Source organism: Diadema antillarum, unplaced genomic scaffold, assembly GCF_040938485.1.
Source record: "Diadema antillarum isolate AM-2024a unplaced genomic scaffold, OU_Dant_1.0 seq00000821_RagTag, whole genome shotgun sequence".
Classification (NCBI taxonomy): Eukaryota; Metazoa; Echinodermata; class Echinoidea; order Diadematoida; family Diadematidae; genus Diadema; species Diadema antillarum.
The window spans coordinates 3,082,478-3,204,373 of NW_027271698.1; the positions used below are offsets into that span (position 1 = coordinate 3,082,478).

General features: G+C 38.7%; 3 protein-coding genes across 3 annotated transcripts in view; 2 read left to right on the forward strand and 1 right to left on the reverse strand.

Moving 5' to 3' along the window:
* LOC139739941 (uncharacterized) overlaps window positions 1–1,009 on the forward strand; it is a 1,572-nt gene extending 563 nt beyond the window's left edge. Inside the window, exon 1 of the mRNA XM_071650540.1 lies at window positions 1–1,009. This exon is cut by the window's left edge and continues 563 nt beyond it. Within this exon, the coding sequence (XP_071506641.1) occupies window positions 1–991 (991 nt within the window). The 3' untranslated portion in view covers window positions 992–1,009.
* A 29,730-nt stretch (window positions 1,010–30,739) lies between these two features.
* LOC139739888 (cilia- and flagella-associated protein 43-like) lies at window positions 30,740–74,985 on the reverse strand. Its single transcript, XM_071650489.1, has 35 exons — window positions 74,847–74,985; window positions 72,880–73,133; window positions 72,421–72,517; window positions 71,187–71,354; window positions 70,093–70,282; window positions 69,100–69,283; window positions 68,407–68,642; window positions 67,222–67,338; window positions 66,589–66,669; window positions 63,608–63,860; window positions 63,127–63,276; window positions 62,679–62,860; window positions 62,079–62,359; window positions 60,756–60,939; window positions 60,036–60,137; window positions 59,286–59,363; window positions 58,242–58,367; window positions 57,849–57,953; window positions 56,904–57,020; window positions 54,114–54,155; window positions 52,615–52,788; window positions 51,730–51,936; window positions 50,954–51,124; window positions 49,743–49,871; window positions 48,946–49,065; window positions 47,589–47,696; window positions 46,095–46,270; window positions 45,321–45,552; window positions 44,128–44,240; window positions 43,319–43,478; window positions 42,307–42,380; window positions 41,526–41,616; window positions 34,014–34,094; window positions 32,567–32,720; window positions 30,740–30,912 (listed from the first exon to the last, which is right to left on the reverse strand). Exons 1-35 carry the CDS (start codon window positions 74,873–74,875, stop codon window positions 30,740–30,742), a joined length of 5,139 nt encoding a protein of 1,712 aa, XP_071506590.1. The 5' UTR covers window positions 74,876–74,985.
* A 2,876-nt stretch (window positions 74,986–77,861) lies between these two features.
* On the forward strand, window positions 77,862–120,165 carry LOC139739889 (cytosolic purine 5'-nucleotidase-like). Its single transcript, XM_071650490.1, has 16 exons — window positions 77,862–77,936; window positions 88,031–88,198; window positions 95,999–96,180; window positions 102,033–102,109; window positions 105,471–105,551; window positions 106,585–106,735; window positions 107,693–107,847; window positions 108,695–108,774; window positions 109,991–110,051; window positions 111,244–111,285; window positions 112,383–112,490; window positions 114,616–114,853; window positions 115,682–115,733; window positions 117,179–117,297; window positions 118,400–118,518; window positions 119,493–120,165. The coding sequence occupies exons 2-16, from the start codon at window positions 88,152–88,154 to the stop codon at window positions 119,697–119,699; spliced, it is 1,719 nt and encodes a 572-aa protein (XP_071506591.1). The 5' UTR covers window positions 77,862–77,936; window positions 88,031–88,151; the 3' UTR covers window positions 119,700–120,165.
* Window positions 120,166–121,896: the final 1,731 nt, after the last annotated feature.

Here is a 121,896-nt window from a genome sequence, read left to right on the forward strand (position 1 = left end):
TGTCTTGATGCTGGAGTACCGCAACCGCGGGATGGCGTTTGGGTGGCCTTCGAAGAATGACCAGGGTAAGATCAGCGAGAAGATGAGACTTCCTTGGGGGCCCCAGGAACTGATCCGGAGGTACCACGGGTATGTCTTCGCCTGGGGAGCTATCTTCACCTTCTGGCATCATCCAATGGAAAACACCATTGGACACGTCTTGGGTTTCACGCACACCTGGATGTTTCTGCTGCAGGGAAGTCTCATGTACACCCAGTTCCATCTGAATCGCTACTGGCGCCTTCTCCTCGAGGCATGGGTAATCATTCACGGTACGGTGGTTGCGTGGCAAACTGGCGGTCCAGCTCTCAACAGGTCGACGCTCTACCCAATGTTCATGTTTGGCTTCCTCTGGCTCTTCACCATGACCCAGCTCTTCGGACTCCCACTTTGGACCAAAGTTCCAAAGTGGACTCGCGCTTTTCCCTTCGTCGCCTACCTCGCCGCGGGGATCTATTGCTACGGATGGGTGTTTGCCGATCGACAAGGGCGCTATTGGATCCGTCTCAACGAAATGGTACGAATTCCCGCCATTGAGTACTTCTGCGTCTTGTTCGCCTGGTTGGTGATGTGGTTCTTCCTTTGGATCGAAAAGAAGATCAAAGGTGACCGTGCGGACGAATCGTTCCGTCCGCCGAGTCCAGTCAAGGAAGCGTTGTACATCTGTGGCGTCGTCTTTACCTATGCCATCCTCATGGTCGTCTCCGTTCTCGTTCAGCTGCTCGACTGGAAAGCCGGTATCATCACCCTGATGATGTTTTTCATGCTTTTCTTCGCCGTTGGAGTTGCCGTTTCTTGCATGCTGCTCAAACAAATCCTGAGACCAGTTTCGGTTGTCGAGAAGGAACCCCTGGAAGACAAGATTCACTTGTCAATGAAAGTCGCACCAGAGGCTGATAATAAAGCGTATTGTCCCGACAATGCAACAGAAGCTCAGGTAGCTACATCTTAAAGGACGAACACAATGTATCCTCGGACCATTATACTTAACTCTTTTACGCACCTTTCTATTACAATGATAGTCTGTTTGCCATATACCATGAAATGTAAATGAAGGATATAGAAGAATAGCTTGGCGTTATGCCAGCAGTATATATTCCATGTTCATGCATATGTATAGTGTGTATTACATAGATTTAGGAGGCTCCAGACCCATCATTCTCAGTAGCATGAATACTGCATGAAAGTTTTCTCCCAGTCAAAATTCGGCAATACGTGTAGATAGAATTAAAGAATCATGCGATTACATGTATTTTCAGTATCGTGTACTGTTTGCCGCTTTCAGTAGCCATGCAATTCTTATAGAATTGCTGCCTGTATGAATTGTGACAGGTTCGAGATACAATGCTGCGTGTGTAATGAGTGAATTCGTTTTTATATCAAACAGTGCGATACAGGAAAGTGTGCTTCTAATCAAGACTAAACGGCGATATCAGCTTTATACACGAACATCGCTTTCTAAAAACATGTTTGTCACGATCTTAATTTTAGAGACTAATACCGATTAAATCTGTATTTATCATTTTTTACGTATGTATGTATGTATATGAATGTATGCATATCCAGGGTATACATGCATGTATGATTACATGTATTTGATATTTGTACTCTCTTAGTGGGGTATAATTGTCTTTACCGAAAGGAAGCATAACTTGATCTGGATGTAAATTGGAGAAGTTGAGCGAGAGGGTAAAAAGATGTTGAAATGAGAGAAAAGTAGACATTGAATACAGAATGATAGACAGGAAGTAAAAGGATGTAGTATGTAGTAAGACAGAACTAGAATATAGAATACAGAACGAAGTATGCAGAAAGAAAAGGAGAGAGAGAGAGAGTGACGCGTGAGAATAGATACGAGAGAGAACAAATTGTATTTACCGAACTCGAGCAAATATCAATTTGAAGTATTCATCCCCACTGTCATTAGTATCCTTCGTATATGTGCTGGTTATTGAAAACGATTTACAGCTTTGAAAATAAAAGAGATGCAACGTCATTTTCTTACGCTCTTGTTTATTTTATGTTTTAATTTCGTTCCTTGTTATGTGACATATTTGCTGCCGTCATGTAGCCAGAATTTTTCTCATGTCTTTGAGTCCTTGATCGGCAAGATATAGACATGACAAATCATATTCTGAACAATGATTATTGTAAATGTACGTCTGCCAAATTAATGATACAATGCTGGTAATTGCAGGTGACTGACATTTCAAAACATACCAGGACATATTTTACAATTACGACAGGATTTCGTATGATTTGTCTTCAATTTGCAAGATTTCAAGAAAAAAATATAATTGAAATCCAACAACATAATTATGTGAAGATTCGTCTTTGGATATACGTGCCGTAGAATTAACAAGTATACTCATATTTACGAATGATGACATCCCCTTCAGTGATGCTAACACTAAAACTTCTTGGTCTTTCAGAGGATCCATTCCGTGATCCTTACGTACTTTTGTCATTGTGTCATTTATACATCGCCATTAGAATGGAATCGTAGGTATAAAAATAAATTGTCCAATAATGAAACCACGCAGGCAGAACGTACAAACATGGTGCTAAGCCTTTCGTGCATGCAGTGATCAAGAACCACAAGCAAAAAAAAAAAATGGGAAAAAATCAGACTCGCAAGCCTGAAGCGTTCAGTTCCCACATCTTAGCATTTACAAGAATTCCTGCAGTACAAAGTGCAATTGTAATTGAAGAATTCGTAAGCATGTACCAGTGCCGTTTATATACGGCACCAAGGGCGTACCGAGGGGGGGTGTTTTGGGTGTTCAAACACCCCCCTTTGCCAAAAGGGGGGTGTTTAAGGTGTTCAAACACCCCCCTTGGGCAAAAGGGAGGTGTTTGAGCTATTCAACACCCCTCTTCAGCAATGCTTAGATGTTGACAAATGAAACAAAAGCTGTCTTTACCGCTTTTATTTCCGTTTTTAATACCGCCTTTCCTTTCTTTTGCGTTCATTCTCTCTCTCTCTTTCTCTTCCTTGAATGTTTGTGTGGATGATGATACATTATGGAGTTACATAATATCATACGCACTAAAGAACTCGTGTACAGTACGTGTTCATACTACGTTACTGCACCGCGCGCGAAGTTGACGCGCAAACAGTAGACATGCCCGATCCCTGCTTTGCTTTCTGACCGAATCGCGAAGATACATTGCGCATAATGTTCACCGTTTACCGGTATTATACCGTACGCGGTACCGTAAATTGTGTATGATGTGTGTACAATGCATGCTGCGCTGCAGCCTATTATAGGCACATTGCATGCTAAGTCAGTAGTATCACTACCAACAGTGGCGTATCTGGGGGGGGGGGGGGCAAGGGGGCACGTGAAAAAAAAGAGAAAAAAGAAGAAGAAGAAGAAGAAAAAAAAAAAACCTCGCCCGGACGGGGGAAGGAGAATGGGGGGGGGGGGGGGCAGAAAACCAAATCAAACAAGATAAAAACAAAACATGAATTCCATGAATTCCATGTTTTGTAACGCTGAAATAGAAAAATTTTCGGCTCGCTCGCTGCGCCCGCTCGCCAAAATTTATCAAAAAAAAAAAAAATAAGAAGAACAAAACGTAATGATGACGTGGAAATATAACAATTTCGGCTCACTCACTCGTAGAAAGTTAGAGTATTTTTCCAAGTCCTTAGTTTGTTGGCATAAATCGTTATCTATGAAGCCGTCACTATATCTTGATTAGAATTGTAAGATTTAATAACCAAAAAGTGACAAGAATTCCATGTTTTGTAAGGTGAAATACAAAAATTGTCGGCTCGCTCGCCAAAATTTATCAAAATTTATCAGATTTTATATCACCCTCAAAAAAAACCCTTTTAAGTGCTCGAAAAAGCATATCAAGTGGACTTTTTTAAAGTCCCTACCGGGATGGGATTGGGGTTGAACACTGTTGGTATAAATCGTTATCTATAAGACCGTCACTATATCTTGATTAGAATTGTCATTCGAAGATTTAATAACCAAAAATGACAAGAATTCCATGTTTTGTAAGCTGAAATACAAAAATTTTCGACTCGCTCGCTGCACTCGCTCGCCAAAATTCTTCAATATCTATTACATTTAAAACACCCTCAAAAGACACCTTCTATAAGTGCTTGAAAAAGCACATCATGTGGACTTTTTAAGTCCCTACCGGGATGGGGTTGGACATTGTTGGTACAAATCGTTATCTATAAGGCCGTCACTATGATTAGAATTGTAATTCGAAGATTTAATAACCAAAAATAACAAGAATTCCATGTTATGTATAAAGCTGAAATATAAAAATTTTCGGCTCGCTTGCTGCGCTCACTCGCCAAAATATATCAAAATTTAGGGTTGCCTATTACATTTAAATCACCCTCAAAAGACCCCTCTTAAGTGCTTCAAAAAGCATATCATGAGGACTTTTTTTAAGTCCCTACCGGGATGGGGTTGGGGTTGAACACTTTTTCAGAAATTAGGGGCGCAATTTTCGCGCTTGCCACGGGCGCCGTTTTCCCTAGATACGCCACTGACTACCAAGTACAGTCAGTATAGTAGCCTACTGGAAGCAGCAAGCTCTGGAAGCTCTGGGAGTAGCAAGTTACTTGCTACTCAATGTAATTAGTAATAGGTCATGGACTTGGTAATCTTTAGTAATAGTAGATATGAATTTTTTCAATGACTGATAGTTAAAACTGAAAGATAAACTGAGTGTGAGTCTACAAATTGTGGTTGGATGACTTTATTGCGCCTAAAATTCATTAGATATCTAGGTCTAGGAACAGTGGCGTAACTACGGGGGCATGGGGGGGGCACGTGCCCCCCCCCCCCCCATCCGCTCGTTAAAAAAAAGAAAAAAAAAGAAAAAAGAAAGAAAAAAAAGGAAATGGTAATTCAAGGGTTAGTAAACTGCTTTTGAAATCGACATGAAAGGATGATCAAGAAAAAAAGATATTTTTCTAAGATTTCTTTTAACCATATAATTAAAGAGGTATAACATTGTTTAAAAAGCCCGGAGACGACGAAAGATTGTGATTCAGCGTGATTCCTGGTTGGCATTTTGAATACAAGCAGGATGTGCGCAGCGTACTCAGAATATCGGAATGGCAAAAAGCTTGATCATTGATTTTGCAGTGTTGCTTTACATACTAGTCTATATTAAAATGCCTTGCATTGCCAATAATAAGACTTGACCCTGGCTATTTCCTAACTTTTCCATCTGTATGAAACACACACACTCACAAACACAAACAAATTAGGGGATGCTCTATATAAAGTGCAGATTTTGGACATCCTTCTCCCGCTTGGTCACTTCGACGCCCCGTCGCTGGTCATACCTCCCCCAATCATAAACATAAACCGACACCCTTGACTACCAGTGGCGGATCCAGGGGGCGCACCGGGCGCCCCCTCCCTCCAATGCGAAAAAATATACATGTAGCTACAAACGACAGTTTTTGGACGGTAAATGTCAAAATTTCAAGCTCACTCGCTTCGCTCGCTCGCATTTAACCGTTATATGCCATTCTCCTGATGTTACTGCCAGTAATTGCCAGCAGTTGCGCCCGGTGCGCCCCCCCCCCCCCCGAATTTCTAAAGCGAAAAAAATATAGCTTCAAACGGCAGTTTGGGGACTGTAAAATGTCAAAATTTTCAAGCTCGCTCGCTTCGCTCGCTCGCATTCAATCGTTATGCACTTCTCCTGATGTTGCTGTCAGTAATTGCCAGCAGTTGCGCCCGGTGCGCCCCCTCCCCATAATTTCTAAAGCGAAAAAATATAGCTACAAACGGCAGTTTGAGGACTGTAAAATGTCAAAAATTTCAAGCTCGCTCGCTTCGCTCGCTCGCATTTAATCGTTATGCAATTATCCTGATGTTGCTGTCAGTAAATGCCAGCAGTTGCGCCCGGTGCGCCCCCTCCCCTTAATTTCTAAAGCGAAAAAATATAGCTACAAACGACAGTTTTTGGACGGTAAAATGTCAAAATTTTCAAGCTCGCTCGCTCGCATTTAACCGTTATATGCCATTCTCCTGATGTTACTGCCAGTAATTGCCAGCAGTTGCGCCCGGTGCGCCCCCCCCCCCCGAATTTCTAAAGCGAAAAAAATATAGCTTCAAACGGCAGTTTGGGGACTGTAAAATGTCAAAATTTTCAAGCTCGCTCGCTTCGCTCGCTCGCATTCAATCGTTATGCACTTCTCCTGATGTTGCTGTCAGTAATTGCCGGCAGTTGCGCCCGGTGCGCCCCCTCCCCATAATTTCTAAAGCGAAAAAATATAGCTACAAACGGCAGTTTGGTGACTGTAAAATGTCAAAATTTTCAAGCTCGCTCGCTTCGCTCGCTCGCATTTAATCGTTATGCAATTATCCTGATGTTGCTGTCAGTAAATGCCAGCAGTTGCGCCCGGTGCGCCCCCTCCCCTTCATTTCTAAAGCGAAAAAATATAGCTACAAACGGCAGTTTGGGGACTGTAAAATGTCAAAATTTTCAAGCTCGTTCGCTTCGCTCGCTCGCATTTTATCGTTATGCACTTCTCCTGATGTTGCTGTCAGTAATTGCCAGCAGTTGCGCCCGGTGCGCCCCCTCCCTTTAATTTCTAAGGCGAAAAAAATATAGCTACAAACGGCAGTTTGGTGACTGTAAAATGTCAAAATTTTCAAGCTCGCTCGCTTCGCTCGCTCGCATTTAATCGTTATGCCATTCTCCTGATGTTGCTGTCAGTAATTACCAGCAGTTGCGCCCGGTGCGCCCCCTCCCCTTAATTTCTAAAGCGAAAAAATATAGCTGCCAACGGCATTTTGGGGACTTAAAATGTCAAAATTTTCAAGCTCGCTCGCTTCGCTCGCTCGCATTTAATCGTTATGCCATTCTCCTGATGTTACTGCCAGCAACTGCCAGCAGTTGCACCCGGTGCAACCCCCTTAATTTCCAAAGCAAATATATATATATATATATATATATATATACATATATTATTATATAGCTACAAACGGCAGTTTAGGGACTGTAAAATGTCAAAATTTTCAAGCTCGCTCGCTCCACTCGCTCGCATTTAATTGTACAGTTATGCAATTCTGATGTTGCTTTCATGAGGTGCGCCCCCCCCCCCCCCCCCCCCAATGTCTTGACCCACGGTACGCCACTGAACACCCCCCTCTAAAAAATCCTGGGTACGCCTATGTACGGCACTGGCATGTACCAGTTAAGTAGGCCCCCTACGTTGAGTAATTTTAGTGAGCCTAGTCTTTCATGAATGCCGTTTTCATTTTTTTTTTCTGTTGTGTTCCTTGTGAGAATAATGTCGTTCTCAATAGAGAGCATAAAGCATTTTTGCAAGTACATTATTGGTTTAGCACATCATTCGCTTACACGGGGTCATGTCCCATGCCACACACTCACACATTATATATATATACATCATGTATAAACCCACTCGTTCACACTCGCCACGCCTCAACAAGTATATTATCATCATGATCAACGCACCCGATTGACGCATCTACTCTGTATACGCTGTTATTTTCGCGTACAGATATTTACGCGAATGAGGAGGTCACGGACATTTTCGCGAGATGCTTTTTTTTTCACGAATTGCACAGAGGCCTTCATAAGGGTGGGATTTCACGGAGCACGCGAACGATTTGCGAAGGACGCGAATGGCAAACTCCAGCATTCGTATCTTAGTCTGCAAAAGATCGCCATAAGAACGTGAGGGTTCGGAAGCGTCGTCAATTGTTCGCGAATGTCGTTTTTACTTCGGCGAGAATTTCAAAAAAGTTTAATTTTTTTTGCGAACCTTTTCCGCACACTTGTCTTGGTCGTGATTTGCTCGTGAATTGTTCTCGAAAGTGTCTTTAAAGCCTCGTCATTTGCGCAAGACCTTCGCCAGACACGCGCAATGTTCGCAAAATGTTCGTGAAACCCCAAACAGACTCCGAAACTTTGGAGAATGTCTCGCGTATATATGTTACGCGAAATCTGCGAAGTTTTTCCGATCATTTTACGACGTAATCGCAACCTGTTCGCGTACCTTTTGAGACATTCTCGCGAACGTTTAGCGCACGTTTGGGGGATGTAGGACCTATACGTGTTCGACAAATAATGATCGTAGCATACATCTAAACATCAAATGATTATTAACAACTATAGTAACAAAAGAAATTAAAGACTAGCAAAGAGAAAGAAATGTTTGATATACAAAAAAAATCGCAGAATACACTTAAAATTAATCTAAAGTATGTAAAAATTCATTTGAACTGTAGAGATTATGTGTTGAGGAACTGCAAAAAAAAAAAAGAAAATCAAATGCTTTACTAGTGGAGATAGGTCCTAGGAAGCACACACAAAAAAAATGTAGGCAAGCACACCATAGAGAAATGAGAGAAAAAGAAAGGAGAAATAGAGGAAAGGAAAAAAAATTCAGCTCAAGACAGTTTCCACCTCTCCTTGGGTACATTTTCTCCCATGATTATTGAAAATTTTTCGTTGTTCGCATTTCCGTCGCGTGTTTTTCGTGTACGTAACATGCTGTACTTTAGCAATGATACACACGACATTCGCACATGGAAACTTCGCACAAATTGCGCAAGAATAGTTTTCGGCTTCATTGTCGGAACACATTCGGAGAAAAACTTTTCCGGATGTTGGATTTTGTCATTCGCGTCCTTCGCAAATCGTTCGCGTGCTCCGTGAAATCCCACCCTAAGCGCACTACATGTACTACAGTACCTTAGAGTATAGGTGACATTTTCGCGTGTTGTTAAATTCGCGATCCAACTGTGATTCGCGAAATTCGCGAAAATTAAACCCGCGCGAAAATAACAGCTTATACAGCAGTATCCTTTTGACACTCCCTGCAGTGTGGCAATGTTTTATGCAGTGACATTCCTGCGGACTGGAGGAGATGCATTATTCCCTTTGTAATCGTTGTTAGGTCATGATGGAAAAGTCATAAAGGAAATTGCACACACCAACTCGTTCACAACCGTCTGTACGCCTCAACACGCACCGACTAATGAATTTCTCTTATATCCTTTAATACCAATACTCCGAGCCGTGCGACAATGTCGACGTTTAAATTACATTATGTTATATTATATTATATTATATTATATTATATTATATTATATTATATTATATTACAATGCTTTATATACATATATATATATATACATATAATCAATATATATATATATATATATATATATATATACATATATATATATATATATATATACATATATATATATATATATATATATATATATATATGTGTGTGTGTGTGTGTGTGTGTGTGTGTGTGTGTGTGTGTAATAGGCTTAAAACTTAAATTCAGACATTGTGGAAAAGCCATGAAATATCGCATGCCGTGCAATTAACAGTGAAAGAGCCTTGTACGAGTCCATTGTGACAAGGAGTTGATCTGGGAATACCCGTCTCTAGTGCCACCATAATGCATGCAGACAACGCAATGCATGTCGCTATTCTCTGGGGAGGAAGTTGCCATGACTACCTAACACAACGACGAGCAGCATATCGTGCATGGTTCAGTATGACATGACTACTATTATTTTGATATCATTCCTTACAGAGAACAAAAGAGCGAGGCTCTGGCTGGCTGTCCAATTTCATTGAATGACACACCTTGTTCGCAATGGCTGCCATGGAAGATCCTCTGAGAATGATACGAAAAGAACTAAATTTAGAATGCGGGATTTGCAAAGATCTGTACAAGAAGGCCAAGTTTATGAAATGCAAGCACTACTTCTGTGAACGATGCATTTGGAAAAGACGGTTTAGGAGTGATTATGACGAACCTGAATACACATTTGCATGTCCGGTGTGTAATGTTGTTACGGAAAGTCGACCCGACACACTAGAAGGGCATATGCTTATTAACGATATGGCTGATAAAATGCGAGAAATTGAAGGTGAGCGGAAGGGAATGATATCATGCCAAGGAGCAGACTGCAACCAAAACTCGCCACAGAAGGCTACCTTTCACTGCGAATCTTGCAAGGTTGCAATCTGCGCAACTTGTGGGATGAGAAATCATCGAGATCCCCAGAAACACGAAGTGTTTCCATTGATGAAATAAACTTGTAATGAAGAGAAGAGCTGTTTTGCATGAACTCCTTGACAGGGGCAAGACTGCTGTGACACGTCTTCAGACAGACAAGGCAGCGCAAAAGCAAATTAACACTCGACCAATATTTCGATGACGTGGAGAGTAAGATTAGCACGGCCTTCACCAGGACCAGGAAAGAAATGGAGCAAGAGGAAATGGTGATGAAGATAAAATTGAAGGATATCAAAAATGATTTGAATTTGCTCTGGAAGCTGAATCTAAAATGAATACGGAAGCAATGTTCGATTGATGAATTGAATAGAATGGCCCAAACTTGCCTTGTAGCCGTGAACTAAAGCTATTAGTATAGAACAGTTCCAAACCATAAGCAATTATTTGCGCAACAAGGAAACATTGTCTAACGTGCCCAACAACACTGACTCATGTATTACCAAACTCGAGAGCAATGTCATTTTTGAAAGCATTCCACTAACTGTCCGTGTGGGGATGATGAATTATGTAACAAAGTGGCCCGTGCAACATTTTCCACCCGAAGGGAACAGGGAAACGGTAAAACCATCCGGTCTTGTCACACTGACGGATTAGAAAATTGTCGTCGGCTTTCACAATAAGCCACTTGGAGAAGTCTACGAGACAAGTGGAAAATTCAGTTACACTGTCGGACACGAACCAATCAAAGACATGGCTCTTTTGCCCAGAGATACCATCATTGTTCTCACCAACCAAGGACATGCAGCACCTCTGTCAAGTCGAAGCAAATATAAGCGTAGCAAGAGGATACTAAATCGGCACGATGCCAATACTGATACATCAAATTCAGTGGCGATAGATCACAATGGAAACATATACACTGCTATACCGCAGCCACTTCGATACACTATCGAGAAATGGGTCTCCTCTTGGCACCATATCCATTGACCTGAAGCCCCAGCCATCTCAACTTCGGGTTGGACAATCACCAGGCGGACAAACGACCGTGGTCCTGCTGAGAGACGGAGAGACTCTGCGACTGCTTCATCTGGATCTCTCTGAGAAAAAAGATCGTTAAAGATCGACATTTGCCATGTCGCCAATCTGATACTCGACGATTCGGTACCCTTGACCGGGGAGGACACTGTTTCATCGCCGACCTTCACAGTATAAAGGTTCCGTCACAGTCAAGAAGTACGAGGCCAATTTCTTCTCGTTCAGTAAAGAGATTGCTACTGATCTGGAGATGGAAATCGGTGAAGACGAATCAATCATTCTATCTGCTCCAGATCCAACCTGCCTCATCTTGTGCACACCTCGAGAGATTTATGTCTTCTCTGAGAAAGATGACGATGAGTCTTCTTCCTCTTAAACATCTCATTTATACAGGTACAGCACACCAGCATGCAAGTTATACATTTGTACTTCGTTTTACATCAGGTCCCAACGAGAACGGTACAACATTTTTTTTTAATTACTTTCTCATACCTATATAGCTCCTTGTTCAACAGCCTTTCTTTTACTTCTGGTCGTTCTAGATCCTTCTGTCTTCCCTGCAAACAAACGTTTCTAATTGCTGTCTCAAAGCCGAATCGATTGATTTTGCAATATTGAATTGAATTGAATAACTGAAACTGCACAGGTCTTGCACTCGAGACACAGTGAACAGTTCCAGCACGTTTATTTTCATATTTCACTTGACATCAAAATACATCCAAAAAAAAAAAGAAAAAAAAAAGAATACAAACCAAGCAAGATACAAAATGTGTTATAAGTCGGGTAAGTGTGTCAGCATACATAATGTACATAAGACAATTCTCTATAACTTGTGAAATATGATGGAACCGCAAAAGCAAAGCTTGTAAACGCAGGTTCCATGAAAAAATACCGGTGTAAATTTGGTATGCAATCAATGGAGATAGGACACAAAGTAATAATGACGAAACGACATGAAAGCAGAAATGTCAATGTACAAAGGGAAAAAGAAATAACAGAAAAGAAAAAGAAAAAGAAATAACAGAAAAGAAAAAGAAAAAGTGAAAAAAAATATATGTGAAAAAAAATTATGTTATAGTATATTATAAAAAAAGTTTTTATATCAGATTACTCTGTTAATGATATTGCATCAAATAGTTTGTCATTCCTTAATACATTCTATAGTCCCTCAGAAAGAAATGCACTCAAACTTTTAATTGATTTACTTTTATATGTCCCTTGATACTGTATTCATCTTTTAATGTCATATGAAAAGACAATCTGTTAGTATTCTTGTCGCAGCGTCATCTACTGATTGACTCTCTTCCTCCATATCATGTGAATCCATGTAAAGATTGTTGCAGATCATTCTGTTTTTATTCACTCGCTCCATATATTTACAAAGTTACGATATGGAATCATACGATGAAAAAAAATGCATGTATAGCGGTAAAGAATAGTATTGAAAAAAATAGGTGAATAAATCGTGATAAGAGCCTAATGTGCTAATAAATACAATTCAGATAATATACAAATAATACACAGGTGAGAGTGCATCTCCACTAACGTCACGAACTCAAACCTGTGTATTATTTGATTTATAAAATGGGTCGAAAACTAACAGCATTTTTCATGTACCTTTGTAGGTCAATACCAGTCAGCTACATGTAGCACTCGCTCAAAAGTCAAGATGTTCGAAGATGTTCGTCCCAAACATTTATGCACGTCGCACTCGGAAATCCCGCACATAAGTACTGTACGTATAAAGAGTATACGTACGCCACATGACAGTTATGCACAAGAAAGGCCGGCTGGCAGCCCGAACTAGAAGTTGTTTACAGGATTGGCAGCGCATATATAGTAGGGCGCGACGCACTTGTAACAACTGATTGAGTGTGCACTGCTAGTGTAAACATTGTGACGTCAGTGACTTTACGCTTTTTTGCACGGCCGTGCATGTTATTGAGAAAATCATGAACGCACACGTGACTAATTTCAGCGCTTCCAATTGGCTACATTCTTGAACCCATTTTATATTATACAAATGATGCACAGGATAGAGTGCGTTAGTGGAGATGTAGCGCACTCGAGGGTATTAACAACTGTGAAACATGCACGAGGCGAAGCCGAGTGCATGTTGCACTACATTGTATTATACAAATAAACCGATTGCTTCTGAGTTCTTTGGTCCATTCCGTTAAACGTGCGCCTAACTTTCCAATTGTTGTAAGTTTCAGTAATTGCAGTTACAATTGCATCAGTCATGAAACAACCAATCAGCTTTGAGCATTAAAGTGTGTTGCTATGATGACAACTGTCGCAGTCGAGACTTTGCATTTTTTTTTGTGTGTGTATAATCTAAAGAAAAAACCTGTATATTCAGACGTATAGTCGTGATCGTACTGTAATCGTAATGTAGTCGTCTGTCTCAGCCAAGAATTTGCATCTATTCAGATGTAGTCATAGTCGTAACGTAGTCGTAATGTATTCGTACTCTAGTCGTGTGTCCATTCCAGAAATTTGCATTGTATTTGGTGTTTTCTTTAAGATTGTCTATCCAGAGGTAGTCGTAATGGTATATAAGAATATAACGTAGTCGTCTAACACGGTCAAGAATTTACATTTATATTCTGTATATGTATTTTTTTTCCTGTTGAGAGGTAGTCGTGGTCGTACTGTAATCGTAATGCAATCGCCTGTCACAGCCAAGAATTTGCATCTATTCAGATGTAGTCATAGTCGTAACATAGTCGAAATGGATTCGTCCTGTAGTCGTGTGTCACATCTACGAATTTGCGCTGTATTTTATATTTCCTTTTAAGGTTGTCTATCCAGAGGTAGTTATAGTGGTATGTTAATGTAACTTCGTCTAACACGGCCAAAAATTTAAACACATTATATTCGGTATATTTTTAAAACATATTGAGAGGTGGTTGTAATCATATGCAGTGGTAATGTATGGTCCTCTGTGACAGCTAACAGTTTATTTCAGTCTTGGTGTTCTTTTTAAAAACATTTGTCTTTCTTTAAGACTGTGTAGGCCTATATATACAGACGTAATCATAGTCGTAAACTAGTAGTAATGTAGTTGTTTACGACAGTCAGGAATTTGCATTGTATTTTGTATAATCATTTAGATTGTATTGTATTCAGATGTAGTCGAATAGTCGTAATGGAGTAGTCATGCAGTCCTCTGTCACAGCCAATACATCATATTTTGTTTAATTTTGGCATACTTCAGAAAACATGTATACAGACGTAGTCAGAGTCCAAATGTATCATGCCAAAATAGAAAGGAAATCGGCAGAGAATAAACGTATTAAAGGAATAACTCTCTTAGAAAAAAAAGCGATGACTACTAACATACTTTCGCAATACGCACGTTAGCGTCAAACCGTTTGTTGGTATTTTCGTTTTCTCGTCTGTGTTAAAACATAGAGGTGGGAATTCCCCTCGGTTAACATAGTCCGAAAACACTCCCTAGATTGTCACACTGAATCAGGCACGTATGTTCAGAACCAAACAAACTTACAATGAATCCAACGCAGTGATCCATAATCCATCTGTTTGTACACTGTATTTTCATTTTCTTGTCCCATTATGGTAGTTGGAATTCCCCATCTCCATCCAGCAGTCTTATAGTGCCAAGTCACATTTTGAGCTTAACCTTGTTTTAATGTCTGCCCAATATTTTGTGGTGGGTTTACCTTATTTAGAAGGCGCTTAATCTTAATCTGGATTTTGAAACTCATCCTTGAGGGTTTTCAGATATTCAAGTTGGTCACGTCAAAATCTTGATTTTGTATTACATTAAAAAGATTGTGGGAATTTGAAAAAAATAATAATTTTACTCTTTTTAGAGTGCCATATCCGAATTTGAATGACGGAACTCTTACATCCTCTAGGATTTTGAGACATTCAAGATGAGACATTCAATTTCCATATAACTCTTTTGAAAAGGTGACCCGTTTCAAAATGATTTTTACCCTATTTCGAAGGAACTGATTCTGAATCTTGATGATTCAACTATTGCCCCCCCCCCCCCCCAAGTTCTGAGATATCCCAAATGGCGACCAAAAATTGAAATTAAAATAATAAGTATTTCCTTGCTTATGAAAACATGCTTAATCCTATTTCGATTGCGAGGATGCTGAATCCAATTCTGGATGGTGGAAAATACTGCCCAAAGGATTTTGAGAAAGCCAATAATAAGGCCTCTAAAAGCTGAAATTCTAATTTAACTATTTCTTGTGACTTAAAAGAATTTGAATATACTGTATATAGATAATTGTTTTACCCTATTTTGAGGGTGCTGAATTTGAATCTCTTTGAATCAACTCTTTATCCCCGAGGGTTGTCCCTTAGATCATGTCTAAAATAATGTTTGTATCCTTATGACTAATGTTTGTATACATCCGGGATCTTCATTTGAATGCTTAGTTGATTAATAGCGAGCTTTCGATTTGCGACGCGAACGCTAAGACAACGCAGCCTCTCGGGTTATTGGCCAATGGAAACAGCTGTCACGCGCATGTGCATAACACAGTTTTTTTGCCTAGTTATGGCATGATAGCGTCGTTTCACTGTTCGCGTGGCAGATGTAAAGCTCGCTAGTGAAACAAGAAACACGTGACGACAGATCTTGACATCAAAACTTTGTTTGTTAGTGCAGATGCCGAATGTCGAATGACGTTAAAAAATTGACAGTGTAGTGTACTAAGACAATAATACCTCTTATCACTTGTAATCTATTACACGTAAAGGGTCTTAATTAGTTTGCAAAAGTAAAGCTTTAGTGTGTGCTTTCTTTCCTTCTACATTTTGTCCAAAAAAAATTATGTCATGGCTGATCAATTAAGGACCACCGGCTTCCATGCACGTATTATAGATTTGAGTCCCAGCCGGCAGTGCTGTCCTCTGGCACTATACTCTCTATCCTTGTTGCCACGTTTTTGTGAGGAGACTTATCAATTCACCAGTCTTATAGGAGAGTCAATCCCCTTCACTTCTCATAGAGAACAGAGTGATATCTGGGTAAAGTGATCAAACACACACACACACACACACACACACACACACACACACACACAACTGTTGATACCTGAATCTTCATCATTTAAGGAGGCAGATTATCCTAACGAAGGAGAAAACCCAAACAAATAGAATACCCATGTACACACACATACGGAAGCATATACCTTTTCTATATAAACGAGTTGTGCTGCAATTTTCCCATTTTTTTTCTTCAAATTTCTGCTATATATAGTAAACACAGGCACAGACTGAGACATTCCATTCATTAGGTACATGCTTTTCTATAAATACTCAAATTATAACTCATAAATTGTAAAATGGCCCCACGTAGAGTGTACATCAAGATATATACACACACAAACAGACCGACACACACACATGCTATTTATGTTGACAATCATTCATTCTAACATTTTGTGTGCACTGTTACAAAGGAAACGAAGTGATCTATTGTACAAAACACGAGAACTCGAAAATGTGCTGAGAACGTGGACATATGATGGGAGAATCTTTGCCCTGACAAAAGACAACAAAAAGGTGAAAGTGACGAGAGCAGCTAATCTCGATCGAATTTAAGTCATGATCGCTTGTTTTCATTATTATAAAGACTTGTTAACAATATGAGGATAAAATATCCATGCATAGTTTGTAATAAAAGTGTTAAAAATGATCAAAATGCTATGTTATGTATCATTTGTGAAAAATGGTGCCACTTAAAATGTTCTAATGAATGTATGGATCTGTTTTCTAGTGACAATAATTGGATTTGTCAGAAATGTATTTTCCATGAGCTCCCTTTTGCCGATGAGGATGATATGATTGAGAAAAATCTCACTGCCACGTCGCTTCTATCAGCTGATGTCTGCATTCCTACAAATGCATTACCATCTATTCAATTTAAAAATATGGAATCATGTAAGGGCATGAAAATTGCACACTTGAATTGTTTGTCACTGTTAAAAAATATTGATGAAATAAGAGAAGTAATATATCAGTGTAAAATTGACATAATGACTCTTAGTGAGACCCATTTGTGTGAAAGTATCAGTGATGCTGAAATATGTATTGATGGATATACCCTACTACGACGTGATCGTAACAGAAGCGGTGGTGGGGTTGCAGTCTTTTTGAATAACAACATTAGATATGTTCAACGAGATGATCTATGCATAAATGACAAACTGGATATGATAATCACAGAAATTCACAATGAAAAACAAAAGTCATTTATTGTCATAACGTGGTATAGACCACCGAATTCAAATGTTCAAACTTTTAATGAATTTGATCAAGTTTTGCAAAAGATTGACGATTTGGGCTTACCATATTTTATTTTAGGGGACATGAATTGTGATGTCACAATGAATGCATGGCACACAAATAAGCTCTTAGATATCATGAAGTCACACAATTGTCAGCAGATTATTGATAGGCCAACACGAGTAACTAATGTAACTTCCACAACAGTTGATCTTATATTTTGTAGTACTAGAGATAAAATAATCAAAAGTGGTGTTGTTGAATTGTCCATCAGTGACCACTACATGATATATTGCATTCTTGGTAGGCAACAATCTAGTTTTGCTGGTCATAAGTATAAAACTGGAAGAAATATGAGGCATTTTCATGCAGATGCATTCAAAAGAGATGTGGATCAATTAAATTTTGGGCCATTACTTCTGTTAAATGATCCTGAAGTTGTTTGTTCAATTTTTCTCACCATGTTAATGGATGTAATCAATAAACATGCACCACTTCGTAAAACTCGTATTAAACAAAAAGAGTCACCTTGGATGACTCCTACTATTCTACACCTTATGCGTGATAGAGATCGCCTTAAGGCTAAAGCCAAGAAAACTAAGAATGATGATGATTGGGAAAAATATAAGATTGCACGTAATAATGTAACTGCAACTATTCGACAAGCTAAACGTGAATTTATCTCTATGAAGATAGGGTCTGCAATGGAAAATCCTAAAAAAGTATGGAATGCCTTGCATTCATTAACCCCTGGAAAGAAAACTGGCAAGCAAGCAACTTCTATTACAGTGAACGGTAATATTGTACACGGCCAGGCATTGTCTAATACTTTCAATGATTATTTCATATCCATTGGTAAAGATTTACATGATGATAATGTACAACTTGTAGATGATACAGATCAGTGTGAAGAGTCATTTTTGTCTTATCTTGATCTACCCTCCTTTGTGTTTCAGGATGTCATATCCTCTGACGTTGAAATGATATTGAAAAATTATATGAAAGTAAGGCAACAGGTCCAGATAATCTACCAGCCAAGTTGTTAAAAGTTGTATCTATTATCATTGCACCTGTTGTCACTCACATTATTAATCTGTCACTACATACAGGCATTGTACCCAGTCAGTGGAAATGTGCTAGGGTAACACCTGTACATAAAGGGGGTAGTAAATCATTGTTGGAAAATTATAGAACTCTGTAATCCCGATCTTGGCCAAAGTTATGGAAAGTGTTGTGTACAATCAACTGTTCAGTTATCTCAGTAAGTATGATGCGTTATCTGACTGTCAGTCAGGTTTCAGACCTATGTATTCTACACAAACTGCCTTATTAAATGTGACAGATAAATGGCTTTGTGACAAAGACAAAGGCAATTTTACTGGGCTGGTAATGATTGATTTGCGTAAAGCTTTTGATATGGTTAATCATAGTATATTGCTCAAGAAACTAAAACTGTATGGGTTTGATAATTCTACTCTGAACTGGTTTAAGAGCTACTTTGATGGAAGAACTCAGTTCACGTCCATTAATGCTTATGCATCCCATAGTAGTAGAGTAACATGCGGTGTACCACAAGGGTCCTTGCTGGGACCGTTATTGTTCTCCTTGTTCGTCAATGATATGCCAAATAGACTGCGATGCAATGTATCGCTATATGCAGATGATTCGTGCCTGTTTACGTCTTCAGAGAACATACCTGAAATTGTTACTAAACTTGATCACGATTTAAACAGTTTATCACTGTGGTTAAAGAAAAATAAATTGTTAGTGAATGTGAAGAAATGTGAACTGATGTTCATAGAAACACAACAACGTTTGAAATATGTTCAAAATGATCTGGCTAACTGTCATATTTATATTGATGGTAATGAAATTAAACAAGTTAAATCTTGCAAATATCTTGGTGTGGTCATTGATCACAATTTAACATGGAACAAACATATTGATCTTGTAATGAATAAAGTTGTGAAGAATATGTACCTGCTTCGAAGACTACGTCCATATATTGATAAAGATGTTGCTTTGACATTCTTTAAATCTTTAATTCAATGTCATTTTGATTACTGTAGTTCTGTATGGAGCAACGCTAGCAAATCGCTTTTGAGAAAATTGCAAGTTCTTCAAAATCGATCTTTACGAATTGTTATGAATGTTGATTATAGATATCCTTCAAATTCATTGTACACTGTACTGAAACTCGACCGTCTTGATTTACGGTGGTGGAAACAGTTAGCATGTACTATGTTCAGAGCTGTGTTTAATTTTTATCCGCCATATCTATGTGAGTTATTTTGTTACCGTGAGTTAGTGTATCGTACTAGGTCAGGTGAAAAGAAACTACAACTTTTTCGACCAAAACTAATTATGGGAAAAGATCCCTATGGTACAGAGGAGCTAAATTATGGAATGATTTGAATTATCAGGATATAAATTCTATCCTATCCTTCAAACGATTCATCCTGACATATAATAACAATATATTTTGAAGTGGCAGTGATTAATTATTTTGGGGTTTGGGGGTTTGGGTTTTGGGTTTGGGCTTTGGGTTTTGGGGTTCTGAACTGATCTGGATTAAGGGTCATGGGGTAAAAGGTCATGGAACTCATTACATATAAAAACAGAAAAAATGTGTAGCGATGGAGGCATCCTTTCTTTTGTGTTTTTTTTTTAATGATGTAATGCATATCATATTGTAATGTATTGTGTGTATTTCTAAGTATATTGCATATATTGTACAAATATTTTTTCTATCTCTTTCTTATTCCTTTTACGTGTGTTTCAATGTTTGTACATTTTAATGATTGTATGTGTTTTTTTTTGCGTGTTTTTTTTTTTGTAATACTGTATATGGTCGGACCCCTGTGAAAAACAGCTCTTAGCTGACCAGGGCTATCCGTCCCATGAGTGGAGAACAAATAAATAAAATAAATAAATAAAATAAAAAGAAATGGACATTGCTTCACTGAATGCTATACGAAAATGATCCATCTATTCCAAGAATAAAGGTAAGCAAAACTGAGCCCATCTCAGCCATCACTAAGTCTTCAACACTGTATAGATCGTTAATATTAGTGACAAAAATTGAAGCATTAATCAAGAAATGTTCCTAAGAGGATATAGGAAAACATTAGCCAATAGATCGTTCTCCACCAAAGAATATATATATATATATATATATATATACAAGATGATGAACACAATAATGCTGCGTGCATTTGAATCTCTTTTTGAATAAGATTGTACACGATACAGGAAAGTGTAAGTTTAATCAAGACTGAATTGCGATATCTTAATATCAAAACACGAACATGTTTTGATATATTATTAAGATACACATGTCCGGTACGATTTTGTCTAGAGACTAGTATATGCCGACTAAGTCCGAATATTTTTATGTATGTATGTGGATAATATGTGGTGTATGATTGAATGCATTCCATATTTACTTTGTACTCTGTATTCTCTTAATTAGGTAACTGTTTTAATTTACACGAAGAGTAACACTCTACCCGTTCCATACGGGAACTTGGTGGCCTGTGTATTAAGTCTATATGGGGATTTCAGAATTTAGTATGGAACGGGTTAAGCAGAATGCAAATTAGAGAGATAGAGCGAGAGAGATAATTGAGGATGCTGAAATGAGAGAAAACTAAAAGTATTTTGGAATACAGAATGAGAGATATAGGAGGAAAGAGGATGTAGTATAGGTTTTCCCGCTCAATTTCATCAGATTTGCATTTGATTTAATGATGCGAGCATTCATTTTCGAGCGAATTTGAATGATCACCGAGATCAGCATTCAAAAAGCTAAGACTAAGTAATTTATTCAATTTAATTTCATCAGCATTCGAATTCTTGATTTTGTCACAAAAATGTGTAAACAGCGCGTTCAAATAAAAAATACACGTGAAACGCATTCAAATTCGCACCAGCACAGCTATAGTGATGAACATTAAGGAATTCAAATTCACGAATAGGCAATCATTTACAGCATCTGGGCAGTGTTTTTCGTTGCTGCTCATGTACTTTGCATTTCTCCATCAGTTTGAATAATGTTATAACCACTCTCAGACGTACATGCCACGGTGCCTGGAGCGTCAACAGATCGACGGCTGAAGAGACCGAGAGATTGAATTAAAAATTATGAATAATTATGTGAAAGAAAGAATATCCCAATGCAATGTATCTCACACACATTTCAAACCTCAAACGTGACTGAAAACAAAATTTGTAATACGACTATAATCACACTTGACATATCGATGTTCTCATGTGATCTCTCATTATGTTAGCAACGTTGGAGTTTAACCATTCTGTAGAATAATGTGATATCCATTTTGATGGGGAAATGAAGTGAAAGTAACCGAATTAAACAAAATGAAAAAGAGATGTTGAAATTGAAATGATAACACTGAACGCTGGTGAATTTGCCATTCATCAACTTACAATATTCGTAGGAATTGCATAGAATTACAGGACTTGATTATGGTAATTGAATCTAAACGTTCAAAGGTCGAAGTTGTGTGCCTATAAATGAAATTGAAATTGGTATTTGGTGCGAATTTGAACGTCTATCCAACTGGCGCGAAATTGAATGCCAATGTTCAGACGTTGAATTGAATGAATTTATCTCTAAATTGAATGAAATAAAATCTAAAGGAATGACAGGAAATGAAATTGAATACTCAAAGAATTAAAATGAACCTTGAGAGTAGAGCAGTGACAGAAATCCCTTGAATTTGAACGCCTTGTCATTAATTTGAATGCAAATCTTTTGAAATTGGGCGGGAAAACCTATAATAAGAGAGAACTACGAGAATATAATAATGAATATTATGGACTGACGAATTAGAATGGAGAGAGAGAGAAAAAAAGTCGTGAGCAGATACGAGAGAAAGCAAGTCGCACCTTACCGATCTCGAGCAAGTGTGAATTTGAAATGATATATAAATCATCCTCACTGTTAGTAATATCTTTCCTATTTATTGGATATTGAATATGATTTAACGTTTTGAAAAATAAAAAGATAGAAATACAAATTCTCACTCTCTTGTACATTTTCTGTTTTAGTTTCTTTTCCTTGCTTGCGCATTATGTTGCTGACGTCTTGTCGCCATAATTTGTAACCCACTGCCAGTCATTAAACCCTTGACGGGTAATATTGACATGGTAAGTCATACTGTATAATCAATAATACAAGATTGTAACGTTGGCTATTGCTATTTTGTATGCCTCAACAATTTTGAAACGACAACATTTTGTAATTGCATGTGTATCAGTAAGAATAATAATGTAGGACACGTCAAACTGCCCACACAGTTAACACCATTGCGTACATTTCAAATGCGGTTCAATGACATTAAATTAGCTGCTTGATGAAGGGACCAAAGTGGACCAATGTGCAAGCGATCAATCTTGCTCATTGTGATCGATCGTTTCCTGATCGTGTGCTACAACGCGTTAAGTTGCAAATTTATCGTGCTTCCATGTTCATGACTCATGTCCGTTAATGTAATCCAGTCGTGCTGAAATGCATTGTTGTGCAATGCGATCTTCGCAGCAGTAGGTGTTAATAGTACCTTCAAACCTTGCCTGAATAGTGACTAAAACTTTTCTAAGGGCTTGAACGATACAGCAGAGAACCGAGAGTGTAGTCTGCATTCTTTAGATACATTGTATATAATATTTCGTGATTGTATATGATATTTCGTGAAAGTCATTGCCGTGCGATTTGCAATGACGAAGTATTGAGTACAGTGCGCGGATGGACTTGTTAGATGGGGAATCCCCAATTCTGCTGCATGCAAAATGACACAGGGAGCGATGTGCTGTCTATAACTTTCGTTAGCATTGTGGTCTACCTGTAAGGCACAATTTGTCGCATTTCTGCTTCGGTTTCTTGCACCGTTGTTTCGCTGACATCCCTCCAGAAGAAAAAACTCTCCGTGTTCATTGAAGTCGCACAATAAGCTGCTCGCAATGGCTGCTGTGGATGATCCTCTGACAGTGTTACGCGAAGAACTAGAATGTGCCATTTGCAAAGATCTTTTAAAGAACGCTAAATTTTTATCATGTAAGCATTGCTTCTGTTTTGAATGCATACGTAAATTACCAAGAAATCCGTCGTTATTCTCACAGGGCAGATATTTAACTTGTCCGATTTGTAGGGGGGTTGCAACCTTGCCTGAAGACGGTTCCTCCGACGAACTACAAAGTAATAAATTGGCTAACGATATGGTGACTAAAATTAAAAAAATCGAAGCAGAGAGGAAGAAGATGATCTCATGCCAAGGAGGAGACTGCAACCAAGACTCGCCATCCTGCACCAAAAACCAGTCGCAGAGGGCTACTTCTTACTGCGAATCTTGTAAGGTTGCAATCTGCGGCAATTGTGGGATGCGGAATCATCGAGATCTCCAAAAACACTGTGTGCTTCCGATTAAAGAGGCTGTAACGAAGAGGAAGACTATTTTGCAGGATTACCTTGATTGGGGCAAGAGCACTATGACACGTCTTCAGGCAGAAAAAGAAGAGCAAGAACGAACACTCGACAAATGCTTCGATAACGTGGAGAATGATATCGGCACGGCCTTCGCCAGGGTCAGGAGAGAGTTGGGAAAAAGAGAAATGGAGATGAAGACAAAATTGCATGACATCAAAGATGAATTTAAATCCACGTTGGAAAGTGAAACTAGAATGAATACGGAATCAATGTGTTTGATTGATAAACTGAATGAAATAGCTCAAAATTGCCTTGATCACAACAGTGACCATAAGCTATTATATCATTATCAGACCATGTGCAAAAATTATTTGGGCTACAAGGAAAGACTGTCAAACACGCCCGGTAAAACTGAGTCATGTATCACCAATCTCAAGAGCAAAGTAGTGTATGAAAGCACCCAAGAAACTGATGTCCAGGTGGGGAAGATAAAATATGTCAGAGAGTGGCCCTTGCAAAAGTTTCCACTGAAAGGGAATGGGGGAACGGCCAAACCATCCAGTGTAGTCACCCTGGGGGAGGATAAGAAAATTGCCGTCGCCTTCCAAAATAAGCCAAATGGGGAAGTCTACGAGAGGAGCGGAAAATTCAGTCACACGCTTGGACACGAACCAATCAAAGACATGGCCCTTCTGACGAACGATACCATCATTGTTCTGAACAACAGGGGAGATTTTGCAGCTCAGCAGTTGCAGTTCAACCAAAGCAAATGTACCAAGAGAGTACTGAAAACACACGATGCAAATACTGATACACCAAATTCAGTGGGGATTGATCACAATGGAAACATATTGCTATTGTACCGCAGCCATCTTGATTCTCTGTCAAAGGATGGGGGTCCTCTTGGCACCATGTCCCTTGACCTCAAGTGCCAGCCATCTCAACTTCGAGTTGGACAATCGCCAGACGGACGAACGACCGTGGTCCTGCTGAGAGACGGAGAGACTCTACGGCTGCTTCATCTGGATCTCTCGGAGAAAAAGATCGTCGAGGAACAACACCTGCCATGTCACCAACCTGACACTCGGCGATTTGGTACCCTTGATCGTGAAGGACACTGTTTCATCGCTGATCTTCGCAATAAAGGTTCCATCACAATCAAGAAGTATTGGACAGATTCCTTCTTGTACTGTGAAGAGATTGCTACTGATCTGGAGATGAAAGTCGGTGAAGAGGAATCAATCATTCTGTCTGCTCCAGATCCAACCTGCCTCATCTTGTGTACACCTCGAGAGATTTATGTCTTCTCTGAGATTAAAGATGGTGATGAGTCTTCTTCCCCTTAACAACTCTGCTACAGTCACACCTGGAGTTGCTTGTCCTACACCAAGACAGAACAAGCACGGCAGTAGATTCTTACATTCATGTCCTTTTTCATGTCATGATAGTATTTCTAGGTGTCTTTTTTTTCAACAAGCGCTCCTTCACTTTTTTTTTTCTATCTACCCTCCACACAAATATTCCTGTTTGCTGAACACTGTTAACACATAGACCTACATGTACCGTACTTGTTTTTCAGTGCGATCTTCCAAAACTGGTTTGATCTGTAATATGATATGCGTAGTACATGTAGTATATGAAACCCTATTTTGTTTGATACATGTATATGGGTCTACACTGTTGGTTGTTGTATCAAGTACATAGTGTGCCTACTTTCTTGAGTAGAAGTGCATGTACAGCTTTAGACTTAATGTACACATACAATGTATGTATATGTCCCTTGATAACGTTGCATTGTATTGTATCGTACTGTATTTCCCTCTTTGTACAAAGATATATCATACAAATGAATACTAAGTACTGTAAAGACACAGGGATGACTCCTTGGTGCTGGTACAACAGTAGGTACAATTTGTACCCTACGGTTTCACAGATTGGGTCCCTTACGCTGTAGATGTGATATACAATGTATGTAAAGCACCAGTCCTATGAAGGGTCCTACAGTTAGATGAGGAAAAATCTGTAGTACATTCAGATACATTTCAGATGAGAATTGAATACAATTATGAAATACATGTACAAAGAAAGTTAATGGGCATTAACATACAATGTATCACGGTACAGTATAAACAACAGGAAAATGAATACTAGATGTATAGTACACATGTAACCTGAACAATTGGGGCCTACCGATAAATGAAATTGCTTTTTTAAATGCCATATGAAATAAGACAACCTGTGAGAAAAACAGTGTTCTAGAGTTGACTGTCGATATTTCTTTTTTCCTTGTTACTTTTTGGTCAATCTTGAGATTGTTGGAGAACCAGTGTTTGTTTGGGTTTTTAAACTCTATCATTCCAGGTATTGACAGAGTTACTGTATTGAATTACGAAATGAAGAAAAGTAGAACGTATTATGATAATGTTAGTAATTACCACTGTAGAGGTGAATAAAATCATGGCGCCCACTACTTAAAACAAATGAGATATTCATCTGAAGCAGCTTTAACAAAGCACTGGTAGTTGCCTTACTTCAGACCTGACATTAGCTGGCATTTTCGCACCAACTTTAACTGCTTGTCAAAACCTGGCATGTTCTACATGCTCTATTGAATCTGATTTCCTTTCCTCAATTTTTCACTAATAAATTCTGTTTAAAACTTTACATACCAGGAGCATGACATTCCACTGATGGGTGCCTACAACATAGGGATCAATATGATTTTTCATTCACTGCTGAGTTGTTGGACTATTCAAATGTTCATAAACATCATAATGTAGAATGACCAACTTGTTAATCAAGTGGATTGTCTCTAAAGATCACCAGATTCTAGTAGCATACTGGTAATTACCTCATTGTACTAATGTTTTTTCCATATTGGCGACTATGGGATACATACAATTTGAGTTTAGTTACTAGTAGCATTATGGATCAGAATTAAAATTGACTAGGTCTGATTTGTAATTTTTTGTATTCATTGTACAAGGTGTACAATGTACATGTGTTTCTGAGTTTTGGGGTCCAATTCATTGATAGGGTGCCTAGTTTTCCATACTGTAAGTTTCAGTAATTGCAGTTACCATGGCATCAGCTTTGAAACAGCCAATCAGCAGCTGTGACAGCCAATTAAAATTTGGCATTTTTTAGTATATTCTTTGAGACTGTATATTCTGAAGTAGTTGTAGTTGTTATTATATTTTGCCATATAACATGTAGAAAGGAAATCCGCAGAAGTATAGAGTATTACAAGTCACTGAAAGTGAAGGGACTCCTTGATTGACTGTGTGTTGACCTGAGATTTTGTCATTTGGTCGATATCAGTTGACTGGAAAATGTTGCTACAAATTTTAGATCAGTTTGATATAGACAATAATTTTGAAAACATTGGGTTTGTGCCATTTTGCATGTCACACTGTTCATGTGACAAAGACAAAAACAAAACAAAACAAAATAAAACCCATGACTGACACTATTTTCCATAGATTTCATGTCATGGGTTATGTATGAGTGTGTTATTGTAAGGCGCTAGTGTATTTTTGTCTGACACATTGATCAGACTGTGTATCTTTTTGTCATTCATTTTTGTATCATAAGACGTCGTTCCCATTTCATATCATGCACGTTCCCTTGTACTTTGCATATTATACACCATTATTTAGCAGTTTGTTTGTACATGTTGTTTCTACATGTAATTTTTTTTTCGTCTCTATTAGAACATTGAGGTGGGAATTCCCCACAATCCATAGTCCTAAAAAATTCCCCCGAGGTTCTTCCACCAACGATACAGGCATGCTAAGCGTGTCCACAGGCAACACATTCCTCCAACGCAGTTTTGTCCAGCCGTTTGTTTGTATTTTCACCTTTTTGTTAATCTCGGTCTGACGTGCAAATTCCCCATTGCACCTCCATCCATTGTCCTACAACACTCCCTAAATTCTACCAACTACAGGCAACATGCACCTGTCAGCAGGCACATGCATACAAGCAAATATGCAAGCCATCACTAAAGAGGCATGTGCCATGGGCTTTTTTGTTGGTTTGTTAAATCTAGATGAATTATAACCATCCCACCTTCTTTTCTATGCAATCATGGCAATTATGAAATACTGTACGTGTTTTACAAAGTTGTACATGTATATGCTTTTACGATCATATGTATTTTATGTTGTCCACTTATCATTTATGTATCAGAATTTGCCATATTTTACACGTACATGTATTATCATTGTTATCAGTTTTTTACAGAGTTATCATCTGTAGTTTTGTAATCATTTTGATTTTATGTAGCATCATTTCCTTGTCATTTATGTACTGGTACATGTATCAGAGCTTGCCATGTTTTACATGTACAGTGTATTATCATTGTTATCAGTTTTTTACAAAGTTATCATCTGTAGTTTTGTAATCATTTTGATTTTATGTAGCACCATTGCCTTATCATTTATGTATCAGAGCTTGTCATGTTTTACATGTATTATCATTGTTATCAGTTTTTTTTTTACAAAGTTATCATCTGTAGTCTTGTAATCATTTTGATTTTATGTAGCATCATTGCCTTATCATTTATGTATCAGAGCTTGTTAATGTTTTAGTATGATCATTATCTTGAACCAACTCATAAATCAAATCATATCACATAAACAACAAAGCAGGCCCCAAAAAACCCCACCAATTTCCTGTGACAAGCTCCCCTACTATTAAGCTGGGCATTCAGTCAGAGGTAAAAAAGCAACATTTTTGTCTATTATATACAATGTTCATAAGTTCTTGAGATGTTGTTTCAAAGTTCAAGTGCTCATGACTAAAAATATTTACATCAGGAATCATTCAAGTGCATAATTGATTAGCATGGTGTAGAAAGCTCAAAGAAACAAGAAATGTGTAAACATTTCGACAGAAGTTGACTTTGACGTTGAATTTTTGTCACCATTTTAGATGAAGTAGATGAACGTAGAATGCTTGTTACACGATTGTACACTGTATATGATTTGTCTGTGTAGTATGCAAAGATGTAGAAAAGTGAAGTCCTCACATACCTTGTATTCTACTTAATTTTGAACATGAAAAAGTTTGCAAATGTATAGCATCTGTGTCTGCTTTCTTTCCTTCGTTTTCAACAAACACACACACACACACACACACACACACACACACATGTACCTTGTCTATGAACAACCTGTGTTCTTTCAATCTTTTCTATAAATGTCTTGTGAAGACAGACACAAATTGAGACATTTTTATCAATTACAAACATGCCTCTTACAAATAGGTACTCCATTCTAACTCCTTGGAAATTACTCTCAATAGAGTGCATCAAGATACATGTACACTTTGTACACACACACAAACAACCAACATAAACACACTCACATGCTATTTATGTTGACAATCATTCATTCAAACATCTTGTGTGCACTTTTGAAAGAAAATGGGCACTGCTACTCTTCATGGATGGATGCTATGGAAAGCGATCCATTTATTCCAAGAATGAAGGTAATCATAAACAAAACGGAACCCATCTTATTCTTAGATATCACTTCATATAAAATAAAACACTGTACAGCTATTCATAATAGATTTGTTAAATATCTTAGTCACACATGAAACATTCATAAATGTTCATACAAGCATATAGGAAAACATTAGCCAATAGGTCTTTCTCCACCACAGAATAATATATACAGGTATACACATAATGATACAGTATGAACATAGCAAGAAATCACTACTGGGACGGACGGATCATCGGCAAATCGGGTTGAATGTGCAAAGTCATCAAGGTGTCTTTTGAATGATGCATGGAATGATGAAAAATTTTTACACTACAGTGTTCCCCTAACGAGTATTTCCATCACAAATTAATTCTGTACCTAAATATGTATTGGTAGTGTTGGCAGATTGTCACTGGTACATGTACAACGTGTAGTTGAATCAGCAAAGAATTCATGCAAGACTTGTGTCATGGTGGGTGTGTCAATCCCTTGACGCCATGAAAGGTTTAAAAAATTTGCAAGGACCAGAGCAAGCAGTTATCTATCAAAGACTTGAGTGATGGAATAAAATTGTTACAAACTTCTGTCGTGGAATGGAAACGATGGCAAAGCAGCAGGTAAAGATATACATCATATGGGTCTCTTGCCATTTTCTTCATATCCTGCGAGTGAGTGGTTCTGCACAAACCCAAGTATCACCGCAATTTCACAAAAAAAAATTGACAACAATATTGGACCTTTTATCAAAGTGTCTCTTCTTGCCGTAGTTCTTGTGGTGTAAACCAAACAAAATTGTGTTTCACAGTCAATCAATTGAGCATACATTGTACATTATTTGCATCATGGCTAATATCATTAGTGATATCACTACATGACATTAATACTGTTTCCTATCATACATATTCTGGAAGGTACTGCACTAAATATGCAAAATATTCCTTATGTACCATGGCCCTATTTTATGAAGAGCTAAAATTGATTATGAAATTGGTTTCTACCATAAGTCTATGGCAGCCTGTGTATTAATTAAGGAAATGTAATTTTTTCTTTCACACAAGGTGATTTCCCCCAGATTAAAGTGTTCAGTGACAGGCATTAAAAATCAATTTTATCTCTTGATAAAATGGGGCCATTATGTCATATTGCATATCAGATGTGTTGGAAAACTAAAAGGTGTGACTTATGACTTTCTTCAAGACTTCATATATTTGTTTCTTCATCTCAGTATGGGATCATCTGTGTTAGAAATAAAATAGAAGTTTTGAATGCAGTCCATGTTCTGATGGATATACTCAGAAGTCTTACATAACTTTAGGCTTTGTCTGACACAAGACTATCGCAGAGACTTTCAGCAAATCGGAAAATTTGGATGAGGAGTGAACCAAATGAATAGAAAGAAGAGATACAAGAGCTAATTGGTAAGCACTTCTCTTCTTCTGCTTCTTCTGTCTACCGTTCCACCTGCACCAGGGCAGGGAAGGTCCGCATGCGGAGCCGCTCCACCTCAGCCCGAAGCACGGCTACTTCTTGGGCCTGAGCCTTGGCCAGGTCAACCAGCTTGCGTCGCTGTACGATGTCCTGCATGCGTTTCTCGGAACCGCTGCTGCTGGCTTTGGCTGCCGCTGGAGGGAGTAAAACAGCGAGAAGAAAAAAGAAATACAATAAGTGTGACAAAAGACAGACACTACAGTCTATGTTGCCTGTCACTAAACACTTTAATCTAATCACCTTGTATGAAATAACAAGTTTCTGAGGCTGAAGTAATGCCGTCCATAACATCATTAACTGGCAAAGCTGTGAATACCATTTTATATTCAACATGCCGTAAAACGAGGAATGTGGTCATGCATTCTAATTTCGCGAATTTGGCGAGAGCTAAACTTCACAAAATTATGTACATGAAGTTCATGTCTACACTGTATGCACTGATTGCCACAGGCACTTTGCAAAATTTGATGCCCTAAAGATGGCCACTGCTCCAATTCACGTAAAAATTCCACACCGTGAAGATATGTTTTACAGTACATGTATTTTGCAGCAGTTCTGATTTTGAAGTGAGCTGTGCTCCATTTGGGATCAAAGCTTTCTTTTTCTTTTCCTTTTTTTTTAAAGAAAGAAGCCATCATATTGCACATTCCTTTTATGAAATGTTCCCCATGTGATGCAAAGAGTATATTGCACAATTGCACTGATGTCATTTCCAAAATCAACCAAATACTTTTCTGTCACTTTATATCACTGAACATGGGCTGTGAGCAACCTCCTTAGGCATGATAGTAGAGTCATCTTGTAAATTCAAGAATTTGGCCGCTTAACCCCAAGGAACATACATTTGGGGCTACAGCAATTAAAGTGAAAACATAGTTCTGGTAAGGGTTTGAGAACCTGTCATGCACCATTTCATATTTGCTTGCAATATATCAAAAGAGTCTACTCAGAAGCTTACCTGACTGACGCGATTTACCGGGATGATGAGTTGTTTTGTAGTATTGTATTTTTTTTTAATGAATCATTTCTTTATTCAAGAAAATGTTTATACATAACCAGGTCAATTATCTCTTTAGATAATTGCAGGTACACATTGAACATACAACACATATAACATCCATGAGATTAATGCGCCAGTATCAATAATAATATTTAACACTCACAATCATTATAGCATTTATATCAATCCTTTAAAATATATATATATATATATATATATATATATATATGTCGGACGTTTATGGAAACTTCATAACATCAGGCATAAAAATTTAGAAGTCGGTAAACCAACTTTTATTCCAGAAAGAGCCGGGCTAACTCAGTTAGACAATTTACACACAGCAAAGAGATTGACATGCATTTACAAGCAGCAATTTTATACATAGGCGCATATTCATTTTGTATGCATGCCATAGAGGTTCCTTGATGCGCATGTTGTATCAACTTGGCCAATAACTGCGACCAGCCAGAATGCGAAGCGCTCCCATAGTACAACACTGTACAATTCGGAGGGACAACTCGGCCCCCACCATCAAAGCGAGGCCGAGATGTCCCCGAGTCCGAGTTAGCCTGACCCCATTCTGAGATTGCGGCTCTGGCAAACGTTTTTGGTTAATATTTTGCATTTTCATCATTACCCAATGAATATCTTGTTATTACAGTGTTATTCTACACATTTCTTAGGCATATGTGTACATTTTGGAGCGAAATTTGACAATTCTGCAGGCATACCAGAACTATGTTTTACCTTTAATCCCACCATCACAGCGTACTTGTCACACTTCTTACCATTGACGTTGTTGATGTGCTTCCTCTCTGACACCATGACGGTCATCTCCTCCAGCTCGTGGTCAAGGGTTGCGTTGTCCAGCTGCTTCTGACGAATGGTGTGTTTCAGCTTGGTCAAGCTCTGCTGACGTTCCTCCACCGTCTTCTCGTGATGCTAGGGAGAGAGGCAAAACAAACTCAATATTTTACACACTGAAAACTGGATGCAGTACTGGTACTACAGATCTTACTCAAAGAAGACTCAGATACAGAGACACAGGCATATCACTTGAATGACACAAAACCCAGTAAGCCTATTTGTATCATGCTATCCGCTCAGTGATTGAATATGAATTAACTAAATTCATGTAAGCTTGCCATACTCCTTGAGAATTATCTTTACACTCAATTTCTATGAGAGATACCTAGAGAAATACAAAAGCAATACCAATGCATGATGTTAATACCCAGAGAATCAGGGCCTTGTTGCATTAAAAAATGCAATCAAACATCAATCGGAAAATCATAAATAAGGCGGTTATCAGCCAATCAGAACTGAGTATTCAGAGCTCGATTTATGTTTGATTTTCTGACTTGTGTTTGATCTCAACTTTTATGCAACAGGACCCAGAGATATGAGAGAAGGAAGAGAGAGAGAGAGAGAGAGAGAGGGGGGGGGGGAGGGAGAAATAATATCCAGGAATGATGATGACAATGACAATGACAATGAATTTTATTCTTGAACGACCCCGCCAGGTATGGAATACTACAAAAAAAAGATGAAACAAGAGAAAACCAGAGGAAAGTGACAAACTGACAGATATCAGAACAAACAAAGCAAATTGGACAAAAAGATACAAAAGAGAATAATGATTTTAAAAAAAAGAATTGCATGATACAAGACAGAGATGAGAGACTAGCAGTGAAGAAAACAGACATGGATGATAATGATATACAGATACAGATTGATGGAGGAAAAATATGGAAGTACTGATATATCCAAAATGGGGGGGGGGGGTGAGGCATAAGACAAAGCATGAAAAGAGAATAAAAGCATGGAAGTACAGTGTATGAGAAAGGGAGGAAGATCGCATTTATTCAAAGCCATGTAAAGGTCAAAGGAGCAATTCTCTTGCAGGCAATTTGTGTCCATGAAACACATTCTGAGCTATGACACAACCTCCACTGCCCATAACATATTTCCTTTGCCATCTATACACACAATGATAGGTCAAAGGTCGGAGGAAATGTGTATGATACAAACTGTTTTCCAACCAGCACAGTTCCATTTCACATATTGAGTCCAGTATGTTTACTTGGTAATTCGATCTGTTTCTACAACCTGGGGAAGAGCAATGTTAATCCTTTCGGTGCCAGGGACTTTGGACAGTGTGTACAATGCTTTGGGGTTTTCTGTAACAAACGGCACTCAAAGAACACTAAGGATTAAAGAGGGTTGTACACTCACTGCTCGTTGGTTTTCCAGTGTGTGTTCTAGAGTCTGGATCTGTTGCTGCTTCTTGCCTTCCTGGTCTTCATTGTGGAGGAACTAGAAGAAGTAAAATAACCAAAGAGACTTGAATTAGCATGGCTGACTGGGTCTTCTTTGAACTCAAGGTTACATGAGACTATGGGCTCAAGGAATGTAATGATGTATTCAAATCAACAAACAATACACTCAAGCAATCCTTTACCCACTGTCTGTTCATCTATTATTCTCCGCTGAACATGGCTTTCTATTCTGACTGAGAATGTCATTTATTATAATGTTGGGCAAGCCATTAAATTGGCTGCTTGTCAAGATGTCACATCCATTCACTGTTGCTTAAAGGGATCATATAGCTTTGGTCAAGACCTGATTTCACACTTCTAACATTTTCGGTTAGATGACAAGAAACTTTTAAAGAAATATTAAAGAAACGTGTAATTCCCAGAGGAATTCACCATTTATTTGATGAAAATTGGTTTTGAAAAGGCCGAGATATCCAAAACAGAGTTATCCTAATAAAAGGTAGGATCCACCTTTCATTAGGATCGCCTTGTTTTACTCTGTTTTTAGATGTCTCAGCCATTCCACAACCAATTTTCTTGAAATAAACTTTCAATTCCTCTCAGAATGGTATGCTCTATGCTATTTCATAAGTATTTTCTTGGTATAATCTCCACCAATACTATATCATTCCTTTAAGTCCACATTCGATATGAAGACACAATTATAAGAAACTTTGTGTGGATAGTAACACAGCAGTGTGTGTGGTGCATAGCTCTGCTGTGATTGTTCTCATGAAAGAGTGATTGCAAAGGGCGCATCAGGAATAAAACAATAAAAATTCACAACATTCTTGCAACACAAAAATGCATTTGATGTTTCAATACTTAACAATTACACACTTGAACACAAAAAAACTATAACAGGTGTGCCTGACACAATCAAAGTATGCAGTCATCAGCAAACAAAGCATTTGCAAAATACAACAGGCCTTTGCTTTGCTTTATCTCCTACAACCTCTCACACTACTGCTTCATTCAAATTCTCCAAGTATACTTAGAGGTACATTATTTATTGGTATATTTAGTGGACTATCAACTGAATATCAGCCCTTGAATTACATAATCCAGTATTAAAGCTTATCTGTATCACACTGACTGTTCACTGACTGAATATGAATAAACACTAAAGTTATTTATGCTTTCCACAAACTAAGAGAATTATTTTCATATTCATTTTCTATGGCAACAACACAAAAAACATACAGCACTTCTCAAAAAGCAGGTCATAATTCATTCTTTTCTGTCAACAAAAAAAAGTACTTGTTGAAACAACAACAAAGAACTCCTCACTTGTGATCACTTGCAGAGGTCACATGTCAACACTTTTTTTTTTTCACACCACTCTTACTTACACCTTTCTTATTGGAAGTCACATGCTGCTTAAAACAAAGAACGCATTTTGGAGAGGGAAAAAAATAAACAAAAATCTGAAAAACAATGGTATAACAATGGAAAAACAACCGGTATGTAATCCAAGCCTCTAGTTTGGGAGCATCCTTTCCTGGAACATGTTACAAAATTAAAAAGAGAAGAAGATGACACAAACTCACACACAGATGCCACAGTTGACTGTACACCTGAGTTAAAAACCTTGTTCAACCATACATTTGACTTAAAAGAGAGAAGTGTGGAGAAAAAAATTAAAAGACACCCAACACCACAAGGAGAAAAAACAGACAGGCTGACATGTACTGATAATATTTAGGACCACACAGCACTACTACTTGTGAAATACATTTCATAGATATACCAAATTGTCAATTTCTTGACTGGAATTTACATTTCACCCTACTCTGTCTATTGCACTATTCCATTACAGACTTTTTCCGTTGTAAGTAATTATGCTTATTAAGCAATTCTTCAAAGTCGATTTTAGGCCCGATTTCCCCTTTAAAAAAAGAAATGTAAGCAATATGCTGTACCAGGAAGCTTGATCAAAAGCGATCATCAAGAGAAAAGGGATAGGATTTGATACAAATCAAAACATTGTCGATCACCAACAATTCCCAATTGGTTGAAGTCAAGCATGTAAATGCTTTCACATACATGTGAACTCAACATATTCTCTTAATTGAGAAAAAAAAAATAATTACATTTCTTTTTTAATGAGCTTTGTTTCAAAAAGAATCACGTATATATTACAAATAGACACACACATTCACATGATGCGTTTACAATAAATATGTTCCTTACAGGAACCTGGTATACCAGGTTCACAAAATGTAGACAATAGTGTCTGCACTTTGGGCTGAAATTCATGTTTATTTGTGTTATGCAGACCAGACAAATAACTTTGATAGAAAGATTACATTTTCTTCTATCAATATTTGTTCTTTTTCTGTGTCAAAACTGTGTATTTTTTGTCTGATTTACATTTTTCAACACAGTAGTGTGCTTGATTTGCCATAAAACTCATAAGAAGATGTACATAGAAATCAAGGCTGAGGTCACCAGATTTTGACTTTCTCTAACCCAAGTTGGGTGTCCTTATAGTGTATTACAAAAGAGTTTGCAAACCCATCAGCACATGCTCTAAGCATAATCTCACATCCAATCGATATTTCCCATTGTTCGATAGTACAATTGTACATGCAGTTGACAGTGAAAAGGAGATACACGTACTGCTTGACTGCTTTCGCACAGGCGGATTGCCAACCTGTCCATTCTTTTTCGAAGGACAAAAAGAATCTTGTTTGGGAGCCTTGGAGCTTCTTGGAGAAATGCAGACCAGGTAAAAGGTGCATGGTCCCGGTGTTTTAGTCAAATGCGTACGCGGGCGCAAATTTCCTATAGAGACCTACGCTATCGACTCCTCTTAGCGCTTACGCTTTGGCCCACTTTCCCGAGTCCGAAGAAGTCCGATCCACTGTAGTCAGTGGTCCGATCACAGTTCGGCTCATGATTCGGCTGAGGGGGATGACAGCTTTAGCAAACTTCTTTTGTGATGTCATAATAACAAGCACATATGCACGCACCCTGGCATTACTACAGACTGCGCGATGCGCAGAGAAGACAACGAAGGCAACGTTACTTAGCAACACCTACGCACTTTACTCTTGATGACAGCTCAACTTCAGTAATCTTGGTATCACTGCTAACGGTGATCGGCAGTATCATCAACAGCGCCCTCTACACTACCGGGACTATGTCCCTTTAACACTATCAGCATGCTTCCCTTATATAACCACAGCATCATGAACACAGTAACACTCTTGGTTGTCGGCAGGAAAGCTGTTAAGAAGTACATATATGCAAACAAAATGTGACAATAAAAAGCACACTTACACACACACACACACACATACATCCAAGCCCACCAGGAAAGGTACATTGTCACCGTGATAACCACAGTGTCTGTACAAGGTAACACACTTCCAATTAAAACACACTTAGTCGTTGACTGGGAGCTGCCTTCTATGTACAAATCAACTCCCTGTAATAACGAAAGGAATTATACACACAATAAAATCATACTGAATAACCCAACCAAGGTACATTTCACTGCAATAACCACAGTGTCTGTACAAGGTAACACACTTCCAAAAACACACTTAGTCGTTGACTGGGAGCTGCATTCCATGTACAAATCAACTCACTGTAATAACGAAACCAATTATACACACATAATGATCCATGAGTGCCAACTAAGGTACATTGTCACTGTGATAACCACAGTGTCTGTACAAGGTAACACACTTCCAAAAACACACACAGCTGGAGACTGGAAACTGCTTTCCACATACAAATCAACTCACTGTAATAATTATACACACATTATAAATGACCCAACCAAGGTACATTTCACTGTGAAAACCACAGTATTATGTACACATTATGCACTCTAGTAGCTGTTTAGAGGAATTTGCCGAAACCTGAGAAGTACAACAACAAACTACAAACAGCCTCCTGACAAGGACATGAAAAGACATGAAGAATCACTCCCAACCACTTCATAATAATGCACATCAATAATATTCATTTATCACTGCATAAGTTTAAACAAGTAAACCAATAAATAAATAAATATGTGAATGAATACACCTATTGATAAATTTCAAGGAAAGAAAAATTGAACAAACTGCTTAATCAAATAATTCATTGACTGATTGAGACATGTCATGTATATATGCAAACCTTTCGGTATGAAAAACAACCAAAAAATTTTGTAGCAGTATCTCCTGCATGCCTTAGCCTACTGTGCATTATCAGGAGTTGTAAATATCCACACAGATGTAATGTACATTTTGTTCTCCTGTTTTTTGGCTTCAAAATAATCTAACACATAATATACGTCATGAAAAATAATTAGATTACACATCTGTCCAAACGGTTCAATGTTCAAAAAGAAATTAGCATTGCATAAGCATATCATTGTTTTACAATATGGACTATCACCTCAGACAAAAACTGAATTGTTTTGATCATTACATTATCAACGTATAAACTAGAATTCCTGAAAATCTTACACGTAGGATTTCACACAGATTTCTGTTTTTATCTCGGACAGCTCCAGAAGATATGAACTCTGAGAAGCTGTTGCTATGGTTACATGATGACATCACAGTTACAGCTTAATTCAGGCCCTAATAATTAGTTCCCCATGACATTTATTTCGTATGTAAAAAAACTAGAAATGTCGCTATGGCGACTGATGCCTCCGCCATAATGCATGATTCTCCCAATAGGCGTATAGTACAATGTCTTCACAATGTGTGATCCATGACAGTTTCACATAACTGGCAAAATATTGAAATGACAGGTTTGTCAGAAATGTCTTGAACTGGGTTTGCTTTAATTTTCTAAGAGTGCAGGTACACATATTTGGGGAATTGAGCATTTTTACTTGAATTCTGACAGACCTTTTTATAAGTTTATGCATTGAGTAATTTCCAAGGTATGAAGAAAGAGTGTAATGACGGTACAAAATGGATTTTTTTTTTTTTTTTTGGGGGGGGGGCATTGAAACCTGGCCTTTGACCCTTAACCTTTGACCTTTGACCTTCTGGCTGGAAATTTCCAAGAGAATCTCCATTAGGTAATGCATGTAATAAGTTTTGAAACTAATAATGCAAGCATTGCATATACTAGTATATGAGGGAAATAGTAAAATTTTGAGGAGTTGACCTTGACCTTTGACCCCTGACTATTGACCCATGACCCCTAAATTCCCTAGATAATCCCTGCCAGTCAGTACATGCGTAAGTACCAAGTTCCACGAAGATACATTGAACCATTTGCGAGAAAAGTGATATTGCAACATTTTCACCTAACCTTTGACCTTTTGACCTTTGACCTTATGACATGAAACTCTCTCTGGAGAATCTTTACACAGTAGTACATGTCCACACCAAGTTTCAAGAAAATACCTCCGGGCATTGCATAGATATGGGGGAAATTGCAACATTTGTAGCATTTGACCTTGACCTTTTGACCTTTGACCTCTTGCCAATGTCACTAAAATCATATCAACTAATTGTCCCATCATACATCATCCTTGGACCAAGTTTGGTGAAAGCTGCTTCATCCAGTTTTGAGTTATCACGTAAACAGATAAATTTTAGGATTTGACCTTGATCTTTGACCTTTGACCTCTGTCCGATTTCACTGAAAAACTAATCAAGTAATTGTCCCATCATACATCATCCTCCAACAAAGTTTGGTGAAATTTACTCCATCCAGTCTTGAGTTATCGCATAAACGGATACAATTTCATGATTTGACCTTGACCTTTGACCTTTGACCTTTAGCCGATTTCACCCAAAATCTAATCAAATTATTGCCCCATCATACTTCATACTTGGACCAAGTTTGGTAAAATTCCAGTAAATATTACTCAAGTTATCGCGTAAACGAAAGCGGACGGACGGACGGACGTACGGACGGACGGACGTACGTACGGACGGACGGACAACCCGAAAACATAATGCCTCCGGCACCACTTCGTGGCGGAGGCATAAAAAGACTTCTTCGTCATCTGGAAATGGTAAATCTGTGATCAATTTGTGCTTGTTCCATGTTGTGTTGTTGGGTGTCTGTGAATGATTGATTTATATTCAAACGATAATAGCATCCCAAGAATATTTACACACCGGTAAGTCATATATGCCTTAAACATTGCGGAAATAGCATGATTTTCCTTAAGTATGAAAGGAAGAAATAATTCTACCTGGCTGAAAGTTGAGAATGCTCTACCAATACACTTCATAAACACACCAGAGAAGAGTCCAGCAAAGGAGTGGTATATCACAGTATCCCGTAACCACCCCATCAAACATAACTCACCCCTTGGAGGGAGCTCTCTGGAGACCTGCAGTAACCCCTGACCACCCCACCACATATAACTCATTCCTTGAAGCTCTGGAGACCTTCAATATCCCCTAACCACCCCACCACTCATAACTCACCCCTTGGAGCTCTCTGGAGACCTTGAGTATCCCCTAACCACCCCATAACACATAACTCATCCCTTGGAGCTCTCTGGAGACCTTGAGTATCCCCTAACCACCCCATAACACATAACTCATCCCTTGGAGCTCTCTGGAGACCTTCAGTATCCCCTAACCACCCCACCACACATAGCTAACCCCTTGGAGCTCTCTGGAGACCTTCAGTATCCCCTAACCACCCCACCACACATAACTCACCCCTTGGAGCTGCTCTGGAGACCTTCAATATCCCCTAACCACCCCACCACGCATAACTCACCCCTTCGAGCTCTCTTGAGACCTTCAGTATCCCCTAACCACCCCACCATACATAACTCACCCCTTGGAGCTCTCTGGAGACCTTCAGTATCCCCTAACCACCCCACCACACACAACTCATCCCTTGGAGCTCTCTGGATACCTTCAGTATCCCCTAATTAATCACCCCACCACACATAACTCACCCCTTGGAGCTCTCTGGAGACCTTCAGTATCCCCTAACCACCTCACCACATATAACTCACCCCTTCAAGCTCTCTGGAGACCTTCAATGTCCCCTAATTATCCCACCACATATAACTCACCCCTTGGAGCTCTCTAGAGACCTTCAATATTCCATAACCACCCCACCACACATAACTCATCCCTTGGAGCTCTCTTGAGATCTTCAATATTCCCTAACCACCCCACCACACATAGCTCATCCCTTGGAGCTCTCTGGAGACCTTCAATATCCCTTAAATACCCCACCATATATAACTCACTCCTTGAAGCTCTCTAGAGACCTTCAGTATCACTTAACCACCCCACCACTCATAACTCACCCCTTGGAGCTCTCTGGAGACCTTCAGTATAACTTAACCACCCCACCACTCATAACTCACCCCTTGGAGCTCTCTGGAGACCTTCAATATCCCTTAAATACCCCACCATATATAACTCACTCCTTGAAGCTCTCTGGAGACCTTCAATATCCCCTACCCACCCCACCACATATAACTCACTCCTTGAAGCTCTCTGGAGACCTTGAGTATCTGGATGGTCTTCGCCTTGTCCAGGAGATCCTCAATCTGCATGATCATCTTCTTATGCTCCCTGGAGAGAAAAGGAGGAAAAAAGGTTTCACTTATCACACACACATACACACAAAGACACATTGCTAATGCCCAAACACATAGAATCAAGGATCACAAATCCCATTGTTACACAGATATTGCCTTTTTAGAGGTGCAATATGAAACAATATGAAAACGATACAAGAGAAAGAGAGAAGAGGCAATTATGAATCATCATCTTCTTCATATGGCACAGTGTGCCTGGTCAATACTGTTTGATGACTATTGCTAGTCAGCTGGGGTGAACCACGAGGGGTTAGCATCATTTACCCTTTTTCTGGTGTGGGTATGTGGAATGGACCACCTCACTGGGTTAGGACCCAGTCTGCTCGTTACAGGACCCTGCTCTTTAAGTAAAGTGGGATCTTTTATGTGTGTGAATTGTGACTGTCCTACACATGGTTCCTCCCAGTAATGTCCTATCCAAGGGACAGAGTGGTTTGCCTCTTGCTGGAAGGGCAGCACAATCTTACACAACATTGATCAGCTAGACTAATTCAGAATCAAACCCTTGCAATCTGATTGCATGGCAGATCCAAAACTGACTATGGGCCTTTGGGATAGTGCCAGGGTGTATGTAGTAGTCTTGGTGCAGAATCCTCTACGACTAACAAGGGTTTGTGCCTGCAAACTAAAACTTGACTGGGACATATACTTTAAGAGCACTCACCATTCTAAGACGTGGATGCCTTTTCGGAAGTCCTTGCTTTCTTTCATTGCTGTAATTTTCAGTTCACCAAGTTGCTATGATTAAAAGATAAACAAACAAAAACATTTGCATTTGATATCTAGAGAACAACTAGTAAAAGCAGACTATTGTGACCTTATGATGCAAGTAATCTGTATTGAAATACTAACAAAAGCAGAAACATTCAGAAAATCGAAATTCATGAAATTCTTCCATCAAGATGTTTTCATTGCAACTGATTGACAAATTGCCCTACATCGACGTAAATACATCGATGTAGGGCAATTTGTCAATCAGTTGCAATGATGAAAACATCTCGACGGAAGAATTTCATGAATTTGAATGATAAAGTACTACCCACTGCATGCTATAAGGATTAGAACCAACACTTGCTGTTTGGCGAAAGCTCGGTGGTCTAGTGGAGATGACGCCTGTGCGGTGATCAGGAGGTCGTGGATTCGAATCCTTCTCGAGTATGTACGCCCATGATTTTTTTTATCATGGCTACTACTAAAACACTGATCAATTCAGTGCCTATTTATGTCGATGTAGGGCAATTTGTCAATCAGTTGCAAATTCAGAAAATCACATTGCATGAAAACATGAGTAATTATAGAATGCTGAAATAGGGCAAGACATGGGTTCACACTCAGCTTTGATATATAAAAGTACTGTAACAGTGGAGATTTTCTTGGTGTTGATATCTTCATGTATCTTGCGCAATCAGAAACTAGCACAAAAACAAAAACATGCAAATATTTTTGCTTGCCATATGTTCCAGTAGTTGGCTTGATTTTGTGGAATTAAAAACACACGAAACTCATCTTATCCGGGCAAGCGCGAAAAATTAGTCCCAAGAAAATTTCTACTTTTACAGTATCACAGTAAAATTTGAGTTGTTTGCAGTTAGGATTTGTCTACACCAATGGCTCAATGATGTAGCAAGCATTGCTGTCTTCTAACTGTCAGACCAGTGTGTGTCTGTGGCACTCACCCTTATGCTAGCATTGAGATCCTCCACCACGCTGCGATGCAGGAGCACGCTGTCTCCATACTCTGGGATGAAGGAGCCACAGTCTATCTCCACCTGACCCTGCTTCAGCACCAGCTGCACCTCAAGGTTACAGGTGAACCTCAGCCGCTCCTCTCGCAATCTGTTGTGACAACAAATCACTCAGTTTAGGGGCAGACAAGACTCGAGGTGTTGCATTATACAAATAATGCACATTACCAATTATTCACCCAATAGTAACTTTGGAACAGTTGGAAACACACAGGGTGAAACCAAGTGTGTTTTGCAATGTTCAAAAGTTATGGAGGTTGGACACTCTTAATAATAACGCCCATCCAGGTAATGTGCATTATTTGTTTTATAAAATTGTGACATGGTTTAAGCTTCGCAGAAGCCATCTTCACAAGACTTCAGGCTAACACAAGCTCCTAGCTATTTGAATGGCACACATCAATTTTAATTGCAATGCGTTTGTCATACACGCGCAATGCAGCAGAGCGCAGCCAAGTGATTGTCAGTACCAGTCAGTAGTATAATCATTTGCTTCGTATCTAATGAAATTTGGACTAATCGTCAAAACACACTCAAAGATGTCTACACCTGAGATGAAAGTGTCAAGAGACATTTACTTTCTGTTTCACAAGAAGAGAAATTGAAATTAAGACACAACCATGATCAGGATGTGGTATCCATAATTTGGGATATGCCCGAACATCACGAAAATAGAAATATTCATTGCAAAAGTGAATGGAAGGCTCTGTGTCTTATTTTGCCTAGTCTGTACTAAGTACCTGTTGAGTGCATCAATTAGGTCTTCAATGTCACTCTTTAGTCTCTCATCCTCCTCCTGTCGACGCTGTAAGAAGCCATTCATGTCAGCTAGAGTCAGTGCGTGGGCCTTGACCTAGAGTGGACATAGAGGGAGGTATTACTTGGTCAGTTCTGACTGCAAATCTTGTTAAATGTGAACTATTCTATATACACAAAGTGAATGATTCGATCGTACCTCAAAAAATGAACTTCAACTACAGCAACAACAAAATAAAAAGTTGAACAAAACAGGGTAATGAGTGTGTTCATGTTCTGGGGACACAATGCCATATGCCCAACACCCACCTTATGGTGAAAATGGAAGTATACAGAAATCACTGGTGCCAGAAATAGTTAATCTGGAAGTGATCGTGTTTCTTTATGGTACTCAAAGAATAACAAATCATTCTATCCATCTTTGATAGCTTGACCATGAATTGTGCATGATAATGAGAAAGAAAAGAAAAATAAATATCAGTGTTATCAAATCACCTCTACTTGAAAAATAACACACCTTACTAAAAACAGCTCAGCAGAATTTAGGATTTCATGGAGTAATCTTCCTTCTTGCGGATTCTTATCACTATATACACACGTATACACACTGCGTTAAGTTCATATGCATTTATACCCTTGCATTTTCTAAAGTGGTGACATTGGAGAACAGAGAATGATCTCCATCAATACAAAAAGGAAATTGAAATCCACATAAAATGCATTTACTGTAGTTGTCTAGAAGAAGATTTTCTATGAGCAAGAATATGCTGATTTTTTTCCTCTGCTGTTCACAGCTTAACAAAACACTGAAAGCCTCTCCAAGGGGCTGTTTCACTAGGCCCTAAAATCAATCCTAAGTTCAAGTCAACTGATTTTCGGGACACTTTTGGGAGTCTATTAGTCCTCAGCAGTTAGGTACTGTTTAGCTTAGCCATTTGGGAACAATAGCATGTGCCTATCTTGCTGCATTCTAGAATACATTATGAATGTCTGTGTCTCCTTTCCAACTAGAACTGATCTGAATTAGTCCCAACTTTGGGTTCATTTGGCTTGATATAGTTCCCATGTTAGTGAAACAAGGTCCTGCAGGAGTAATATTGGGTATCATTCAGTGCTTGGTGTGCGTATATACTCTGCAGCACTGACATAAAATGAGGAAAACTACACAGGCACGTACCTCCTGCTCACTGATGACCTTGGCCTTGCGGAGGTCGCACATGTGTGCCCAGACGTGGGGCTCGATGCCTTCCGGCATGTGGGACTCGTCATTCAGTTCGTCCAGGGCTCTCACCATGGCTGTAATTGTGCTGGGCTGACGGGCCGATAGAGGGCGCTCTCCGTACGGGTTGCCAGCTACCTGGACTGGCGTTTCACCCCCGGCTGAGCCCTTGCGTGGATGCTTCTGCCCTCTGGGAGAACATTTGTAAAGGGAGATGTAATCAAGTTGCTGTCAAAAAAAAATTACTGCATATGACATATGGCTTGTAACGGCTTGTGTAAAATCTGGTGTCAATCACTCACTAGAAATATTTGCTGTTTTCCCTTAAAAAATGGGAACATGTTTGAATGATTAGTCACTACATAATGTTTTACCACAATCTTTTGCAACCATTCTCAAAAGGGATCACAAGCACTGTGATACAATACATACATAATTTGTCACTACAGTGGAACCTCCTCATAAAAAGGTTAAATATGAAAAAAAAAAAAAAACCTCTTATAACAAGGTGACTTTGTAGGTCCCAACTCTTGGTATTTTTTACTGTACCCTGACAGAGTAGCACACCCGATGAAACAAGGTACTTGTCATTGCTTTAAGGTCATTATATTAAATGAGTATTCCCTGTACTAGTTTGTGCACAAGATATACTCCATCACACCAAACAGGCTAGATCACATGACGGACCATGTGACAAAGAACATGACAGATCACATGTGAGTGTGAACTGACCTCGGTCTGCGGCGGTACAGCTTGAATAGCTGGTCAACCAGCACCGGGTGGACATCTGGGAACTCCTTGCGGAAGTTCTTCTCCATGACCTTATCCTCAGCCACCCGGATGTCGTAGGTGTCTCGATACTGATCCACCATTTTCTTGGCCTGTGCCATGCTGGTTACACTCTTTGCCTAGGAAGAAAAAAAAATCCATTGAAATATGTTTGTTTCAATTTACTTGTAATCAGAGTTATATCCACTAGAAAGTATTCAGCTGGTCTCAGTTTTTGTCTTGGAATGAAGAAGAAATATTCTATACTCCTAAAAACATTGCTACTTACACTCTTTGTTCTCTCAGCTAGGGAGTACATATCAATTTATGAAAAACAAAGACTGTAAATGCATCTCAATTCCTAACCCTGCAGAGGTGGTTTTCTACAAGGGAAAATAATCAACAGTTGCTTTTTCTTCTCTTTTGTTTTTGTTCAGATGTTTTTTTTGACAAAGTGATGTACACTCATATATGGCACTGATCAATCTAGCTATGACGGTACACATGATTTTCTGTCACTGTCTCCCTCCACCTTTCGTATTGAATTCATTTCTAGGACAATTTCAAGCATTGAATTTAGGGTTTCTGGGACGAACACTGAACTAGGGCTTTCTATAGCTCAGTCGGTAGAGCACCGGGCTAGCATCCGGAGGTCTCGGGTGCGAATCCCGATGGAATCCCATTTTCTCTGCTCAATTTTCCACTAATAATTAATTCAATTCTGTCATTATCTGTATTCATCCATTTGTCCTTGATATGACTCCCTTTGTTGGTCTATCCCGAGTATAATTTTCCTTCTCTCTGTCTCTCTCTCCTCTGACATGAATATAATTATATAATGATATACCAGCTAGGGCTGCACACTAACCCATTTTTTCTACTGGTCCAACCTGTCTGTCAGACCAGTATGTTGTCTTTGGTGCCCAGTATTTCCATGTTTAACTGGTCCATTCCTGAAAAGTTATTGGTCTGACAGTGATTCTTACTGGTCAGGGACCACTGGACTAGTGCCAGTGTGTAGGGTTGAATATACAGATAGATGGACAGATATATTGAGAGTTTGATACACAGAGTCTTTGTTTTACTTTGAGTGCCTTCTTGCCATTCAGTCTTTCTCTTTCTCCTTATATATGTGTATATAAAGATATATACATGTAGATATATGGACAGACACATAATTAGCCAATGAATAGATGGATAAATAGATAGATAAATAGATAGATAGACAGACAGACAGATAGATAGACAAATAGATAGATAGATAGATAGATAGATAGACAGATACATGAATTGATAAGACAAATAAATATACACATAGATAGATATACAGATAGATGAATGAGTTGATAAATATATATATAGATAGATAGATAGATAGATAGATAGATAGATAGATAGATAGATAGATAGATAGATAGATAGATAGATAAATAGATATGATGTGAGTCCGTGTCTTACTTTGAGTGCCTTCTTGACATTGAGTAGTCTGGTGAGCTCCTCCTCCCTGGCATCCAACTCGTCTTCAATCATGAGGACACGGCTCAGTCGCTGGATCTTCAGCTCCTCCTACAAGGTGTGTCCCAGACAGGGCAGGGCAGGGCAGGGGAGAACAGTGGTGGTAAGACATCTCATTGCCTAACCCTGTAGCAGTGGATTTCTTTATTTGCCAGAAACTGCAACTATTTCAATCAGCATCATGTTATCACTCTTCACTCTCTCTCTCTCCAGGCACCATATCCAGAGGTTTCATGACATTTGCTCCTGCGACAATTGCTCCCATGAAATTTCTGCAAGCAAAGCCAAACGTAAAACCTACTCACAAACATAACCCTAACCCTAATCTTAATCCTCACATCAAAATAAATCTAAAACCCTCTCACAATCCTAATCCTAACCCTAAGTCCACGGAGAAAAAAAATCAGAGCAATTGTTGTAGGAGTGTGTCAATGTTTTCTTCATTTGCACGAATATTGTAATGATCACAATCAGCATCAACACTTACTCTATGATCTGTAATCATCACACACACGCACACACACACTCTCTCCCTCTAGGTGCTGTATCCAGAGATGTATGCAATCATGGTGTGCCATAAATCTGTTTGTAGCCTTTCAATCAGCTTTACATCTTGATGTCCTACACCTCTGTCTGCTACCCATGCATTTAGACTGGTCATCCAAGACATGTTTTCTTCCCCTGTCCCTCTTTCCCTCTCTATCTAGCTGTTCTTTAATAGGATCACCTTTCACTGACAACTGACAATAAGCTGGTTCTGAGTGACATTTCGCATGTGAGAAAAGAAAAAAAGGAGGCTACAAAATAGTACCAGCTGTTCTTTTCCACCAGCACCTTTCACTGTAAAACAATTACAATGAGCCAGGTTTGAGGGTGCAAAAATAAAAGGAAGACTTATGTCAACCAAAGCAATATATCTAGCAACTATCAAATTATTTCTGTTGTTTGAGAGCCATGAATTTCTCATCTACTGTAACCTGTGTGTTCAAATTCCTCATTCATTCAGTGTCTAGATAGTGAGAGTGAAAAGCCTACAACTAGTACTATGGCTCTCGTGGTGACACGGCATTTGCTCCTACGACGACTGCTCTGGTCTTATTTTCTCCAAGGACTTAGGGTTTGGGATACGAATGTTAATGGGGTTTTAGGTTTAGTTTGGTATGGAGATTTGGATTAGAGTTAGGGCTATGTTTGGGAGTAGAATATATGTTTGGCTTAGCATGCAGATATTTCATGGCAGCAATCATCGCAGGAGCAAAATGTCATGGAACCGACTCTAGTAGAGAGAAGCTGAACATACCTGGAAAAGAGCAATCTCTGTCTTGACCTTCTTAGCAAAGAGAGCCATGAGTTTCTCGTCAAAGTTTGATGTGGTGTCTGCAATGATGGTCTGGAGCTTCTTTAGCTCTGCCTCCAAGGTCTGGTGGGATAAAAAAGAAACAACACATTTGCTAATTAGACAAGTCCTCCCTACAATCTCATACTCTCAAGAGCAAAGCATGAAGATTTTTGTCTTGTGTGTGCTCCCTCAGATTGAAGCAACTTTAACTTCATAAAGAGTTTACCAGTAATCCTTAACTTGTGCTTTTTCTTGTTCTCCTTTAGGTAGTCTTCTGTCCTTCAATGCTGATGATTATTACAGGCAATGATGACATGTTTACTTCATGTGCTTGATAGCAAAACAAAACTTGTTTTAGTTGGGCTCCTTACTTTCGTAAGTGCTTTATAAGTCCACTTTCAGAGTTTGTTGATAAATTAAAGAAACTAAGCAACAGTTCAAGCACAGTTCATGCCATGTTTTCCAGGACGCTCTACATTTTTGATGTAGCATGGTTATCTTTATGTTATGGTTGTTTGTTTTTTTCTCTCTTCAATGTGAATTTCACTCTATGTATGCAATGCCAAATATACTATGGCCCCAACAATTACACTTTGTTCACAGATTGATCTGTGAAATAACTAGAAAGTGTTATACTTATTTGGCTACATGAACGAATTAGTAAAGTGTCTTGAATAATCTTCATATACAGACCAGGGTTTCAAGAAGGGAAAACAGCTAAAAAGAAGAATATCAAAAGGACCCTGAATCTGACTGACCTTCTTGTACTTCTCTCTCTCCTCGTTAAGTTCCTTGACCTTTCTCTCGTACTCTGCAGCCTGCTTCTTCTCCTCATCACTCCATTCATCCATTCCCTTCACTGCCATGAAGATGGGTACGGGGATGTCCTGTAAAGACAAGATATCAAGGGTTATACAAACTCAACAATCCAAGAGATTTTGCTAATGATTGATCTGTATCAGGGCAACTACCTCTAGAGGGCAATTACCCCCTGGCTGTTTTGACTATGCAACCTTATTCTCTGTTACCAAAGAAAGTGAAATGTTTATGTTCTTTTCGAAAAATGAAATAAAGCATGAATTGAATTGAATTGAATTGAATACTGGTTAGTGATAAGGTCGAAGGTTAGAGTAAAGATTAGGGTTAGGGTTAGGTTTAGGATTAAAGTTTGGGTAAGGGTTAGGATTAGGTTCAGGATTAGGATTAGGGTTAGGATTATGGGAAGGGTCTGGGGTAATTGCCAAGGAGGTAATTGCCCTAGACCCGTTTAATCATATCATCTTACTTTGATGAAATATGAAAGGCGTATAAGTCATACATGGCAACCAAAGGTTAACTTGCACATGCGTTACACACATCATGAAATGACATAATTTTAAAACAAAAAATGTCTGGAGTTCATGACTGCACTTAAGAAATTGAAAGATTATAGTATGGACTGCAAGAAATGTAAGGTATGATAACCACCATCACAGAAACTGCATTTATTTTGTGTTTACTGTCAACTGTAGGTTTATATCATTATATAAAATACATATCTATTCTTCTTTTTTTTTTCTTTAGTGTGGGACATTGTTAACTCTTCCAACCTCAACCTGCAAAGTCTCATCTTGCTTAAAAGCAGTTTGCCATTCTTTTCAATATGCATGCATAGAATGATGCCAAGAGATGTATACTGGTTGGCAGCTCTGGAATAACGTCATACCTTCCCAACATCAATTACTGTTTACGCCATATATTTCACGAGTCTAAATTTTCGCGAATAGGGACTTCCCAACAATTTCGTGAGTGGTTAAATTCGTGATCGTGGAGTCCTGTACTGAATGGAGAAATGTGTCAGCATACGTCACATTCATATCAGGATCAGAGTCAATATTTTTGTATGTTTTTAATGTCACGAATAGCAGCTGACTCGTGAAATTCACGAAAATAAAAACCTCGCGAAATATTCGGCATATACAGTACTCACCTTCTTCAGTTCATCCTCCTTCTTGATCTCCAGGACACCACCCATCATCATGTCTAGTGCCCTCTCCCTGGCATTGTCTCCCTTGGCCAGCCGCTTACGCTCCTCTTCCAGCTGGGCTTCCTCCTCCATCTTGGCCTTCTGCTCGGCGCTGACAAACTTTTCCACCGTCACCTTGGTCGAGATAGGTTGAAAGCAAAAGGCTAAAGATAATGATAATGAAACAGACTGCAGGATACATGACATCAAGCAACAGTATCTTGCACTTAAATCGAGGCCATCTAGCACTATTCCTGACAAGCCTCTGCTTTTTAAAAATTTTGTACCACTTTGTATATTTGCACTTGAGAGTTCAAGCCAAATATGGCCTGAGTAAGGACTTCATCAGCAAGTAAGACTTGAAAAATCAAACAAACCAAAATCCTTGAGTTATATCCTGCTTTATTACTGATTTGAGCAGTGTTTGCTTCTTAGGCCTGTTAACTGTACAGTATGTTCTCAACAAAACATTTACAGATGAACCTAAATGTTTACCTATGAGGATTGCCAGAGACAATTTTTGCAACAAAATATTGGATACTGGTAAAGGAATTATACTTGAAGGAGCTGATAGGTGGAGAAGCTTTTAGCATTGCATATAGTATCTAGGACAAGTACACTCATAAACCCAAAACAAACAAGTAATTCAATTTGTCCTGTTTTGATTTGTTCTGTTTTGTAAGTTTTGATTGCGTAATTCCATCCAAGGTGAGTGAAGCATGAAAGATGAAAGGACTCACCTCAGAATCCTCAACGGTCAGCAGTTTCTCAGGCCTCTCATCAGCGTCCATCACTGGCTGCCAAATCTCCTCCGAGCTGGACAGGTCCTCCAGGATCTTGGTGATACGGATGTTCTTCTCCTCAATGCGGGCTATTTCCTGCTCCCGCTGCTTGAAGACCTCGTCGAAACTCTTGTTGAAGGCCTGCTTGATGCGGTAAATACAGTCCTGCAAAGAGTTCCGGGGGAAAAAACGAAAAAATGTCAGAAACATTTTATACGACATGCACCACCCAGTTCCCTTGTCACAGAACATGGAAAAAAAAGTTAGGGCTGCATGGATAGTTCTTGCTGAAGCTTCATTTTAGCTTTACACCAAAGTCACTTTTGACTTAAAACCATTTTTCATTGGTACTTCTGGAGAAAAAAAAGTAGCCATTAAGTGAAAATCTTATGAGGGGTAAGAGGTTTGGGTAGGTCTCACCTGGGTCCATTACAGCTTAAGAGTATCAATTCTACTATTGCACATACCTTGAAAGTTTGAACCGATGGTGGTAATGTTAATCACACAGTAAACTTTCACTCAGTTAAGTACAGTTAACTTCTAGTCCTTCCTTCCCTACCCCTTCCTCCAGCACATCGATGAAATGAGGAAAATCAAAGCAACAGTAGCAAATTTATCAATCCAGAGACAGATCTAACACCTCAAACTACTACAATGCCAGTCACAAGCCTTCAATGGATGAACTTGGATAGCCAGCCTCGTAAGGACAACTATATTCAGTATGCCAAAGACTGATAGAGATGGAGGTGATGATAGCAACACTTAAAAAGAACGAAATCAAGGTTTCACTTCATAGAAAGGTCTGCAATTTATATGAAGTGGATCTTAAAATTGTGGCCTCACCTGAAGCAGCACGATCTGGTTGTGTTTCTGCTGACGCGTGTGCAGTTCAAACTGACTGTAGAAGAGTTCATTGGCCCCACCGTACTGGGCACCGAGTGACCCGATGGTGACACACTGGTCCCCTGCTCCATCCCCTTCCTCCGACTCCTCATCGCCTTCTTCATTCTCACCAGCCTGTCACAAATTGAAGGGGAAAAATAAGTGAATCAGACAGTACAAGTTTGCATTCAGAGATACTGTAAGAGTTATTATTTTTGTTGGGTTTAATTTTCATGAATTTTTGAATCACTACTGGACAGCAAACTTTAAAACATACAAAAATATTGCCATGTAAAGCGGCATGCCTTTGTGTTAAATCCCCCAAACCACATTTCGCGAAAATGTCTGTGACCTCCTCATTCACGAAAATATGTGTACATGTAAAAAGCAGCTTTTTCAGTAGTACTGAGGATTGAAAAATTGCAATTTACCTTACCAGTAATATCTATAGGCTATATTCCTCTTCTCACTGTCAGTATTGAATCATATGTTGTGCACGTGTATATGCTGACATTTTTATGGCGGTTATATTTTTGCAAATTTTGCTAATAAGCTCTGGACCATGAAAATAACAAAGTGTGAAAAAATTGCCAAAAACGAAAACAAATATCTGCTCCACATGCATTATCCCAGGCCAGTGCAGCCAGTGATGCACTATCAAGTGACTACTAGTAATACAGCCCTAATGCAACAGACATGTAAATTCATAGTGGTCCCTGGCAGTCTAAATACTAGCAGTACCAGTATATCAATATACAAAACAAAATGGCTTGTTTGAGAAGTCACACTTTTTACTGAACTACTTTTTTTTTTTCAATTTCTAATCATAATGAGAAGAATAACTAGTGTGACACCAACAACTTGCATAAATGTCTGATCGATTACCTTTTGCAAAAGTGACAATAAAAGAGCATACAGCTGCTGTGTTCTTTGAATCAGTAAAACAAAATTCCAAAGAATCTCATGCCAACAGCTACAGCTTCCATACACATGTATTTTTAGAACTTGATATAAATCTCCTACAACCACTCTTCACACATGATACAAATATGGCATCGTGTCCACAGATAAAAGTTTCACTGAAAATACGGTCATATGACTTGGAAAGTCTTAGAGTAAATTTTCCATGATCTGCTATGAAAGTGAACTAAATTGCATCTACACATACTGTAAGCAAAATCTGTGAGTGGCTACTAGCTTCAGATCAAATTTGATGTGTGCTGTCAATTTCCTAACATGACGGAAAAAATAAGTGACACTCTTGTCTATTTTGATAATCTGACGTTTCTCTTGTCTGGTAACACAGCAATGAATATTGGCACAGGAAAAAAAGAAAAAAATGCTATGAACAGGAAAATCTATCAGGAATAACTTAAAGAAAGAAAAAAAGAGAGGTTTGATCGCATGAGAAAGTCGTCTTTGACTTGAGATGAGAAAAATTACGTTAAAGATGACCTTACCCCGCCCTGAGCATTCTGCAGTTCCACAATCTCTTTCCTGGCCTGTGGGAGAAAAGTCAAAAGTTTGATCAATGGGAATTTTGATACACTACATATCACTGCAAATAACAGAATGTGCCAAACAATACATGTTTGATGATATGTAGTGGCAGGATAAAATGGCATGATCATATTTAAGTGTATGTCAAAAAGTGTTTGCTAACATCAGACTCATCCCTCCTTAAATCTTCCACACATCACACACTTCCTGTGACATTCAAATGCACTATAGCTTTCCACATATGTGATACCTGTGAAAGCAAGATATTATGCAGAGGGGTGAAGGCTAAGGTGTGAGTTTCTTCAATTTGTCTCCCTCTTCATGTCACACCTAGTTGCATAAATTTTGATATTCAAAATGAAGGCTTGAAGGACTGAACTAAGTATATGTGACAGTTGAATCATGAAATGAAACTCACCATCTTTCACTGTCTTGAGGCATTGTGTTTTTTATTGCAACCGACAAATTACCCTTCATGGACGTAAATACACAAAGATTATTCAGTGTTTTGAGCAATAGCCATGATGAAAAAATCATGGGCATACATACTCGGATGGAATAGGTATATGCCCATGACATTCTTTTTCATCATGCCTTTCACTTAAAACACTGAAAAATTGGTATTTACGTCCATGAAGGGCCATTTATCAATCAGCAGCAATAAAAACAACTCGACACATGAATCAGCAATTTGAATAAATAGCATTTCAGGTTCGTTCCTGTTTGTGTTGTTTCTCTTTGTTTCAGTTTTAATTATTGCTGTTTATTAAATAGTCCACTTGATTACAAATGATTGGGAAAACCCACACTCCTCCCAAATCCCTACCCCAAAGTTTCTACCACAACCGTGTTTCATAAACATTATTAGGATAGCAACTCTTGCTGGAATAGCAACTTCCCAACGGCAATAGCCGATCAGGAAGCTGGATTTTTGTCATTACCACACCTCGAAACATTGGTTGCTGTCTATGTATAACAACTGCGTGGAGAGGTGCTATATACCAAAGATTTGGCGACGTGCCCGTGTCATCGCCCTTCTGAAGCCTGGGAAAGATGCCGCTGCAGCAAAGAGCTACAGGCCGATATCACTTCTTTGCCATACATACAAGCTATTTGAGCGCCTCATCTTGACCCGCCTCGTAGATGTAGTAGAACCATCTCTCATCAAGGAGCAGGCAGGGTTTAGACCTGGAAAGTCGTGTGTGGGACAACTCCTGAATCTTACCCAACACATCGAGGATGGCTTCCAAAAAGGCATCATTACAGGAGCTGTATTTGTTGATCTGTCAGCAGCTTACGACACTGTAAACCACCGTCGACTCCTACATAAAGTACTTGCCATGACTCGGAACTCACACCTAACCAGAATGGTGGAGTGTTTGATCCAAAACCGACGCTTTCATGTTGAGCTGTCAGGAAAGAGAAGTCCCTGGCGTAAGCAGAAGAATGGGCTACCTCAAGGGAGTGTCTTGGCACCCATCTTGTTCAACATCTATGTGAATGACCAGCCTATTCACCACAACACCAGGAGCTTTATCTACGCAGACGATTTGTGCATCACCACCCAGACTGTGGACTTTCCTGAAACGGAAACTACTTTGACTGAGGCACTTGACAACCTGTCCTCCTATTACAACGCAAATCACCTGAGAGCAAATCCATCTAAGACACAGGTGTGCGCCTTCCATCTGAAGAACATGCACTCAAACCGGAAACTAAAGATCTCATGGAATGGTACAGTCCTAGAACACTGTGACAACCCAGTGTATCTTGGCGTCACCCTTGATCGTTCCCTAACCTTCAAATCGCATGTCATGAAGTTGAAAGGGAAGGTGAGCGCCAGGAATACCCTACTTCGCAAGCTGAGCACATCATTGTGGGGAGCAAATCCAACAACCATCAGGTCAACAGCTTTGGCTCTCTGCTTCTCTGCTGCTGAGTATGCTTGCGCAGTGTGGGAGCGTTCAGCTCATGCGAAGAAGATCGACCCAGTGCTGAACACAAGCTGTCGCTGTATCACTGGCTGCATGAAGCCTACCAAGACTGACGACATCTACATTCTCTCCGGAATCGCCCCCCCCTGATGTAAGAAGGGCGGTTGCAAGCAAAAAGGAACGCCTCAGGCAGATGGAAGACGAAAGACATCCCCTTTTTGGCCATGCTGTGATACCACAACGCTTGAAATCACGCAGAAGCTTCCTGGCCACTGTCTCCCCCTTAGAAAGCAACGTATCAACAGAACGTATGAAACTGTGGGATGACAGATTAAGGGAATCTGGATACGACAATCACATGCAAATCAATCCAACCGAGTCACTCCCTGCAGGTTCCAAACAGTCATGGATCACCTGGCGTAGCTTGAACAGATTAAGATCGTGCATGGGGAAGTGCAAGGCAAACATGCTGAAGTGGGGGTACACTGATAGCTCTGCAGAGTGTGAGTGTGGGCAGGGCAGCCAGACTATGCCTCATCTTCTGAGCTGCAATGCAATGTTACAACCTTGTACCGAGAGGGACCTGGCAGTGGCGAATGACGTGGCTCTTGCATGCGCTAGACATTGGGAAATGGTTGTGTGATGCCACGAGATGATGATTACCACAACAGCTGCCATTCCAGCAAGAGTTGCTATCATAACAATATATATATATATATATATATATATATATATATATATATATATTTTTTTTTTTTTTTTTTTTTTTTTTTTTTTTAATTGAATGGGGCTCTGATCAGCGAGCCATGAACTCACAGCCATCTCCGCCACCTCGATGCGCCGGACGTTGGTGACAAACCCCAGCTCCTCCATCTCTTCCTTGCTCCTCTCCCTCATTGGATAGTTGCTGACCTCAAGGTTCAGGTGGAAGGCCTGGGGGAAATAAGGAACAATTATGAGGCACAGACTTTTAATGGTTGAAGACAATGGGGCTTGCTTTTCTTGATGGGTTATGGTATAATACATCAATCTTCCCAGCAACATTTATGGATGAAGAATCTACCCTAAAATATAAATAAAATCTTGAAGCAAAAGAAATTTGACCTGAACTTGAACTTCTGGTGATTTGCAAGGTAAGGTGAAAAGGACATTACAAAAAATTTCAAAAACAAACAACAAACAAACAAACAAACAAACAAACAAACAAAACAGCCCTAACCTTGCTCAAAATTGTTGCAGTGACAAAGATTGACAAACAAATGCAGTGTCAAATACCAAATATCATATATCACACAGAGCTCTGCGATTGCATGTATTTGGTGGCATTTTATTCCTGTGCTTTACAGAACGATCGAAGGGCATTAATCCCATCCCTTCACAATCTGTGCTTATATATCCATGAATAAAATAAAAATATTCACGCACCCGTACCTTATGGTGCAAACTTTTGTCTTCAGTCATTCACACACTGATACACTTTTGCATCCTAAAACATATGAAGAGTTTTATTGCAAAATGAGCTAAGCACCATCTTTAAACATTTCAAAGTAAGTCCATCATCAGATGGAGCAAAATTAAACATCTCCTGTAATACCTCACTTGTTATAAAATCCTTTATTTTTTTTGTTTTTTGTTTTTTTTGCAACAAAACTCTTGATATGTACAAACAAGGTGTATGTAAAGATGAATGTGTGCTCATCCCCTATGGATGAAGCAAACACTCTTCCTCCTTGGCTAGTAGGGAAATGAGGTCTTGCTTACCTTGATGCTACGTCCCTTGTTGATCATAGAGTCCCAGCATTCATTCTTGATGATCTCCCTCATGTACATTTTAGCCAGGTCTTCCATTTCCATCTCTTCGCGGATCTACACAGGGACATTAAAGAAATTTAGAAAATCAGTTCATTTGGTGGTGATACTGTATGCACTTTGCTTTATACAGCTCTGCGTATGATAACGATAGTGCTAATTCTAATGATGGTACAAATTAATGACAGCATATGATGATATTGATGATAATGACGATAGTAATAAGAATAACACAACAAAAACAACAATATGAAAAAAATCTTTAAAAATATTCTAAAATAACAAAAGTTTCGTCCAAGTGTCTGTGTTGAATTGACACATGTAGTCCCACACATATTGACATACCTGTTGTACTTCAGCCTCTCCCTCAGCCTGTAGTCGCTGCTGTTCCTCTGTGTCAAGGTTGAATTCATGATGTCCGAGCTTTTCAATGTCTGGTAGGGTTTCATTCAGTTTCATCATGTCTTGGATCTGAGGAACAAGAGCAGTAAGACTTGCCCGATTGCAGATTACTTCAGTTGCTTCAATTCTACAATTTTTCTCTGAGCATTAATTAGAATGAGTGCAAGTAATACATCATTTACTAGCTGCTCATTGGTAAAGTTGCCTTTAATGAATATGAACAACACTAAAAGGCCCGAATTCATGAAGGTGGTACAAATGAAACCATGGTCTAAACCATGGACAAAAACCATGGAGCGCCAAGTGTCGCATGGAATATTTCGTTACGAAATGGGTCATTTCGTCGACAAAATGACTGTTTCGTTAACGAAATTATCATTTCATTTAGTTGTTTTTGTTTATTTAGTTACAAAATGTTGTCATTTCGTTACAAAATAATCATTTCATCAACGAAATGACTGATTTTGAAACAAAATATTCCATGCGACACTTGGCGCTCCATGGTTTTTGTCCATGGTTTAAACCATGGTTTCATTTGTACCACCTTTGTGAATTCGGGCCAATGTGTTCAATATATTGGGTTTCTAGCTATTTATTGACTATCACTATCTGCTTGTGTGTTACAGAATATCAACAGCATTGAAGGTAGTTTTAAAACTGCTTTTGGAAAAATTGTTAATACTGACCTGATACTGATACCTAGAACTTGGCACAGAGCATGTCTAAGCAAAGGAAAAGCTGAAATATGGGTATACCTAATTTTACAAACTCTATGCTTTGTCAGAATAAAATGTAACTTATCATAGTCACTGAATGAAGCCATTGGTATCCAAATGACTAAAAGAAGAGAAGTTAGAGGGAAAGAAATCTGCTTTGGTCACAATGTGATTACTACAGTTTCTTTCTTCTGAACAGGGCCATCATAGTGTCATGATGAGAAACTACATGTACATCATAGTCATAGAATTTTGGTAGCAGTGAACTCACCGTCCTTCTCAGATCACGAATCTCTCCCCTAAGCTCCATCTTGACATCGGCGTACTGTTTGTCTTCCTCGTGCAAGGCCTGAGAGTAGACACAGTATCACGGATAATGATCACTGTAGCATGGTGTACTCTAAGACAGGTTCAAGACTGTACAGTCATGAATGGCGAATGCATGATCATGTCTCATGACCGTGCATTTAGTTCATCCAACATGCACTCAGTGTAAACGCTGCACAGCATACAATATGTTGTAGACATAATGATTCACAAAGAGTATCTTTTCCATAGTAGTAAAACTTTGCTTCATTTGAACATCACAGAAGAGAATGGTAGATTTATATGCTTGTTATGTGATTAGAATATTGAATACATTTCTGAGGAAAGTTTTTCAATTACATTAATCTTTTTAAAAGCAAATTGTGCTCACAGATAAAAACAGAATACTGTAACACCAGAAATTTTCTCATGCATAAGATTTTTGCAAATTTTGTGAGCCAAGATTCGCAAAATTAAAATGCACACAAAAGTTCTTGTCTACACTATATCAATTGAATGACAGTGGCAATTTGCAAAAACTTCATGCCTCAGAAAAGACCATCGGTCCAATTTGTTTCTTGCTGCAAATATTTCTGGTTCTGCAGTAACCAGAAGATTGATGACAGTAACCAGAAGGGCGATGACTACAGAAGAACTGGCTGATTTCTCATCATAGCGTGATGATGGTGACGGATATCTACTACGGCTTTCTCACCTCTAATTCCTTGACATCCATCCAGGCAGGGTCACCGGTAAGGGTGGGTGTCGGGGTCACATAGATCTGATCACTTTCTATAGCTTTCTCAACAGTCAGTGCCTGAAAATATAAGGCAGTCATACTTCAGAGTAACTTCGAAGGAAAGGAAACAAGATTTGATACCAAATGTCATCATTCCAAACTGGTTTCTTGAAAAAGAAATCAATTTATCATTAACTCTGAGGCATCCATCATAAACCAGTAAAAGAGAATTTCCCATCTCTTTTTCATTAATATAATAAAGAGACTTTGCAAAGATGTACAAACTCTGAAATCATTGACAAAAAAAAAATGTTACCTAGTGTAGACCCTGATTGATAGTTTTATTCACACAAACAAAAGCAAAAAATTGAGATGAAAAGATCTTTACTATTTAAAGCTATCACATATTATCTTTACATATGCAAGAATGATTAAGACAGTATGGGGAATTGTACTTTGCACAATTTGTACTTTCATCACAGATGATCTGATTCTGGACTGCCATCATCTACTTAGATTTGGCGGTCTCGGCATCAAATTAACCCGTTGGGGACGGTTTGATTTTGCTTCAATACGCATTTTCCATAGACACCTGCCCAAGTATACTCGGGACTCGTCCTCAACAGGTTAAGGTCAGATGAACAAAACAAAAACATCCAAACACAATCAGACTAAAAATATATCCAAAGAACGTACCTCATTTGAAGTAGAGAGGAGTTCATGAGAGGCGGAACGGGAGCCACCGAGGGAGTGAGGGCTCCACTCCTTCATGGCAGAGAGCACCTCGTCCTCTCGTTTCCTGATGGCCTGCAGCATGGACTTGTGTGAGCGGGCAGCCTCGATGGATGAATTGGCCTTGGTCTTTCCCATCGAATTGAAACTATAAGGGAAGATAAAAGATAACATGGTGGTGAGCAACTATTTCCTTAATTGTCAGCAAAGATTGATATCTGTTCAATATCTATTTCGAAGAATACAAAAATAAGCTAAGTCGGGTCATTTACTGTGCTTGCCAAATGCTTCACAAAAATATTTTCTACGACTCACAATCAATCGACTGGTGGAGAATTTTCTCCAATGTTCTCGTGAAACTTTAGACATAATCAAAGAAGAGAACATTGGCAAGAATTCATACAGACAGTCCTTTAGTATCTAATTAATGGATTATGCAAAGTTCATCTGGGTAGATGTGCATGAAAAATTGCGTCCACCAACAGACATCCAATAAAGAGTGTGTGCTGACATGCACACATAAAAGTATGCCTATTTCATGTTTAGTTTAGTCCAGGGAGTAAAGTTAAACAATGGATTTGACTTAAACTGACTTTGGGTCATCTAGTTTAGTATAACGGAGGAGTACAAGATAGTGAAGGAAACTCATCACTTTGGAAATATTGTAATGTGTGAGAAGAAGAAAAACTAAACTCATTTACTTTTTAGTTCTCATGCTTGTTGTTGTCTATCAAAGTATGATAATTTCTATCCAAATACAAAGACAGATGAAGAGGATAAGTTTTAGTATATAAAGTCATGTATGGAAAGCGTTAGCTGGACAGAATTTCGAAAGGGAGCAGGAATAATCTTCAGATGGTACAGCAGGGGTCAGAGTGTGGGGACAGAAGTGAAATGGTCTATAGATTGAGTAAAGCTGTGATGATTGTGAAGAAGGTATCAAAGAGAAGATGGGGGAAGACCATCAATATAAATTACTGGATATAGCAAAAGCGTCCTCATCATGAAACCAGCAACAGTGTCTAAAAGTTCTCCGAAAACAACAACAAACAAACAAAGTGCCCATTCACTCATACAACGTACGTTATATTCAGCTTGCATATGTGGATGTGTCATTTGTGGGCTATGAAAATTATAGGTATGCTCATTTCCGCACACATACAGTATATCCACATGAACAAATAAAGGGATTACTTTCAACTTCGTCTGGTGGTTTCAAAACCATGTATGCAGCTAGTTAGGTAAAGCATGCTTTATCCAGTGCGTATATCAATGGGGAGGACTCACTTCCAGGTGTAGCAGGCGACAGTGCCATCCTGTGCCCCGACTGTGAGGACCTGGGTGCCATCCTGAGTCAGACACACCCTGTGGACACCCCCCGTCTGGAAGCTGTGGCAGTGCATGGTTAGGGGCTGCTCCAGGTCGTCCGTGCTGCGGATGGTCATCATGCCGTCCGGGGTGCCAGTCACCAGCCAGCGCCGGTGGTAGGACAGGAGAAGGGTACCCCCAGCAAGCTCGCCGAGTGGTATGTCCTCTTCACAGTGCAGCTGACAGGCTTGCTGATTGTTCTTGAGTAGATACAGAAAACAGAGATAAGCGACTGGTGAGAAAGAAGACATATTTAGTAGTCCTCTGGAGGGAGCTTCCGGGAATGACTGTTAAAAAAAAAAAAATGTGGCTCATCACGATAGAAATCATCTTTGTTGCTTTATCGTGCAGCTTCGACCAGAAAGAGCAGGATTTGGCTATTGTATTGTTATTCCTACTCGTCAGACTAGTCAGATATTGCCGACAGTGAATACTGACACTCTTGAGCATGTTATCTTGTGAAACACCTGTCAGCAAAGATGCAGGGGTGATATTTGACACCCATTCGGCTCCACTTACCTGCTTTGGAGGTTCTTTGGGCAGTGTCATCTTCTGGAGGTGCTTGTTGATAGCTAGAGTGTAGACATCACCATCCAAGCCCACGGCAGCACACAGGGCTTCCGTGGGCAGGGTCAGAACCATCTTACGGACAATGTCCTCTTTGAGGTCACACTTAGGACTGGCCAGTACGTTGGACAGATCTACGGGCGACACCAAAGACAGATAACACATTCAGCAAGTTTAGAATATTAGCTCAGGCTTGTTTTGTGCATTTCCTACCATAATGCACATGGAGCTTGGATGGTTCATGACTTTATTGATCTGACTTTAAATTCTTAAACAAAGGATCAAGTTTTGAAATCACTGATTAGATATCAACCCGGACACTTCTGCATATGAACTTGATTCTAAACCCTGATTCCATCACTTCCAATTTCAGTTGGTGGGAGCCAGGCTAATTCCTCACCTTCAGCCAAATTCCCAGGAACATCGAAGGCTACCAGCTTATCTGCACCAGGACTCTCTGAAGGGTCAGTGTTGACCGTCACCACCACTCGGGCTGGACCATGCTTGCCCTCCACATTGCAGGAGATGCTCAGAACAGGACCAGACACAGCTGGAAACAAACAGATATAGAGCACAACACAATTAGTGCTACCTTCATATGTTGATTACTAACATCTAAAGAGTAATCAATATATCATATTGAAGACAAGGTTTGATGTGTGGTCTTGAAATACTCTATTGACATGAAATAAGTGACTACCGGTTCATCTAGCAATGTAGGCTTTGTGCAACTCTAATTAATGGTTACAGGTTTACGATCAACAGCAAGATGAAATACCCTATTGCTTAATTGTGTGAACTACTTCTCTAAAGAGACAACTAAGTTAGTTCATCACTATACTCTAACAAAACTTGAAATATGTTTGTTCTTTTTAGCTTACGGGTCTGTGCCAGGGTCTTGAAGTCGGTGGAAGGCCGCGAATCGCTGATGATGACGTGCCCGTCTTCCCCTGCCGAGAAGAGGAAGCGTCCCTCGGTGTCATAGGTCAGGTGGTTGACTGGCATGCGGTGGGCGTGGCTCTTCTTGACCAGCCGTGGCTGCTCTAAGCGGGAGGCATCCACGTAGCAAATGTGGCCGGACAATGTCCCGACTGCGATCGTACTGGAGGAGGGGCTGGCAGCGATGCAGGATGCCTGAAAAGAATAAGAAAAGCATAACAGTCTCAATCTCCACATCACAGGGTGTGTCTACCACTGTCTTTGCTCTGTAGCAAGGGGGCAGCAGACAATGACTGAAGCAAATTGATTTTGTTGATTTCACAACAACAATTTACTAAAATTTTACTCGCTCAAATGAATATACTCGACATAATGCTAGATGTTATTAGTTTCATTTTTTTTTTCACATATATGCTGTTGACTTCAGAACAATTGCTGTGACAGAAATTACTTTCTTTCATATCATTTTGCATGGGTTGCAAAGCATGTGTAAAATGTCACATAGATGTACCGCCCTGAAAAACGCTATGTGCATGGTGCTGACTCTGCATCCAATTCCCAACCTCTATTCTAACTCTAATTGATCTCAATATCCAGTCCACCTGAATTTCATTCACCAAAGAGCACAGCATTAGCATTACAAGGATCATGCATACTTGTACTTCATAAGTAAAAACATGCAATATGTATAATTTGGTTGTGGAAAACAAAAAGAAAGTTGACAGTCTTCAAGCACTTTGACACAGAGATTAAGAAATAGAAATAATTGCACAAGTAATCATTGGGGATATTTTGAAATCTATTGATTGTGAGACTGTAATGTTTCCTTCATGCCTTTTTCAAGGGTATGTAACCATGGCAACATGACATAAGTGCAGGAGGTCATCACATTCTGTATGCAATGCTACCACAGAAGAATGGCATGTGCTTCAGATCAGAAATCCGTGTGCATTTTAACCCCTAATTCCACAACCTATTGCATGTAGGTGAAAGGAGACCTCTCAGTCACGGCGGGTATTCTGAAATGTATCACAGTGAGGCTGTATAATTTCTTTCATGAACCTTTCTAGGGTATGTAACCATGGCAACATGACACAAGTGCAGGAGGTCATCACATTCTGTATGCAATGCTACCACAAAAACATGGCAAGTGCTTCAGATCACAAACCAGAGTGCATTTTATCCCATAATTCCAGAATCCATGGCATGCATGTGAAAGGACAATTCTCTGTGTATGTGTACAAAGGGTACTCATTCAATCCTGTACTCAATTCAGACAAAGTGTTTGGGCATCACACTCAATAACATTCACTTCAAGACACCATTCATGAAACTCATAGGCTATCCCCTAGAAATCAAATACAAACAACAAAATGCATGTTTAACAACACAGTATTTGGCAAGTGCCCACATGCACCATGTACTGTAAAAGTGGATATTTTCGTGTGAGCATTTTTTTATCTTTTATTTTTTTTGCGCTCGACCGGATAAGATGAGTTTTGCATGTTTTTAATTCTCATCAATCAAGACATGAACTAATGGAACATACAGCAAGCAAAAATATTTGCATGCTCTTATTTTTGTGTTAGTTTCTGGGTGCACAAAATGTGCAACAATTTCAACACCTCGAAAATTACCACTTCTAGAGTAATTACTCCAGTCTCACATGACTGTGGTCCTGTACAGTGCAAGTGTATCTCCACTTCTGTTTTGACTGCTCATGGGTTGCACTTGCATTTTCCTAAACAGACCCGTTAGCTTTGATGTCAACTAGCCCCTGTAAATTTTTTAGCAAGCCTCCCTCAATAAACACACTAATTACAAAGTAATTACAGATCTACCACCCCATATTCTTCGTATATTTTCCTGTGGCACAGTGTTCAATGTTTGGTAGACCACAAAGTGAGGTGCATCTTTGAAATTTGAATGCATTTTCCTGCTGCATAATTTCTAGCTTTCTGATATCCAGATTACTTTAACAAACAAAAAAAATCTTACAAAACGGTAAATTATTAGTGATAAGATTGTTTCACTATGCATACATAATTTCTTTATCAAACACTCCATCAAACCAATGTGTAATGACCTCCAACTAAATCAGACTAAATTCCAAGGATTCGTGGCTCGCAGGCCATGGTTTTGCCTGCCCACTGGATTGTGAAGAGAATGAGATAGAGGGCCCAAATTCTTTACATATACCAGGAATGTTGTGCAAAGTGACAGAATCCCTAAAGCCTGTGCATCAACACCACCAACAATCTGCAGCTTCAATGACAGTTATGTGAAAAGATACCTGTCACCACTTTCAAATCTTCCTGGCATCTTACCTCTATCTTCTGTCCTTTCTTCTTATGCTATTCCACAGAACACACATTTCCAAATGAAACCAATGACATAATAGAATGAAATTATTTGTTTGACATGCACTGAAGAAGAAGAAAAAAATTCCCAGGACTCATGTATTTGGATTGAAGTATCTCCTATAAAGAGGCTAAAGAGTCTTAAATACTTACAATTAAGGTAAAACTTACAAGTTGAATACTTCAATGAATCCACAAAATATCTAGATATTACATCTATTGAGTAATCTTAATCGTCTCCAGATTGAAAGACTAGATGAATATACTCCTTGTGATGAAGCAGGTTTCAATCTCCATCTTGAAATAGACTATTTGCTTTTGTTTGATCCCACATCTAACAAGTATCAGACACTCAAACAACCTGAAGTTAATAGACAATTTATATAAACAACAAATTTGCATGAATTTTCAATATCTTAGAACAGAGTGATATATTTTTTTTGGCAGGAACTTTTGGGGGAAAAAGCCCACATAAATCAAAACTGAGTTTAGAAAAAAAAAATCCCATATGTAGAATGGTTTTATGAGTTAGGCAGCTGCATAGTGATAGAGAAGTGACTTACCGGTGTGCCAATGGACATGCTTCCAACCAACTGATTATCCTGTAGACTCCAAATTTGAACTTCTCCATTCTCCCTCACCGTCTGTAACCAAAATCAACCACAGAAAAAAACAAACAAACAAACAACAACAATTGTCAAAGTCTCCACTACATTTTCCAATGACATGGTGATTTGTAATAATACATTTAGAGGAAAAAAACAAACACCCAAGCATCTACTGTAAAGCGAGGAAGATTCACATGTATTCTAATTTCGAGAATTTCACGAGAGCTAAGATTTGCAACATTAAAATGCATGTGAAAGTTCTTGTCTACACTATATGTATTGAATGTTAGAGGCCGCAAACATATCAAGGCGCAAAAAAGGCCGTTAGCTCCAATTTGCGAAAATTTTATGCCACAAAAATATTGTGTTTCACAGTACAGAGACATCAGTAAGACAGCAACAGCAATGGCTACACAGAGAATCTTGAAATCACAGTACGTTTTCACAATTACATTTTCTTTCTGGTTTTTATCACTAATGTGGTATCTGCAATATGTGTTCACACACACTTTCAGCAGCAATGAACAACTTAGATTCAGCTCACACATGAATGACAGACTACAACATAAATATGTGTTTGATACTCACAACACAGTGTGTAGTGCCAGGTGCCATTATCGCTATTCCAAGGAAGTTTCCATGATGCATATCCACTAGTGGTTGTGGAGTATCTTGGTTGAGGTGGTCATAGGTGTACACAGAACCCTGTGAAAAAAATCAAAGAAGATGGATATGATATTAAAAACTGTTTTTACAGTACAGGCGATTGTAATTGCAACAGTGTACTGGCAATTATCTTGTATATATTTTCTGCTGTACATAAAAATGTTCTTCTACATAATATGATTTTAACTATACACACAATGCTATAAACTATTTCTCCTGCTACCTGACATTCTAATGTAATCCCACTTTTCTTGAAGGTGGTCTAAAAATTTGAAATAACATGTCATCAAAGGGGATAGTGATGCTTTGAGAAAATAGTTATTGACAGTAGCACACCATAATGATGTGTTATTGATGCAGTATCAAGGCAGCATTTCATTTTTGCTATCGAAACCAAACCACACTATTTTGTCTCTCTGAAGCTGCTGACATTGTCATCAATTATTAACAAAATCATATCTGGGGTATTTTGCAGCATTTCTGAGACCAGAATACATCCATTGACCTTTGAAACCAAAATACTCAAGTCCACAGTACCCACGTATTTTATCCATTTGCTCACTGATTCTCTTGAGTATACAAGAGGACAAAGATGGGTGAAAGAAGTACAGTAGTTATGTTTCCGAGTGTGTAATAGTAGCTGTCAACTAACATTGCCTATGACTAGTTGCAGGATCCCTTTATCTATAATCCGAGGAGAATTATTTATGTTCTGTGCCATCTACCAAAGGGCTGACGTCCCATTCATAAGGAGTTATATAATTCGATCACTCAGTACAAAGAATAAAACGAAACAAGTAAGAAATAAAAGGCAGATAAAGATAAACATGATGGTCATAAAAGTGCCCCAATTTTACAGAGAAGTATATGAGACTGTTTTTCATTGATGATTCAAACTTTGATGACACCTAGTTGGGGGACCTGGGCTCCATTTCAAGAAAGTTGTCAGCCCTAACAAGTTGTCAGTCTCTAACAAGCTCAGTAAAGTCCTTGGTTTTGATTGGCTGAGAAGCTCCGGTCACTGATTGTTACTATTGCAATTGTCAGAGACTGACAACTTTCATGAAACAGTGCCCAGAAGGCATGAGTACCAGGAAGGGGGCTCACCTTGGAGCTCCCAATGGCAAGTTTAGAGTAGGTGGTTGACCAGCCAAGCGAGGTGATCGGGGAGCCCACATTGAAGCTGTCCCGGATCTGGACAACATTCTTGGTGATGTCCAGGCAGCGGAGTATCCCGTCCTCCCCACCACAGAACAGACCGTCCCGGTGCAGGGCAAGGGCCGACATGCTCCCCTCAGTCACCACAGAGCCGGGATTCACAGAGGGGCTCCTGACTTCTCCATCTGTAAATTAAAAGGAAAGCATATAGAGAACAAAAGTGTGATATCATTGCCATTCATCAGCATGGACACTCATTCTAAACAACCTCATCTGGCCAAAATAACTATCAAAAACTGTCACAGTGAGTACTGACAATCTTATTTGCCTACATGTTTGCTATTGTCTACACCTTAATATTCAGTATCAACAAAGTACATCCTTTCTCATACAACACTTTTTGTTGGGGGGGGGGGGGCATTGGAAAGCAATCTCCACAATTTCTCATTTCTAGTTTATCTGGGCATTAGTTACTAGTAGATATATTTCGTATTTCACTATCATATGGTAGAATGGTGCATCACTACTTCCAAAGTATTTCAACTGCAGTCTAAATTCAGTGATTTCTAATGCTAAACTTGATGTCTCGTCCACCTACAGTGGAATACGAGGGACTGTGCAAGTCCAGCTACTTGCATGTACCTTCAGGCATTGAGGGCAGCACACTGCCTGAGGTGGTCAGCATGGAGATCTCTCGCTTGATGCCAGTGGGGCGGACGACGGTCTTGATGTGGTTGATCTCAGTGTCCACCTTGAGGAGCTGTCCCTGCTGGCAGCCACAGAACAGGTCTCCGGTGGGCGTCCAGCAGTGTGATGCTGGCACAACCTGGGGGAAGGGGGGGGAAGATGTAACAGGCCCATGCTTGTTAAGGCACTATACCATACAGAATTTTAGAATGTCACAGCTACGACTTAATAACAGTGGGGAAATAGTGGGGGAAAAACATCAACTGACATTACTTTCTCTCTGACTCTCCCTAGATTCAGCTCACTGCTTTCTCTTCTTTTGGGTTTGTTTGGGTTTTTTTTGTCTGTTTGTTTTTTGCTCCACACACGTAAACACTGCGGATAAACATTCTGTAAGAGCCGTTCTTTTAATAGTATCCCTGCCAAGGAGGTTATTTTTTGCCAGCAATGGTTTGCTTGTCTGTTTGCACAATAACTCAAAAATTTGAGAAGAGAATTGGATGAAATTTACAAGAAAAGTTGCTAATGACACAAGAAATAGATGATTACATATTAATTGGTAGTGATCTGGATAACCGTCTAGATCCAGAAATCTTTTTGAATATTTTGAAGGATTCTTTATCAAGGGCTCCACACTAACTTTTTTTTTGGTGGCCCGATGGGGCATTTTTGGTGGCCCCGGGCCACCGTTAGTGTCGAGCCCTGCTTTATCAATGGTAAATAGGACCAACAAACAAGGGAATTCAAGCTGCATGCAGGAAGCTAAGGTAGAGACACTGGAAGGATTCTTATCATTGGGAAATAGGGCCGAATTCAGCATAATATGAATATGGGTGGAAATGAACTGCTTGGCAAAGGTCTGCCGAACTTAAGTGCTTTTCTTATTTGATTATGGTTCTTTCACTCCAAGAAACTTTTGAAACAGTGATTTGAGGAGATGCTGCTCACCTTCTTGTTGTTCTCGTCAAACCTGCCCGCATCAAAGTCCTCGGCCAGGTCACCAACCAAACCAGCCACAGCAGCATCATCCAGCTCAACGTCATAAGGAATGGCTGAGTAGTGAGAGGCTGCCCTGCTCGGCAGGCGGGGGTGGGGTGTCGTAGCGTCTGGCCCATTCTCATATGGCAGGGTGAATGAACTGTGAAAACAAAATTATGACGGTGACAACGACACTATGTTAGTGGCTCATCATGGGCCATTATTTCCCTTCCATGTAAGCCACATAGGTCAAGGCATTCTAACATTCCACTGTATCTTTTAAACACATGCATACAAACATGTTACATATATCCAAAACCATAATCAGTAAAGATCTAAAATTTGTATTGTGCATCTATCATCTGCTTGGCAATGAGGGTGGAAAAGCTCATTCTACAGTACGAGATAAGCCAATTTCAAGGGTACTTTTAGATAGATTAGTGCAAAGCATCACCTACCTGGTATAGACAAGGTTCAGTGACATCAAATTGAGCCAGTTCTACCTAATTCACAAGGGAGAATCCCCAGTTACATTAACCAAGCTTCAATCCAGAAATTCTATCCGCTCAAGTCGGCGTTTTACACCAGATGCCTATAATATAATTGAGTCCAGAACTGACAGGCACTTGTACTCTTTTCTGCCCAGAACCATACGGGACTGGAATGACCTTCCCTTTGCTATTACATCAATGTCATCTCTAGACAAATTCAAAGCCGCTTTAAATAAGTTTTAAGTCATATCTGCACCCGACCACAGCGTCATGGAAAATCCGTTCTGTTGCTGTGTATCCGTGATGATGAAATGACGCGTTGCCTGAGGGGCACAATCAAATCGTCTGTATCAAGCACATAGCTCTAGTGCACAGAATGTGTACGGCATAAGTGCCTGCCTGGCTATCCTGATAAAATCGCACATGATGATGGGACGTGGGATGTCATGCTGGTGATCTTGCCCACGTGTGTAGCCCCCCCCCCACACACCCACACGGTTTTGCCCCTCAGCATGGCTTGACATCACTGGAACCTCATCTATACTTCCATCCTCTACTGGAGTAAATAGATACCTTGAAGTCAAGTGATACAACTTGTCCGCCTGCTCCACAGTCCACACAGTGAGCTGCTTGGGGCCGATCACACACATCTTGTGCCAGTCAGTGGGGTTGAAGGAAACCTGGGCTGCCGGCACACCATCCATACTCTCTGTGCACAGAAGAGCTCCAGTCTCCCAATTCCTATATCACAATCAACAGCATACAGTGACAATGATGTCGACAATGATGATGACGATGATAATACTAATAAACAAATTCTCACCAAGCTTACAGTATGCCAGTACAAGGGTACCATGGTGTTATTTAAATGAAGTAAAATGTACAGTACTCAAAGACACAGAGAAAGCAGAGCCGTACATTATGTCATCAACACAGGAGCAATGGATCTAAATTGTGGGTAATTTCATCTGTTCATTCAAAACAGTAGTACATAAAATGGATATAATACTTTAAACCCCTCTCAGTTTGAAAATAGCAAGCTCTAGACCTGCGACGTGAATGCTGAAATGATGCCTCCTCCTAGGTCAAAGCAAGTAGCTGTCTCGCGCATGTGCAGAACACCAATTTTACCAAAGTGTTGTCTTTAGCATTCATGTTGCAGATCTATAGCTCACTAATAAACCAATAGACAAAAACTGCATGACCAAACTTATCGTCAAAACATTCTTCAAATCCTCTCAGGATTAATATTTCAAATTGCTCTTAACACTGCATGATATGGAAAGAAACCAACTGCAGATTGTGTTGCTAGACAGTTGTGTTTTGGTTTGTTTGATTTGCTTTCTTTTAGGGGGGTCTATTTTTGTGATGAATTTGTGTTTCAAATACATCTTGCCTCAATAAAAAGGCCCAAGCCCATAATGCTGAGAAATTAAAATGAAATTTGAATTTGCTTGGCACATGAGGCTCACTGACCTACACACTCAGGCAGTTATCTAGGAAATAGAACACCCTGATCTCAGTAGTATCCCCTATCATCATGCTAATGCAGTGCTCAGTCTTTCTTCACTGAAACATGCCACTGTCTTCTTCTCTCATTTCAAGAGCAGAAAAACCTTGCCAAAGGTATGATGTGCTACATGAACACAGCCCTAGTTTATCAGTCCTATATTTTGCAATATTCATTCCTCATCATAGCTAAACATAATGATAGTGTTGTGTTGCTTGAACCACAAATAGTGTTTGCATGAAAAACTGATATGGTACAGGTGTGGATAAAAGTAGGAAGTGATTCAAAGTATCTTACCACAGATAGACAGAGAACTCTGGAATGCCAGAACAGCTGACCATGTATGGGTGGGTGTAGGAGAGTGCCAATGCAGAATACTCCAATTTTGCACCACCTTTACAAACAAATAAACACAAAACAATAAAAACATACAAGCATCTGAAGAAAAAAAAAAGTCTCAGTAACCAATATGTGATGGCATTGATACACTATCATAGAACATTAAAATGTCATAATTGCCTCTACAACACAATGGAAAGCAATATCAGACATGAGTTAAGCATTGCTTGCCACTTTGACAATTCTGTGCTTGCAGTAACTGATCTTAGCACCTGTAATAAAGTTGTTACATAAAACTTCAAAGCCAAAGAAAATATGAGGTCAATAGTAAGCAATCAAGTTGCTTTGAACTTGGCTTACACTGTAGATAATAGCAATGAAGTGAAAATTATTTAGAATGGTTCAGAATATACATACCTTGGCATTCTGCTCTCTTAGCCAAACTCGGGTAGGAGTATACAAAAATCCTGGGATTCAAGCACAGCTCTGAGAAGGCAAAGAGATGCTGGGAACCACTCACAGCGAGGACACCAATGCCTTCACCGGGAGAGGGGAAGACAACTTCTCGCTTGTTGGTGGTGTCAATGAACTTGATGTTGTTTCCACACCCATGGCAAAGTGTGCTCTTGTTGATGAAGCTGGCTGATGAGCCATTGTACCCCTGGGTCCATCTGTAGTACATGAAGCATGGATATGATAGGTTAACAATTGTGTCAGCATCTAAAGTAAACAAAAATTAATCAAAATGAATGTGCATGCACACATCAAGAATATTCTACATTATATGACATGTTCACAAAAATTTACATCTAAAGAATTGACAACTTACAAATTGACATTGTGTACTAGAGTTACACTCTAGACCATAACTTAAAATTTTTATTATTCTTATATGTTTTGCAAACATTTCTGTGTTAGGGTGCTAATGTACTTTCACACCTCCTCATCAATGGACCTACAAACATGCATGAACTTACTTTAAAAATCCAACAACCACAAATATAGTCCAGTATTAATGGAATTTTTGCTGTTTAGACACTTTACACTTGTCATAATACAATGATCAAAGCTAGTTCGTTCTGCGATATCTGCGTTGCACAGGAGCAGACAGCGCAGCATGGTACATGGTATAAAAAACATGTTCACAGCGAGCGCAGTGATTGATCTGAATGTAGCAATCTTGAGGTAGCAATTACAGCAAGTTCTTCTTTGGTATCTTTAAAAAAATCTGTTTTCCGCCTTTCCCTTAGCATGTACCGAGTCTTGCGGTAGCGACTGATTGAGGTTTGTGGTTGTTGTTCATGTTATGTGTGTGTGTGTGTGTGTGTGTGTGTGAGGGTGTGTGTGTGTGAATGAAAGAAAATTGTGAAAGATGTGGTTATGGTTACGACAAGGGTGAAAGTACACACAGAGAAAGGATATGAAAAGGGGGGAAGGAATTGAATGAAAAGATACTGAAAAGGTAAAAAAATAAAACAAAGGTTTACAAAATAGAAAGTTCACTTCAAATAAAAACAAAAGATAATGGAAGAAAGAAAAGAAACTGGCATATAATAAAGAAAGCAAGTGAGTGATGGATATGTTTGAAAAGAAAAACAGAAAGCAAAGAAGGAATAAAGATTGAAAACAAAAAAGCACAGTTAGCACAATTAGAAATATAGAAACTTGTATAGAACAGGATGAATCAAAATTGGATGTGCTGAACATATTTAGTACTGCAGTCTGTGCCGATTGCTTTTCAAATCAAAAGAAATAGCATCGCTTTTCAATTGCAGCATTTAAAGCAATCAAGATTTTCTGATACTTGTTAAAGTGTTAAAACTTAATTTCTACATAGACTATGCTATTCGACTTTGTTTGGAAACTCAGACTTCAGAATCAGACGCTGATTTATGATAACTGATATTTTAATTTAGGTTAGCTGTTAGGCTCCCTAAAATGAATGATTAGTGACATGTCTCACTCGTTAAACTAGACCGATTGGCAATGGCAATTGGTCTAACTAGATCTAGCTAGTTAGGGTGACTTTCTGTGCATGTTTCAAAATTATTTGACGAGGAGGTTCCAATGTACACTTCACTTTACACTAGCTTTAGCGCCAAATCGATGATGATGCCGTAGATGTGACTTGCTTCGCCTACTGAAATTGCTACAGACAACTGCTGCTGCACAGTACACAATCATAATTCTAGTCACCATCCCAATCAATAACACCACACAGGCACACTGCTGGGCTGGGGCTGGGCACGTAGGCATACTAGTAATGCGTGCGTGCGTGGTGATACATAGGAAACTAGGATGAAGAGCGATCTACACACTACAACTTACAAGTTCACAACTATCATGAAAAGTGACGATACACAACCCCAATGAGTTGTACTTACGTTAAATCCAGTGATCCAATTGAGTCCATGGTTTTTTTTATTAATGATTCTAAAGGTCAAATGCGACTGTAGACATATTACACACTGAGAAATTAAAAGGTTTTCTCTTCAAAATAATGTACAATTGTCCAGGATGGGCTTCTCGTTGCTAGGAATACGTCGGGCTAAAGGTCACGCACGCGCGCGCACGGAGCGTACGGACGTACGGACGTACCCAGCGTGCGGCGTTACGTACGCTTTACGATGCCACTTGCGCTTGTGGGATCGAGAAGGGGACTGCCGCCGCACCCCCTTGCCCAAGGTTATCCCAGGGAGGTGTTTCCTCTCACCTCCCTGGTTATCCCAAAAATGGACCGTGGCAAAGATAGAAGAAAAAATAAAATAATGTTATGTAGGGCCTAAATTGTGTGAATAAAAGATTAATTTTAACGTATGAAAAAACTAATTTACCCATCTATTTTCCGTTTTGCCAGTGACTCATGAATCTCAGTTTCCAATAAAAGAAAAACGTGTCAGTATCATTCAGAGTTGCTTAATTTGTCTTTTGAAAGGCAAAGACCTGCTCGTCCTGTAATTTCATTTTCATCAAATGATGTCGTACACTTTAATAACATATACCTGTTTTGGCTGTTAGATTCAAACAATATTTACTCAGTTATACTTTGTTCGGGGTACATTAAAATTTACGAAAAAAGAACTTAATGAAGAAAATCAATCGACCAATCAAACAAGCAATCAATAAATCATAAGTCAATCAATCAATCAATTTAAATTGTTCAGATAATGAGATAAGATTGGGATTACAGCTTTAATCATAACTTTGGTTTGCAATCACGATTTCACTCGACTATGCACAGGGCTGGTGAGTGCATGAGTTTGCTCTCTTCTCGCCAGCTCGTAACAAACAAAAACCTAGTCACATTCATGCGCAACTTGTTGCTGTGGAATAACCGCCGCCTGAGGTAGGGTACATCCCTCCTCACCACCCATTTAAAGAAAATGCATCACCCCGTTCCCCCCCCCCCCGGCCCCCGTCAAAAAGGGGGTAGGAAAGACAGGGGTGAAAGAAATTAAAGATGAAGAACAAACAAAAACAAAATTATAAAAGAAAGCCCCCCAAAAAATGTTCATATTCATCTGTTAATTCACTTATTTGTCCATCTTGAGTGAATGGTGGGAATAACACTCATCTGGAGGGAGGGGGAGACTTCTGGGGGCTGTAGTCCCGCCCCCACTTCCTTATAGAAAAAAAAAAGAAAAATAGTGGGGAAAAATACTCGAGGATTCAAATCCTAAGGACAACAAAGCCATGACTGCTTGAGGCCTGTTCTTTGGTTCTTAGAGAATCTTTCCGTATAGAAGAAGGGTTAAGTCGGCTCTGATCCCACTGGCCTACAGCCCCCCCCCTCCCCCTCCCCCTCCCCTCCCCCTCCCCCCCCCCCCCAAAAAAAAAAATATATATATATATATCCCTCCCTCTCTCGGCTATAAGATAAAAGAGCTAGAAAAATGTGTTCTGACTGCTTTGATTTATAAAATTCGAAAAAAGAATGATATATGTACGTATTTTTGTAGGGTCTATGTTTTATCAAAATTAATTCAATTGGACAAGATTTCGTTTTCACCCCATCTGAGCTGCACAGTGCCAGAGCACCGGAGATGTGGACAAAACTGATTCAGATAAGTAATTAGAAACCATATACACAGCACAATTCTAAGAGGAATTTAAAGTTTATGTGAAGAAAATTATCAAAATGGCAGAGATATTCAAAATCAAGTGGATCTGATAAAAGGATAGGCCCTACTAGTATATATCACACACATCGTTTTTTTTTTTAATTCTCGGTCATTTCGAAAACAATTTTCACCAAATAAACTTTGAACTCCTCTTAGCGTTGTACCGCATGCTCTTTGATATTTAATATTTAATATTTGGTTTCTAATTATATCGCCAAAAGTCAAAATCTGAATCACCATCTCAACAATTATACCATCTTGATAGGCCGTAAGCTTTTTGCATTTCATGTCCACTCCTTGATATCAACAGAGCACCAAGGCTAGGCCTACCGGTGATGTGTTTCATTGACTGTGTAATTAAAAAAGAAAGAAAGAAAAAGAACTGCAAACTATCTAAGGGAGTCCAGTAAAATGTAAGATGCCTTTTTCGAATCCCCGACGGATTGACATGACTGTGATAATTCCAAGGACTTTCTTTGTTTCAATGTCTGATAAAGGTTTAGATTCAAATCTCATCTCAGCTGTTGAGAATTCACGCACTGACGAGAATCGCTCAGGGATATCGATCCAAACGCAACGGTCATCAGCTGATTTCTATTTTGTGTATGTGGCGTGTCCCACAAACAAGATGGCTGAGTAGAGTCGACCGAACGATGGAATGATGCTTACAAAGTCGAAGAGCTGAAAAAGACTACCAGACTGTGCCTATTCTCATTTCCAGGTTATTCAAAAGTAAACATTTGATTTGGCACTCAGATTTGACGTTTTACTACGGAGCCTGCTGCACCTTGCCTGGACTCGTCCTACTTTGTTGAACGCTGAAGTCGATTCACCGGTAAGAACAATCGTAGACGTAGTACAGCAGCGCCAGCGGGTGACAGTGGGAGGATTTCAGAAGACAGTGGTTGATGCACGCAGAGCGGGCGGCGTTGTTGGTCGTAGAAAGTGCGGACTGCAACTGCGGTGCGTGAAGCAGAGAACCGAAGGTCCTAACCTTACTATTCGGATTATTGCTGTGCTTTCTTTTCAATTTCAGGGAAAGAACGTGTACAGATCACTTAAAAAGATCCCACCCAGGAAGTGTATCAAATAGTGTGATTTTACTCCGAAGACTGACTGTACAGTAGGCGTAGGATTAGACGCGAAACGTCAGCTCTCATTTCACCAGCATCAGGCACTGGCCACTGCTCAATTCAGCCTCCGTCAAGGCAAGAAAGGTAGACCCGTCTGACGTCTGTACCAGGAGTACGCGGAGTAGTGTATCGGTGGTGGGGAACCATCGGTGGTATCGGCAGTCATTTCACTCAACAGCAACGTTTGTGTTACTGCTGGTAAAACAGTCTAAGCTGAAAGGTTTGTAAATAGTGTTTAGAATTCTAGGCTGTACAGCTGTAGACATCTACGTTCTAACGTTAGATGGATGTAATGTGGGTAGGCTAGGCTCTACTTCTTAAAAAAAAATAAAAATAGGGCCTACTTGGAGACTGTGATCACCTTTCTGAAAGTAGATTGCTGTTTTGAAATGTGTTTAGGGTCCTATCTCAAGGTCAACTCCCAGCTGTTTCCAGTCGTGTCTATTCCCATTATTTGTGTGTGAATGATGAGGCATGTTTGGTGGTACACAGTTGACCTTTTACTTCCCGGGTCGAACGGCGCAAAGCAGCTGTACAGTGACAACACTGTAATCGCGATTGTACTGGTATGATGGTTACTTTAAAACGTTGCACCCTGAGAATCACATTTCAAACCATGTTCGCCAACACCATTCTAAACACGTTTGAGATGTCATTCTCTCTCTCAAGTTCGATTAATGCAGCCTAAGACTAGATTTCTAAACGGTTCCTAGAAGTCCGTAGTAGAATTAGAAATAAGATTAAGAATCGGTTCATTAGAATCTATTGAATCTAGTATCGAAGAAGTTAGATCGGGGAGAAAATGCAAAATGAAAAGCAACTGAGAAGATGTTTGTAGGGCCCAGGGGTTTACACGTATTAATTGACGGCCATGGGCATTGCCGTCGATGCCTCCCAGGAGAACACAGTGGGAATTCAGGAGAAAAAATAATAATAAACTAAACAAAGCGCGCAGTCAGGAGAAGGTAGTTTGACTGCATGTGAACGCCATCTTGACAAAAAATAAAACAAAACAAAACAAACAAAAAAATCCCACAATGGCCAGGTGCCAGACTTGGGGGAAGGGGGAGGTTATAGGGTAGAGACCACGAACCATGTGCACTGGCGATTCTTGGAGGTCATATCTCCCACTGCCTGATACAATAGTGAGTAAATGATGTCGTACTCAGAATGGCCTGACAATATTTTCCTGCTTTCAGTTGAACTCTTTCTGCTCCATACAACCCCACCGGTGACTACTCAATTAAAAAAAAAAAAAGAGGGAAAAAAATGTTACTGTTCATCACTCTGAAAGTTCGTTATTCACGTTAGTGAATCTTAAAATTGAGGGAAAAATGTTACCGGTATATTGCAATTGTGGTACTAAAATGCCTTACATTGTGCTACTTGTCATTTTAGAAAAAAAAAATGGCCTGGGTGCCACCATTTTAACCAAAATAAGCTGCCCTTTAAAAGTGGCCTTAATGCCCTTTCAAATGGTCTTGAATGCTCCTTGAAATTTGGAGGTATCCAAGGCCACTTTACCCCAAGTTGATACTGCCCTTTAAAAAAGGCCTTGACCGTCAGAAATCTGATTTCAAACCCTGCATGTGTATGGTGTAGACCTTTCAGTAAGGTCTTCTGTTTGCTTCTTATTGGCTTTACACACATGATAATTTAGGTTTCTAGCAGCCCACTCTTATTCTAAGGCCAAGCAGTTACCAGCAAGCTACATTATGTTTGGATGTGAATGAGCCTCTGACTGTTTATTTCGGTCTACTTCAACCCTGATCTTGAGATATTTAATGAATACCAGTACATGATCTCTGCATCATTACGTGACGTACGTGTGTGTGTGTGTGTGTGTATGTGTGTGTGTCTGTATGCATAGTGTAGAGTGTGCATATTCAACGTGTAAAAGACAGACGAGGTGTGCAAGTGCCCACAATGTAGTCTTCCTCTTAAACAGACCAAAATTTGCTTTGAAGAACAGAATACCAGCCACTGCTAAATGTTGAACTACATGTAGGCCTATGTAAATTTACATTGGGCAGGCCATCTGTGCACTTGCCAGTCCTGTGTTTGTTTTCATCTGTATTTCACAATCATCTTTTGTGGCCAGTAGACTGATTCTACCTATAGTGCCCTCATAGTCCAAATGCACACAATTCATCTGATAAAAGTGTGTGATATCTCCTGGATAAAACTGTCACACTAAATAGTATAGTGGTGACTTGTTTAATGGTTCAAATCCCAATGATAATGAGCTTGATAACTGTTGGAGAATTTCTAGGAAGATCCAGAAAGCTGTCAGTACCAAATGGTTCTGTTCCCAGATGAAAGATATAGAGGAACAAAATGCTCATATAGACAGTGTACAGGAAATCAGGCCATTTTTCTAGAAAAAAAAGCAAACAAAGTTAATAGGATGACATACAAGTAATATCACTTACTAGATACATTTTAACAGAAATGTTTATGTTCTTTTGTTATAAGGCATCCACTTAACAGTTCATAAGCTAAATAATAGCTAGCTTTGCACAATCCCAGTTTACAGACTGGTCATTCATTTGCTGGCTTTACTACCATGGTTTACTTACTGCAAATTGTTTTTCACTTTTGTACAATTTATTTATTTTACTCTGGAAACTCTAGTAGAACGATCGATGTAGCTGGCCCATAGATGTTATATCCTGTCTATCTCTATCCCCACACGTAATCATTACTCTGAGAATGAAAGATATGCTGGAAGCGTACCTAAATTTGATAAGTTTAATGCTCTTACCATTAAGAAATCAAACACTTTATTTCAAACAATGCTTTCTTGTCACTGCTGTTTGAGAAATGAGAATATCAGATGTACAAAGTACATTGTATTGTGATTAAAGCGCTGACAGAAATGAAGGGTAAAGCAAGCTTCTTAGCTCACCGTAATGCCAGTCTCAATATCAGTCAATGTAATTTGTATAGTTTGTTTTTTGGGTGTTGTTTTTGTTGTCAAACCTGTCATTTAGTGATCGGCAATGTTGTATCCTGAATGCCTGTTCTTGGTGAAGATGATGTAAATTGACTATTCTGAACAGTCATTCACTTCAAGTAATTTTGATCACAGTGCATTCTAATACCGTATGCTGTGTGCCAGCAGGGAGGTGCTCTTCCCACCTCCCTGGAGCCAGCCTGCATGGTAGGAGGGAGGTAAGGTGATGTAATCTTCAGAACGACCATTCATTTTTTCTAATGTTATGCAATTTGTCGATTGTGCCTGTACATAAAGCAGGACCAGGTGCCAGACATGTGTACAGGCACTATAAGCTACAACAGCTGATCAAAATGAACAATGTGGGTAATCAAGCCTATCAAGCTATTTATGCCTTCTGCTCTGTGATTGGCTCACTTAAATAGAGCTGGGGGCTAGGTAGTCTCTGTAAAACAGACCTTTTCACTTTGTTGATCATAGCCCCTTTGTTACTGGTACTGTAGTACATGTAGGTTTGTATACAACCTATGATGCTAATTTTTGGCACATACTGTTAAAGGTTATTTGTGTTTAAAGTGGAAATCTCTTTGTTTGCCCCTATATCTGACCCGACAAACTCTATGATACTGTGTAGGTGACATACAAGTCATTCAAATAGACTGTACACTATCACACACTATTGTACAATTTTTAATGAGCATGTCTGCGTTTTCTAGCCTATTTGGCATGGATTCTGTTACCTGCGTGGCATTGTTTATTCCATCAAGTTCGTACTTGTTGAATGTAACAGTAGTAGTCGAATGTCAAACTCCCAGAAAATACAAATATGAAGTTGTACGCACTACTTGGAGTTGTTAAGACTTCTTTTGGCAAACACACTCCAATCTTTGTGCTCATAATATTATTCCTTTTAGCAATGCTGGCAATAACAGAAATACCAGCTGGGTGCCTAGATAATTGATATGTCAATGCTATCATTTTTGTATATTGCCAAAAAAAAAAGGGGGGGAGGATATCATTTTGTTAGATGAATTTTTTAGTGCTAGGCCTGGATATGGGCCAATTTAAGTGTACATTATAAATATACCTACCGGTACTATCAATTGCACAGTTGAGGGTAATTATGTGCATTTAATTCTGATATCACTCAAAATATTTACTCCGTAGCTAGATGTGCTCTTATTTAGCACAGTGCTTAACTTACCACTGTGGTATTAGTGATGCTAATAAATACATGATTAATTCATAAGCCAGTCTGAGAAATCTTTATATAAATCCTTTATCCTTTATGAATAACAAAAAAAAAAAAAAAAAATGTGTGTTGAAAGATGATACTCCCCTGAAATTTTGCTAGTATCATGGATGACATGCCAAGCTCTGGGTTAATAATGTGTTTTAAGGAACCATCAAAAGTATCATGTAATTTACAATACACAGTATATATGTAATTTCTAATGACGATGGAACGTTATTTACAGTAATTGTTTAGCATGTTATGATTAATCTTGCATTCAATGAGTACAATTTTGTCTCTTCATAGAATTCTGTGTCATCCTACTTTTGTATCATTCATGTATTGTTTTTTTTTTTTTTTTTTTTGGGGGGGGGGGGTAGGGGTTGTGATATAATTGCACACATATGAGAGGAGTGTCAAATTTACCATGGCTTGAACTTGCAATAGGTCAAGGGAGTGTCAGTAGCAAGCTATGATAGCAATGTGAAGTGGTGTGATTATCAGGCACCAAGCCTATTGTATGAGCCCTGGACCACAATCAACCTCAGTAATCCCTAGTCTGAAGGCACAATAGTACACAGCTCCCGTGTTCAATGTGTGCTTGTCCATTCACTTTCACATGGATCCAGTACTCCTGTCACATGTCAGTAGACTTTTACATCACCCTGGCATACCATTGATAATCACTATAGATGGCAACACATGTGGAGTATTTCATTTCAATTCTAAGATTACCTAAAGGCTTATTCTGTTGTTTTTTTAGCCCGTTGGAGATTAGTCCAGAGTATAATTGGACTGTGTTATAGCAAAATCAGCTCGTCCTCAGTGGGTTAAAGGCAGCCGATCGCCATCCCTAATGGTACGTAAACTCCGAACGACCGAAGTTTGTGTAATGCTACCACTGAGACAAATTTTAGTGTATGTGTGTGCGTGTGTGTGTACGCATCATACACAAACATTGTCACCGCGAGCTGCGGTGATTGGAGGAGAGAGGCCAGAAGACGCTGCGGCGTGTGTGTGTGTGTGTGTGTGTGTGTGTGTGTACGTGTGTGTGTGTACGCATCATACACAAATATTGTCACCGCGAGTTGCGGTGATTGGAGGAGAGAGGCCAGAAGACGCGTGGCTCTTTTGGCCTCTCTTCATGCGCATGCGCACTGAGAGTGTGCGTCCATTCGGAAGCTCTCGGGGCTCGCTGGGACAGCCATTTTGGGTTAGGAGATGAGCACAGGGAGCTCTCTTGTAGCCTACCGTATTTTCGCTGACCCATTGAGCCAGCGCTATTCTCGTTCAGGGGTCACTACATTTGATACAGAATGGGGGAGGCAGCGTGTTGCGTTCGTCTCCGTACCGCACAAACCACTCGCCACGACTGAGTGTCTTTAATAGCAGACAGAACCATTGCACCACTATCCTTTCATCAATATGCATAATGTAAGCTATTACAGGCATTTTATTGTGATTGAAAATATTGGGTTAAATGACAATGGCGTCAAATTCAGAAGTGAAGATGTTAGTGTTCTAATACTCACAATCACATAATCAGTTGTTCATTCTAGTACAGATAGTTTAACTTTTACTCAGCGACTGCAGAGGTTGGTTTGACATTCGTTTGTTTGTTGTTGTTTTTAGTGAGAAGTGAAGTTGGCAAGCACATGTCATAGCCTATGGGGAATTCCAGTGCAGTTGAAAAGTCATCTGAAAAGATTGAGTAAAAATTTCTTTCCATAATAGTGAAAATTTGATCAAAATTGGATGAAAATAAAGATATGACATTTTGAAGTCCCAAATTGCTATTTTTTTTAAGGAAATAGTTCTTGAGCAGTCAATATGCAAATAGTGAAGTGATGATGTTATCCTTCACAACTTGCTGTATAGTCTGTACATAAAATTTTGACATTTTCAATTTTCATTCATCAGTTTTCATTCAAACATAAGAACCCCCCCCCCCCCCCAGTCTCATATCCTGAAATGTTGGGAAAAGAAGAATGAAAAATAAATGAATTGAATTGAAAAAAAAAATATCTAACTGATCATTCTGAAATTATTCAACCAAGAATGACATTATTTTTTACACAATTTGAAATGAAAGAAAGCTTCACAATTTCATAACTTCCCTAATTTTTTTCCAATTCTGATCAAATTTTCTCTGTTATACTTATAAGATTTTACTCTTTCTTATCTGCCTTTAACTGAACTAGAGTTTCTCTTTAATCAAAGCCCCCCGCCCCCCCCCCCCCCCCCCACTTTGGAAATAATTGGAAGAGGAATGACGAGAGAGGTGTCACATGAGACACAGTCAAACCATCAGCAAGAGGCAAGGCCAAGGGAGAGGACTTTACAGGAGACCAGTCCAATTTCCTTGAAATATACCAAAAGTCACCAAATTCAGCTCTCGAAGTCTATTGATAGCAAAAGTCACAACCCAAAAGCAGAGCTATTTTCGAAGAAGTGCATGCATAATACATTTCGCACAGATGGCCAGTGGTCGAACCTAGCCAGTCCATTTGTAAAGATGAATAACTGAATTTCAGTGCGAAAGTAGTCAATAGCACTTGTACGCAGTTTAGGCTTTCTACAGGCTCATGTGTAGATAAAAATTACTCTCGCAGATCTCAACAGACCCTCCTGCTAACATGCTCAGCCTTGACTCTGTTTGTTCATGACTGTCAGTGGAACAGTGATGGCCTTTGAAAAAGACTACATAGTTTGTACACCTCTCCCTAATGCAAAGGCCAATGGTTCCAGTTGTTTTTTCATATTACCCCCATGAGTATATTATGCATACAAATGTATGTTCTCTTACAGTGACTGACTATTAGCGCTAGTGCTTCATTCCTTTTTGATGCCATCAGTGCAAATATTCAGTGCATAAATTTCTAGTTTACATTTTGTAATTTGCAATACAGGGACATTTTTTTTTTTTTAATTCAAATCTTACCTCTGATTAAAGTACAAATTTAGGAATGTTGAAAATCAAGAAAACAGAAATGATAAATTCACAAGTTTTTCAGTTAACTTTCTTGACAGAGTAAGTGTTGAGCTACATGTATGCCCAATGTCAATGTGCATTTCTTTGTGTGTGTATGTGTGTGGCCCAGGGTACCAGTATATTATTAAAGTATTGGCTGTCTGCTCTTGATGGACTTTTTTTTTTTTCTTTTTTACATAGCAACTCATGTATGTCAGCAACTCTGATATATGGCATGTACATTTGTATACTGTAAAAGTGGATATTTTCACGCAACTAATTTTTCGCGTTCGGCCGGGTAAGAAGAGTTTTTGCCTGTTTTTATTTCCGCGGAATCAAGACATCAACTACTGAAACATATTACGGCAAGCAAAATTACTTGCATGCTTTTATTTTCTCACTAGTTTCTGGTTACACAAAATGCGTGAAAATTTCAACACCTTGAAAATGTTCACTTTTACAGTCCTAGTTTTTTTTTTTTGGGGGGGGGGGGTTAAAAAGAAAATGAAGGTTTAACTGTTAGATCAAATGCATCCCATTTTCCTTTTGAGGGATGCCTAATTGCCTTGCGTTTTGTCACTTTGAACAAGAGGAGGAGGAGTCAGCTTGAGAATCAAGTTCACAAAAAAGGTTCCTCAAAAAACCTTCAAGCAACACATAACAGTTCTTCATATTACAATGTAGTTTCAATGGTTAAAAGTTGTCATATTCTTCTTACCATTGTCCAGTCTGCATTTGAGCACATGAAATTGACATCTCACATCTGATTAGGCCTTACAAATTTCTGTCCTGATTGCTGTATTGTTAAAATAGAGATAAATATCTGGTAGTTTTTTTTGGCGTGCTCAACCACATTTATTTTCTTGTCATCCTCATTTTGTGTAATTCAGTAGAGTCAGGCCAAAGTGTAGCTCTTTGGTCAGGCTTAGTATTTTATGTTTACCTGGCCAAATGGTAAATCACATTATTTTCATGAGATACAGCTCTTGCATACCAACCAGGACTAGAATTGTGCACAATGATAAATCAGCATTATCATTTTATGCATTCGCAAGGTAGACAAGACAAGGCTGCAGATATGATGATCAAAGCCTTCCAGCATTTTGTCTCTAGACAGTGAAATTCAAATGAGAAATTACTGGTGGTTGATACTAGTAACCGACTTCTCAGAGTAATCCACAGAATGGAGGAATATTTCAGCCAAAATGTTAGCACAGAAACCATTGAAACAGAGACTGTCAAAGTGAGAAGTATAATGTGGAATCATGCATTTATATTGCAGTTGATAGTGATGTTATACATCCATTGTGTACATTTCTCACTGAATTAATGTGACAATTTTTGATAACGTGTTTGGACGCGATGCCGACTCCGTATGAAAAAACGAAGGGCACATTTACGATAGCCCAAAGTCTCAGCTACAACATATTAAAATCTGGGAGAAATTCACCGAAGCATAAGTGAGCTAGTGCTCGAAAAGGACAGTCATGTCAATTTTCATTTCCAGAAAAACTGCACTCCCATAGAGATAACACGTAAACTGGTCAAATTTGACAAGATTACTTTCAATCAATTTTTACGAGGTGATGCCGACATCCAATCAAACTTTTGTAAATTTACGTTTGAAAGAACATTAAATAAGCTACAACATACTGAAATCTGGGTGACAATCAACAAAGGATAAATGAGATACGCTCGAGTGAACTTGAAATTTGATGACGTTATTTTGAAAATTTACTTTTTTTACCTTATTAAGAAATTTGATATCTTTTAATCATTTTGCCAGCATTGCCACCCCATGAAATGACATGTACAACTAATCAACTTTCAAAATATGTAAAGAAAATGGGGGGTCACCGTCCATCCTGACGAGTAAAATCGGATTTGAAATTGGCGGTTTTTTTGGCATAGTTGCACTGTATATTGCCATTGATGCGCGCGCGGAATTTCAACTTTGATTGGCCCGTATGACGTCATATTGAGTCGGATCGACTTGAAACTTGGTAGAAATATTCCTTGACATTTCAGACATTCGATCCAAGCGATAAAACGGGAAATTTCTATTGCATATGAGCTGTGCGTGCGTATATGCGCGCGCGCGTACGCGTCTGTCGATTTTTTTTGAAATGCTGTAAATGACCTGAAACGTGTGCAAAACAATTTTGAGGTTGATTAGAGCATGTTTAAATTTCAACGCGCGTGTACGCGCTCGTTTACTATGAACGTGACCAAATTTTATGAATTATATCAATAGACCTTAACTTGAACTATACCATATCTTAATTTCATTCAAAAATTCCGTTCCATTAATGAGATATTGATGTAAACGTGATTTCAGATAATGACGTCATAATGACGTCACGGTTAACTGATCACATTGATACACTAGATCTGTCGTCCTTAGGACATGATACATATATTGTATTGTAAGTTTGAAAGTGATAGGTAGGGGACTTTTTGAGTTAACCGCTGCACAAGATTTGAGGAGAAAGAAATGAAGAAGAAGAAGAAGAAAGAATTCGTACAGATACAATAGGTGATCCGAGAGGATACTCGGATCACCTAATTCCGTCCTCAACATCAGTCAGCTACAGCAGCCATTAAAGGGCTATCTATTAAACACAGAGAATGACTTATTGATCACACCCATCGTACAAAATTGTACATTGTGGGCTGTAATAAAGGTATACACAGTGGTGGTAATTATGTGTAAGGGAAAATGTGATAGTTTGATGGGATTACTCATGTAATGTCCCTGCTGCATTCCGATGTGCTTGTGCCATTCTCTTGCTCTATACAATACCTCTCTCCACATAGTATGTATTTTGCAAGCATTTTCTTTTTTGTTTAGTCAGCTATAGCAGCCATTAAGGGGCTATCTATTAAACACACAGAATGAATGTTATCGATCACGTCACACAGCGTGGTTTCTACTAAAGGTATGCACTGTGGGGGTAATTATACAATGCTTGTGAAGGGGATAATGAGATGCATTGTAGTTTTATGGGATTAATCATTTGCAAGAGTAGATCCATTAAAATGTCACTGCTACATTCTGATTCTCTTGCTCTATCTCGCGTTCCACATAGTTAAAAAATTATTTAAAAAATTATATGATGCAAGCATTTTACTTTTGTTTATTTCATTGAACAGGGAGTCAAACAAGTGGCTTTAAGACAAGTCAGAGAAGAGGGGAGTGAGATTGTGAACGCTTTGTGAGAAGACCTGGCGGTACAATAGAGCATTAAAAACAAAAGTGAATTCGCTGGATGTCATGCCTGGAACAGACCAGATTCGCACCATGGATTTGATGGATTATTGGTGAGTGATAGTCTGCAGCTTTTTTAACCCGGTTGAGACTGACCACTTCATTTCATATTTGTCTCAAGTTGCAACAACTCTACCTGTGATGGATGGGGGATGGTATGGATTGCGTGTACTTCTCTACTAACAGTAACACTTTGAAATATTTTTGTGACTAATTTGTTTGGTTGTCTTTACATTTTGGGTTTTGATAATGAGAATATAACATACCGGTAATTGTATTGCTGGAACTGCAATGTAGACTTGCTGTCACAGGGTCAAGGCACTTTATCAACTTGATCCACCATCAAGACCTTGAACATGACATGGAAAACTCCCACTGCATTGTCTGAAGAATGATCAAATGTATATAATCAGGTATTGTTGAGATGGCCCCTTTTTTTCCTTCTTTCTTTTTAGGTCAGCCAAGATATGACCTTAAGAAGTAGAATGCATCATACATGTATGTGTGGAGTTAACTTTTCCTTGCAATAAACAGATTTTTGATTTTTGATTTTTTTTTTAAATTTACTCAGGTACAAGGTACATCTCACCTAAGAAATGATTGGCCCAATGTCAAAATACTGTAGTATTTATCTAAAGTATTTTTTTTCTAAATATTCTAGTGAAAAAATGAGCAAAGAAAATAGAATTCCAGCGGGATTCGAACCCGAGACCTCCGGATTGCCAGCCCAGTGCTCTACCAACTGAGCTATAGGAAGCCCTAGTACAGTGTTCGTCTAACTAGTAAGATTTCTGGCAAGATGAAGGAAGGATGTTGTTGAATTATTTGGTTGGGAAAATATTTTCTTATATGTTCTGTCTTTGTTGTAACACCTGAATCACTTGTATCCTAACCATGATATACATGTATCATATGGTGGGGGGGGGGGGGGGGGCATTTCATGTGATGAGCATGTACATGGGTCGAAAAGGGAGAAGACATACATTGTAATCAGTTTGCTAATGTAGACAGGCAGATCTAGAACTTCTTAGAAAGACAATCGAGGTCAATATGAGGTTAGCATTTGAATTGGCCTCAGTCGTTGGATGATGTTTGGGAATTGGAACGAAAGGTGGCGGGTTCATGGCATGTTGAACAATTACAATCAGATATTACAATGGGATCCAGACTTCACAAGAACACAATGCCAGGAACACCAGCATTGATTGTCAGGAGTACTACATTGTATGTATCACCTTCAAAGACTTTTTTTCTTTTTTCTTTTTTTTTTTCTTCCCTTTTTTACCAGGGACCCTTTAGCATCAATGTATGCTACAGAATAGCCTGAAAATATTAAAGTAATTTAAGGTCAGTAAAACATTTATCATTCATTCCTGGATATCAGTAAGAGAGTGAACCTATATTTTGCAGGCTTCTTAACTCACATTTATTGAAGTAAGTGATTCATCAGTATTTGATGGACACAAGGGCAAATGAAATATAGCAGATCAAATAACTTCTGTGTGATGAATTACAGGATATTTGCAAGACTGCAGTTTCGGTGCAGTTTTTGTAAGGATGCAAAATATTGCTTTTCAAATGCTCTCATTCAAATCGCTGGAGATGAAATTGGTAGATAAAAGATGGGGGGGGGGGGGGAAGACATTTGTTCCATTGCTTAGAAGAACTAGAGCAAGGTTTACAAAATGCAACCGAAGTTGCTTAAAATGGTAATCGATGAAAGCTTTCAGTGTGTATTTTGTTTATTGCTTTATGCATAACGGCTGTCACAAGGCTTCCAGAATTGTATCTTCCAGGCTTCCTGTTTCATATTCAAGTCTTTTGAATTTTCCGAGGTCTGGGAAGGATTATATACGTAGCTTCCGAGGCACGTCAATACGTGCCCCTGGGAAGACACATGAATCTATAACATTAGCATAAAGGATATTTTGTTCCCTGTTCGAGGGCGGATATAATGCTTGTATACAATTTTGTGGTGGCATCTTGTGCTCGGCGTTTACTTGTATTAGTTGACTTCAGACAAGAGACACCACCATCTGCTAGCACACATACAGTACGTTATCGCCATGAAGCGAAGAAGAGTGAATAAACCCCAAAACTTGACAATCCACCAGAGGTGAGAAATTACGGTATATCACTGTTTGTATATTATGTAAATTGTTGTCTTTATTATAATGAACAGTGTCATTCTGAGTGCATTTTACTGTCCCTCAAAAACATGGTTACATTTGTACTTACATAAATTTCCATGTGCCTTGGTACTTATTACATGTATGATTAACTACTCTCACAGAGTCACCCACCAGCCACTGTAAGTGTTGATGTAAATCACATTTGTGTGTAACATCTTCGGAAAGTGTTTGTGTATTAGTGTCTGTTGTTTAATTGGTATGTGGTAAATTTACAGCCATTGCATGTACTGGACACTGGTCAGTGCCAGTGATGACAGTTCCAGTAGGGTATTCAGTCCAGTCTGCACTGGAGACTTGGTGCATGACCTTACAAGGAATGTCTTTTTTGCCGCGGCTGTAAGACTTAGCGTTCAAATTATCCAGTGAAATGACAAGTTAAATTGTCAGCTAAAAGGCACCAGGTCCAAGAACCTTTGTGCATATTGCTTGATCCATGGTATTTGTGCCTAGAAAGGAATAGATATCTGCAATTGGGACTTTTGATTGGGTGAACGAGAACGTTGTGACGCTGACAGCAGGGGCATGTCAATGCTTCACATCTCCACTTCATCCTGCCACTGAAAAACTTTTAGATTTCGGGCATCGCAAAAAAAAAAGTGTGAATTCCAACCTTCAAAATGACAGCATATTTCTGTTATTTTTTAATAGGCTATAAGTTTACACATTGTGAATGGACTTGTTAAATTTGCAACTATAAAGTCACTGGAGACTAAAAACAAGCACAAAGTACCTGCTAGTGCATGTACTAGTTGTACAAGTGTGAGATATATACCTTTCATTTGCGCATCTCATTGCACACAAATGTGTAATTACTGGCTGTCTGTGGGCATAGGCGATCTGTGCTACATATTTATGCAGAGAAATTTGCATAATCCTTGCATGGACTGAATTTAAACTATTGTACCGTTGGGATTTGGGCCATTGTGTTTTAAATGGAGTCACATCTGCTGTCTTGTCAAAAGGCTGCTGACTTCAGAGGAAGTGTACAGTTATACTACATCAGCGATGCAGTGAAGAGAGTACTGTCTATTTTCAGCAAGCAGATGAAAAATACTATTGAAGTAAAATATCACAACATGCTCGACCGTCAAGATAAAAGTTTAGGAGCAAAAATAGCACTTTGATAGTTTAACAGACTTGTATCCTGTCTGTCATTTTGTCATTCATGGATGCATGATAACCATGAACAATGTGTCAACCTCGTGTCCATTTGTAATCTCAAAATACAGTGGTTATCAGGAAGAGCAGTTTGTGCTAATCACTTGCCCTAAGACTAGCAGGGAGAGTACAAGTGAACCGCGGTTGAGGAAATCAAATTAGGCCTCTATTTCCCCAAAACTCCTAAGCCACCAGTTCAAGAATTAACACCCTTTTACATTGGACTTGTATGCAAATGAATTTATCCTGTCTGAGCGTCTATTGGCCAGATGAGCAGAACAAGTTTCACTGCGCCAGGGGACCTGTTACGAAAGTTTCATCGGAAGGGTAGCACTGCAGGGGAAATATTGCTTAAGTAGGCACTGCACTTCAGGACAAATTTTAGTCTCGCTGGCGCTTGAACACTGTTGATATCTTCTGTGAGCTGTTTATGTTTGAGCTCTGCTGTCTATGTTGCAAGATTGATCAGTGACACTTCACAAAGTTGTATTGACTTTTGAAGGCTTGCATGATTTGCCAAAGAGATAGCTATCATTCAGAATTTGCAACTGCAGGGCAAGAGTCTCTTTAATAAAGGAGTATGTCTGGAGTTCGTATATTACTCAATGGCCATGTGGAAATTAATGGATGCAATGGAACAGAACGTCAGCGTGCCAGCACATTTAGGTAACACTCTTAATCATTTAGAAAAATGTGTCATACTTGTTCGATTTCTCTTGTGAATGCAATTTTATGTTTTTATGCAGATTGTTTTAAATTTTAAGAACACTTATACAATGTAAGTAGTTCAACTTTATTTCTAAGAACTACATTATTGATATTGACATTTTCACAGGGGTGATTTGATAGTGTACAAAAGTGTGATGAAAATTAGGTGTGCACATTGTAAATATAGTGATATGAAAATGGCTATTGCTGTAATTTACTACCTTACCACTTCTGTGTGTATATCTAATGGTCATCTGAATTGGCGTGCTGTGGGGACAGTTACTGTACAGGTTTGATACGAGTATTTCAAAAACATTTGAACACTTGTGTGCACTTTGACCTTTCTTTGAAAGGAATATGAATAACATCCTTGGTTTACAAAGTGTATCAATTCAGGACATGTGCATACGACATGATCTGCCATTTCAAAATAGAGTTTAGAAGAAAGTTAATCTGAAATCTTTTGTGATAGTGATACTACATGTATGCCATATATTTCACAGGATTTTCATTTTCGTGAATTTCGCAAGTTGGAGACGCTATTCACAAATCCGACAACACACAAAGATACCTCTTATCCCAACATACATGTAAATATGACATGCGCATTATGTTTCTCCATTTATTTCTGTACTCCTCGATCAAATTTAATGGATTCGACCACACAAGAAATTGTTGGGAAGTCCTGGTTCGTGAAAAATTAAACTCGCTAAGAACATATCGTCGCTGGGGCGACAAGACCTCGTATCTTCAAAATGTCAAATGTTTAGGAGAGCAAAAAAAAACATGGCAGCCAAAGCACTGTATCCAGTGGGATAGATATTCCTTTGACATGCCGTGGTGGCTTCATTTTTCATTGAGCACACTGTAAGGTTACTAACCACTTCGTGTGTAGCCATAACCTTCCTGATATTTTCCTGATAGGCTTCACATTTTCAAAGGTTCATTTCTTTCTTTTGATCTATGTTGTATGTCTTTGTTGTAATTATGAATGTCTAATTTCTCTTTAACGTTATCATATAATGGATGTGTGCTCACATTAATCTTTCATTTATCATCAAGCAGCCAGTGTTGGATGTAATATTTTGTTTTGAAAGGGTACTTTGGTTGTTGAGGTGTGTTTACTAGCTTGTTTGTTTGACACAGTGTTACAGTATATATCCCTCACTTATAAAAAGCACTTGAAAATTCGGTGTTGATTATTTGTTCTTGGAAAGTAACACACAGTTTGTGTCAGATGAATGACAAAACATGTCATTTGCTCAGGCTTATACTAAAGTTTATAATTGTATTACAGTTGTGTCTATGTTCCATGATCTAACTATGGAAATATAATTTTTCCATTGCATGTATCACCATTATTGATTGACCGCTATCATACAAAAGCAACAGTCTTTCGAGACTGTGGTGTTGAGAGGGTTGTGCTTGGTTTTGCCAAAAAAAGAAGAAAGAAGAAAAAAGATAATCAATGTACAGTGTAAATTGTACATGCACTAGGATACTACACACTCCTATACAGAACCATGATTGTGTAATTGCATAACTTGCAGCAGTAAAGATGCCTTGTATCTAACATTTTACTAATACAACTGTGTGCCATCTTTGGCCCTCTGAGACCTGTATTGTCTTGTAATCTTGGGCAGCGATCTGAAAACAGCCTTTACTATTCAAAGGTTGTCAGAGATGCTGGGATGTGATTACATGTCCACACATCCTGTGTGTACATAGAGCAATCTTGAACAATGGCAGGGTGCCTGCAGGCTGGAGAGTCTTGCACTTTGAACTTGTGTGTTTTTATACAATAGGATGCTTGCCATTATTGTGGATTAAGCAGTGCTTATCATAGTTCAGTCTAATGAGGATTAACATGAGCTTTTGGTGGTGTAACTTACCAAAATGAGAGCAATAAGTTTTGGCTCTAACCTTGGAATTTGCTGTATTACTGGTAGTGGTACTCTTATTAAGTATCCCTGTATTGCCATTACAATGTACTTTAACCGACCAACTGTGTTTACAGCCTTTTAGACGGGTACACGTATGTGTGTGTGTGTGTGTGTGTGTGTGTGTGTGTGTGTGTGTGTTTTTAAGTTAACCAATTAAGACTTTGAAACTTGTATTGAATTATCTGTAAAGTTTTAATTGTCGGTAAGTCATTTCAAGAGAAAGTTAGGATTTTTTTGTTAGTAATCTGGGTTTTATGCAAAATGTCGATAAATTTGAAATAAACTTTTTGTAAACATCTTTGCAGCACAATTGTACAATACAGTATACAGGCAACTTGTGTTATGAATATAAATAACAAAGTCCTTTGGACTGGCAGTTTTCTTTCATTCAAGCATCACAATTAATTTTAACCCTGTTTTTATGACACATCAGTGCACTGTTTTTGAGTGGTAAAGGTATGATTTTCCTTTGCTGACATTCCTGAAGAAAAATTGGGAAACACCTAGGGAAAAGTTTCTTTTTGGTACCCTGGGAAAGGTGCTGAGTGCAATGTTTTCATGTTGTCTCTCTGTCCATCCACCCTGTACCTTGAAATCTGCTCTAGAATTTGTTAATGATTGCCTAGGTGTGCTACATGAAACACAGATTGGCTAGATTCTGTGGAAATTCATGAAGGTCAAAGTCAAAAGTTAGCTAATTTTGGCTAGATTCTGTGGAAATTCATGAAGGTCAAAGTCAAAAGTTAGCTAATTTTGGTTCACAAAATCTTTTTTTTTTTTCTAGCCATAATTTCTTGCAGAGGATGGGTTTAACAGATAGCAAATTAAACTCTTGAAATTTATCTGCCGGTACATACACTGACTGTACATTTGAATTGTGTGTACATGTACTGCCTAATTCACATAAACTGTAAAAATGGAAATGTTTGCATATTTAAGTGATTTTTTATAATGACCATTCCCATTTGTAATCTGTGTGGTCCATGATTTTGCTTGTTGTGTTTGTTTGTTTGTTTGTTTGTTTTTTTCAGAGGGGGCTTTTGCTGACTGTTGAATGCATTGCTGATAGTGATAAAAATTCATGCTAGCAAAACATTGTAACTATTTGTCCTGTTTACTTTTTAAACTTTTAGCATATCTAGTGGAATGTGGAAAATTACTACACTGCAAATCATTCAATATTTATGTATCTGGTTTGTGTGTGTGCATTTCATCTCACCTGTTTGACCATGAGTACCTGATTTTGATTTTATAAAGAAATTACTCACCATGAAGGAAAGGACTTAAGTAGAGGTGGACAGCAAATATTAGCCCAACAGCTACAGGAATATAACGTTTAAAGAAAAAACTGACATCGCAGGGGATTTGTTCGAAATTTTGTTGCCATATAAAGCTCATGCATTAATTTTCTACCCTGCTGTAAAGGGGTGAGGGGGGGGGGGAGAGAAGAATTGCCAGGTGAAGTATGACTGTTTTAACCTGTTGCGGACGAGCTGATTTTGCTATAACACATGTTTCCTATAGACACCTGCCAGAGTTTACGTGGGACTAGTCTTTAATGGGTGGCGGATCCAGGGGGAAGCGCACCGGCACCCCCCCCCCCCTTTATTTTATTTTTTTAAACAAAAGAAATAAAAAGAAAAAAATGGGGAAGGGTTACATGTGCCCCCCTTTCATTTTGTAAAGGTGCCCCCTCATTACAGAATTCCTGGATCTGCCCCTGTATAACACATGTTTCCTACAGACACCTGCCCGAGTGTACTCGGGACTGGTCTTTAAATGGGTTCAGTTCAGGGTATTATTGTCGATTTTTCTAATCATCTGCAATTATTCATATGATCATTTTTTACAGTGGTGCCATGAACACAGAGTCTCCAAGCAATCATGAGAGTGGAGACAGACTGGACTACGTGACCACGCCCGGAAATGTCAAGAAGTACAGACGAGAGGCCCACAAGAGGGTCTTTGTCAACCGCAGTCTCAGCATGGAGAAAATTAAGTTCTTCGGATTTGACATGGACTACACACTTGCGAGTAAGTGCGCGCAGAAAAACTCCTGTCGAATTGTTATGACTTGTTATCAAGCACCATCATTTCTGGTGTATTGATCATGCCCCTATTTTTTTCTTTCTCCTTTCTGTTGTATTCAAAAGGAAAAAATAGTGATAGTAGTCACGTTTGTTTGAGGTTTTCAAATCATAACCAACTAATGCCCCTTTTTTTGCCATTTTTGTGAGACCAGTATGACTGAAAAAAAAATCAATGTTTTCTCTGCTGAAATAAATGATGGCATTGCTCATTAATTTTGAAGGGTTTTTTTTTTCATGAGAAGAAAATTGGTACAGCTTATATTTCTGTTTTACTAAAAATAACACAGGGTATGTTGAATTACAGTGTATGTAAAACCTGTCATTATGAATTGGATGTAAATATTTCTACAAAGGTTTAAAATGTGTAAAAAGTCCTTATTATAGATAATTTGATAAAATCAAGTATAAATCTGACCTTATGTATGACTATTTCTTTCCTGCATGGTCACACATACAGCGTATTTTGTAATGAAACTTTTACTGTATGTACAATGTACACACTAATGTGTTGGAACTGTATACAATATGGTATAATGTACCTACAGACATCCACTGTCATATACAATGTAATACATAGATTGGTCTTCCATTAGCAGGAATGGTGTTATTATCAGAATAATCTGCGAAGATTGATTTATAGTGCTATTGAGTTCCAATCTCGTTTTGAATGATACAGAAAAGATCTCAAATTGTGTCCAACTTTAAGTCATTTATTGATACCTGGTAATCACTTTTTATTTACCCGTAGTATGTGTCTGGCATCAACCCAGTCATTCATTACTATGAAAGGGAAAATATTTGTGGTTAGGAAATTTTCATGCATTTCACTTTAATAGCCAGAAACTAGAAATGTTCAATTTTTTAATTCTTGCCAAAATAATATGATACCAATCATAAAGGGGGGGGGGACACTTTTCTGCCACTGTATAAACTGCTACATGGTACATGGTAGGCCCTACCTATTCAAACTACAAATATTGGCATTGGTAATCAAGCAGTATTGCCCTACAGATGCACCAACAACAAGGTGCACCCGTTGCACAGTTCTTCGCAGAAGCACAATGGTGTGTCATATGACCCAAATGTATTGGATTACAATAAACTAAGCAAGGGTTACCTCAGCTCTGACCTTATCCTTTGCTGTCAGTGTAATGACACTAAAAAGATTCTCATCATTCCCTTCAAGATTGTTCCATTGTCTAAAGGTCCACTGCAAATTCTTGTCAGTGGTATTCATGTGGGGGGGGGGGGGGGTAATGGCCAGCTCAAATCTTTATTCAGGTCTCGGGATCACAGGACATTGATAGATTGGGAGAAATGTGATGCTAGTAAAGAAGGAGGGTATGTGATAGCCATGTCTGAGCATACCTAAACAGCTGATCATACCTACGTCATGCATAGTTGAGACATCATGTTGTGAAACCTGATACTTTTGTTGATGCTGAACCTTCCAGATGAATATGAATCAGAGACGATTAGTTCTGAACAGGGCCAGATACAAACAGAGAGATAGGAGAGGGTACTTTGTGTTGTGTTAAGGCTACTTGAACAGCTGTCATCAAATTGCACTTTTCTATAAATTTTAACTTCACTTGGGATAAACAATTTGTCCCCTCTCATAATTTCCTAGTGGGAAAAAATTGTTAAAGTTCTCCTGAGTGGTCCCTCCCACCCAGCATTTCGTATCAACAAATTCCCACTGAAATGCCACCAGGTCTATTGGCATTTTAGTGGTAGTACAATCCAACCCACTGCCTCAATTGAGCGTATTTAGTCTAAAATTGATTTTACCTTGACTGGGAGAGATGGGATGAGCTGAGAATAGAGCAGTGCACTGTACATTGTATGATGTCCAGAGATTTATATTGAGTTGTTTTACAGCCCAGGATACAGTATTTCATAAACTGAATATTTCAAGTGAACACATTTTTTTTCTCTCTCTCTCTTTTATGTTCAGTTCATTGCTGGATAGTTGCAGTTGCTATACTTACAACCAGAGGACATATGTCACTTATAAATGTGCTTTGCCAATTTCACTACAAATTAGGCATACTGTATCTGAAAAACAACAACAACAAAAACACGAGTTTTTAATTACACCAAAAATACAAGCAAACAGTACAAACAATGTTTGATCAGGGTAGGCTGCAGCAGATACTATCCCAGGTTTTAAAAATGTGAAGCCATATATTCAGACAAAATTATTTATGTTTCTGAGGATTTTTGCAAGATTAAGACTCCATGTACAGTGTAAATTGTTATTGTGTTTATGGTCCATTCCATCAAAATGAAATACTGAGTGGGGCTCCAAGTGTGAGACTTGTGACAAAAACATGTTCAGCAATTACTATGATATCTGTTTTTCCCATAAAAACACTGATGCATAGCAAAACATATACCGTAGCTTTTGAAGCAATGACATGTCATTGCTATTGTCATTTGATGTGCTCTTTCCAGCTCATGTTTGTGAGTGGTGCATTGTGCATCAAACAACACACAATCAAACATCCTTGGAACACTACCTTATGTTTTCTGACCCACAAGCTAGCTGTATCAATCTGTGCCTGAACTGACATGCAGTCTGTTTAAACACAATTCAGCTCCCACATGATAGAGAAGGATGACATTTATTGGACAGGACACATCTTCGTCCATGTGCCTGATGAGATGAAAGCGGCAAATGGATATATGCCCTTTACCCCATCTTTGTCCATCTCATCAAATTGCAATCTCTCTTTCCAGTGCAGGGTGCAGCAACTATAATAGGCCCATTCACACTGATGTTGAAATACAGCATTATTCTACACGGTATTTCGTAACGTGTACACTGCAAAACACATCACAAAATACTGTGGTATTTAGGTGGTAAATCAAGCTTGTGCGAAATACAATAGTATGCAGAATTTGGGTGTGAATCTTGTCACAAAATACCACCTACCATACAGGAGTGTTATTTCTCTTGTGACCTGACACACTCCCTGTCTTATTCCCATAGGAGATACGTGTATGCACCGTTCTCACCTCAAACAGTGTATTTTTGCTCCAGAAATACAGTACCATCGATGATATTTCATGAAGGAGGATGATATCAACTGAAAATACTGTGCTACCTTTTATGGTGGTATATTGTCTGTGAGAATGATGACAAATTACCGGTGTATTTCATTCCACAATAAATATCGATATGAATGCACCTCATAATTGTCCGCAAACCTCAGAGAGGTGTATTTTCAGGCCAGAAATATCACAGTATTTCAAAAACAAGAATGGTACTAACTGTAATACCATGGTTTATTACGGTGGTATTTCACCTACATTGTATAAGAGTGATGAGAAATCACCATAGTATTTACACATGTGATTCCACAGTAAATTTCAATGTGAATGCACCTCATACAGTAATTGTCCGCAGACCTGGATATGCAGAAACCTGCCAAGGGGCTGCCTGTTCAAGGATCCCATCTAAAATTAATCTGTTGATGTCTATGGCAGGAAAGATGGTTTAAAGAGATAAATGCAGAGAGGAAGTAATGACTAAAGTAGATAAAATGTAGACAAACAAATTGAAAGATTGCCAAATGTAGAGAAAGGAGAGGAAAGATTTAAAAATTATGAAAAACCAAAACATAGGAAAAGAGAGAATACAGGGTAATAGAATTTAAAAAAAATAGAAAATAGAAGAAGTGTAGATCACTTAATGTAAGAAAATCAGAAAGTATCTCCATAATTGAAGCAGGAGAAAAAATTGCAGAGTTGATATCAGTCTAAATGCTTCAAGATATCTTGTCTTGTTGATGACTTTAAGACATACTGTAAAGAGCAACAGGTAGATAATGTTTACTTCCTTTGTAAGCCATTTATTCTTACGTAGAGAACATTTCATCGATCACTTTTATACCTCAGCCAAAAGGGTGCCAGGAGCATTACATTTATGTTTTAGGTCCTCTGTGCATCCATATGTCTCTCCTACATCTCATTTTTGTGCAATAATTTAAAAACGTGAATAAACAAATAAACCCACGATGAGTTTTCTTTGTACCTGGTCCAACCATTCTACATGAGGTTTTAGATGCACTGATCAGATTTTTGACAAAACCTGCTGTGGGCAACATTAAAAGGTCACTGAACTTCAGCTAAAGATTAGGTTTTTAGATGTAAATTTATCAAGGAATATCCACTGATTATATGATTTGGTAGGAATGGTAAAAGTGAGTACTCAGTTATTGCCGCTAAATGATAGTTATATCCAAGTTGACTGCACAACAGTTGAATTTCTTTCTATTTTTTTAAAGACATAATTTGTAAAAATGGATGAACTTAGTAGTTAAAGCAAAAATGTAAGAAATAGCTTTCTAAATATTTCATGTGGGAATAGTTACTATTTTCCATATCTGCAAAGGTATGATCCTTGAGCATATTCGTAATTCAAACCATAAAAAAAAGTTCATTTTCAAGGAATTGAGCTACCTACAAGTAGTTGTTAGTGATGCCAAGTTACATGATTACCCACAAGATTTATCATCAATTCTTTGCCACCCATTTGCACTTACAAAGTATATTTTTACATTTGAATTCCACAAGAAGATGAAAGGAACTTCATTTATTGTAAGATCATAATGCAGGATACACACAGACACACGCTTACATACACACACACATTCAGACCCTGACACACACACATGCATACATACACATGCATGCATACCAATCTAACTTTTCAAAATACTGTTAAACTGATGTACATGTATGTACTTTCTTGATGATTCATATTATTTCATGGCTAATCAGTTTCATTCTAACTGAGGACATTTCACATTTGACACAGTTTAAAAGCTTTCTTAATAATTGATCATGATTTGATTGTGATAATTTGGTTATTGGTTAGCAATATCACAGGATTGATCTTTTAGTTGACTCGTGTCATGAATACCTGGTAACATCTCGACTACTTGTATGACAGGGTACACTGTACATCTGCCATGCGAACTTGGAAAGTTCAAAGAATGTGATTGCTTTGCATCTACTGTAGTGTCTTTTCTTTTCTTTAAAACACAACAACATCCATTGTCAAGCATTCATTTACTCTTCTTATCCCGTTGCAGGGGACAAAGTTCATTCTATGTATGTTTCTTGTTCAAAGACTTTGGGAAAAACAAAGTTCTCCATTTTTACAAATATTGGACTTACGATAAGAATTCCATCAGTTCCATTGTTAAGAGGCAGTTGATAGTTGAAATGAGTGTAAACAGATTCTGAGATGATCATGGTTCATATTGTAAGTCATCCTTAAATGTGTGATGTTCAATGAATATATTCTTCCATATTGACTTAAAAATCACAGAATTGGTATCCTATATTATGCATTGTATACAGGTCCATGTAAAATGTAATATCTTGATCTATATGGCTTTATGTTCTGATGAATAGATCTATTGTCTATCTGGAAGGATTTGCTTTCATATGCCTCATGAAAACCCATTCAATTTCTGTAGATCTTTTGTGAATTCTTTTCCTAACTACTATATTCTAAGACTGTTTTTCTATGAATATTTAAGTACAAAACTGATTTTTGTCAATACATATTGATACCACGGTGAGAGGACACTACTTAGAATTTACTTGTGATTATTTCTGGCTAGGAATCCATTAAAATTTTGTTATAATTGATTTTTTTTTTCTTCTTGAAGTAATGCCCGGTTGTTATTTCTTTCAGGCAGTGGATTTGTTCATGCCTTGAATTTTTTTTTTTCTCTCAAAATGACTCATTTTAACAATATCTTTCTCTCTTCTCCACAGTGTACAAATCTCCACAGTACGAGAAACTTGGATTTGAGCTGATAGTCCAACGCCTGGTCACCATCGGTTACCCACAGGTAGGTCTTACGTGGAATCCCAAACTTTTACCATTTACTAGCTAAGCAAGTAATGTTGGAATGACTTCAAGTGCCCAGAATTAACACCCATTGTTGTCATTAAATCATAATTCAAACAGGGCATTTCATTTCCGAATAAACAATCCTTGTAACACAGTACATGACTGTTGGAGCCTTTCAAACTTTGTCAAAATTGTAGTGGATTTCGCAAAGTCATTTGCAACCATTACCTTACTTTGAATTCTAGAAATTCAAAATTGTAACAGAGAATTAGACACATAAATGCTATTCAACTGGACTTAAAAGTGAGAGGTTTATGGATATCGGTTGTCTTATTAGCATAGAAGTTTCCTTTAATGTGACTACATGGGATTAATCAGCATTGAAGAGCATAGGGTGTTTCAAACAAAGGGCCTCAACCAGTAGCATTTAAAAGCTACATACTACACATTCTTGAATGTAGAATTAATAATTTTCGTAATGACATGGAAAATTCTTCGTAGATACAATTTTATCACTGAGTTGTAATCTGTATTTGCATTGCTCTTTACTTCATGAAACATTAGATTTGCTTTAAGAGAAGATACAGGCAGGTATGAAAGTGATTTCCTTTGCCATGAATGCAAAAATATTGCAGTACCACTACTTGCAAGCTTGTTCACTATATGCAAATGAAGCAGGTGTAGGCTCAAAGAAATGAAAAAAACAAATCAAAGAAATATTTTTTAAAAATTTTTGCACTCATTTTGGTGATATGTCCATCCTCAACCTAAAGGCTGTGTATGCTGTGGATAAAAAGGCATAATTGCTTCCTCGTGCGTTTCTTTTATATGAAAGGTGCATGTGTGCCATCCAGTCCTGTAGTATTTTCTGAAGATAGAGTGTTGGGAGGCAGCTCAGCTGTGGAGGTGTTATGTGATTTTTGTGATCTGTCATTAAACGATCTCTAAAACTACCCTTCACTTCTTACACGTTCCGATTTTGAGTGCCCCACAACAGCAACAATACTATACCCACCCTAAGTGCACATTCTATATATTATCTACATTTTAATGCTAAATTTCTTTGGACAATGAGGAATATTTTTCATCAAAATGTATCATCAAAAATGTGTAATCTCTTGAAGCCTGTACATACAGCAGGGTATCATGTCTAGCCTTTTGACAAGGCCTCTTGGCTGAGGAATGAGACTAACTTGCCGCTCCGAGCATTGCGAGAAGCGAGCGAACGCAAGACCGAATGGCACAGCCACAAAGCCTTTTGAAACTTGGATTTTTTTGCTGCTGCTTTGCAAAGTAAACGATGTATGAATAATTCATATATTCATGAGTCAATCTGCAGTTGGTATGCTAATGAATCACATGTCAACGCAGCCAGCGCAGGCTGCATGGATGAGCGAGCAACTGATAAGCATCCGTCCTATACATATTGATTTATATGCTGACGCCATTGCGAGCAATGCAGTCACTGATTGGTCACTACCATTTTGATAGCGAAATCGACGAGAAACAATGTTCAAAATAAGAAATTCATGTCAGGTTTAAAAAGGCCTCCCGGCTGCACAACTTGGTCTCGTGTTCACTCGTTCCCTTAGGCTGCGTTTACACAGAAGTATTCGCTATTCGCTATTCGCTATTCGCTATTCGCTATTCGCTATTCGCTATTCGCTATTCGGGCACCGAGTAAACCATCACCTGCACCGTCAACTCACTATCCCATGCAGTGAGGATTTCTTCCTCCTACATCCCAGCAAATCTTATTAACAATTTCTAAACTGCATCAAAATGTCAGTCTACATGCTTATTTTTGCTAAAGGGCAAATCCAGACCAAAATTGTCATTATTTCATAAACGAGAGACGGTATACGCTGCAAGAAAATCGAACAAGTTCGATTCCCACTTTGCTCTACTATTTGCAGCTATTCGGTACTTTCGAATAGTGCCCTCTTATGTGAACCGGTGTGAGGAAATCCTATCGTTCGATTCAAGCTATTCGCGTGCCCTCGAAAACGAGCCCCGAATACCCGAATAGTATACTTCTATGTGAACGCAGCCTTACAGTTAGCCGCTTTTCCAACCCCCAGTCATGAAGCCTTGTCAAAAGGCTGGACGTATCATGTTACTTTTTGCACACCTGCCCTTATGCATATTTCCCCTCCCTCTTCTCCATTTAAATTTGAACTAATAATGTTTATATTTTAAGGAATGCAAATTGATTCTGTTAAAATCATGACTTAAAAATCATTAAAAGCAATGTTTTGTTATTTTGTATTGGTGGATGCAATTGGCATTATTGTAATGAACCAGATAAATGCTGATATTTTGCTGCATTTTGCCCTACAATTTGTATGCGGCCAGTTTAGATAAACAGTTACAATAACGTTTTTTACGTGACTTAATCACAGTACTGTACCTTGTGTGAGAGGACCAAGTTTTAGACAACACATTGCTGCATTGCAAATTCAATGCTTCATGATTCAATGTGAAACATTACACAGCACACTGCACACGCCTCAACAATCATGTACCAGTAATTCTTCAATTATTGAGCTGTAGCTCTGGCTGTCAATGGCACAGTAGCATGCAGTCATCTATTATTGGACAGATGTAACAACAAGTATTCTTTACCCAAGCTGCATTCTGATTGATGCTTGAATGGCACTGCTGCTTCAAAGTATTTTACAAAGTCATACAAAATTTTATATGGCATTTCATAGACTGATATTTTTTCTTTGTTGTGGAGATTAGATGGATTCCTTTATATTCTGCTGTTGCTGATGAGCATTTTTCTTTTTGAAGGGAGATACATTTTGTATTTGGTAAAGCAAGAATGCTAGTGAAACATAAAGCTCTGCAAGAGCCTTCTTTTTCTATTTCTTTTCTTTTTTCACATTGGGTCTTCTGTGCTCCTATATTGAAGTTATTGCATTACATTCACATGTCTTATACTGTATACGCCATATATTTTGCGAGTCTAAATTTTCGCGAATTGGGAATTCCCGACAACTTTGAAGTGGTTAAATTCGCGATCGTGGAGTCCTGTACTGAACGGAGAAGTGTACACGCATACGTCACATTCACATCTGGATCAGAGTCAATATTTTCACGTGTCTTTCATTTTGCGAATAGCACCTGACTCACGAAATTTACGAAAATAAAAACCTCACGATATATTCGGTGTATACAGTATACAGATCCAGTGCTGTGTATATATGATGTATTTTTAAAAATGATCCATGTCTACAACCGGAACATTGTTGCACTTTTTACCTAATTGCCATTCTGTTCGTCCTGTATGTTGATTTTAAATTCAAACTGAGAAACTGTATACAGTAACTCTTTTCTTTTTTCCCATTCAACAGGACCTGTTCAACTTTGAGTACGACCCGTCCTTTCCCATTCGAGGTCTTGTGTTTGACAAAGTTTTTGGCAACTTACTCAAGGTAGGAACGGGGGGGGGGGGGGGGGATTCATAAAGCTGTTCTTAAAGTTACGAATGACTTAAGAACAACTGGTGATCAGTTCTTGTGCTGAGTTATTGAAATTCTGATAAGTATAGCATATCAGAATGTGTTCCAGTCGTTTTTAAGTCATTCGTAACTTTAAGAACAGCTTTATGAAACACCCCCTGATGTCCTTTTGTTTGTATTGTTAAAAATCACTCTACTTGCTGTAAGTCTGTGCTGTGAAAATTCTTGTCCTAAAACTTCCCATGAGTAGTGTTTGAGGATAGATGTGTATAATGAAAGTCATGTGTTTTGTTCATCTTGATGTTTTGAATTCAGGAAACAGTCATGTAGAAGGGTTTACACAAAAGACTTCTTCATATAAGACCATTACATCCTGCTGTGAATTTTCATTTCTGGATTAAGTCCTGTAAAGAAAAATGCCTTAGTGGAAATAAAACAAAATTATACTTTTAGATTTGTAGCAATCAAATCAAGTTTCAGTTGATTTCCTAAGTATGTTCTCCTTACCTCCTGGTGGTATAATTTTCATCCTATGTTCCTTTTGATATGCTTAAATAACTTGAAGCCATTACGTTTCTTGAAAATAGATCTTTGCAAAGCTATGCAAAAAAAAAATTGTGTGTGGACAGAAAAATCACAATACTCAGGCTTGTGATGCAATAATAAATCCATCTTGATTTTTTTTAAAGCCCATGTGATGAGTTGCATTGTGTAATGTGTGTGAGCAGCGCATGAAAAATATATATTGATATTTTTAAGCCCCAGGATACAACTCGCCACTCTAGGCACTGGGTGAGTGTGGTCATGCTTTTGTTATAATTTATATATGCACAGTTTGGAGATTTAATGTGCTATGTTTATCTTTGAAGGAATAAAGTTGATTTTTACATTGCGATCCAAAAACCTATAACTCTTTTCTGTAAGTGAACCTGAATGTGCCTAAAGAGTGAAACTATACCCTCTGCAATCCCATTACACTGTGATTTATTTGCATCCTTTTAAACAGATTGACACCTATGGCAACATCCTGGTCTGCGTGCATGGATTCAAATTTCTGAACTCAGTTGAGATCGGTGAGCTCTACCCCAACAAGTTCATCGCCCTGAGGACAGAGCAGGAGCGTATCTACGTCCTGAACACACTCTTTAATCTGCCAGGTGAGAAAGACTTCTAAGTAATGGATACTGTAAAAACGAAAATCTTCTCATTCATTAAACTCTAAAATTTCGCGAGGAACTGCGATTCGCAAAAGTAAAATGCATGTGAACGTTTTTGTCTACACAGTGCACTGAATGCCAGTCACCAATTTTCAAAAGTTTCATGGTGTGAATGTTTCTGGTTTTACAGCACATAGAAACTGCAGTACAACACCCAATACAGAGTGTCTTCTACCTGCTCTTGTGTATCAATAGAATTTTGTCGAGAGGGACCAGAGTGCTTTTTTGTATGTGGTATCGAATCAATGTCTCGTAAAGGGCAATTCAAGATTAGTTAGAAGGTAGTCTGAAAAAGAATATAATTTTATAAGCAAAGCAGTGACAATCTGATCAGAATCAGATAAAAATGAGGGAAGTTTACCAATGAAATTATGAAGTTCCACTCATTTTTCCAAAACAGTTCTCAAATAGTTTATGTGACTATGCAAATGAGTGAGCTGATTAGGTCATCACCTCACAATTTTTCATTGATCATCATGTACAAAAACAATTGAATTTTCTGTTTTAAAAGTATAGAACATAATGTCATTCCTAACTCTAGATATGTTCAAAGTGATGATTAGTCAGATACATTATGATTTGAGACTGAGGCATTTACATTTCAACCAAAAAAAGATGGAAATTTCAAGACTGTACAAACTGTATGGCAAGTTGTGAGGCGAAGACACCATCAACTCAATCCTTTGCATATTCATATCGACTGTTTTATGAAAATTAGTGAAACTTCACAACTTCGTAAATTGCATGATTTTTATCAGATTTTCATCCAATTTTCACTGATGTTCTCATGAAATATTACTCTTTCTTACCAAATAAACTTTTAAGTGGTCTTGAATTCCCCCTTAATCCTGTCTTTTTTTTCTTTCCTTCTTCTGCCTGCGATGTGCCGGACCACAGAGACCTACCTCATAGCCTGCCTAGTGAACTACTTCTCCACCCAGGCAGAGTTTGTGGAGACATCCAACAGGGGTGTGCAGAAGGGGGACCTGTTCATGTCATGGGAGAGCATCTTCTCCGACGTCAGAAATGCTGTGGACTGGGTTCACATGAAGGTGAGGCATTGGAGTTCTGTTATATCACCCTTTCCATGCCAGGGACTTTGGATATTGCGTACAACACCATGGGTTTTTCAGTGCCAATTGACACTCGAAGCTACAGAGGGTTAATTTTCCATCTAACATCATAGACCTCATGGCTGCTCTGATGCTGAACGTTACATGCAGAAGGGCACAGACAAAGTTGTTCTCGGTGCAGAGTCATCACTTATGTCTTTTTGGCTCTCAGCTGTTGACATTGGACTTTCCTTTGTCACATTTGAGTGACAGTGGGGAAATATATGAGACTTATCCATTTGTTTTCTGCTTTTATATATTTTCCAGCTATTATCTTTATCTTTTATCTTTTTGAGCACATGCACAGATATAATAAGAATGCATAGCTCTATTTTTTGTAAGTCTCTTTGCTATACATTTTTGCAATACATTTCGTGCCTGTTTTCGTATGCATTTCATCTGCACACGAAAATAATTTCATCCATGTGTTTTTCACCTGGATCTTTTTAATTGACCACTAAATTGATGTAAAATCATACAAAGTGCTAGGCCCCACCTACTCACATGTGCGTTTCTTCTACAACAATCACATTTCTAGCTGTGCTGTGATCTGTGTTTAACTTGTAACAATTCCAAGTTTCTGGTTCTCCTCAAAATCTTAAGTGGGAAAAATGAGTCATTCTGTTTTGACAAAGCACTCAAGTAGAATCATATTTCCATTTTATATCTATTCCTGATGTTTTGTTTTGTGTGTCATATGTTTTATAGTGAACACTTTCCTTGGGACATTTGTTTTATCATTCTCTCAACTGACTTGTGAGTTTTCCTCTTTCCACCATTCTGTCAGGGATCTATGAAAGACAAGACAGTGGAAAACCCAGAAGAATACATCATCAAAGATCCAAGGTTACCAGTTCTCCTGCAAAGGTGATGGACTTTTCCTCAAACTTTCCCATATTTGCTCCCAACAATATAGTAATCAAGTCTTCCAAAGTGTCAGGGGGTGCATCTGGAAGGCCTCTGAGGTTCAATGCAGACGCCTGAGACAGCGTACCGGTGGAAAGAGATTTTTCACAAACTTTTGACTTGAAGTTTCCTGGCATTAAGCACAGCTTTCAGGCAGGATTGACTTGGTCATCGCACATGCATGCATTCTGAATCATTAAGCGTGTCTCCCAAACATGCCTGTGGCAAGGGGACACTGATGAGCCAGCCGTTTTGAATGTGCTCTCACCAAGTACATGTGCTCTTCTGCCGTGGGGGACAAACAGCCAAGCATGGGTTAACTGCAAGTCCAGCTGGGTTTATTTTGTCTTTCATTCTTGCTGTGTTTTAGCTAATGATGCAGGCGAACAGCAGAACTTGAGGGTTTGGGGCCACTGGAAAATGTATGGTATAATTGGATAGTGTGTAATTTGTATGTGACCTGCATTATAGGAAGGGGAGTCAAGCTTTGAAATTATGTAGCAGGACTGAATGAAATGAAATTGGAGGGAAGAGCATGTCTCGATCTGTAACATTAGTTGGTATCGAGTACATGCGTGTTCCACTCAAGATTACACAAACTAGCAACTCTGAATAGAGATCCACAAATATTCTGACAAGATTTACATGTACATTGGTTCTCTTGAGAGTATGGTGGAAGGGCAAGATGCTGTCCTGACTGTTGATGGCCTTAAACCGCTGTAAAATCATTTGGTGTAGGTAATCAGATTTTTTTTTCTTACAAAATTTTGGATGTTTACAGTCATAGCTGCATGTCAAGTTTGCTATGAGAACTTGGCTTTAATACTGCAGGGATTTACTTCCGTGAAAGAGTGAATGATATGGACAATATGCTTTCCAGAAAACTAACTCTTCTTTTGGTATCAAGGAATCATAAATGATCATAGCCTAAACTTTAGTTTTTTTCAACAAGGCCATCAAAAGAAAAAAGAAAAAAAAGGATCAAGTTCTTTCCTAATGAATAGATTGGTGTTTTTAAAAGCAATTGATGCAGATTGATGGTTTTCAGTTCATGACAAACCCCTTCTTGTACAGTGGGTCACAGCAGGAAACCAACAGAAGCGTTTCTGATGCAATATGAATTCTATAAATGATGTCATTGAAGGAAATGTTTCTTTTACATCTCTTTGTTTGGCAGGATGAGGGACAATGGCAAGCGAGTGTTCCTCGTTACCAACAGTGACTACAAGTACACAAAGGTAGTATGCCGAATCCACTCTCCATTCTAGCATATCCCTGGGATGACGAGCCCTTGTACCAATATCCTAATTAGCTTGTCTTAAAAAACCCTACTATCTCAATTTCGAATATCAAATATGCCGAATTGAGTTTTAAAACATTACAATTATCAGTGTAATCCATACAATGTTTCTTCATTATTTGGCATCTACATTGATATACCTTATTTTCTGAAAATGTTGAGACTATGAAAGAGTTTTGTTCTTTTCCCTCTCCTGAAAATTCATAACTTTTAAGATACACGGTCATGTCACCCCAGGATGAAATAAGTTGTTTTCCTGTCCAACATTATAATGTTCCAGTGACTACTCTGTAGGCGATATATTAAGCGAGTCTAATATTTTTTGTTAAACAGGACTTCCCAATAATTTTTAAAGGTGGTTAGATTCGTGATCTTTGAGTACAGTAATGAACAGAAAAATATGTATGCATGCACGTCACATTCATGTCAGGATCAGTGTTGATATTTTTTTGTGTGTGTGAATTTGTGAATAGCATCCAACTCATGAAAGTCATGAAAATATAAACCTTGCGAAAAATACAGCGTAAACAATAACTCACCCAGAATATGGCAAACTTTTTGCATGACACAAAAGGATCAAGTAAAAGAGAGTGAGAGAATATGTAGACATTGATAGCAGTAACGACATGAGTTGATGTTAGCAGGCATGGAATTACCTTTGGCTGAACTCATGATTAAATGATAATTTAACCTGTTGAGGACGAATCCTGAGTATACTCAGACAAGTGTCTATGGGTAATGCGTGTTGTAGCAAAATCAGCCCATCCTCAATGGGTTAATAAACTGCAACCTTAGTGATTTCCTATTTCAAGTGCATAACCCCCATCAATCTCTCTCTTCCAGTACTTGAAATAGACATTAAGTATTTCCTTGTACATATGTTGGTATTCAGTTGTCGATGGGTAGAAACGTAGGCGTCAGTATAGATTACATTACATAAGTTAATGTATGGCTGTTTTTCTGTTTGTGTTTTTTCCGCTGTGTTTGCTTACTGCAGACTTTAAATGATTCAAAGATCGCTTGATGTGACAAGATGTTTTATTCAAGTTGTCTGTAATTAATCAGGAAATAACACTTCAAGTCTTCTCTGCCTACCATGCTAACATTTGTTTCTATATTTATGTCCACAGAAAGTCATGAAGTACTTGTTTGACTTCCCACATGGTCCAACGGTAAGCACAGAGTCAGACATATTTTCTCATTACAATTTTTGACACATCATCACATCATTACAACAACAAAAGGAGCATTGAAGAATGTGACAATATGGTATGAATAGAATATCAATACTGTCCTGTCTTGTGAAGTTATGAAAATTATATGCACCGCCCGTAAAAATATCTCATTCTCATATCTCATCCTGACGCCTGTAAGCTGGTTGGCCTATTAGTCAAAAGTCTCATAGCTTAAAGGGATTGTATAGTTTTGGTTGAGACCGAATTTCAGGTTTCTAACATTTTTGGTGAGATAATGAGAAACCTCTTATAAGATATGAAAGAGCATGTAATTCTATGAGGAATTCATCGTTTATTTGATGAAAATTGGTTTTGAAATGGCTGAGATATCCAAAAAAGAGTAATTCTAATAAAGTGTGGGACCCGCACTTTATTACGATCGCTTTGTTTTACTTTGTTTTTGGATGTTTCAGTCATTCCAAACCCGATTTTCATCAAATAAACTTTGAATTCCTCTTAAAATGGTATGCTCTGCACTATATCATAAGTGTTTTCTTGGTATCTTGCAAAAATTTAAATACCCAATTTTCATCTCCACCAATACTGTACTATCCCTTTAACTTTCCTAAGTACAGTTCCATCAAAGCTAGTGTCTTTGCTTTGTCAAAGTTGTTCTATATTCATTGGGTAATTCCTTTGATTTGGTCCTCCCAGCATCTTCTTGGTCTGCCCAAGGACCACTTCTTTTTCAGCTTGTAATTATTTTTTTTTTCCTGAGTAATATGAAATAAAGAAACACTTCCATCATCAAGTATGTTTCCAAATTGTGCTATCGGTACAGTGCCTTCCCATTATAACCAACAGAATTTAAACAAAATTTTGATAAAATGATGTAAAAATTCAGGTTCCAGAATTGTTACTCATGTATCTTTACGTACAGCGTGTACGTTATTTGGCTATAACAAATTCTGATATACCGAAAGAAAATTGCCTATCCCGTAGACTTCATTATAACAGGAGTCGCCTGTACACACATAATGATGATAGACCAAAACTGATGTGTAATCTTGGATGTGCATTTGTCCCTGCCTTAGCCTGGTTCACCACACAAGAAGTGGTACGAGTACTTTGATGTCTGCATTGTGGACGCCAGGAAACCCAGCTTCTTTGGTAATGGCACTATTCTCAGGCAGGTGGACTTGGTAAGTACTATTCTCCACTGACTCAGGCCATGTTCAGGTTTACCATATTTGCCAGCAATAAGGCCGCAACGCCAGATAAACGGCATCCTGACTTTGGTGATGAAAAACAGGGAAAAAAAAAAAAGAATCGGGGGTTTTGTTTTGATCAAAACATAATTACTTTTCTACATTATTTGATTTTTAAGAAACTTTTAGGGAGTTATTTCTACATGCTTCCACACGTTTCCTAACAATAGAAGTAACAATCGGCGCATTGCTTAATCCAATACATGATTAAAATCTATGTGTGTTGGTTAGAAAGGTGATTCTCTGAGTTGGAAAGACAAGACGGTAATTTGCTTGTGCTGGCGTATAGACCTCACCCCGACTAAAACTTTACTGGTTCACTTTTGCTAAAAATAGTGCGGCCTTATTGCCAGCAAATACGGTATGTTTCATTCAACTGCCAGGTTGTTTCTAATAAAAGAGCACAAATAGTACCTATTTATTATCTCTCATCCATCCTCTGGAGTGACATGTGCCATCAGAGTTGATGTGTTATTTTCAGTCTTCAGTTAAAGGCATAATTTAGTATTTGAAGATGAAACAAAAACCCAGCTTAAATGCTTCAAAATAGTTTTCAAATATGAGTTAAGGATAGAAACAAGCAGTGTAAAAGTTTGAATCAGTACAATCAATGTTAAATATCTATATACAAAATGTGAACAGTAAGTACAATGAAATGAAATAATAATAGATAGAAATTGTGATATCTCCTTATATTTTAGGCTTTATTGCAAAATTTTCATATGGAAGGATGTTTTGTGATCCAACTGACCAGCATATATGCATCAAATGTGATAACTCGGAATATCTTTTAAATCACCACTCCCAATGGTAAACAATATTGCCAGCGAATACAGTATGTTTCATTCAACTGCCAGCTTGTTTCTAATAAAAGAGCACAAATAGTACCCATTTATTATCTCTCCTCCATCCTCTGGAGTGAAATGTGCCATCAGCGTTGATGTGTTATCAGTTTTCAGTTAATGAAGTAAAACGTGATCAGTCTCATAATGTGATTGGCCTTGCAGGTGAACCTTTCCTTATGGTATTAGAAGTTTATGAACCAGCAAGCTGTTGAGATGATACAAAGAATATTAAATAACATATTCAGTATTGGTTGTATATTCAGTTCTTGAAATTATATCTATCCTTCCTTCTCCCCTACAAACACTTTTTTTTTTTTTGAGCGGGGGATAGAATTAGATTGACTTTTTAAAAAAGCTGATATATGAATGATGATCAAGTTGTGTTATCTAGAGAAACACTATTTACAGTGTGTAATACAAAGCACACCATTTTTCACCATCATTTAGTGTTTTGACCTTGAGTAGGCTTCTCCCTTGTCATAACAGCTGTGTGTTAGGGTCATTTATCAAATGCTGTTATCAAAATGACTTGGACATTAAAAATGAATGTAGGGAATGTATGAAGAGTTAAAGGCCCAGTAGCATGTGAATACCATAGAGTGGGAAGGATGGCCCAGCTTGGATATATTATAGAATCCACAAAACAAGTTGTGTTAAACTTTTTTCACTGATCTCTATGTAAGTACCTAGACAGCCAAAGAATCTTGACTGGAGTTGAACATTACTGATTAGTGTACGCTTTGATGCACATATTTGCTGACAGGCACTATTCGTAAATTTCAAATGTACCCCAGTGGGCAGCGAATGAAGGTCAATTCAGTCAGGCCTTACCAAAGAGATTTTTCTCCTCCCCACCACTAGAGGGCGAACTATACAATGGCGTCTGAGATTTCATGGAGGCTGCCATTACCCACTTAGTAATGGCAGACTTTGCACACTCACGTAACATTTATACAGCTCGTATTTGAACTTTTAAACAAGTACGCACTTCTTGATTTGGCCACTCCTCGATGCTCGTATTCTGGCGTGTTAGCATGAGGGGTGAGCCTACCGCCTCAAGTCTCCCCGTGCTCCACGTGCACTCACAAAACACTTGTGTAGGGCGTATGCATACTCCGCACTCTAGCACTTACTCATTATAAGCTCTTTGGTCCACACATGCTTCCCCACGCTACTGGTACTGTAATGTGCATGACAACATACACCACTTACAGGACACAGGCAGTCTGAAGATCGGCAGCCACGTGGGACCATTCCAGAAGGGCCAGGTCTACTCTGGTGGCTCCTGCGACGTCATCTGCGACATGCTGGGCGCCCGGGGCAACGACGTCCTCTACATCGGAGACCACATCTTTGGAGACATCCTCAAGTCGAAGAAGGAGAGGGGCTGGAGAACCTTCCTGGTGGTTCCAGAGGTGGCTCAAGAACTCTCAGTCTGGACAGAGAAGAGAAGTGAGCCCCTTTTGTATTTAGTCAAGGATGTTATGAAAAAAAAAAAAACAAGATTCTTACATTTTTCTGGAAAGAAGGTTAAAGGGATGGTATGTTTCAACTTTTTGTGAGATAATTAGCAACCACTTGCATACCATTAGATTTTGAGAGATGGGTCCCACATTGTATTAGGGCCACTTTGTTTTACATTGTGTTTGGGTATCTCAGCCATTGCAAAACTGATTTTCCTCAAATGAAGTTTTCATTTCTCTTAGAATGGTATGCTCTTTGATACTTCATAAAGTCTCAATTCTAGTTATCCTACAAAAAGTTAAAATGTGAATCTCCATCTCAACCAAAACTATACTATCCCTTTAAATAATTTTCTGCATCACCAGTGTCATCAAATTATGTTCATTCAAGTACACCACATGTACCTGGTGCTTGTTGCAGTTATGTGAAGAAATATTGCTCGGCCTGTCCTACATTGTAAGGACTCTAAATATGTCTTTCTTTCCTTCTTTTGTTGTTTTGTTGTGCTTTTGATGTTTACTAGGCAAAACATAGAAGCTGGTAAGAAACTTGGAAATGAAAGGATGCATGTACAGTCAGACTGTATCAGATATAGAAGATCAGTACCATCCATGCTCAATTCAAAATTTTTAAAGATTTTACGAGGTATTTGTTCATAGTGCTAGGAGCACTAACCAAGAGAAGAGTTACTGCAAGCTACTTGATTATTGTCTCAGCAGCTAATAGTTTAGATGATGACAATTTTGCTGTAACAGCATGTTGCAACATAGCTGTAATTGATGATTTGTTTTGTCTTTTTTTTTCTTCCTTTTTCAGCTTTGTTTGAGAAACTGGAGGATCTTGATGTTGCCTTGGCAGAGGAATACAAGTAAGTTCATGGGATGAATGGTAACTTTAGTCATACATGACATTTGTATTTCTGCCTCGCAAGTAGAGGAGTGCGTTATATTGAGAATGTTATCACATGTGAGCAGCATTAATGCTGATAATCTTGTCAATCTATGAAATGTAGGGGATCAACCCAGAGCATACTGCAACTGATTCAATTAAACATGCATTGGCTACCAAAACTGCAGACTAAAATTTGACAGTGACCCACGAAACAGAGTTGCATGGAGAACAGGCGTTTGACACTCTAGCAGCCCGCTGCCTACCCCAGAACCTGGAACACCCGTGGCAGATGTAAACTAAAAAACCCGGATCGAGTCAAGTAGACAAGGGTCTTGTTTGTATGAATTCAAACTGGTCACCATTTAACTATTCAATCCATTGTCTCAAGATCTAAACCTTGTAAAAAGTTGTGTTTGATGTTTACTTTCGAGTCTCCAGGGTCAAGAAGCATTGCCATGATGTTGTTACAGTAGTATCTTGCAAGTATCGTCTCATGCCTAATTTGTATAGAGGTGCATGAAATGAAAATAAAGTAATGTATTATAGCTGAGGGTTCTTATGAATAGACATACATTTCTTATGATTTCTCCACAGCAATATCATTTTTTTTTTGTGACACATGATCTGTGTAGACCTCAGCCTATATATCATTACATATAGTCTTGAAGTGGTTGATTTACAGTAGGCATGTATGAAAAATATTTGCCTAAAACCCAGATCAAAGTCCATGTAATGTTGTTGAGAAAACATCAAATGCACTTTGTCCCTCCCAATTCAAAAATATAGATACTGTATAAGCCTATTAGTGCTGGGCTGATGATGATGATAATTGAAGGGCACTCTAGAAAAACAATGCCCACCCTGAAGAGACTGCCTTGTAGGTACCCTGGGATGTAGATACCAAAGTTGTTGTTTTTTTATTATTATTCATTAGTTTGTTTATTAGTCTTCAGCTAACTGTTATGATTAGTATTTTTTTAGTCCTTGTGTGTTTGTATATGTTACTCCTTTTTCAATTGACGTCTGTATTGTATCCATTCTTTAGCATCTTGTTGATTGCTGTATATGCCAATTATTTTGTGGGGTTTGTATTTTCGCAAAATAACAAGTCAGATGCTATTTGCAAATTTAACAACTCAAGAAAATATTAAGTCTGTTCTTGACATGAATGTGATGTGCAAGTATTTATTCAATACTGTACTCCATGATCGAGAATTCAACAACTCAAAATATCATTGGGAAGTCCGGATTCGCAGAAATTAGACTCGTTAAATATTTGGCGTATACAGCATGTTTGAACTTTCGTTTGTGTATTCTTCACTGTTTAAATTACACATGCAATTCAGTCTTGTGGCTGCAAGACTTGGATATTTCATTAAAACACCCTGTATCTTTCTACCTGTCTTTCTGTTTGGAATCCAGGAATTTAGACAGCGGTACCGACAAGATCCCAGACATCAGTCAAGTAAGGAAGGCCATTCAATCCATCACCCATGAGATGGACATGTGCCATGGGAAGCTCGGAAGTCTCTTCCGTAGTGGTGAGAGCAAACAGACATAACATTGGAGTACCCAAAAGACCCAGTAGTGTGGGAATTCCAGGGTACAAACTACATACAAACCGACTATACAAACCAACTATGCAAACCGTATACAGAGAAGTTTATAATTGATTGGAAAATACTATGATACATGGCAGTCACGATCAGACGTACATGTACACGATACAAAATTACTACACTGGTCGGCGCGCTCCCTTGGCTAACAACTCATATTTTGGTTACCAACTTACAAAAACATAACTATTTCACCAACTATGTGTACAAACATATATGGCATGTATATATCGTAAGACAGTATTGACAATTACAGCAGGCATAATGATCACGTTTTACCTTAATCTTATAAAGATTCTTCATATATTCAGTTCTGGGTTTAGGGACGTATAATGTACAAATTAGAGCGTATCTGGTTGATACCTCAGGTGTTCGTAATACATTTAATGATTCTTTCAAGTAATCTGGGGCCGTTTAAAACTTTGTACATAAATGCAAACTGATATCTGACTCTTTGGGACACCGATTGCCAATTTGTTGTTTGTCAGTAGAGGGCGCTTCTCGAAGAAATTATGAAAACTCTCATTCCGTTTTAGTATTGTGGGGGGGTAGGTATTATGAAATGTATTTAAAGTTACATTCAGAGTTTGTATTTCAATTCTTTGGAATATAAAATACTGCAGATTGAAAACAAGCAATAAATTACATTCATAATTTTTTAAGAAGTATTTGTCATGCAATAAATTCCATTTTACAACAGTACTTATTGCTTTGATTTGTTGTCGTAGTGTTTCTTGTTTGCCGTAAGATATTATATGACCAAAAGTCATGTCTCTTTCCACACAAATAAAATGCCAAGAAACATAACAACGCGTGATAATCTTTAACAACACTGGAAGATAAATTTTCAAGGAATTTGAACTCAATAAATAATAGATATTTCTCCCAAGGAGTTGATTGTTAACTCGCACATACATTTCAGGGGATGTAGATTTTGTGCTCTGATGTGAATAGGTCTAGTGGATTGCCCATCTTCAAGATTTTACATGTGTTTGAACAAGTCCCTCCTCCTACCCCATTATTCTAGGCTCCAGACAGACATTGTTTGCCAGCCAGGTCCTTCGTTACGCTGATCTCTACTCCTCCTCATTCCTCAACTTGCTGCACTATCCCTTCAGTTATCTCTTCAGGGCGCCTCACCAATTGGTAAGTCTCATTCACATTTTCCTTAAGTTCGAAAGTAATCTGTACATACCCCTTGAAACTTGTCTATGAGTCTATGAGTCTTTGAGTGTATGATAGAAGAGTTAAAGAATTCTGAGTTCATACATATTTTGCTGTCTTTGAACACACAATTTTCTCCTTTTTTTATGCCTGTTTGTTTTGTCTAGCATCATTCTTCTCTGTATGATCTTCTTCTTTTCCTTTTTCATATTGGTCTTCTTGTTCTTGTCATTATTACCATGATTATAATCAGCAGCATTATCATCATTATGATGCTCACTCTTTTTATCATATATATAAACTAGAAAAGCACTCTGAGAGCGCAGACCTCCACCAAGCATGCAGCTCATTTCCACCCATACTGATCTTGTTCTTCCACAGAGATATCAGTGATTTCCACCCATACGTATTTATAGCATTGTGTGCTGAAAGTCGCCCGATTTCCCAATATAGAAGCCTTTGTTACGTCATAAAGCCTCAGCTGCACGGCGCGCCTCGCCCTAGCAGAAACTAGAGCACGCACTTTAGTGCACGCATGCAAACCTCAAATACGCGCAGCCTGAACTCTCAAGTTCATTGACCTTACCTGGCAAAATATCAAAAATCCTACTTAAATTCCCCGAAAATTCTCGGATCACTACCAAAAGTTAATCGTTTGTTACTTGTGTCATTCTCAACCTTTCCTGCAAGTTTCATCTCAATCCGTTAACTACTTTTTGAGTTATTTTGCACACAGACAAACGAACCAACGAACGAACCAACGAACCAATGGTAACGAAAACATAACCTCCCCCCTCGGCGGAGGTAATAAATAAATATATATGCATGGATAACAAAGAATATGAGATTACAACAGTAAACTGCAGGTTCATTTCTTTCTTGTTTGTTTTTTTTGTATGATCAAGCATCCTGTTTTACTGCCTTTAAAGTAAAGCATTATCATCCCATCCCTACAGATGCCCCATGAGGCTACGGTCGATCACCACGACCATTTTGAGGAGGAGCCTCAGGCCATGATGTCACCAGCGTTGTCGCGGAAACGCGCAGCCAGCGACGTTACGGGCACCAGCTCTGCCCGCCTGTCCAACGGGGAGCAGAAGAGCAAGACATTCTCCTCGCCGAAGCCGCCCGGAATCACCCACGGACACGACGAGGACGACTAGACACCGGCCAGCGACATCTTGAAGCTGAAAAGATTTTTTGGGAAAAAGGGACGGAAATTATTTGTCTTCCTCACTGTCATCTTATTGTTGCCAATCTGTCAGGTCAAGTCTTAGTGTAAATCCCTTGTACATTGTAAGTCTGCGCCAAATATTAGGTTTATGAAGTGGCCAAGATACTTTATTCACCATATTGCTGCCTGATGTTTATTTTTTCTCCTTTTTTTTAAAATGTTTGAAGTCTTGACCATTGTGCCAATGAATATGTACATCACATAACTTGGAGCTATGTATAGCATTATGCTGAAAGGCCATCAGGGCAATGTTGTTGTTGTTTTTTCCACCAAACATCATTTTAGTAAATATAAACTCCTTGACATACTCTAATCTAAACAGTAGCACATTATGATACATACTAGTACTATACCAAGGTGCACATTATAGGCAATCAGCTGATTTTCTGTAGAAAACATTCAGTCTCAAAGAGATAGGGCAATCAATGATAGATCAAGTGTCGATCTTATGTAATCAATAGTAAACTGTAAGGGGATACGGTGTTTGATGTCATTGATGCTCACCTGGAAAGAGTAGAAGAACAAGCTGATGGAGGTTTTTTTTGCAGTCCAATTAGTGTAAGTACATGAGTTGCTTTGACAGTACCACAAGGGGGTTCCCCCTTTTGATGTATAAAGTTGTAGAATCTGCACAATATCAAAAGCTTGTATCAAGCCTGCAATGAAATGTACGAGGGGTTTTGGTTTTGCACAGTAAAGAGAGGGGAGTAAAATCCAGCAGTACTGCCATCAGAACTACACTGATCGATTTCATCAGGTTTTGAAGTGTAGTTTCTCGCTTTCTTTTTCTAAGTGTGAACGTCAATGAGTTTTGCCTAATGCTTGTAATGTGTTTGCAGCATGAATTGTGATTTATGTCCTACGGCAGGCCAAAATGCTGAGTTAATGCATTGTGAGATTGGTAGAATCTCTATGAATTTAAAGGAGAGTGCTACTGCCCTTCAGACCACCATCGTGAAATACCTTTCTCAGTGCATGCAGACTCTTTGCCAGTGGTAATGATAGAGTTAAAGCTTGTGGCATGATATGCTTCAAGAGACAGCATTTGAATGGATTTCAGATGGGGGTTATGAATACACCTACAAAACCCAACCTGAATGACAAATATTGGGAGAAATTTCCACAAGACTTGGCTGTTGTGGCATGTGTGGAAATATTTCAGTTATACTGTTGAACCTTGTTTTAAAGAAGTCAGATATAAGAAAACCCTTTTGAAAACACAGGTAATTTCACAGGTCCCAATGGTATATTACTTTGTTTTAATACCCTGATATTGCAAGAAACTTGACATAACAAGATATTTGTCATGGTTTGGGGGTCATACCCCAGTGATGACATTTTTAGGTGAAGGTAGTACTCCAGCTTTGTACATTCAACAGGTTTATAATTGTTTTAATGGATGTCTAAATTGGTGTCAAACAGGTGTGTATGGGAAGACTTGTATGTGTGCCTTTTACCAACTGGCTGGTAAGATGTGAGCCCTCTGGTGTTTTCGATATCTTAACCCTTTCTCTGCCAGATGATGCAATCCTCATAGACTTTGTACATGGCTTACCAGGTTTCTGAAGGGTAAGGGTTTAATGATCTGTGAGTCATGTTTGGTAAGATTTCCTCTGTCATGCTGTCATAATAGGGAGCTTTCGATTTTCGCAACGTGGACGTTCAGAGGATGAAAAAAAATCTGTTCTGTGTGTGCGCAAAATCGCTAATCAAAATCAATCTCACGTCATCTCGAGTTATCACTACACTTACTGGGCCATTTTTGTGTCTGCTTAATTCATGATGTAGAGAGCTACTTGGTACAAGGATCACATGGGGGTGCCGTTTTTACTTATTAAGCTGCATCTTCGCGTAATCTAAAGCTACTTCGCAACACGATGCATGAAGATCGGAGAACGGCCAAGGTAATTGTTGTCTAAACATCTGCACCGCAAATCTAAAGCTCCCTTTTGATGGCACAGTGGAACCTCGTTATAACGAGGGTGGACATGGCAAGATGTATGATATGGCAAGGTGATCTGCACGTCCCGTTGCTTGTATGTTCTTTTGTATTTATCCCGTCTATGAAAAAATGCCTGATAAGATTAGGAAGTTTCAGTAATCCCAAGCAACTTGTTATAACGAGG

Coding starts and splice junctions, on each gene's coding strand:
- LOC139739888 (XM_071650489.1), bottom strand. CDS start 74,875: ATGGACTCAATTGGATCACTGGATTTAAC. Junction 71,355..72,420: donor GAGTTCTCTGTCTATCTGTG/GTAAGATACTTT, acceptor ATTGTGATATAG/GAATTGGGAGACTGGAGCTC. Junction 57,021..57,848: donor ACAAGGGACGTAGCATCAAG/GTAAGCAAGACC, acceptor TATTTCCCCCAG/GCCTTCCACCTGAACCTTGA.
- LOC139739889 (XM_071650490.1), top strand. CDS start 88,152: ATGCCTGGAACAGACCAGATTCGCACCATGGATTTGATGGATTATTG. Junction 106,736..107,692: donor CACACTCTTTAATCTGCCAG/GTGAGAAAGACT, acceptor GCCGGACCACAG/AGACCTACCTCATAGCCTGC. Junction 108,775..109,990: donor TTACCAGTTCTCCTGCAAAG/GTGATGGACTTT, acceptor TTTGTTTGGCAG/GATGAGGGACAATGGCAAGC.